Source organism: Mauremys reevesii, linkage group 25 (genome assembly GCF_016161935.1).
Source record: "Mauremys reevesii isolate NIE-2019 linkage group 25, ASM1616193v1, whole genome shotgun sequence".
NCBI lineage: Eukaryota > Metazoa > Chordata > Testudines > Geoemydidae > Mauremys > Mauremys reevesii.
The window spans coordinates 12,777,452-12,889,818 of NC_052647.1; the positions used below are offsets into that span (position 1 = coordinate 12,777,452).

General features: G+C 63.3%; 4 protein-coding genes across 11 annotated transcripts in view; 2 read left to right on the forward strand and 2 right to left on the reverse strand.

The window, feature by feature from the left end:
* LOC120390965 (intercellular adhesion molecule 3-like) overlaps window positions 1-9,192 on the reverse strand; it is a 9,992-nt gene extending 800 nt beyond the window's left edge. Inside the window, exons 1-4 of the mRNA XM_039514100.1 lie at window positions 9,066-9,192; window positions 4,074-4,331; window positions 2,826-3,113; window positions 627-887 (exon numbers count right to left, since the gene is read on the reverse strand). Of these exons, the coding sequence (XP_039370034.1) occupies window positions 627-887; window positions 2,826-3,113; window positions 4,074-4,331; window positions 9,066-9,129 (871 nt within the window). The 5' untranslated portion in view covers window positions 9,130-9,192. The remainder of the gene's footprint in view (window positions 1-626; window positions 888-2,825; window positions 3,114-4,073; window positions 4,332-9,065) is intronic.
* A 4,677-nt stretch (window positions 9,193-13,869) lies between these two features.
* On the reverse strand, window positions 13,870-20,611 carry MRPL4 (mitochondrial ribosomal protein L4). 2 transcript variants are annotated; one of them, XM_039514105.1, is made up of 9 exons: window positions 20,487-20,611; window positions 19,569-19,653; window positions 17,514-17,682; window positions 16,985-17,036; window positions 16,585-16,702; window positions 15,803-15,909; window positions 15,182-15,291; window positions 14,744-14,814; window positions 13,870-14,287 (listed from the first exon to the last, which is right to left on the reverse strand). In XM_039514105.1, the coding sequence occupies exons 1-9, from the start codon at window positions 20,532-20,534 to the stop codon at window positions 14,142-14,144; spliced, it is 906 nt and encodes a 301-aa protein (XP_039370039.1). In that variant the 5' UTR covers window positions 20,535-20,611; the 3' UTR covers window positions 13,870-14,141. The 2 variants fall into 2 exon arrangements, with proteins under 2 accessions (XP_039370039.1, XP_039370038.1); XM_039514104.1 differs by having other exon boundaries at window positions 20,472-20,594.
* Window positions 20,612-44,959: 24,348 nt separating this feature from the next.
* S1PR2 (sphingosine-1-phosphate receptor 2) lies at window positions 44,960-63,548 on the forward strand. 6 transcript variants are annotated; one of them, XM_039514094.1, is made up of 3 exons: window positions 44,962-45,050; window positions 59,565-59,743; window positions 61,762-63,548. In XM_039514094.1, exon 3 carries the CDS (start codon window positions 61,783-61,785, stop codon window positions 62,875-62,877), a length of 1,095 nt encoding a protein of 364 aa, XP_039370028.1. In that variant the 5' UTR covers window positions 44,962-45,050; window positions 59,565-59,743; window positions 61,762-61,782; the 3' UTR covers window positions 62,878-63,548. The 6 variants fall into 6 exon arrangements, with proteins under 6 accessions (XP_039370030.1, XP_039370028.1, XP_039370027.1 ...); XM_039514093.1 differs by lacking the exon at window positions 44,962-45,050 and adding an exon at window positions 53,846-54,036; XM_039514096.1 differs by lacking the exon at window positions 59,565-59,743 and having other exon boundaries at window positions 44,960-45,050.
* A 15,677-nt stretch (window positions 63,549-79,225) lies between these two features.
* Window positions 79,226-110,601, forward strand: DNMT1 (DNA methyltransferase 1). 2 transcript variants are annotated; one of them, XM_039514038.1, is made up of 34 exons: window positions 79,227-79,301; window positions 84,171-84,213; window positions 86,421-86,528; window positions 86,952-87,228; window positions 88,411-88,483; window positions 89,430-89,517; window positions 90,100-90,140; window positions 91,654-91,705; window positions 92,128-92,211; window positions 92,292-92,401; window positions 92,775-92,893; window positions 93,428-93,520; window positions 94,053-94,204; window positions 94,901-95,088; window positions 95,823-96,012; window positions 96,517-96,614; window positions 97,544-97,691; window positions 98,701-98,816; window positions 99,321-99,522; window positions 100,112-100,245; window positions 101,025-101,198; window positions 102,397-102,618; window positions 103,349-103,541; window positions 104,053-104,143; window positions 104,840-104,968; window positions 105,662-105,944; window positions 106,577-106,718; window positions 107,146-107,312; window positions 107,500-107,677; window positions 107,949-108,144; window positions 108,502-108,665; window positions 108,936-109,052; window positions 109,405-109,498; window positions 110,207-110,601. In XM_039514038.1, the coding sequence occupies exons 1-34, from the start codon at window positions 79,243-79,245 to the stop codon at window positions 110,242-110,244; spliced, it is 4,563 nt and encodes a 1,520-aa protein (XP_039369972.1). In that variant the 5' UTR covers window positions 79,227-79,242; the 3' UTR covers window positions 110,245-110,601. The 2 variants fall into 2 exon arrangements, with proteins under 2 accessions (XP_039369974.1, XP_039369972.1); XM_039514040.1 differs by lacking the exon at window positions 102,397-102,618 and having other exon boundaries at window positions 79,226-79,301.
* The last annotated feature ends 1,766 nt before the right edge of the window (window positions 110,602-112,367 follow it).

Here is a 112,367-nt window from a genome sequence, read left to right on the forward strand (position 1 = left end):
CCCGCAGGGCCTGGGTGCCTCTTCCACCCCCGCAGGGCCTGGGTGCCCTCCCCCAGAGCCTGGGTGCCCTTCCCCCGCAGGGCCTGGGTGCCCCTTCCCCCCGCAGGGCCTGGGTGCCTCTTCCACCCCCGCAGGGCCTGGGTGCCCCTTCCCCCAGAGCCTGGGTGCCCCTTCCCCCAGGGCCTGGGTGCCCTTCCCCCAGAGCCTGTGTGCCCCTTCCCCGGCAGGGCCTGGGTGCCCTTCCCCGCAAGGCCCGGATGCCCGGGAGCCCCCCTGACAGGTGCCCCTGAGCTCCCCCCACACACACAGGGCCTGGGAGCCTCCCTGCCTGCTGCCCCCCGCCGCCCTGCCCGGGGGCACTGCAGGACACGGTAGCCCTGTCGCGGTGGCCCCCAGCCAGCCCGTGCTGTCTGCCCTGACAGGAAGGGGATCAGACCAAGCCGGCAGGGCTGGGGACCCTGCCCCAGACAGAGACCACCCCTGGCCCAATGAATAGCCCCCGCCTGGACCCACAGACACGTCACGAGGGAGCCAGTGACTGAGGCAGGCATGGAGCCCATGTTCCCAGCCTTGGGCCCGGCTCCGGGGGCTGGGAAGGAAGGTGCCCAGGGGCCCGTTGCTTTTACCTTCGACGAGGACATCGACGTGCCCCGAGCTGTTCCCGTATCCGTTCTGTGGCAGGCACCGGTAGGTCCCGTTGTGGGCGCGCTGGGCCGAGCGCACGGTCACCGTCCAGCCGCGGTCAGACAGCTCCACGCTGGCGTTGGAGGGCAGCTCCCAGTGCACCTCGGGCGGGGGGTTCCCCTCGGCGCTGCACCACACCGTGAAGTTAGCGCCGACCCCGAACTGCAGCCGCTCCACAGAGACCTTCACGTTGTGGGGCGGGGCTGGAAGGGCAGGGGGAGAGCGGGGGTCAGCAAGGAGGGGCCAGCTGGGAGTGGGCCCCAGGGGGGGGCTGATCCCCACCTCCCACCCACGTGCCCCACACCATCAGGCTTGCCCCGGTTTTCTCCTGGCCACCCCGCCAAGGGGGAGATGGGTATCACTGTCCCGGCATTACTGGGAGTCTGGGCTCCAGGGTCGGAGTCCCAGCTCGGGGTGGGGTCAGAAAAGGGAACCCTGCTGGGGCTTTCCCGAGTGCTGCAAGGGAGGGGGGTCTAGTAGTTACAGACAGGTGTCGAGAGCCAGGACTCCTGGGTTCTATCCCAGCTCTGGGAGAGGCCTGGGGACAAATGGTTAGGGCTGGGAGCTAGGACTCCTGGGTTCTATCCCTGGCTGCAGGAAATAACTTTGTTTCTTATTTCCATGGTCTCAAAAAGAAACAAAAATTAATAGCAAAAAATATTTTAAGTACATCAGAAGCAGGAAGCTGCTAAACAACCAGTGGGGCCACGGGACGATCTAGATGCTGAAGGAGCATTCAAGGGCGATAAGGCCATTGCAGAGAAACTAAGCGAATTCTTTGCATCCGTCTTCACAGCTGAGGAACATGAGGGAGATTCCCAAACCTGAGCCATTCTGTTTAGGTGACAGATCTGAGGAACTGTCCCAGATTGAGGTGTCATTAGAGGAGGTTTTGGAACAAATTGATAAACTCAACAGTAATAAGTCACCAGGACCAGATGGTATCACCCAAGAGCTCTGAAGGAACTCAAATGTGAAACTGCAGAACTACTAACTGTCGTCTGTAACCTGTCATTTAAATCAGCTTCTGTACCAGATGACTGGAGGGTAGCTAATGTGATACCAATTTTTAAAATGGGCTCCAGAGGTGAACCTGGCAATTACAGGCCTGTAAGCCTGACTTCAGTCCCAGGCAAACTGGTTGAAACTATAATAAAGAACAATATTGTCAGACACAGAGATGAACATAATTTGTTGGGGAAGAGTCAACATGGTTTTGTAAAGGGAAATCATGCCTCACCAATCCACTAGAATTCTTTGAGGGGGTCAATAAGCATGTGGACAAGGGGGATCCAGTGGATATAGTGCACTTAGATTTTCAGGAAGCCTTTGACAAGGTCCCTCAAAGGCTCTTAAGCAAAGTAAACTGTCACGGGATAAGAGGGGAGGTTCTCTCATGGGTCGGTAACTGGTTACAAGACAGGAAACAAAGGGCAGGAATAACTGGTCAGTTTTCACAATGGAGAGAGGTAAATAGTGGGGTCCCCCAGGGGTCTGTACTGGGCCCAGTCCCAGTCAACATTCAGAAATGGTTTGGAAAAAGGGGTAAACAGTGAGGTGGCAACATCTGAAGATGATACAAAACTACTCAAGATAGTTAAGACCCAGGCAGACTGTGAAGAGCTGCAAAGGGATCTCACAAAACTGGGTGACTGGGCAGAAAAATGGCAGATGAAATTCAATGTTGACAAATGCAAAGTGATGCACCTTGGGAAACATCATCCCAACTGTACCTATAGAACGATCAGATTTAAATTAGCTGCTGCCACTCGAGAAAGGGATCTTGGCATCATTGTGGATAGTTCTCTGAAAACATCCACTCAATACAACAGCGTTTAGTAAAGAACTAGATCAGTTCCTGGAGGGCAGGTCCCTCAATGGCTATTAGCCGGGCTGGGCAGGGAGGGTGTCCCTGGCCTCTGTTTGCCAGCAGCTGGGAATGGGCGACAGGGGCTGGGTCACTTGCTGATCCCCTGTTCAGGTCACTCTCTCTGGGGCACCTGGCACTGTCCACTATCGGCAGACAGGACACTGGGCTGGATGGACCCTGGGTCTGCCCCCGTCTGGCCGTTCTGAAGTTCGTATGGTCAGGAAGCTGCTGCACACTAAGGACCCACTCGCAGTAACTGACAGCTCCTCACCCCAGACGTGCAGGGTGGCCCTGGCGCTGTCACTCAGCACCTGGTGGCCCACGCGGAGCCAGGCCCGGCACATGATCTCCTGCCCATGCTGCGTGGGCTGTACCATGAAGCTGTACCCCACGGCCGGGCTGCCACGGCTTTCGTTGAGGGTGCTGCCCCTGCTGCTCAGGGTGACGTTGATGTCGGAGGGGCTGGAGCCGGACACAAGGCTGGAGACGTTGCAGGTGATTCGCCCCTGCTGACCGGCCACCATCTTGGCTCCCAGGTGGATCTCGGGGAGTGAGAATCCTGGGGGGAGGGGGAAACAAAGGGGAATGAACCTTCCTGAAGCTTCTCCCTGCATATAACGGGCCAGGGGCCCTGCCTTCTTATAAAGACTGTGCTTGATGCCCGGGGAGCCAGGACTCCTGGGTTCCATTCTGGGGGGAGGGCACTGTGGGGGATGGTGGTTAGAGCAGAGGGAGATGAGAGGCAGGACTCCTGGGTTCTGTTTCCAGGTGTGGGAGGGGCCGGAGGGGGGAGCTGGGAGGCAGGACTCCTGGGTTCCATTCCCAGGGGTGGGAGGGGACGGTGGAGGGAGCTGGGAGGCAGGACTCCTGGGTTCCATTCCCAGGGGTGGGAGGGGACGGTGGGGGAGCTGGGAGGCAGGACTCCTGGGTTCCATTCCCAGGGTGGGAGGGGACGGTGGGGGGAGCTGGGAGGCAGGACTCCTGGGTTCCATTCCCAGGGGTGGGAGGGGACGGTGGAGGGAGCTGGGAGGCAGGACTCCTGGGTTCCATTCCCAGGGGTGGGAGGGGCCGGGGGGGGGAGCTGGGAGGCAGGACTCCTGGGTTCCATTCTGGGGGGAGGGCACTGTGGGGGATGGTGGTTAGAGCAGAGGGAGATGAGAGGCAGGACTCCTGGGTTCTGTTTCCAGGTGTGGGAGGGGCCGGAGGGGGGAGCTGGGAGGCAGGACTCCTGGGTTCCATTCCCAGGGGTGGGAGGGGCCGGTGGGGGGAGCTGGGAGGCAGGACTCCTGGGTTCCATTCCCAGGGGTGGGAGGGGACGGTGGGGGGAGCTGGGAGGCAGGACTCCTGGGTTCCATTCCCAGATGTGGGAGGGGGAGGGGCAGTGGCAGGAGCAGGGTGCTGGGAATCCGGACTCTGGGGTTTTATTCTTTGCACTGATTTCTAGTCCTTGGAAAAGTCTTTCCCCTCCCAGGGGCGGCACTGCGGGGGCGAGTGAGCGCGCGGTTAAACCTCAGCGTACGGTACACGTGGAGCCGGGCTTTTTCGGTGATGTGCGTGGAGCGGACGTAGCACAGGGGCTCCAGGTCCCACACCGTGAGGTTGGAGATGTTCAGAGACATCCAGCCGATTCCGTTATTCGTCACCTTCGTCACCGACGTCTCCCAGCCCAGGCTGGTGTGATTGGAGCATGTGCTGGTGCAGTTCAGAACCACGTCACCCCCAAACACCACCGCCGGGTCCTTGGGCACGATGCTCAGGCCGCATGGCTCCGGGCGCGCTGGGGAGCAGAGAGACAATCAGGCAGGCTCCCCCCAGCCCACCCCCTCTGGGGACACCACATGGGCCAGGCCAGGCTCCCCCCGGGGACCTCCCAGACCCAGCAGACATTGGCCTGCGGCTCCAGCTATGTGTGTGTGTGTGTGGGGGGGGGGGGTTACAGCTGCATGTAGCCCCGGGGAGTGGGGAAATGCCAGATCTGGGGGGGGCCTCGGCAGCCTTCACCCCCTCCCGCCTTGTGATACAGCCGTTAATTAGCTGGGCACGGGGCTGTTCGCCCCCAGGACCCCGCCTCAGTCGGTGCCCAGAAGGGACGCACAAGGGGGCAGCAGGCCTGGCAAAGTGTCTGTCACAGTTCAGGGCAGCTGCACCTGTGTTTGCCCCCCCCCCCGCCTCCCGCCCTGTGGGCCGGCAAGGGCACTGCACTGGGCTCCCGGCTCCTCGGGCATCACCTCTCTTGGGCAGAGACCCGCAGACCCCACCCTCCTGCAGGGTTCCCTGCCTACGCGGTGCCCAGCCGCATGGGGCTTTCTCTGCAACGCCATGAGCGGTGCTGTGGCACCGCCGTGTACTGAGGCCAGGGTTTGTCCCAAGTCTGCCTTGGGAGGTGCCCTTGGTCTGCTCGACACGAATACCTCCTTGGATTGTCGCTGCCATCGCCGCATGCCAAGTTTGGCTCTGTACCTGGGACTGAAACGGGCTGAGGCCGAACACACCCCCAAGCCGCCTTTCAGGCACAACAGTAAAAAGGCCAAACAACGCTGGCGGCCGACTGAGGAAATGCAACACAAGCACAAGGATCACCCCAGGAACTGTGTGCAATAGAAACCTCTCCCAGCATAGGCACCGACTTCGTGGGTGCTCCGGGCCTGGAGCACCCATGGGGAAAAATTAGTGGGTGCTCTGCACTCACCCGCAGCCAAGCTCCCCTCGCCAGCTGCCCCACCTCCTCCTTCCCCCAAGTGCGCCGCGTCCCCGCTCCTCCACCTGCCTCCCAGCGCTGCCCGCCCGCCCGCCCCCCGCCAAACAGCTGTTTGGCAGCATTAGCACGTGCCGGGAGGGTGGGGGAGCAGTGGGAACGTGGCATGCTCAGGGGAGGAGCCAAGGAAGGGGTTGTAATAGGGGCAGGGAGGGGGCGGAGTCGGGGCAGGGACGTGGGGGAAGGGGCAGGGAGGGGGCGGAGTCGGGGCAGGGACCTTGGGGAAGCGGTGGGAAGGCGGAGTTGGGGCAGGGACATTGGGGAAGGGGCAGGAGGGGGTGGAGTCGGGGCAGGGACGTTGGGGAAGGGGTGGGAGGCGGAGTCGGGCAGGGACGTGGGGAAGGGGCAGGAGGGGCGGAGTCGGGGCAGGGACGTGGGGAAGGGGCAGGAGGCGGAGTCGGGGCAGGGACGTGGGAAAGGGCGGGAAGGGGGTGGAGTCGGGGCAGGGACGTGGGGAAGCGGTGGGAAGGGGCGGAGTCAGGGCAGGGACGTGGGGGAAGGGGAGGCGGAGTCGGGGCAGGGACGTGGGGAAGGGGCAGGAGGGGCGGAGTCGGGGCAGGGACGTGGGGAAGGGGCGGGAAGGGGGCGGAGTCGGGGCAGGGAGGGGGCGGAGTCGGGGCAGGGACGTTGGGGAAGCAGTGGGAAGGGGCGGAGTCGGGGCAGGGAGGGGTGGAGTCGGGGCAGGGACATGGGGAAGCGGTGGGAGGGGCAGGGAGGGGGCGGAGTCGGGGCAGGGACGTGGGGGAAGGGGCAGGGAGGGGGCGGAGTCGGGGCAGGGACGTGGGCGGAGTCGGGGCAGGGACGTTGGGGAAGGGGCAGGGAGGGGCCGGGCCTCCTGGGAGGGGTGGAGTGGAGGCGGGGGCAGAGTGGGGGCTGAGCAGCCACGGGCCGGAGGGGACGTCAGCGCCGGGCTCAGAGCCAGCTCTACGCATCGGGAACTGTCTGACCCAGGTCATGGCAAACGATCTTTCCCGCCAGGGGGAGAAGACATAAGGGGGGAATGACATCCTGGGGGGACCTCACTCTCCCGCCAACCCCGCACCTGGGAACCCCCGAGGAACAGGGACTGAGCGGGGGAAGTGCTGGTCCAAGGCTACAGGGATTTCTAGCCTGTGTATGGAAACCTGGCAAAGCCCAGGCAGCTTGTGCCGTAAGAATCCGCCAGCCTGGTTGTCACGCAGGGCGAGAATTTGCCCATTTGTATCCTACCTGTCTGGTGCGTTAAGCTCCGTTTGCGGGTTTGTTTCTTTACTAGGTCATTTGCTTTGCCGTTTGCTTTCGCTTCCAATCGATCTTTGTATTTAATAAGCTTATTTTTGCTCTGTCTAAAAGCAGCGTGTGAGAGGAATAACTCGGGGCAGAAAGCGCCTGCGCGTTTCCTCTCCACATTGAGGGGGGGGGGCGAATTTCATGAGCTTGCGCTGTGCAGCTCTCGGGGCAGCGCAGGATGGTGTAACTCGGGGTTTACACTGGGGGGGGGGAGTTAGGAACTGGGAGGTGCCCTATGTGAGGAAGTGGGGCTGTTCTTAATGTTCCCTCTGAATACTGGGGGGGGGGGCGACCCTCTGTCACCTGGCAACTAATGGCCCGGCCCTTCCCCCTGCCAGGGGAGGCTAAAGGTGGGGGGCGAACAAAGAGGTCAGGTGACCTCCTGGCCCGGGGAAAGAGACAAAGGCCAGAGGAGATGGGGCTGGAGGGGGTTTCAGTTTGGGGCTGGCTGGGGACAAGGAGTGAGGGCAGACGTGGGGGTCTGGCTCGCTGGGCCCCAGAATGGACCCGGCCAAGGGGTCCGGCTCGCTGTACCTACAAGCTCTGTGTTAGACCCTGTTCCTGTCATCGAATAAACCTCTGTGTCACTGGCTGGCTGAGAGTCACGTCTGACTGCGACGTGGGGGGGCAGGACCCTGTGGCCCCCCCAGGGCCCCGCCTGGGCGGACTCGCTGGGGGAAGCACACGGAGGGGCCGAGGATGCTGAATGCTCCAAGGAGAGACCCAGGAGGTGAAGCCGTGGGAGCTGCTTGCCCTGCAGACAGGCTGCTCCGAGGGAGAGGAGGCTCCCCAGAGTCCTGCCTGGCTTGGTGGGGAGCAGCTCCAGAGCAGCGCCCGGGGACCCCGTGACTCCCTAGCTGGGCCTCCCCCTGCACAGCTGCTCACAGCGTCTGCATGTAACTGCAGCTGGGTGTGTCCCTACCTGGGTGTGTGCTGGTAAAGTGCCGGCTGGAGCCTGGGAGGGGCTTGGCAGGCCGGGCACAGCAGTACAGTGTAAAGGGAGGCCAGGCTGGTGGGTCGGGGGGGCTCAGTGGTACCCCAGGGGGAACCTGTCACAGGCGCCTTGGCCCCAAGTAGAAGCTACTCCCCCGGCCCTCCCTAGCGCTGTTATTCTCAGGTGAAAGCGTCACAGAGAAGACACTGAGTGATTAAAGGACCCGCACAAGCGTCCCAGAGACCAGCCCAGGCAGTGCTGCAAGCCCCACCCCGCACTCAGAACAACACGCACCCTCGTGACAGGTCAGTCTCCCCTGTCACCACTCGGGTCTTTGGTCTTCAGAGCCCAGGAACAGCTCGTCAGCCGGACAGCGGCTCTTTGCTCAGGGTGTAGCCTCTGAAGGGTGGGTCTGCAGGGGGGAATTTGCTTCCCGCCCATCTCCAGGTATTTCGTGGGAAACCCACTGAATTTTTCTTAGCCCGAAAGTTCCTTTTTGTCTGGCACATAGTTTAAAATAGTCCTTTGGTGCTCAGCCCACTTCCCAGGTTCCCACTGCTCCTGTCGCCCTGCGAGAGATGCTCCAGACATCCCACACTCACCCACAGACTTGGCATTTACACCCCACTGAACCCCCCCTCTCCCACGCTGTTTAAACTTGATTCACTCAGAGCGACGGAAATTGCCAGTCGCATCCCGGGGCAGCCTGGCCTTTCTTGGTAAAGTCAGGGGGGTGGCGGTGACGTTACAAAGGAATCAAGAATAAAATCAGCCAAGGGCTATGGCTCATTTGTAACTCACCAGGCAGATCCGGGTCTTCCCTACGGGTCTGCAAATATTAACTCGTTACCCTCCCCCTCTTGGGGTTAGGGCCGGGGGCTGGCAGCCCACGGGGCAGCGAGCCAGCTGGCAGAGTGCTGAGCGGGAGGCTCTGTTTCCTGCCTTATGCCTGACCTAGGAGAAGTCATTTCCCCTTTATGGGCTTGTTTTCCACCTTCAGCCTCTGGGAGCTGGTTTCAGTAGGACGGGTTCTCACACTGCGCCCAGCACAACAGGACCCCGACTCCAGCCGGGGCTGCTCAGTGCTACCGAAATATGCATCATAAACGTGCCCAGTGCAGAGAATCACCATCTCCAGCCATCACTCGTGCTTGGGAGGGGCCCGCTGCCAGCGCGGAGCCATTCCAGAAACGCTTTTGCCAGGCTGGGAGTCCCTGCTACTCACAAGGTTTGTGTGTGTCAAAGCCGGCCAGCCCTGACGCTCCCTCTAGCCCTTCGGAGCCCCCCTGCTCCGTGGGAGGCACTGTCGGGGCTCGCCTCACCCAGAGCCCAGGTCCCGGGGCCCCCCTCCAAATCACCCCGTCCCGGCTCCGGAGCTAAAGGCACCAGCTGGCACCTGCCAGGCAGCTTCGGCTGCTGTTGCGTGCGGCACCGCGACACTACAGGCACGTCGGGAAGAGAAGGTTGAACCCACTCTCGACTGCTCGTCTTCAAACTCCCCAGCCGCGCGGCCTGCGCTCCCCGCCAGCGGCCCCGGAGAACACGCAGCTTACCCAGGGGCAGGCAGCAGAGCAGAACCAGCGGTGTCAGGCCAAGACAGAGGCAGCGAGATGTCATTGTGCACCAGGAGAACCGTGTGTCTGGAGAGGAGCCTGTGCGCGGAGGCCACCCCCAGGCAGGTCCCACCCCTTCCTGCTCCAGGCTGGGCAGCGTATCCTGGTGCTGTGCTCTCCCCCCAATCTGGGAGCGACCAGTCCAGCTACCAGGGGCAACCCCACAGGCAGGTCCCACTTACGCTGGTCCTTGGAGCTGGGACAAGATGGGTTCAAGCCACCTGGGCACTGCCCACCCCACAGCCTCACCGCTGCTCTGACCCTCTGCTTCCCACCGGGCCCCGGGAGCGCAGAGACCGGGCACAGCACTATGCGCGCGGGCCAGGCGCCCGCTCTGCCCCCCGTGCCAGGCGCCCGCTCTGCCCCCCGTGCCAGGCGCCCGCTCTGCCCCCCATGCCACGCGCTGGCCTTTGTGCCCCCCGTGCCAGGCGCCCGCTCTGCCCCCCGTGCCAGGCGCCCGCTCTGCCCCCCGTGCCAGGCGCCCGCTCTGCCCCCCGTGCCAGGCGCTGGCCTTTGTGCCCTCTCCACGCTGGGCTGGGCAGCCCTGTATGGGGAGGCGACTCGGAGGGGCATTTCCACCCCTTTTACGCTCCCCAAGCGGCAACAGCCCCCCGTCTCCCCAAGCTGCAGTTCAATCCCCAGGGTGCTGATGGCTCCAGCCTCTCAAGGGGACGCGACCTCCCAACTCCCGTGGTGCAGCCCCAGGGGGAGCCGGCTGCTGCCCCCTCCCCCGAGGGGTGAGAAGCGGTAGGAGGGCAGACAGGGGTGGCTGATCCATGTCCTGACCCCTTAAAGGCAGTGAAGTATCTGAGACTTTCCCCTCCGGGCAGATGTCCTGGCTGTAACTCAGCCCCTCTCCCTGTGGCTTCAGCTGCATCCAGGCTTCTCCTTCACTTCCTGTCCCAAATTGTGGTGGTCTTGTTGTGCAGCTGTCATGCTCCACCCCAGAGGTGGCTGCACTTCACTGGTGAGGGAAAGGACCTGGTCAGCCCCTCCCCCGAGGTTGGGGAGCTTTGAGTTCTTCTTCTTCTAAAAAACACCAAAAAAGGGCAAAGCTGCTGCTTATCACACAAGACTGACCACGTTGACAGCAGCACACGGCCGGGTGTGTGAAAATCTTGGCTAACACCTTTACACAGACACACGGGTGTGGAGAGGAGCCTGTGCCCAGAGGCCACCCACCCTGTCAAAGGAAGAGGCCAGCTGCACCCCTGAGAGCAAGGGGAGGGGCTTGGCCAGGTCACTCCTTCCCTGCAGTCTGTTCACACAGCCGCCCAGCTGCAGCGGTGATGGGCACCAGTTGGGCTAGACAGCGGGATGTGTCCCGAGAGAGAGAGCTGGTGTGGGGATGGATGAATGGCTAGACGGGGGCCTGTCTGGGGAGGAATAGCTAGAACAGAGAGACAGGAGGTCTGCATGAGGGGCGGGGGGATTGTACGATCTCTATGGAGACAGGCAGTTCTGGGGACATCCGGCTGTTTAACGCTGACCTGCCCGTGTTCTGCGCCCCGGCCGCAGTATGGCCCCGCCTCGTGTGCACGGTGCTGGCCGGGGTTATCTGGGCCTGCTGCTCTCTGTGGCTGCCTTTCCTCTAGGGAAAAAACCAGCCTTCGAACAGGCCCCGAAAGCAGCAGAAGGGAGGGGCTGGGGACACTCCAGAGCTGCTGGGCCCAGCCAGGCTTTCGGGGCCTGGGACTGCGAGATGGAAGATCATCCTGCCCGAGGTTAAAATGTTCTGGCCTCGTGCTCAGGGAGCTGGGCTGCAACTCCAGGAACCCAGGGCCTTGTCCTGCCACAACCCCTGGAGCCGGATTGTCAGGGCTCAGTGGGGAGGTGCGGGGGCTCGGCCCACAGGAAAATCCCACCCTTTCACTCCCTGGGCCCTAGTTCCTCATCTGTAACGTGGGGAGAACGGCCCTGCCTTGTCCTGCCACGAGCACGCCGGGGCTGGGACGGTCTCTCCGGGCCCCAGCTTCTCAACACATGGCCTGCTGGGGCAGCCCACGTGACATCCCCAGGGCCATACAGGCAGGATATTGTGTGGATGCAGCCCCCAATGGTAAATCACTTGAGAAGTACTGGTCTGGGCGGCGCCCGGCCCGACGGGGCCCTGATCTCGGCCAGGGTCTGGGCAGCGCCCGGCATGACGGGGCCCTGATCTCCGCTGGGGTCTGGGCGGCGCCCGGCCCGATGGGGCTCTGATCTTGGCCGGGGTCTGGGCGGCGCCCGGCCCGATGGGGCTCTGATCTTGGCCGGGGTCTGGGCGGCGCCCGGCGCGATGGGGCCCTGATCTCCGCCGGGGTGTGGGCGGCGCGATCGTAACACACCTAATAGTAATTTAACAAGGCAGCCCTGCGTGGTGAACGACGGTTTTCCAACCTGGCACGCAGAGGCTGGACAGGGACAGGGACGATGGCGTTGAACGTTGTTTTTTAAAACTGCACAGAAGCCACCAGGAAATGACGGTTTAGAGCCAAAGAAAACAGCTCCAGGGCCTGTTCCTGCCCCCTTGCCCCAGGCAGGATCCGGAGTAACTTGCACAGATGAGGGAAGCACAAGCAGACGCTGGCACCAAAGGTCTCCCATGAGCCATGTGCTCAGACCCAGGCAGGAAGCTGCAATCAGCAGCCACATCCAGGAAGGACCCAGCACTTTCCGCCCTGCGCACTGGTCTCCCTGAAGCCCCAGGAGTGGCTGCTGGGAAGCAAGATGCGGGCGAAGCCCTGGAGCTGAGCAAGGGGAGGCGGGATGGGAGGGAGGCGCCGACCCTGCTGCCCTCCCTCCACTTGCAGTGTGGACGTTCCCATGAGCCTGCCTGGGCTCCAGCAATAGTCGGCCTGACACGGCGCAAACAGGACCAGAAATCAGCAGCCCTGGCCTCCTTCACTGCCCCAGCAGAGCGTGTGTGAGCCGTGGGGAGCAGGCCCCTAAGCACTGGCTCGCCGCTGTTCATTACTAGTATTTTACAGAACGGTTCCAGGGCACAAAGTCTTTAGAAAACTCAACTCCCACGGATGAGGAACGGGGCCCAGCCAAGAGGAACTAGCCCTTGGGAGTGACTGCGGCTGCAGCTCTGAGTGGCACGGCCCAGCCTCCGCCCTGCCGCGAGCAGGCGCTGCCCTCCTGCCCTGCGTGCAAAGCTTGCCCAGCCCGCCCTGGCTGGACGCGTGATGCCTCCCGCGCCAGGCCTGCCCTGCGGCATCACGGGGGGGGCATTAACCCCTCCCCTGCTGTCAGCTTGGGCTGTTACACCCCCGCCTGCAGGGCCTGTGGGCAGCACCACAGAGCAGGAAGCCTAGGGGTTGGGGAGCATGTGGGGCAGGGAGGCTGTGCGGGACAGACCGGCTCAGCCAGCAGTGCTGAGACTCAGCACCCACCTGTCGCACGCCCAGGGGAGCCAGCCCCTCTGCCTGGGGTTCGAGCCGGCCTGGCTTCCCCAGCCCCCCGCAGGGCCTGGTGTGACACGGTACCTCAGAGCAGCACCCTGGACCTGGCATGAGGCTCTGTGGGGCACAAAGTACGCCCGGTGAGGTGTCCTTCAAAAAGTCTTGATCTGTTGAAGGTTAACAGCCTGTTGGATTGTAGGCGAGGGTCTGACGCACTGAAATCCCTTGTGAGGCTGGGAACACCCACCGCCAGCCCAGGGAGCCGCCAGACAGCGGCTAATGGCTCGTCAGCGCCCATCCGAGAGACGCCCGACCAACCCCCCTCACTGCACGCTGGGGGGAAGTGCCGGCATCACTCGGCCTCACTGCCCCCAACTCAACACCTGGAAACCCGGCTGGAGGCAAAGAGCCAACCGGGGGAGTGAGGATCTGGGACCTGTTTGTACCATCGGTCAGGGTGAGACACAGCTTGAGTCAGCGGCTGCTTGGCCTGCAGAACTGGGACTGCACATTTCTTGTTTCTTACGTAACCGACTCTGATCTGCACACGCGGTACGTGCAATCACTGACATCCCTCTGCGGTTACTAGACCTGGGTTAGATTTTACCTAAAACAGGGTCTTTTGGTGGAAGAACGTGGGAAATCTCAGCTCAGTTTACAAAGGCCGGTGCGTGTCCTCGCCCCATGGAGGGAGGGGCGGACGGGTAATGAACTTACTCTGGCCAGGCTTCCGACCCGGGCAGGCCGGTGCAGCTCTGGGGAGGAATTGGCTGGTGTTGGTTCGAGTGACCGGGAGATGGCTCGTGTACCGCAGCTGGGCAGTGCCCGTCAGAGGCTGGCAACTTGGCCACAGCATCACAGCGTGAGAGGGAGACCCCAGGCCGGTGGGACAGGCAGCCAGGGCCGCCCAGAGGGGGGGCAAGTGGAGCAATTTGCCCCAGGCCCCGCAGAGGCCCCCATGAGAGTTTTTCGGGGCCCCTGGAGCGGGGTCCTTCACTCGCTCCAGGGGCCCCGGGAAACTCTCGTGGGGCCCCCGGAGCTTCTTCCGCTCTGGGTCTTCGGCAGCAATTCGGTGGCGGGGGGGTGGGGAGGGAGGGAGTCCTTCCGCCCCGGGACCCGCCCCCGAGGTGCCCCGAAGACCAGAGGCGGGGGGTCCTTCCGCCACGTGCCACATGCAGGGCGAGGGGTGATGCCCCCCCGGGGGCTGTGCTCCTGCTCGCTCCCTCCCCTCCCCCAGTTTAGGGTAAACCCTTCAGGCAAAAGGGAAACCCCTCCCTGGCCCGGCAGCCCCCGCCGAGAACGCTGGGCTCGGATGCCTGGCGCCCCAGCCCCACAGAAGGCAGGACAAGCCAGCACCAGGCAGTGCAGTAGCGGCAGCTCTTTAATGGCCGTGCGCCGGCAGGACAGGCCGTTTAACAGTCACGCTCCAGGCAAGCGGGAGAAGGCAACTCCCCCACCCCCCCGGGCACGGCTCAGCTTCCCTCCAGTCACTTCCAAGTCACTTTGCAGCCCCCAGGTGCATTGTGGGAGGGCAGCGGGATGCTGCCTCGGCGCCAGTCCCCTTTCCGCACACGCTCACTGGGGCCGACTCACTCAACAGGCCTCCTGCGGCGGGCGCCGTCCCTCGGGGCTAGGGGTAGTCGCCGTAGGGCAGCCGGAAGGGGTACAGAGCGGTGTAGCGGGAGTCGTGCCACAGCAGCTTCTCCTCCAGGAAGGAGACTGTGTCCAGCGTGAGCACCAGTGTCTCGTGCTTGAGTATGCTGTGCACGTTGAGACCTGAAAGAGACCCAGGGCGGGGTCACAGCGTGCCCTGCCCAGCCCAGCCCGGATCTGTGCGGTGCAGGGTAGCCCAGCACCCCCTGCCCACGTGGCAGCCCCTGCAATGGTTCCTGACACCCCACCCCAGAGGCAGGCACATCTCAGGGCTGGCCGAGGGAGCCGTCTATAAACAGCCTCCACACCCCACCCCAGAGCCAGCTGCATTCTCCCCCAACCCACGCTGGGAGGAAGGGACAAGGACTGTGGAAGGCTGGTGCTTGCTGTACTGCAGGCGGGGGACGAGGCGAGGGCCAGGGTACAAACTCCCCTTACAGGGCAGTATGCAGCAGGGAGGAAAGGCACCGCGTCCCGCAGGCCAGGGCTCTCGTGAAGACCCCCAGCTTGGGCCCCTCTGGGAGGCCAGCATGGTGACCTTGGGGGGGCCAGCACGCCCCCCGCCCCTCCAGCACTCACCTAGGGCTGGCACCAGGGTGATGGTTTTCAGGCTGGCTGCTGCCTTCATGATGTTCTCAGGCATCTTGTTGCTGGAGCAGAGGCAGAGGAGGAATCGTGAGCTCAGGCCCAGGCTGCCCTGGGGACTCCCCCCCACGCCCGAGACCCTCCTCCAGGCTGCGTGCAGGGCCTGGCGCGCCGACGCCAGCCAGGGGGCATTGGCACAGGGCAGCCAGGAGACCGGTCCCCACCTCTCTTGGGGAAGGCTGGGAGCACTACCCCCTAGGCCCAAACCCTGCAGCACCCCCAGATCTCTCACCAGCAGGGGGCGCTCTACTCCTGGGCCCCAGGCCCGGCCTCCCCACGCTCTCCTCTCCCGCCAGGCCCCCAGATCACACCCTCTGCTGGGTGTCTGGGGTTTATGGTTCTCCACGTCTCCCCCCTCCCGCTCCCACTCACACGTCGACAATCAGCACGGACTGGCCCCATTGCCTGTATCGCGCTAGGTCCGCCAGGTACTGGGGGTCACAGGTCGGCATGTCCAGGCCATCCACAATGTGCAGGTTGTCCTGGAAACACAAAATACGCTCGGTACCTTTCAGCTGCTTTACCCCCCTGCCACCAGCCGCCGGAGCCAGGGTGACCCCCCCATCCAGCCTCTAAGCCAGCTGAGGCCCTCCCCATCCCCGAGCCAGCCAGACCCTCCCCCTTCAGCTGGGCTAGGAAAGGACCTTCTAGGAAGGGGTCACAACCCCTCCCCCTCCTAGCTACCAAGTGACCAGAACGCCTGGCAACAAGGCCCTGCACCTGGCAGAATGAGACCCTGGGGACCCCAGCGCACCCCTCTTCTATCTGTGCTCGTACACACAGCAGGTCCGGGCAAGAGCAGGGGCCAGAAGCCAGGAGTCCGGGTTCCCAGTCCCCCGCCCGACTTCACCCAGTCCCCTAGCCCGAGACAGAAGCCAGGAGCCCCAGTTCCTACTCCCCCCGCTCGACCTAACCCAGGAGTCCTGGCACTCCACCCACCCACACTAAGCAGCCCAGCAGCCCCTGTGCATGGGCCCTGTCCACACGTGCTACCTGCATCAGCCTGGTCGTCAGCGCCACCTTGAGGCCCAAGACGCGCACTTTCATGGGCAGCATGTAGTAGTAGCTGGTGGGGCCCCTGGGGCCATGGATGATGCCGCCTGGAAGGGAGAGGAGCTGGGGTGACCAGATGTCCCCATTTTATAGGGACCGTCCCGGTTTTTGGGTCTATTACCCCCACCCCCGTCCCGATTTTTCACACTTGCTGTCTGGTCACCCTAGAGGCAGCAGGAGGTCAGGAGGGATCAGTGCCCGCAGGAGGGGGCTCGGAGGGCGTCTCAGATTCAGGGGCATGATTGGCTCTGCCCTGAGCAGCCCCCCTGCTCCCCCACTGCACAGCACTGTACTGACTCCCAATCCAGGGAGCCCAGCTGCCCGCCCCCCCACCCATTGAATGCACACGCGCTGCGGCAGCACCGGTCATGGGCCACGTGGCCCCGGCTGCGCCCTGGGGCACGGGAGACTGGAGCAGGGCCCAGAGTCACGCAGCTTCCGGGGCCCTGGCTCCATTTGCCCCCTGCCCCCCACCCGGCGTCAGAGGAATGGGCTCAGAACCTGGCTGATTCATTTGAATTATATTTGGTGAATCATAGAATCTCAGGGGTGGAAGGGACCTCAGGAGGTGCCTAGTCCCACCCCCTGCTCAGAGCAGGACCAATCCCAACTCAATCCCCAAATGGCCCCCTCAAGGATTGAACTCACAACCCTGAGTTTAGCAGGCCAAGGCTCAAAGCACCGAGCTCGGGCAGAACCCGTGAGGGCTGGGAGCCACTCACCGCCGCGCCAGAGGGGGGAGCGGATGCTGCCGTGCCGGGCCCGGCCGCTGCCCTTCTGCGGCCAGGGCTTCTTGCCCCCGCCGCGCACCTCCGCTCGCGTCTTCACCTTGGCGTAGCTCTGAAAGGAGAGTGCGGGTCAGAGCGCCCAGCGGGGTGAGCACCGCGGACCCGCCTGACCCAACTTGCTCCCACTCAACGGGGGAAACTGAGGCACGGGGGAGGGACTCGTCCGGCGGCACACAGAGACGGGGACAGAACCCACGAGTCCTGACTCCTAGGCCCCGACCTCTAACCACTCCCAGAGCTGGGAACAGAACCCAGGTGTCAGTGGCCTAGGGGCACTCTCCCATCCCATCCCCACTTCTCAGGGTCCCCACCCCCCGGCTCTGCACACACTCACTATCCTCTTGTAGTTCCTCTGCCAGACTGCGACCGTGTGCAGGATGTCGACCCTGCAGAGGGAAAGCACAGAGACCAGGGGTTGGCGCAGGCTGTGCCGAGTGAGACAGCAGGCGGTGTGTGTCTGAGGAGCACACAGCGGCAGGCAGAGCTGCAGTTTAACAAGCAACATCGGGGAGCGAACACCCCAGGGGTTCACGATTTCTCTCTGGGTTGGAATTAGCCCTGGGGACAGGATCCCAGTGTTTAGCCACAAGGCTGGCATTTGGGTGACCCCCTTGGGGGGGCAGAGAGCAGTTCTGTCCCCATTGTTCAGCCGATGTTTGGCCGGCTTTATCTCAGCGCAAAGGTGACTGTGGGGGCCAGGCCAGCAAACAGCTCTGAGACAACTCCTTCAGAGCGGGGCTGGATCAGAGGGAAAGGGCCCCCGTCCCGATCCCCACCCCCTGAGGCAGCCATTCCCTGTAGAGGGTGCTCATTCCCCCTTAACCGGACGCTCCCCGGGCCGACGACACGTCTCTGAACCGTACCGGGGCATTACTGCAAAGACATCGGGATGCAGGTCTGCCAGGCCCACGTGTCTGTCGTCATAGTGCCTGAGGGACTCCACCCAGGCCTGCACGGCCGTGCGGTGAGAGGGGATCGCAAGGCGGCAATCCCGCAGGACAGGGGCGCTGGGGGTCGCCAGGGGCGGCTTTTCTAGGAGGCACAAACAAAAGAGGTCTGAGCAGCCACTGCAGAGCCCGCGCGCTTCGTGCAGCCACAAGCAGATCGTAGCAGCCTCTGGCCAGGAATAACCGGCCCATTTTCAGCCCATGGTACGTGATGGTCACAGTCCGTCCGGGTTAAAACTGACTATCCCTGATTGACAACACATAACAAGTCACTCTGCTAAGGCAGGTAGCAGAGGCCAGGTGCTCATCTCCTGCAGAACCACAACCCGCTGCACAACTCAACTCTAAAGCCAGCCAGGCACCATCACACACACACAGCAAAGCAGACAACAGAGCGAGAGCGCAAAACTGGCTCTCTGGCCACCCTACGCTCACTGGCCACAAGCAAGCCAGAGCTACCAAACACACCCAAGAGCACAGTGTGACGGCAACAGTGACCAGGCAGCACCTGGATCTAGTGGCGAGGGCACAGGACAGAGACATGGGACATATGAGTATGAATATGAATATGAGTCAACAGTGTGCCCTTGTTGCCAAGAAGGCTAATGGCATTTTGGGTTGTATAAGTAGGGGCATTGCCAGCAGATCGAGGGATGTGATCATTCCCCTCTATTCAGCACTGGTGAGGCCTCATCTGGAGTACTGTGTCCAGTTTTGGGCCCCACACTACAAGAAGGATGTGGATAAATTGGAGGGAGTCCAGCGGAGGGCAACAAAAATGATTAGGGGGCTGGAGCACATGACTTACGAGGAGAGGCTGAGGGAACTGGGATTGTTTAGTCTGCAGAAGAGAAGAATGAGGGGGGATTTGATAGCTGCTTTCAACTACCTGAAAGGGGGTTCCAAAGAGGATGGATCTAGACTGTTCTCAGTGGTAGCAGATGACAGAACAAGGAGTAATGGTCTCAAGTTGCAGTGGGGGAAGTCTAGGTTGGATATTAGGAAACACTATTTCACTAGGAGGGTGGTGAAGCACTGGAATGGGTTACCTAGGGAGGAGGTGGAATCTCCTTCCTTAGAGGTTTTTAAGGCCCGGCTTGACAAAGCCCTGGCTGGGATGATTTAGTTGGGTTTGGTCCTGCTTTGAGCAGGGGGTTGGACTAGATCCCTCCTGAGGTCCCTTCCAACCCTGAGATTCTATGACACCTACTCCCACCGCTGCCCAGCTGGGTGACCTAGGGCAAGTCCCTTCTCCCTCTGCGCCTCGGTTTCCCCTCCTGCCTTTGTCTGTTTAGACCAGGGGTAGTCAATAGACAGACCGCGGGCTAAACCTGGACCGCCACATGCTTTTCAATGGACCCCAAAATCTTTTTATTTACTTATCATGACTGTTATTTTTTAACTATTTTCTCTGAAGTCTGGACCCTGATTATTCCTTGAACAAGAAATCTGGACCTTGACAAAGAAGAATTGACTCCCCCAGTAGACTGTGAGCACTTTGGGGCCAGGGAACCCCTCTCACTCTGAGTCTGTGCAGCGCCTGGCACGGCGGGGGCCCCCGACCCTCAGTCAGGGGCCTGTGCAGTGCCCAGCACCGCAGGAGCCCTGAACCGTGGCTGGGGACTCCAGGTGTTACCGTAATACAAATAAACAACAATACAGCCTCCACCCCCCACCAGAGGATGAGCTGACCTCTAACAGAGGTTTGAAAGACACTTCCCCTGGGGGGCGGTTATCCCACTACCACCTCCTGCAGGGTTCCCCCCCGAAGCAGCCGGTGCTGTCCCCTGTCACACCCAGGAGATTAATCCAGTTGGCTCCCCTGGTCTGTTCCAGCAAGCTTGGTCTTGCGCAATCCCTGCACTCCTACTTCTTATGGCACCTGTGATCTCATTTCACACCCGGCCACCACACAGGGCCCGGGCACAGGAACCGCAGAGGCAGCACTTTAGAACCATGAACGGGACTCACCCGCCTGGGATGCGGCTTCCACCACGTCTGGGGAGGGTACGGGCGCCTCGGGAAGCCCCAGCCGGCCGGCAGAGGTGGCCAGAGCCTTGGAGAGGGAGGAAAGACAAGGGGAGGGAGCGGTCAGAGCACAGAGTCGTGAGGGGAAAGGCGCAGCGGTGGAAGTCACATGTTGCACCCACTGTTGTTAAAACGCCCCAGGCTCAGGCCAGCGCCATACTCCAATACTGTGTCGCCATGGCTACCCTGGTCAAGGTATGGGGGAAATCGCACCCCTTGGCCCCACAGCTGCGGTGCCGGCCTGTTGTATATGCTGCACCTACAGGAGGGGGCTGTGCCAGCCAAGCACTGGCAGGCCCAGTCCCAGGCTGGCAGAACCTGATCAGCTGAGAGTTTAAACCCCACACTGGAGCACTTTGCGAAATCATTCACCCTCGCACCTGAGCCAGCTCGTCCCCAGGGGAGGGAGCCCCCCCCCCAGCGAGGAAAGGGGCCCGGAGAACGCGGGGCCCCGAGCCACACGTCCCTGCTGGCTCAGCTGCAGCCCATCCCCGCTCACCCCCCCCCCCACCGGAGCAGAGGGAGCTCAGGGCTGCAGCCCCCTCCTCCCCGCCCAGGGGGCATCACCCTGCCGGGCTCCGCCCTTTGACCCCAGCCCAAGGCCCCTTCACGCCCCCAGCCGCTGGCCCTGTGACCCCGACACCACCCAGCCCTGAGCTCTGCTCTGCGCCCCCAGCTCCTCCCCCGCCCCGCAGGGCCCCTTCCCCGGGCGCCCTCTGACCTCTGACCCCCACAGGGCCCCTTCCCCGGGCGCCCTCTGACCTCTGACCCCCACAGGGCCCCTTCACCCCGAGCGCCCTCTGACCTCTGACCCCCACAGGGCCCCTTCCCCGGGCGCCCTCTGACCTCTGACCCCCTCACCCGCGCGGCCGCGCCCCGGCTCCAGAGCCGGCTCCCAGCCCGGATCATGGCGCCCCGTCCCCGGCCGCGGGAAGAGCCACCGCCGGCCCCACGTGAGCGCCCAGGAGCGGCGGCGGGTCCGACAGAGCCGCGTCCGGCGCATGCCGATGACGCAAGAGGAGACAGCGCGCTCTCGCGGGGCTCCTAGGGGGCGGGGCCGGAGGCACTTCCGGTTGGCGGGGAAGGGGGAGGGGAGGTGCTGGGGGTAACGCCCATCATGGGGGAGAGCGGGGGTGGGGAGGGGATGGGGAGAGCAGGGAAGGGGGATGGGGGAGAGCAGGAAGGGGAGGGGAAGATGGATGGGGCAGAGCGGGGAGGAAGATGGATGGGGAGAGCAGGGAAGGGGAGGAAGGGGAGGGGAGAGCAGGGAAGGGGATGGGGAGGGGATGGGGCAGAGCGGGGGTGGGGAGGGAAGGGGATGGGGAGAGCGGGGTGGGAAGGGGATGGGGAGAGCAGGGAAGGGGATGGGGAGGGGATGGGGAGAGCGGGGGTGGGAAGGGGATGGAGGAGAGCAGGGAAGGGGGAGGGGGGAGAGCAGGGAAGGTGGATGGGGGAGAGCGGGGGGTGGGAAGGGGGATGGAGGAGAGCAGGGAATGGGGAGGGGAAGGTGGATGGGGCAGAGCGGGGTGGGAATGGGGAAGGTAGATGGGTAGGGGGGAAGTTGGATGGGGCAGAGAGCACAGACCGTGGGGGAGGGCGCCGGGAATGGGGGAAGAGGTGGAGAACAACCTGAGAGTCTCCGGATTAAGTTTAGAAGTGTGAGCAACAAGGGTGATGTCGCAGTGGGAGTCTGCTATAGACACCAGACCAGGGGGATGAGGTGACGAGACTTTCTTCTGGCACCTAACAGAAGTTATTAGATCGCAGGCCCTGGTTCTCATGGGGGACTTTAATCACCCCGATATCTGCTGGCAGAGCAGTACAGCGGTGCACAGACAATCCAGGAAGTTTTTGGAAAGTGTAGGGGACAATTTCCTGGTGCAAGTGCTGGAGGAACCAACTAGGGGCAAAGCTGTTCTTGACCTGCTGCTCACAAACCGGGAAGAATTAGTAGGGGAAGCAAAAGTGGATGGGAACCTGGGAGGCAGTGACCATGAGCTGGTTGAGTTCAGGATCCTGACACAAGGAAGAAAGGAGAGCAGCAGAATATGGACCCTGGACTTCAGAAAAGCAGACTGACTCCCTCAGGGAGCTGATGGGCAGGATCCCCTGGGAGCATAACATGAGGGGCAAAAGAGCCCAGGAGAGCTGGCTGTATTTTAAAGAATCCTTATTGAGGTTGCAGGAACAAACCATCCCGATGTGTAGGAAGAATAGTAAATATGGCAGGCGACCAGCTTGGCTTAACAGTGAAATCCTTGCTGATCTTAAACACAAAAAAGAAGCTTACAAGAAGTGGAAGATTGGACAAATAACCAGGGAGGAGCATAAAAGTATTGCTCAGGCTGCAGGAGTGAAATCAGGAAGGCCAAATCACACTTGGAGTTGCAGCTCGCAACAGGACCGCCCAGAGGGGGGGCAAGTGGGGCAATTTGCCCTGGGCCCCACAAGGGGCCCCCACAAGAGTTTTTCGGGGGCCCTGGAGCGGGGCCGCCAGAGCTTCTTCCGCTCCCGGTCTTCGCCAGCGGGGGGGTCCTTCCACTCCGGGGCAGAAGGACTCCCCGCCACCGAATTACCGCCAAAGCAGGACCCGCCACCGAAGTGCAATACTCCCCACTCAGTATTCAAAGAACACATCAAGAACATCCCCACTTGGTCACACCTCCACTTAGGACGGAAGAATCCCATACACTGCTATAGACTAAGGAGCGAGTGGCTAGGCAGCAATTCTGCAGAAAAGGACCTAGGGGTTACAGTGGACGAGAAGCTGGATATGAGTCAGCAGTGTGCCCTTGTTGCCAAGAAGGCTAACGGCATTTTGGGCTGTATAAGTAGGGGCATTGCCGGCAGATCGAGGGACGTGATCATTCCCCTCTATTCGATACTGGTAAGGCCACATCTGGAGTACTGTGTCCACTTTTGGGCCCCACGCTACAAGAAGGATGTGGAAAAATTGGAAAGAGTCCAGTGGAGGGCAACAAAAATTATTAGGGGCTGGAGCACATGACTTACGAGAAGAGGCTGATGGAACTGGGATTGTTTAGTCTGCAGAAGAGAAGAATGAGGGGGAATTAAAAGAGAGGCGAGATTAAAGAGGCTAGGACTTTTCAGCTGGGAAAAGAGAAAACTAAAGGGGGATATGATAGAGGTCTATAAAATCATGAGTGATGTGGAGAAAGTGAATAAGGAAAAGTTATTTACTTGTTCCTATAATACAAGAACTAGGGGGCACCAAATGAAATTAATGGGCAGCAGGTTTAAAACAAATAAAAGGAAGTTTTTCTTCACGCAGCGCACAGTCAGCCTGTGGAACTCCTTGCCTGAGGAGGTGGTGAAGGCTGGACTATAACAGGGTTTAAAAGAGAACTGGATAAATTCATGGAGGTTAAGTCCATTAATGGCTCTTAGCCAGGCTGGGTAAGAATGGTGTCCCTAGCCTCTGTTTGTCAGAGGGTGGAGATGGATGGCAGGAGAGAGATCACTTGATCATTACCTGTTAGGTTCTCTCCCTCTGGGGCACCTGGCATTGGCCACTGTCAGCAGGCAGGATACTGGGCTGGATGGACCTTTGGTCTGACCCAGTCTGGCCATTCTTATGTTCTTAATTTGATAGCTGCTTTCAACTACCTGAAAGGGGGTTCCAAAGAGGATGGATCTAGACTGTTCTCAGTGGTACCAGATGAGAGAACAAGCAGCAATGGTCTCAAGTTGCAGTGGGGGAGGGTTAGGTTGGACATTAGGAAAAACTTTTTCACTAGTAGGGTGGTGAAGCACTGGAATGGGTTCCCTAGGGAGGTGGTGGAATCTCCTTCCTTAGAGGTTTTTAAGGTCAGGCTTGACAGAGCCCTGGCTGGGATGATTTAGTTGGGGATTGGTCCTGATTTGAGCAGGGGATTGGACTAGATACCTCCTGAGGTCCCTTCCAACCCTGATGTTCTATGATTCTGTGACCCAGTGGATTTCTCTGGCCGCTGCTGCACAGGAATGGCCGCCCCAGGTCGCAGGCACAAGGAAAGTCACCGTCCCAGCCGAGTGCGTCTGAAGAAAAGCTTGTGGGAGTGGAGCGGGAGGATTGGCCGGGAGCCCTGGGTTCGAGTCCTTGGCTGAGGCACTGAGGCTCTGGGGGGACTCAGCTGCCATCAGTGAAAAGGGGGGGGTTGCTTCCTGACTAGGGTGACCAGACAGCAACTGTGAAAAAACAGGATGGGGGTGGGGGGTAATAGGCACCTATATAAGCAAAAGCCCCTCAAAACAGGACTGTCCCTCTAAAAACGGGCCCTCTGGTCACCCTATTCCTGACTGCAGGGGGGGTGAGCCCAGAGCGTGGCTGGTGGCGACGGGACCGGAACAGCACCAGAGACAGAGCCGCGGGTGAGAACTAGCGGATTAGACCAGACAGTCACTTGTTCATCACTAGGTTGTGGTTTATGTTTTTCTTAGTTTCTCACCGTATGTTTCCAGACCCTGACACTTGCTTTTACCTGACGCTTTCTCTCAAGCTCTCTCCTGTACATTCACTGTAACCCCAAGGGCCTCGTGCTAAGGGAGAGCCGTGATCTGAGCTGAAACACCAGGGAGGCAGCGGATCCGTGTTCATTGTGGGGGTCCAGACAACGGGCTGGGCCCGCCGGGTGGAACGAAGTGGGCGGTGTGAATGGCTCGCCTGCTGCGGAGAAGAGCACCTGTGTTACCGAGCGGAGCAGCTGTGGCTGGGGATGGTTTCCTCCGGTGGGCACAGACAGGGCTTGCCCCGCTGGGAGCAGGTGGTAGTGATTCCCCCTGGCCACCCCAGGGAGCAGTGCCGCAGTTCTGCTGGTCTGTTGTCCCGGGGAAAGACTCTTATTCAAGGAGGATGATAATTCCTAGCCTGCTCTGACTGCAGCCCGGCTCATCAGAGGGTCTCCGAGCGCCTGACAAAGCAGGGCAGTAGCAGTGGCAGAATGATGCCACCTTGGAAGGGGTTGGAGGGGGGCTCCTGTCCCACAATAGTTCTCCATGTGCTGGTTTAACTGTACTGGGATAAACGGTGACACGTTCCTGCAAGCCAAGGCCGGTTTCTAGTAAGCGCCCGCCAGCGCTGGGCCAGCAGGGGGCACTCTAGCCATATCGTTAATGGCCCGGTGGTCTAGCGGGAGGCTGCTGTGCGAGAGGCCTCTGCAGTCGTGAAGCAGAGCGAGCCCCTCCAAGCCTGCCTGGTGATGGGGGACTCCGTGCATGTAAGTGGGATTGTTACTCATACACAGCCAGAGCCCGGGCGGCCCCATTCTGCCCTGTGCTGTGCATGGTCCCTGCCCCAGGCACCTCATAATCGACGTCTGGGCGAGCTGTAACAGGTGGATGAGGCAAACAGGATGTGTGAAGGGAGCCCGGGGTAGCAGTGCCGCAAACCAGCTGCTGTCTGATAAGCAGGTGGTCTCACGCCTAGACGTGCGGGGGGTCCAGGGAGACGATCTACGTCTGCTGCTGCAGGGTTCTTCCAGCTTCTTTGGTGTTGGTCGCTGTCAGAGACAAGCCGGGCTAGATTGGCCTGGGGTCAGATCCAGCATGGCCATTCTGCGTGCTATCGTTCGCTGGTTAGGCTCCGACACGCAGCACACAAGTAGCTACGGAACTCCTGGCTGCAGGATACTACGGCAAATAGCTCCAGAGTCCAGCACTGAGACTAAGCTGGCCCCTCGAGGGGACCCTTTAGTGCACAGGTGAGACACGCTGGCAGGAGAGCGTCAGATGCTTACACAGTCAGGGCTACCCTTATCCTATGGACAAAGATTCCTAGATTCCAGGGCCCGTCCAGTCTGATCCCTGGCACCACGCCGGCCACAGGGTGCCCCGAGTTAATCCCTGGTTGAACTAGAGCAGAGCTTTTAGACAAACCTCCAGTCCAGACTGAAAAGCTGCCAGCGCTGGAGAGACATCAGCCCTGTGTCTGTCAAGCCGAGCTGGCCTGTGAATTGCTTCCAAACAGCTCCTCAATACAAGCAGCGTTTTAATCACCTTCTGCAGCTGATACAATGCCAAGGATTTTAATGCAGAGTCACGTGGTGCCTGGCCGGCCCTGTACCAGAAATGGGACCTAATCGGACGACAGCATCTTATTAGATAATTCCTAATGACACCAGTGCGGTTTCCTCTTCCTCTGTAAACTGCATGAACCCTTAATGTGAACTCTCGCTATCAGATCATTATAATGAGCCTGGACTGGACAAAGCCCTGGGGACAGCTCCAGTACATCCATATTGTGGTGATGATTTGTTTAACATTTAGATTGCGAAAGTGCTGAGAGACCAACTGGCTTGGGACAAACTGTGCCAGGCGCTGCCCAGACCCCGACCGAGATCAGGGCCCCTTTGTGCTGGGCGATGCACAGACACCGCCTGAGATCAGGGCCCCGTCGCGCCGGGCGCTGCACAGACACCGCCTGAGATCAGGGCCCCGTCGCACCGGGCGCTGCACAGACACCGCCTGAGATCAGGGCCCCATCGCACCGGGCGCTGCCCAGACCCCGCCTGAGATCAGGGCCCCGTCGCACCAGGTGCTGCACAGACGCCGCCTGAGATCAGGGCCCCGTCGCGCCGGGTGCTGCACAGACGCCGCCTGAGATCAGGGCCCCGTCGCACCGGGTGCTGCACAGACACCGCCTGAGATCAGGGCCCCATCGCACCGGGCGCTGCCCAGACCCCGCCTGAGATCAGGGCCCCGTCGCACCAGGTGCTGCACAGACGCCGCCTGAGATCAGGGCCCCGTCGCGCCAGGCGCTGCCCAGATCCCAGCCAAGATCAGGGCCCCATCGCGCCGGGTGCTGCACAGACGCCGCCTGAGATCAGGGCCCCGTCGCACCGGGTGCTGCACAGACGCCGCCCAGACATCTAGGAAATGACAGATCTGCCCCAAAGAGCACCACGTGTACAGGACAAGCCGTAGCCAGAGGATGCACTCAGTCAGTGGGGGGCAGGGTGAGCAAACGAGGAGGAGGTGTGTCGATCACTGTAACACCCTCAAACGTTCACTGAGTCTGAGGCCAGAGGGACTGTTCTGTTCATCCAGACTGCCCCCCTGCAGAGCACCACCAGCATCTGCCCCCGTGCCTCCTGCAGCCGCCCAGAGCCTCGGGCTGAGAGAAAGGCCAAGCCCCTCCTTTTGAAAGGCTCCATTTAAGGACTTTGAGTGATGGGGAACCCGCCCCAGCTCGGGGTGACTTACTCCAAGAGTTAATTCCCCTCACTCTTAAAATATGCTCTGTATGTCTAGCCTGAATTGTAGGCCCTGTGCGTTATCTATTAGGTGTATTACAGTAGCACCTAGGAGCCCCGTTGTGCTGTAGATAGGTGCATTACGGTAGTGCCTGGGAGCCCAGCCCAGGACCCCATGTGCTGGGTGCTGCACAGACACAGACCAGAGCCCCTGGCCCACGTTGCTCACGGCTCAGGATAAGACTCCGATCGGTGCCCCAGCCTGACCCAGCTCTGCTGACACCCGCCCAGTGAGGACAGAGCTTGTCCATGGAGGGGGCGTCTGGGGCTGTCGCTCATGCTGGCTGGGGAGATGGTGACTGTTCTTGTTGGCGTGACAGCGTAACTCCGCCGGGGCCGCCTCCGTGTGTAGACACAGGCTAAGACGAGAGACGGTGTCTGGACACAGGGAGGCAGGCAGCACAGGGGGACAACGGGCAGCCCAACCCCTCCCCGCCCAGCAGCCTGACCCTCGTCAGGGCTTTTCTTGGCCTCTGGCAGAGCATGGTTCTCGGGGGATTTGGGGAGCTGGGGGGCTGTTTCCAGGGGGAGGGGAAGCACCAAGGGGCCAGTTTGGAAGTGTTCCCAGCGGGTGCTGGAGGCTGGGATCTGGGGCCCACAGGAGACGGGAGCCGAGGTTGCAGTGGTGAGTGAGAGATGCTCGGTAGGGTGGGGATAGGGCATCCAGGGCCTTACGGCAGAACCAACAGCTCGTGTTGGATGCACTAGAGAAGGGAGCCGGCGGAGGGATGCAGAGAAGGGGGCCGGTGGAGGGATGCAGAGAGGGAGCTGGTGGAGAGATGCAGAGAAGGGGGCCGGCAGAGGGATGCAGAGAGGGAGCTGGCGGAGGGATGCAGAGAGGGAGCTGGCGGAGGGATGCAGAGAAGGGAGCCGGTGCAAGCAGGGAAGGAGCTGGTGGAGGGATGCAGGGAAGGGGGCTGGTGGAGGGATGCAGGGAAGGGGGCTGGTGGAGGGATGCAGGGAAGGAGCTGGTGGAGGGATGCAGGGAAGGAGCTGGCGGAGGGGTGCAGGGAAGGAGCTGGTGGAGGGGTGCAGGGAAGGGAGCAGGAGGAGGGATGCAGAGAAGGAGCTGGTGGAGGGATGCAGGGAAGGGGGCTGGTGGAGGGATGCAGGGAAGGGAGCCGGTGGAGGGATGCAGGGAAGGAGCTGGTGGAGGGATGCAGGGAAGGGGGCCGGTGGAGGGATGCAGGGAAGGAGCTGGTGGAGGGGTGCAGAGAAGGGAGCCGGCGGAGGGATGCAGGGAAGGAGCCGGTGGAGGGATGCAGGTAAGGGAGCCAGCGGAGGGATGCAGAGAAGGGAGCCGGCGGAGGGATGCAGGGAAGGGAGCCGGTGGAGGGATGCAGGGAAGGGGCCGATGGAGGGATGCAAGGAAGGAGCCGGTGGAGGGATGCAGGGAAGGGAGCCGGTGGAGGGATGCAGGGAAGGGGGCCGGTGGAGGGATGCAGGGAAGGAGCCAGCGGAGGGATGCAGAGAAGGGAGCCGGCGGAGGGATGCAGGGAAGGGAGCCGGTGGAGGGATGCAGGGAAGGAGCCGGCGGAGGGATGCAGGGAAGGAGCTGGTGGAGGGGTGCAGAGAAGGAGATGCGGTCAAAGCAGCGGGCTGGGCGAATGGCCTTGCAGCTGCATTCGGCACGGAGCTGAGTGGGGCAGGACTGCGTCTGGCCAGGCCACGGCGAAGGCTGCTGCTGATCAGAGCCTGGGCCAGAGGTTTGCGTGCGTGGAGCGATGGGAAAGGGATGTTCTGCAGGAAGAGTCAGCGAGTCTGGACGTGAGGCCTGTGCTGAAGATGACACCTGGGTTCTAGGCCCAAGCGCCAGGCAGGGCGTTCGCGTCGGTGGAGGTCGCCGCTGGGGGGGAGATTAGCTCTGTTTCTTCCATGCTGCGCTTGAGCGGACGGCTGGACTCTGCGAGGGGCGTCAGAGACGGGCTGGGATTTCAGTTTGGCAGGAGACGTGACTGAGCTGTGGGCAGAGGGATGGCAGCTGAATTGTGGTGCTGGGTGAGATTCCCCAGAGAGAAACGCCGCGCCCCTGGGTCTCCTCCCAGGGCTGCCCGCAGTCAGGAACCCCTTCGCCAGACGGGTCTGTACTGACCTGTTCGCCCCCCGGAGATGCTAAATAGATGGAGCCTCTCCTGTCAAGGCAGGGACTCTCGTCGCCGGTTTTGGAGCCCTCTCCGCTTTGTCGTGGCCCCTAGAAGTGGGTGCACCTGGGCGGGACGCCGGATCCCAGGCACAGTCTGCGAGGTGCCCAGTGGAAGGGCTGGTGCCTGTTGTTATTCCAGGTCCAAGAGAACCTCGGCTCCTCTCCCCAGGAGCCTGCGGTTCAGGCGCCTCGGCCAGGGATCTGCCCAGGAGTGTGGGGGTAAGAGTGGGATGCTCCCGGCCCCTTCCCAGAGTCGGGCACAGAGCGAGGTCTCCACCCCTGTGTGGCACCCGCCAGCCTGCGCACAGGGCTGGCCCCCACTCTGGTTCCTGCCTGTGAAAGCGCCGAGCGGCCGCTGGCAGCGCCGGGGGCTCATTTTAGCTGGTTTGTTTTGAAGAAAGCTGAGATTTCACCAGCAGCGGCTTCCCCCGCGGTCTCCTGTCTGGGCTTGGCCTGCCAGCCGCGGGTGAGAGCCAGGGCTTTCTGGGCTGGCCATGGAGGCTCTGCGGCCGGGGGGAGACCCACAGAGGGCACCCAGCTGTGCGAGACAGGGCCATGCCAGGGCTGTCCCAGGGCTGGAGCCATGGGGCGGAAGGGGCCGTGCTGGGGCCTGGTCACCCTGCCCTCTCCTGTGCCCTGCGAGATTTGTCCCCCGGTTCCCAGGGGGGCGGAGCTGCCCCAAAGGGCCCCCCACTGCTGGGGCAACGGGCGAGGCGGGAGTCCGAGTTCTGCTGCAGCCGTTTACCCGAGAGGGGCACCTGCCTCTGCTGCTTTCGCGGAGCCTGGGACGGCGCAAACAGCCCTGCGCCCAGCAGCCCACTTCTCTCACCCAGTGACTCCCCCTGGCCGCCGCCTCTGGGAGCCGCAGTGCCAAGGCTCCCGTTCCCCGCAGCACGGCACCCCTGGTGCCCCGTGACCATGGGGCCAGCGCGAGGGCAAGGGAATCACACCCCGTCTGAGCCCCCCACCCTGCTCCCCGGAGCACGACGCCCCCCAGTGCCACGCTGGGACACTGCGGTCACACCCCCGTCCGAGCCCCCCACCCTCCTCCATGGAGCACGACGCCCCCTAGTGCCACGCTGGGACACTGCGGTCACACCCCATCTGAGCCCCCCCCAGTGCCACGCTGGGACGCTGCGGTCACACCCCCGTCTGAGCCCCCCACCCTCCTCCCTGGAGCACAGCGCCCCCTAGTGCCACGCTGGGACGCTGCAGTCACACCCCGTCTGAGCCCCCCACCATCCTCCCCTCAGCACGGCGCCCCCTAGTGCCACTCTGGGACACTGCGGTCACACCCCATCTGAGCCCCCAGTGCCATGCTGGGACACTGCGGTCACACCCCGTCTGAGCCCCCCACCCTCCTCCCCGGAGCACGACGCCCCCCAGTGCCACGCTGGGACACTGCGGTCACACCCCGTCTGAGCCCCCCCCAGTGCCACACTGGGACACTGCGGTCACACCCCGTCTGAGCCCCCCCCCGTGCCATGCGGGGACACTGCGGTCACACCCCGTCTGAGCCCCCACCCTCCTCCCGAGCACGGCGCCCCTAGTGCCACTCTGGGACAGTGCCACACTGGGACACTGCGGTCACACCCCCGTCTGAGCCCCGCCCCTAGTGCCACGCTGGGACACTGCAGTCATACCCCTGTCTGAGCCCCCCACCCTCCTCCCCGGAGCACGGCGCCCCCTGGCACCGTGCCGGGGCCCACACTGACTACGAGATGAGGGTGCCCCCTACTGAGCCCTGCGGCAGGGTGCCCTGGGCACCGGGCTAGGACAGGGGTGAGCATTGCCTGCAAGGGGAGAGCACCCGCTGCTGAGCCCTCCCGTTCGAGTGCGGAGCTGGCCCAGCCCCCTGACTGGCCCCCAGCTCGTGGGGCTGCAGGACTCACGTCATTCCTGCCCCCACCCCTCCGGTCCCACACCATGATCAGCGACCAAACCCGCTGCCCTGTTCCCAGGGGTCTCCTGCCCCAGAGTCAGGGCCATGCTACCCTCATAGCACGGCCCCCCGCCTGCCCCTCCCCCACCTCCTGTTCCCCTCCCCAGCGTAGCCCCCCTCGGCCCCGCCCCGCCCCTCCCCACCTCCTGTTCCCCTCGGCCCCTCCCCACCTCCTGTTCCCCCTCGGCCCCGCCCCGCCCCTCCCCACCTCCTGTTCCTCCCCAGCGTAGCCCCCTCGGCCCCCGCCCGCCCTCCCCACCTCCTGTTCCCCTCCCCAGTGTAGCCCCTCGGCCCCCGCCCGCCTCCCCACCTCCTGTTCCCCTCCCCAGCGTAGCCCCCTCGGCCCCCCGCCCGCCCCTCCCCCACCTCCTGTTCCCCTCCCAGTGTAGCCCCTTCGGCCCCCACCCGCCCCTCCCCACCTCCTGTTCCTCCCCAGTGTAGCCCCCTTCGGCCCCCACCCGCCCCTCCCCACCTCCTGTTCCCCTCCCCAGCGTAGCCCCCTCGGCCCCCGCCCCCTCCCCACCTCCTGTTCCCTCCCCAGCGTAGCCCCCTCGGCCCCCGCCCGCTCCTCCCCACCTCCTGTTCCCCTCCCCAGCGTAGCCCCCTCGGCCCCCCGCCCGCTCCTCCCCCAGCTCATCAGGACCCGCTCTGGCTGGGGTGAGATCATTGCGGGGGGCGGGGCGGGGGCTGCAAACAGCTGGGACCACTTCACGTCTGGGTTTGTTGACTTCAGCGCTCGGCAAAACAGAGATAAATCCCCAGTGTTGAGGCCCTGGCTGGTGCCAGAGCCAAATGAATTCCATGTGAGCTGGGTAATGGCCGGGGGCGGGGCGGGAGCGCGGCAGATTCCGCTTCCCGCCAGCCCCGGCCACGCCGGGTGGTGCCACAAGGATCCCAAAGCGCCGGGCTGAGGATCCTGCCCCCAAACCGCTCCCCTCCCCGGCCCACGCCCGGCCCCGGCCCCGGCCCCGGCCCCGGCTCGCTCCGCTCCCTGCACAGGCCTTGCCCTTGGAAGGCAGGAGCAGGAGGCTGATGGGAAACGATGTCTGTGCGGCGGGAGGAGAGCCGGGCCCCGCCCTGTGCCTGACACGGCTGCTGTGCTGAGCCCTCTGCCTGGGACTGTCCTTTCCTGCCCCGATCCGCGCTTAGGGGGCATCCCCCCCCGCCCAGCCGGGAACCAGGCCAACAAGACAGACCCTGGAGGAGCCCTGAGCCCCGCCCTCCCCAGCGTGGCAGGACCCGATCCCCAGACAGGGCACGATGCCCCGTGCTGTCGCTGCCCTGGGCGTGCCCCGAAGCGCTCGCCTCTCTGGGCCCCGCGACCCCATCTCCGGCCCCGGCACGGCCCCGCGAGTTCCGAGGGGGCCACCCAGGGCGGTTCAGATCCCCCGGCCGAGGGGGCCAGCCGAGCTGGGGAGGGCAGGACCGGGCTGGCGAAAGGCTGGACTTTGTGCAGCAACCCCCGTCCCACGGGGCCACGCCAGCACCAAGTTCTACCCCTGGAGCTAAAGCCGCAGCTCCGCTCCTTGCTGCCAGTAGTAGGCTGTTATCCTCTCGTGGAGCACGTGCTCGGCCGGGGGTTACATTTACCCCCCCGGTGCCGCCAGCCCCCAGGGATCTTTGGGTCAGCCGGCTGTGAGCTGGTCTGACCCCATCCCTGGGGGGAAGGCCCCGTCCTTCTCCCTCTGCTGCCGTCTCCCACACGCTCAGCATCGGGGCAGGGTTCTGTGGTGCCCGCTGTAGGGCTGGGAGGGGCGGGGGGGACTGACGGGCAATCTGGAGCCAGCTGCCGGGTCGTCCGGGGCCCAGCTGCTCTCCACGGCTGGGGGACGTCGTCCAGCTCCCACTTCTCGAGCCAGCTGGAAGTGCCCGGCCTGGACGCGGCCCAGGAACGGGTGACACGACCCAGGGCTGACACGCCAGCCGTCGCGGGCCTGTCCCGCCAGGCTCAGTGTCTGCGTCTGTCGGAGCCGGGCAGCGCCCGTGTGCACACGTGTGAGCCCAGCGCCCCACAGGGCCTCCCCCAAAAACCCACTGGGACGGGCATAGGCTGTAACTCCCCCTCCCCCCGCCCCGAGGAGAGGGCGGAAAGAACCGGGGCTGGGTGGGAGGCGTCTGCTTCCAATTAGCTCCACTCCCTCCCTTCAGAGACAGGAACTGAGGAAACCTCAGTGCTCCCCTCCCTCCCCAGCACGGCCCCCCTCAGCCCCCCTCGGCCTCCCTCCCCAGCACAGGCCCCTCCTGCTCCCCTCCCTCCCCAGCACGGCCCCCTCAGCCCCCTCCCTCCCCAGCACAGGCCCCTCCTGCTCCCCTCCTCCCCAGCACAGGCCCCTCCTGCTCGCCTCCCTCCCAGCACGGCCCCCTCCTGCTCCCCTCCCCAGCACGTCCCCCTCGGCCTCCTCCCCAGCATGGCCCCCTCAGCCTCCTCCTGCTCCCCTCTCCAGCACGGCCCCCTCGGCCTCCCTCCCGCTCCCCTCCCAGCACAGGCCCCTCCTGCTCGCCTCCTCCCAGCACGGCCCCCTCAGCCCCCCTCCCGCTCCTCCCAGCACGGCCCCCTCGGCCCCTCCCGCTCCTCCCCAGCATGGCCCCCTCGGCCCCCCCGCCTCTCCCCATCTCCTGCTCCCCTCCCAGCATGGCCCCCTCGGCCCCCTCCCGCTCCCCTCCCAGCACGGCCCCTCAGCCCCCTCCTGCTCCATCCCCAGCACAGGCCCCTCCTGCTCCCCTCCCTCCCCAGCATGGCCCCTCAGCCCCCGCTCCCCTCCAGCACGGCCCCTCAGCCCCCTCCCGCTCCTCCCAGCACGGCCCCTCGGCCCCCTCCCGCTCCTCCCCAGCACGGCCCCCTCCGCTCTCCCAGCACGGCCCCCTCGGCCCCCTCCTGCTCCCCTCCCCAGCACGGCCCCCTCCCGCTCCCCTCCCAGCACGGCCCCCTCGGCCCCCTCCTGCTCCTCCCCAGCACGGCCCCCTCGGCCCCCTCCTGCTCCCCTCCCAGCACGGCCCCCTCGGCCCCTGCCTGCTCCTCCCCACCTCCTGTTCCCATCCCCAGCACGGCCCCTCATCCCCACCACTCCTCCCCCCATCTCCCCTTCCTGTTCTCATCAGCCCCCATCTGCCCCCCCTTCCTCCCACTCCTGCCCACCTGGCTCTGAGTGGGGGGGGGCTGCTCTTCCAGGCTTGTGGTGGGAAATGTGAGGTGCCGGGGGCCCTGCCTCGGGGCTGGGATGAAGCGTGTCGAACGTAGGGGCCTCTTTCCTCAGCCCCCAGCCCCATAAGGGATCCCCCAAGGCCCAGCCAGCCCCAGGCCCTCTTTGCCCCTAGCCCCCTGCCCCTGGGAGCAGAACACCCCTCCCTGCCCTGTGAGCCCGGCCTCAGCCTAGGGCCTTCACCAGCCGGGCCAGAGAGGCACCGGGGGCTCCGCCAGGACTGGGCTCCCCCAGAGATCCTGGCAGCCGTGGGCCCCCCCAGACCCAATTCCCCCCCAGGGATCCGATTCCTGGCAGCCCCAGGCCCCCCCCCAGCCTGATCCCCCAGAGAGCCTGGCAGCCCCAGGCCCCCCCAGACCCAATCCCCCAGGGAGCCTGGCAGCCCCAGGACCCCCCCCCCAGATCCCGCCGGGAGCGTGGCAGCCCCTGGACCCCCCCAGCCCGATCCCCCAGGGAGCCTGGCAGCCCCCGGCCCCCCCAGACCCAAACCCCCAGGGAGCCTGGCAGCCCCAGGCCCCCAGCCCGATCCCCCAGGGAGCCTGGCAGCCCCAGGCCCCGCCAGACCCAATCCCCCAGGGAGCCTGGCAGCCCCAGGCCCCCAGCCTGATCCCCAGGAGCCTGGCAGCCCCAGGCCCCCCCCAGACCCAATCCCGCCAGGGAGCCTGGCAGCCCCTGGCCCCCCCAGCCCGATCCCCCAGGGAGCCTGGCAGCCCCCGGACCCCAGCCCGATCCTCCAGGGGCCTGGCAGCCCCAGGCCCCCAGCCTGATCCCCAGGGAGCCTGGCAGCCCCAGCCCCCAGACCCAATCCCCAGGAGGAGCCTGGCAGCCCCAGGCCCCTGGCAGCCCCAGGCCCCAGCCTGATCCCAGGCCCCAGCCCGATCCCCAGGAGCCTGGCAGCCCCAGGCCCCCAGACCCAGGCCCCAATCCCCAGGAGCCTGGCAGCCGCAGGACCCCCCAGCCCGATCCCCCAGGGAGCCTGGCAGCCCCAGGCCCCCCCAGCCTGATCCCCCAGGGAGCCTGGCAGCCCCAGGCCCCCAGCCTGATCCCCAGGAGCCTGGCAGCCCCAGGCCCCCAGCCTGATCCCCAGGGGCCTGGCAGCCCCAGGCCCCAGCCTGATCCCCAGGAGCCTGGCAGCCCAGGCCCCCAGCCCCAGGCCCCCAGCCCGATCCCCAGCCCCAGGCCCCGGCCCCAGCCCGACCTGGCAGCCCCCAGCCCGATCCCCCAGCCCGATCCCCCCGCCCCAGGCCCCCCCAGCCCGATCCCCACGGCTCCTCCAGGCTCGGCAGCACTGGCTGTGGGTGGTTCCCCAGGTCAGGCCCCCGGCGGCGGGTTCAGCCCCGTGGTCCTGTCCCTGGCAGGATGTGGCCAGCACTGGCCCCCCGCTCCCGTTCCTGGACCCGCCCGTACCCCAGCCCAGGAGGAGGCGGCTCCTGGCCGTGCTGGGGGTGAAGGCGGGAAGGAGAAATGCCCCAGTGAGGGAGAGGGGAACGTGCCCCCCCCTCGGGTCATCCCCACACACCCAGCGGCCTCCCCCGGGACTGAGCGTTCCCCTCCCCCCCCCCCAACCCTGTCCTGGGGAATCGGGGCCACAGACACCAGCTCCGAAGCGCCCTGGGTTCACCCCTCCCCCAGCAGCTCGGCGCTGCCCCTCAATCCCGACCCGCAGCCCCAGTCCCTCTGCTCTCCAAAGCCCCCCTCAGAGCAGACTGCCAGATATGGGCCGGGTTTGTGATGGGGCCTGGAGGTGAATCCAGATGCCTGGTGGCCTGTCACCAGTTCATGAAACCCCCAGGTCCCTCGTGAACGACTGTCTGGAAACCTCCCTGGATGCGCCCTGGACGCAGCCCCCAGGGGTCCGGCGTGTGGGACTGGCCAAGCAGCAGCTGGGGGGCACAGCACTGAGCCGGGGGGCAGGGCAGGGGCACTGGTGCACAATGAATAACTTCCTGCTGCTCGCAGAGCAACATCTGGGCTGGCACAGCTGGGGCCGCGGGTTTCCAGCTGTGGTCAGCTGCAAAACCCAACCCCTTCATTATCTCCCCACACTGCCTGAGGAGGGCAACACAGCCCGGGCCACTTGCCACGGTGAGGGACGCGGTGCAGATCCCTGCAGGGCTCTGGGGCCTCGCCTGGCTGGCAGGGGGCTCTCCTGCAAGATCTGTGACTCAGTGCCCTGCAAGGTGACTCAGTGAGGTAGTGCCGACGAGCCCGGAGGCCAGGCCCAGGGAACCCGGGCCGCCGAGATCTGGGCCCCGGCGCCGCCGCGCCCCGCGCCCGCTGAGGCGGCACGCCGCCGAGATCAGGGCCCTGGCGCCGGGGCCGCTGCCGCCCAGACCCAGCCGAGATCAGGGCCCGCCGCGCGGCGGCGCCAGACCCCCCCCCCCGGGATCCGGGCGCTGATCGGCCGGGCGGGCCGCGCCCAGACCGGCCGAGATCAGGGCCGCGCCGCCAGGCGCCAGCCAGACCCCCGAGATCAGGCCGGCGCGGCCGCGCCCGCCCATCAGGCGAGATCAGGGCCCCGCGCGGGCGCCGCCCAGACCCCAACCGTCCGAGATCAGGGCGCCGCGCTGGCGCCGCCAGACCCCACCGAGATCGGGGCCCCGTCGGGCCGGGCGCTGCCCAGACCCCAGCTGAGATCAGGGCCCCGTCGGGCCGGGCGCCGCTCAGACCCCAACCGAGATCAGGGCCCCGTCGGGCCGGGCGCCGCCCAGACCCCAGCCGAGAGCTCATCCCAGCCTTGTGGAGCTCACGGGCTAACTGGACAAGGGAAGAACGGGGAGCTGCAGCCTGGGGGGATGGGGTGTCTCTGATGAGGTGCATCCGTTGCCCCGTCAGGCTGGTAACGAGGGGTGCACTGGGAGGTCCCAGGATCCCAGCTGCCTCACCGAGGCGCCCTGCCCTGTGGGAGGCTGCGGAGGGGACTCGGGTCCCAGCGGCTCCTGCTCTGGGGAATGGGGCTGCGGCTCTCAGTGGGGAGCACTCAGGGCTGTGAGGAATGGAGCCTGCGCTGGCTGCAGATCCGGCCACTGGGGGGGCCTTTGGGGATATGCATTGGGGGACCCCAAAATGCAGGCTGGGGGCACCCCGAGGCCCCTCAGCTCAGCCGTAGTCCCTGGGGCCAGATCTCGCCCTGCGTCGGGTTTGCCACCAAGGTCAATAAATCCGACCCTAAAGCAGCCCCTGCTCCTGGAGCTCCAGCCCAAAGGCCAGCGCCTGGATTCCCGCCTGCGACCCGGGGCCAGACCGCCAGGGTCCCTGGGTGCAGGCACCCGGCACCGGGAGGCCCCAGCCACTCCACCCCCACCTCTGTCAATATTTGCCTCCTGGGTCGTCCAGCTTGGTCCAGTCTCGGCAGGGCCTGCGTTCTCCGGTGGGGAGGGGCAGTTCTGGCCCCGCGGGGGAAGGGCGGGTTAAACAGCCCGCGGGGCCCATGTTATTGTAGGGTTGAGCGCAGGGACGCTGCACACAATGATTTGTTATTGTAGGGTTGCCTCTAAGTGTGGGGGCTGCCGTACGCGTGTCCCACCTCCACCCCCCATTGCCCCCCAGCTCCCTGCACCCGTCCCCCCGGCCTGAGCACCCACCGAGCCTAGCAACCCCCCAGTCCGCTGCACACACACACAGCCCCACTTCCGCTTCCTCCAACCACCCAACCCCCTGCAAACCCACATCTCCCAGCCCTCTGCACTCCCCGGCCCCAGCCCGTGCCCCCCATGTATGTCCCCTCCTGCCCCAGCTGGCTGCAGCACTGTCTGTGCATCGCACCTTCAGAGGTGATGCTGCTTCCTTCCTGCCTGCTGCTAACCGCTGTCACCGCGAGCCCCGTGTGGGGCTGCTCCCCAGGCTGGCTCCAGCGCAGCGGCTGCCTCTGCGGGAGGCTGGGGTGGGAGGGCCACAGACCTGCTCCCAGCGGGGTCCCCCTGCTCCCAGCCGCTAAAGTGCAGACAGCTCTGAAGTGAAGGGAGAGGGGTTGGGGGAGGGCTGGGAGCCAGGACCCCTGGGTTCTATCTACAGCTGTGGGAGGGGAGTGGGGGCTGGCGGGTTAGAGCTGGGGAGCCAGGACCCCTGGGTTCTATCTACAGCTGTGGGAGGGGAGTGGGGTGTAGTGGGTTAGAGCTGGGGAGCCAGGACTCCTGGGTTCTATCTACAGCTGTGGGAGGGGAGTGGGGTGTAGTGGGTTAGAGCTGGGGAGCCAGGACCCCTGGGTTCTATCTACAGCTGTGGGAGGGGAGTGGGGTGTAGTGGGTTAGAGCTGGGGAGCCAGGACTCCTGGGTTCTATCTACAGCTGTGGGAGGGGAGTGGGGTGTAGTGGGTTAGAGCAGGGGAGGGGGGGAGCCAGGACCCCTGGGTTCTGTCTACAGCTCTGGGAGGAGTGGGGCTGGCGGGTTAGAGCGGGCGGTGTGGGGGAGCCAGGACTCCTGAGTTCTATCTACAGCTCTGGGAGGGAAGTGGGGTGTAGTGGGTTAGAGCTGGGGAGCCAGGACTCCTGGGTTCTATCTACAGCTGTGGGAGGAGTGGGGCTGTGGGTCAGAGCGGGCGGGGTGGGGAGCCAGGACCCTGGGTTCTATCTACCGCTCTGGGTGGGATGTGGGGCTGTAGCGGGTTAGAGCGGGGCGGGGTGTAGTGGGGGGGAGCCAGGACTCCTGGGTTCTATCTACAGCTGTGGGAGGGAAGTGGGGTGTAGTGGGTTAGAGCAGGGGAGGGCGGGAGCCAGGACCCCTGGGTTCTATCTACAGCTCTGGGAGGGAAGTGGGGTGTAGTGGGTTAGAGCGGGGGGGGAGGGGCCAGGACCCCTGGGTTCTATCTACAGCTCTGGGAGGGGAGTGGGGTGTAGTGGGTTAGAGCTGGGGAGCCAGGACCCCTGGGTTCCAGCTCTGCCCCTGACGGGGACGACCCCCCCATAGCAAGGAGAATGCCAGTTACTGCCCAGGGCCCATGCCTGGAAAGCCCTTGGCAGTGCCCACCTTTCCATAAGGGCGGGGGGGGGTTATTACAGAGCCCACGACCTCGTCAGACTCCCCATGACAGGGTTGCTCGGCAGCTGACTCAGCCTTTCCCGCCCGCCTGGGAGATCTGGTGCCAGACAAACACCTGACGCCCACACAGCTAGAGCAAGTGCCTGGGGCAGGATCAAAGCCCCCCACCCCCGGCCGGAAACCGCCCACACAGCAGCCCCCGCTTCCTGGAAAGAGGAGAGCAGCGGCTGCGTCTGGCTGTGCCGGAGCCGATCCCCCTCCCTCCCCCCGCAGGGTTCATGCCCTCCCGGGGGAGGCTGCGTGTGTCTTCCCCTGACTCCGGGAGCTCAGGCCGCGTTCCTGGGCGCCCGCGGCGGGGGGCAGGAGCTGGGCACACCTGTGTGTGTAACGGCTGTCGACACACATACAGCTGCAGCTGCGCACCCACGTGCATACACACACGGGTGAACAAATGCACGTGTGCATGCACAAGCCACCTGCACACACGTACCCACGTGCTGCACATACACAAACCCACAGCCCCGTGTGCTCACACACACACACTCTCTCTTTGCCAAGCTACAGATCCCGGAATGGCCCCAGCACCGACGCCGCCCGGCGGCCCCTTGGCGCTGCAGCCAGCTCCTTGCACTTCGCTGAGCTGAGCGGCAGCCAGGGAGACGCGCGGGGCCCCTGGGACGGGTGCCATGCAGCGCTCGAGGGGTTAACACGCAGGTAAACAAACCGCAACATCCAGACTTCGGTGCGGAAAGTTCAGCAGCAAAAGTACCGGCAGGCACCGGAGCGAGGGGCTGGGCTGGGCTGCCCGGGGCTCCTGCCGCAGCCGGGGCCCAGCTCGGCGGCTGCCCAGACTCTGGCGCCGCATGGTGGACTTTGGTGCTGGACGCACTGGGTCCGTTGCAGATACACGTGCCTGGGAAGGCGCCTGTGCTCTGTGCACGGGCCCCGGGCCCAGGCCAGGGCGCCCAGGCCTCTGCGGGTGTCAGCCAGCGTGGCCTGGCCCCGTCGGGTTAGAGATGCAGGCGCTTGCAGCCCTGAGGGTGCCCCGGCTCCCCGGGTGACACCTGGCTGCCCATTGGCTCTGGGGGTCAACAACCTGGGGGGGGGGGGTGCGTGTGTGAGAGTGTGTGTGCGCGTGTCTATGTATGTGCGTGTGTGTGTGAGAGTGCGTGTGTGTGTGCATGTGTGCGTGCCTGTGGGTGTGGGTGTGTGCGTGTGCATGAGAGAGTGTGTGTGTGGTGTGCGTGCGCGTGCGTGACTGTGTGTGCACGTGTGTGTGTGTGTGAGTGTGCATGTGTGTGTGGTGTTTGCATGTGCGTGTGTGAGAGTGCGCGTGTGTGTGTGTGGTGTGTTTGCATGTGTGTGGTGTGTGCGCGTGTGTGTGTGTGAGTGTGTGAGCGCATGTGCGTGTGTGTGCGTGTGTGAGAGTGCATGCGTGTGTGTGTGTGTGGTATGTGCGCGTGTGTGTGTGGTGTGTTTGCATGTGTGTGGTGTGTGCACGTGTGTGTGTGGTGTGTTTGCATGTGTGTGAGTGTGTGTGTCTGTGTGTGGTGTGCGCTCAGGCTGGCAGGCCGCTTGGCCAGGGCGGGAGCCCACAGGCAGGGGCCCGTCTCGCCCTATCGCCCCGCCGGCCGTGAGCAGGGACCTGCCCACGGAGAGCGTGGGGCTCCGGCTCCCCTGGCTCTCCCTCAGGGCCGTGGCGCTGGGGGGCTGGAGCAGCTGTCCTGAGCGAAGGAAGCAGAGGCAGCTCCTGGGGGGGCTGGGAACGGAAGCCGCCTGTCTAGTGCCGTTCAGGGAAAGAGGAACTCGTGTACGTGGTGCAATTAAACGGCTCCCACCTAGAAAACAGCCTGAGACGGTCACCGATTCCCCATCCAGACGGAAAGCCCCAGACTGCAGCTCCCGCTGGGCAGAGGCTCCACACACAGAAGATCTGTGGGCAGCGGGGGAGGCAGCGCGCTCAACCTTGCTGCTGCGTTCGCAGGCCGTAAACCCCACCCGGCCGAGAGCCACTGAGCACTGGCTGTCAGGGGAGCATCTTGAGCTCCCGACCGAGACCAGGCCCCATCGCACCGGGCGCTGCCCAGACCCCGGCCGAGATCAGGGCCCCGTCGGGCCGGGCGCTACCCAGACCCCGGCCGAGATCAGGGCCCCGTCGCGCCGGGCGCTGCCCAGACCCAGCCGAGATCAGGGCCCCGTCGGGCCGGGCGCTGCCCAGACCCAGCCGAGATCAGGGCCCCATCGCACCGGGCGCTGCCCAGCCCCCGGCCGAGATCAGGGCCCCGTCGGGCCGGGCGCTACCCAGACCCCGGCCGAGATCAGGGCCCCGTCGCGCCGGGCGCTGCCCAGACCCAGCCGAGATCAGGGCCCGTCGCGCGGGCGCTGCCCAGACCCGACCAAGATCAGGGCCCCGTCGCGCGGGCGCTGCCCAGACCCGCCGAGATCAGGGCCCGTCGCGCCGGGCGCTGCCCAGACCCGGCCGAGATCAGGGCCCCGTCGCGCCGGGCGCTGCCCCGACCCCAGCCGAGATCAGGGCCCCGTCACGCCGGGCGCTGCCCGGACCCCAGCCGAGATCAGGGCCCCGTCGCGCCGGGTGCTGCCCAGACCCCGCCCGAGATCAGGGCCCCATCGCGCCGGGCGCTGCCCAGACCCTGGCTAAGATCCAGGCCCCGTCACGCCGGGCGCTGCCCAGACGAGGACTGAGGCAGCCCCGGGCTCACATTGCTGCTGGTGTGACTAGCCGAGCGTTATTACCCCATTGTACAGAGAGACACAGGGAGTTTGGGGCAGAGCTGGGAATTGAGTCCTGGTCTCCAGTGGGCCAGTCCCCCCCCCCCCCCCCCAGCCCTCTCCCTGCTCTCTGCACTCCCTCGTACCTACCCGCCCCCCCCAGCCCTCTCCCTGCTCTCTGCACTCCCTCGTACCTACCTGCCCCCCCCAGCCCTCTCCCTGCTCTCTGCACGCCCTCGTACCTACCCGCCCCACCGCAACCCAGACGCTGCTGGGACATGGGACACAGAGGCGCCTAGCGAGGGGGAACGCAGCCAGGGCATGGACCCAGATGTCTGTCGCTGGCTCCTGGCAGGAATCCTCTGCCTGGGCATTTCCCCTGCCATGCGGGCGGGGGGGGGGGGGCGCTGGGCCTGCCTCCCGCCCCTGGGGAAGTGTTAGGGCAGGTTTCTCCATCCCGCTTGGTGAGGTGCCGACCCTGATGCCAGGCTCTGTCCCCCGTCGTGGGTGGCGATGGGCTCCCGCCCCCCAGGGAAAGGGCTGGGGCTCTGTCTGGCCCATGTTAGGGGCCCTGGGGCCCATAGACGTCCCTTGCTGGCAGCAGGGGGGTCCGGCCCGGCCAGAGTGTCGGGACCCAGCCGTGCCAGGGACTTTCTGTCCCCCCCTTGGCTGATTGAAGGCACATGTGCTGACCCGGCAGCCGCGGCAGCTTCCCCCGCCCCCCGCCCCCCAGCCCTCTGCCAGATGCCTGGGAAGCCCTGGCTGCGGCGGTTCCAGCCCCCCCCTCCCCCCTCCCGGCCAGGGCTGCCAAGGCAGTGTGGGAGTGAGCGGGTGCGGGGTTAACCCTCCCCTGCCACGGCAGACGGATGGACAGACACGCCAGGAGGGAGACGGGCTCCCTATGGCTGAACAGGTCACCTCAGCCCCCCTGCCCCTGGGGGCTCTAACACCCCACGGACGCTCACTGGGGTTTCTGCGCCTCCCTCCCTGCTGTGAGCCCAGGCGGAGAAACCTGCCAGGAAGAGTCACGGGGGTTCCCGTCCCAGCCGGGCTGGGGCCAAGAGGCTGATACGCAAACAGAGCCCAGGGCAGCGGCTGATGCACAGGGAGGTGGTGTGGGGGCGGGGGGGGGGGCACAGGCCCCACAGCAAAGCAGGGGCCTGGATAACACCAGCTACGGCAGGCTCAGGGCCCGGGCCAGCAGAACAGGAACGGCTGACGCCCCCAGGAGAGTCCCGTGGGGGGGCGAGATGAGCCAGTCTAGGCTTCCCGTGTTACTAACGAACAACCCCCCCTCCCCCCACGAACCCTGGGATGGGGCCCGGCCTCCCCCGGCCTCAGGAGAGCCCGGAGCGGCGCTTTGGAAGGACGGATCCCAACTCCCAGAGGAATGGCTCCGACAGGCCCAGGGGAGACGCCTGCACCCTGGGGCCCGACTCGTACCCCTGTAGCTCCCACTGGTTCCCCGCCCACGGGAGCTGGGCATGTGCCCAGGGAGCTCACCTTGCCCGGCTCTCTCAGCCCCCGGGGCAGAGTCAGACCCCAGGCCCTGAGCTCCCCTGGGCAGAGCTGCCTTTCCCAGCTGCTGGGGACAGAGCCAGGGGGTGGGAGGCAGGTCCCTTCCCGGCAGGTTACCCTCCCCCCAGCCCCTTCGACGGGTGCAACCCCCGTGATCAGAGCCCGGGCCATGCCACGGGCTGCCAAGCCGGCTCGGTACCCGCGGCTCCAGCGGGCGCCCTGGCAGGGTTCACAGAAAATCCTGCTGCGATTTTCCAGCCCGGCAGCTGTGGGCGATGGCGTCACGGAGGACGCAGCATTTCGGTGACGTTCTGCTTCCCCCGCAACCAGGCCCCCGGAACCCACATCCCCTTTCTGGGTTCAAAGCCGGAGATGCCGAACGCCGGGGAACGGCTTCAGCAGCCCCCTATGGCCAAGCCCTTCCCCTCCTCCCTTTTCTTCCCCCCACCCCGACCCGCACGGGCACGAAACCCACCTTGCCCCCGGGTGCTGTACGGTCGGTTTCCAATCTCCCATAAAGCTCCCCCACCCCGTCCCCCACCCGCCTCCAAACTCTCTGCTCCCTGGCTCCAAAGCTTCAGTATCCTGGGCCGGGAACATTTATTTCCACCGATTTAGCCACCCCCAGGCAGCGTTATCATTATTTGTACCCGTTGCACCAAGATGTCTTAACCGAGATCAGGGCCCCGTCGCACCGGGCGCCGCCCAGACCCAGCCGAGATCAGGGCCCCGTCGGGCCGGGCGCCGCCCAGACCCCAGCCGAGATCAGGGCCCCGTCGTGCCGGGCGCTGCCCAGACCCCAGCCGAGATCAGGGCCCCGTCGGGCCGGGCGCTGCCCAGACCCAGCCGAGATCAGGGCCCGTCGGGCCGGGCGCCGCCACACCCGGCCGAGATCAGGGCCCCGTCGCACCGGGCGCCGCCCAGACCCAGCCGAGATCAGGGCCCGTCGCGCGGGCGCTGCCCAGACCCCAGCCGAGATCAGGCCCGTCGCGCGCCGGCGCCGCCCAGACCCCGGCCGAGATCAGGGCCCGTCGCACCGGGCGCCGCCCAGACCCCGGCCGAGATCAGGGCCCCGTCGGGCCGGGCGCTGCCCAGACCCCAGCAGAGATCAGGGCCCCGTCGGGCCGGGCGCTGCCCAGACCCCAGCCGAGATCAGGGCCCGTCGTGCCGGGCGCTGCCCAGACCCTGCCCCAGATCAGGGCCCCGTCGCACCAGGCGCTGCCCAGACCCCGGCCGAGATCAGGGCCCCGTCGCGCCGGGCGCCGCCCAGACCCCAGCCGAGATCAGGGCCCCGTCGGGCCGGGCGCCGCCCAGACCCAGCGAGAGGTGCCCCCGTCGGGGGAGCTCGCAGCCTGAACACGGGGGGAGGGACCCATCCCCACTCCCTTTAGCAGACAGGGCGATGGAGCCGGGAGGGACTCGGGGATTCCCCTCCCTTGCCCGGCGGGGCGGAACCCAGGTGTCCGGGCTCCCTCGGCCCCGCTCAGTCAAGCAGCGAGCCCCTGCGTGGGGCGGGGGTCCCGGCCCGGGGCGGTGCCTGCCCGGGCCCCCGCCGCCGCGGGAGCGGGGCGATGCGGCTCCGCCCCCGCTGCACGTGTCACAAGCGGCGGAGGAGCCGGAGCCGGAGCCGAGCGGAGCCCGGGATCGGGGCAGGACCCGCGGCCGGTAAGGGACCCGCTGCCCCGGGCGGCTCGGCGCTGGGTGGGCGCCCCTTGTCCGCCCCCCCCCCCGCGGCTGACCCGCCCCCCAGCCGCTCTGCCGGTTACTGTCCCCTCTGCGGGGGGCTGGGGGGCCCACGGGCGGGATGTACAGCCCCGAGCACCCTGCTCCCTGGCTGGGGCTCCCGGGAGACAACCAGGGCCGGGTCCTGGTCCCAGATCCTGGGTGTGAACTTGGCCCAAGTCCAGGCCTGGGTGTCCCGCCTCTGCCCTGGCCGCGGCACCTCCCCAGAGGTGGCTGACTTGGGGGGGGGCAGAGGAGGGGAGTCCCGTGCCGGGGGGGGCTCAGTGGGGTGATTGCAGGGTGGCTGCCTGGTGGGCGCAAAGCTGGGGGGGGGAGGGACGTGTCTGAGGGACAATGCAGGTGCCCCCCCGGGATGTGTGCGCCCGTGTTAACACGCACACGCGTGTTCTACGCTTATCCGGCCCTGCGTGTCAGGTCCCGGCCGGGCCGGCGACCCCTCACTGGCGGTAGTGGCGGGCACCTTGCCAGGGTTCGGGGGACGCAGCGGGGTTCAGGGCAGGGCTTATAAACCCTGGCAGAGATGGGGGGGGCGTGATCTCGTGTGACACGCACACACACGCACACCCCACCTCTGCCACCGGCCCCGCTAGCGTGTGGTCCCTCAGGCGGGAACTGGGCACCAGACGTGGCCTCAGTTTCCCCAGTCGGGGCGGAGGGGCTCTGCTGTCCGGGACGCGCCTGTTCGGCGGGGACCCCGAGTCACACCCACGGGGTGACCCCCTGGGAGCGGTGCTGCCCGGAGGCCTCGCCAGGTACCTGGGGCCGCGCCGTCTGTCCCCTGCATTAACCGCCCAGCAGGGGGCGCTCTCCTCTGTCCTGCCCCCCCAGGCTCTGTCCTGCACCCCCCCAGGATCCGTCCTGCCCCCCCCCCGCCCTCCCCGGGCTCTGCTGGGCCCAGAGCGTGGCTCTGAGCTCTCTCTCCTGGCCCCTCTGGCTGGGGGAGGGGGGGCTAAGGGCTGGATCAGGGGGAGCTGCAGGTGGGCCAATTCCAGCCCCCATCGGCTGCAACAGGGCAAGAAACCCCCCCGGGGTCTAAGGCAGCGAGTCGGGACCCCCTTGGCCTGGGGGGTGCGGAAGGGGTTGCCGGGGGGCTGGGCCATAGGCTGGGGGCCCCAGGAGTTGCCCTGGGGGGGCTGGGCCATAGGCCGGGGGGGCGCAGAAGGGGTTGCCGGGGGGGCTGGGCCATAGGCCGGGGGGGCGCAGAAGGGGTTGTCGGGGCTGGGCCATAGGCCGGGGCGCAGAAGGGGTTGCCGGGGCTGGGCCATAGGCCGGGCGCAGAAGGGGTTGCCGGGGCTGGGCCATAGGCCGGGGGGGCGCAGAAGGGGTTGCCGGGGGGGCTGGGCCATAGGCCGGGGCGCAGAAGGGGTTGCCGGGGCTGGGCCATAGGCCGGGGCGCAGAAGGGGTTGTCGGGGCTGGGCCATAGGCCGGGGCGCAGAAGGGTTGCCCTGGGGCTGGGCCATAGGCCGGGGGGGCGCAGAAGGGGTTGCCCTGGGGCTGGGCCATAGGCTGGGGCGCAGAAGGGGTTGCCGGGGGCTGGGCCATAGGCCGGGCGCAGAAGGGGTTGCCGGGGCTGGGCCATAGGCCGGCGCAGAAGGGGTTGCCGGGGCTGGGCCATAGGCCGGGGCGCAGAAGGGGTTGCCGGGGCTGGGCCATAGGCCGAGCGCAGAAGGGGTTGCCGGGGCTGGGCCATAGGCCGGGGCGCAGAAGGGGTTGCCGGGGGCTGGGCCATAGGCCGGGCGCAGAAGGGGTTGCTGGGGCTGGGCCATAGGCCGGCGCAGAAGGGGTTGCCGGGGCTGGGCCATAGGCCGGGGCGCAGAAGGGGTTGCCGGGGCTGGGCCATAGGCCGGGGCGCAGAAGGGGTTGCCGGGGGGGCTGGGCCACGTGTGCTGCTGGGGCTTGGCCTTTGGGGCTGAGCGAATCCCCTGCTTGCGCCGAAGCTCCGCACTGGGGCCTCGTCAGGCCACACCCAGCTTGGGGCGCTCAGCACACGGGATCGGGGCGAGGATCCTGGCCGGGGGGGGGCCTGGAGGGGGGGCTCTGCTTACTTAGGGTTCTCTGCATCGGCTCCCCCCTCCCCCCCGGTGACGGGCCCCGTGTTCTCAGCAAGGCCTGATGGATGGTCTGAGCAGACCCCCCCCAGCTCCAGGGCTCCCCCCACCCCCGCGCCCCTGAGCCTTGCCAGCAGGGTGAAGTCACCCGCCCCCGGCGGCCCAGGAAGCCCGTTCAGGCTGGGTAACAATGGCGCCCTTCAGCGCTCGCGGGGGCGGCCGAGCTCGGAGGGGGGTGAATGGGGCTCGGGGGCAGGCGGGGCTGCTTCACGTGGGGATCGATGCTGCAGCCCGGCCGGCTCGGCCCCCTTCGTTCGCATCACCCGCTTGGCCTCCCACGTGCCCTCCGGCCTGGCCTCTCGAGCTGGGCTGTGTCCAGGCCACGGCTGGGGCACCCTTGTGCTGCTGCCCGGCCGTTCGCTGGGCTCGCACGGCCACTCCCAGGGGCTGCGTGACCCGCTGCGTCCCCCGGCCCCGGCCCAAGCCAGGGCTGGGGGGAGGGCACCAGTGGGGACAGAGGAGGAGCCGAAAGGAGCACCCAGCCCGGGTTGGGAGTCGTGCGATGGGCAGCTGATGGCAGAGATGGCGCTGGGGCATCGGAGGGCAGCGCCCCGGTCGCCAGCCAGGTCACGGGCAGAGCCAGGCCGGCCCCGAGCAGCTTGGCACAAGGCTCCTTGCCCCTCACAGCTCCGTCCCCAGCGCGTTTGCCTACCAGGGGGATTTGCTGTGCTGGGCCCCAGCACCTAGCAGCCGGAGCTCTGAGCAGCGCGGGACGGGATGGGAATGGGAATGGGAGCGGCCGCTGCCCCGGGGCAGTGGGAGGCTGGGCACCGGCACCCGTCCGTCCTGGGGCAGCCGGATGCTCTCGCTGTAATTACAGGCCCAGCACACAGGCTGCCTTTGTTGCTTGGGGTTAATGGTCTAATTCTCCTGCCTGGGGGGATGCGGGGGAGGGAGGAGCATCCGCTGCCAGATCTCCCCGTTCTCCCCGTCCGAGGGGCCCTCGATCTGCCCCGCATCGGGGCCTTCGCTTTCCAGGGCAGCGCTCTGGGCATCGGCTCGTCTCCCGGCCCCTGCTGGCTGGGAGCGTCAAGGGAACTAGATGGAAATATGAAAAGAGTCGCCCAAGGAATCCGTGTGTGTGTGACGGTGTGTGGGCTGTGCACACGCATGGCTCTGCGTGCATGGGGTGTGTCAGAGTGTGAGTGCACAGCTCGGTGCGCACACCATGTCTGTATTTTATGGACGTGTCTCTGCACATGTGGGTGTGTGTATGTCTCTCTGGGTGTGCGTGTTAGTGCCTGAGTGTGCTGCCTGGCAGCGTGTGCAGGCCGGGCTCTGCAGGTGCCCACGGGGGCTGCCGTTACACGTGGGTGCGTTGGGCCATCGCTCACACTCACCCAGCTCCCCGGTCCAGGCTGCAGGGCCCGCTCTGCCAGGGCAGTTTCCTCACCCATCCTGTTCCATCCCCTCAGCACACGAGTTGTGCAAGAGAGTAACGGCCACCACGACAGTTAGAGCAACACCCGGCCGGTCAGGGCTCCCCAGGTCGCACTCCCTGGCTGTCGCACACTTGTGTGCTCCCGCACACTCCTCTCTCACGGACAGCCCTCCCTCCCCCCATGCTCACACTCACAGGCTGGCACACTCGTGTGCTCCTTGACACACTTGCATTCCCTCGCCCCCTTCCCCCTGTCCCTAGCCCTGCTCACCCCCCGCCTCGGTGACTCACCAGCCCCAAAGCCCGGGGCTGGGACGTGCCTGGATCAGACTCTGGTTCCCCCGGGCGCCCAGTTGGGAGACGATTCCCAGCCAGGTGCCCCCAGCGCGGCAGGAACCTGGCAGCTCACAATGCCTCCCGCGCCACATGAGTCACTGCAGACGCCCGGCTGTGTGTGTGCGTGACTCTGTGTGCGCACGTGTGTGCGTGCAATTGCCTGCACACATCTGGGCACCAGCTCCCCAGCCATCCAGCATCTCCATCCCCATGGCACCTTGGGTGTCGCTCCGGGGCGCAGCTACCGGGCAGCCCCCTCGCGTTCCCCTGGGCGGTTGGGCGTCTCCTGGTGGTGGGGCAGATTCCGGGTTAGGTCATGTTGATTCTAGTCCTACAGCTTGGATTTGTAACTGAAGAGCTGCCAGAGCGTGAGTGTATGGGTGGGGGAGCCCAGGGCTGGGCTGGCAGGGGCTGCGGGTCGGGAGTGAGGGGCACCGGCAGAGCTGGGGGGAGCCCAGGACTGGGCTGGCAGGGGCTGCAGGTCAGGAGTGAGGGGCACTGGCAGAGCTGGGGGGAGCCCAGGGCTGGGCTGGAAGGGGCTGCGGGTTGGGAGTGAGCGGCACCGGCAGAGCTGCGGGGAGCCCTGGGCTGGGATAGCAGGGGGCTGCAGGTCGGGAGTGAGGGGCACCTGCCTGTCACTGCGAAACCTTCGCCGTCCCAAGCCCTGTGATCCCCATGGGCGGGGAGGCTGCTGGCTGTGACTTCTCTGCTAAGTTGGTCCCAAGCCCCTTCCTGCCCCAGAGAAGCCGAGGCCCCAGGGAAGGGCCCTGGACCCGCTTGGAGCGTTCTGCGGAGCCAGCCAGTTGCCCCGAGAGACCTGGGGGAGGCTCTTGTCTGGGCCGAGATGTTTCCTTCCCTGCTATGGAAACCCCGAGCGACGGCAGGGCCCTGCCTGGCAGTGCCAGCTCCTGGCTCTGGCCTGGCCTGCAGCTGCAGAGGGGCCTCGCTGCCGGCCCCGGCGGGTCCCTGAGGCTCCGGATGACGGCCCGAGCTGGGCTGGGCCCAGCCAGGTAGGACAGGCCTTTCCCTCCTTGCCTGCCCGTCTCCGAGCCTGGCTGCTGCTGGCGATGCTGGGACCCCAGAGACCCCGGTGATGGGCTGGGATGCCCCAGGTGCCATGGGGAGGGCTCCTGCAGCTGGCGGGGAGGTAATTCCCCCCCCCCCCAGCATTGTGCTTATCTCTGGGAACAGGGGCTGGTGGATAAACAACACAGCTGGGCTCTGCACGTACCCCATGGGGGGCACTGGATCACTTGCACACTTGTGCAGACACACCCACGTGTGCACACCATGCAACCCCTCAGGCATGCACACTCACGTGCACACACATGGACAGGTATTCTTGCCACTGGGCTCAGTCACACTCACGGGCTCTCACACGTGTCACACACACTTGTGACACGAGGCTGCTCTGGCAGGGCTGGCTGGGAGCTGAGCAGCATTTCCCTGAGCTGGGGCGGGGGGGGGGATTTTTCAGGCAGACCATGATGTGCTGCCCCTGCCTGTGACCCACGTTACCGCCTTGGCCTTCCCCCCGGTTACGCCGGCAAAGCCCAGCGAGGGGCGGTTTCGTCCCCCCAGCGCCGCAGTGTCTTGGCTCCCGGCTGCTGCTGGCTTCCCAGGCACAGAGAGACCCCCCGACGCCCCGGACCCGCCGCCAGGGCTGTGGTTTCATGAAACACCAGGGCCTGGGGGTGTCTGGCCCAGAGAGCTTGGCCGGGGGGCACCCACAGAGCCAAGACATGATAGTGATTTGGATACGCAAATCCCCCCCTTTGCACAGACTGTGCCGGGAGCCTGGTCCCCCCCCCCCCGGGCCCAGCGCCGCCCCCCCCCCGTCTGCTTAAACCTTGGGCTCAGTTCGTTAACGAGCCGCTCGGCAGGCGCTGACCCAATTTGCGCTGTGGCTGAGTCGCTGCCTGGGCCGGGAACAAGGCCCCTCTGGGTGTGAGAGGCTGGGCCGGCACGACCCCTTCGCTGGGTGCCTGGCCTGGCCTCGGTCCCGAGCCCTCGGGACCAAAGAGAACCCCTAAAGCCGCGTGGGCCGGGCACGCGGGGGGCTGCACCGGGACACCAGGCCGGCTCTTCACAAGCTCCGGTGCTCCTGGCGTGGGCTGCACAGGGCGGAGTCAGGGGAGCCCCACGTCTGGGAAATACCCCCCTCCCCAGCCCCACATCCGGCAGAGAGCTGAGGGGCTGGCTCCTGGGCCAACCCGCATCCCACTGAAGCTGGGGAGGGGGGGCTACTGAGCCCTGCCCTGCCTGCACCCCCCCCCCCCGCCCGCCTGTCTCGCCTGCGCCGTTGTGTCTCATCCTAGCGAGCTCTCGGGGGCAGGAGCTGTCCTGTGTCTGCCTGGCCAAAGCCCCCCCCCTGCTGCACCGGGCGCCTGGGGGGCACGAGCCATCCCACGTATCAGGGTCGCCGTGTTAGGCTGAACCCACAAAAACAACGAGGAGTCCGGTGCCACCAAACAGACTTGTTTGGGCAGAAGCTTTCGTGGGTAAAACTCCTCCCAAGTGCTCCCTTAGGCTTTAGGAGACATCCCTGGCTGCAGAGCTTGCGAGGGGGCGCAGGGGCGCTGCCCTTCACTCCTGGCCAGAGCAGGGACAGGGTGACAGAGGCGTTAGCGCCCTTGCCTGGGACCCGAGTGAGCTCCCCCGCAGCCTCCCTGTGTGACTGGGGGCCAGGCCCAGCTCACCGGGCCGCCCAGCGGGGCTAACAGCCAGCCTGGCGCACAGGGCTCGCAGCCTCAGGAAACAGGAGCAGATGGACTGGAAAGGGCAGTTCTGGATTATTACAGCCAGGCCCCTGGCGCAAGGTGCTGCACATATATCTGTGATGAGGAGATGGTCCTGGTATGTTCACAGCACACAGAAAGGAGAGGGAAATCTGCATGTTCAGGATGGGAGGTTGCAGTGTAACACAACTTTATTGCTTTGAATTCAGAACAAGGACATGCAAGAACCCAGGCCAGTGAGAGAGAAAACAGGCTGCTCCCTAGGGAGCCCGGCCCCACGCCCCCACCTAGCTGTAGGCGGGTTCTTCCCAGGCTGACTGTATTCTGCAGCCCCATAGCCTGCAAGGAGGGCCAGCAACCCTGCCTCCCCCGCCCCCGCAAAAGGGATAGTGGACAATTGAAGCACGGTCCAGGGGGCACCCTGGGTCTCTGCCCTGGAGAACCTGCAATTGGCTGTGAAAGCAGGATACTGGCACGGGGCGTCTCGATCCTGCCAGGTGCACACAGGTACAGCTGCTAACAGCACACCGGTGCCAGGGCAGCAGGGAATCACCCCACAGCCCGAGCCTCTCCCATTGGGGGGTTCCCCTTCTCTCCTGCCCCAGGGATCCCCTAGTGTCACTGCATCCCTGACAACACCCCCTCCTCCCGCCGGGCGCCAGGCCAATCTGTCATTGCCTCCAAGGGAGAATTTGCCTCTGTATTTCCTGTGAGGCTCCTCTCCCCACCTCCCATCTGACAGCTGGGCAGTGGGGGGGGGTGCTCCCCCACTACTCCTGGCCGGGGGAGGGTTGGCCCCTGGAGGAGAGGGGGCCCTGGGAGGGGGAAGGGCAGGGTCACTGGAGAAAGGGGGATGCTGGTGTTCTGGGGGGGGGCTGGGGGGGGCTGAGGGGTCCTCCCCAGAGCCGCCAGGGTTTTGCATACTCACCCAGCTATGCAAATCATGGAGTGAGGCCGGTTGTGTAGATTTGGGTAATTGAGGCTGGTGGCATTCCCGGCCGGGGGAGGGGTGCGGGGGGCACTGGAGCATGTCGGTGGTGTGGGGAGGGGGGCAGACCAGGAATGTTGGGTGCAGGCTACTGGGGACTGGGTGCTGGGGACCCTTGTGCGGAAGGGGAACCTGAGTGGCAGGTTAGGAGGGTGCAGGTATTTCTGGGGGCCAGAGTGTGTCTGGGGGTTTGGCTGGAGCTGGAGAGTATGGGGCCCCAGGAGGGGGGAGGGGTGCTGGAAGGGGCCAGTGGGTGCAGGAGGTGTCGGGGGTCAGTGGGTGCTGGAGGGTCGGTAGGGTCAGAGGTGCTGGGGTGGCGGGGTCAGGAGGTCCTGGGGTCAGGGTGCTGGGGTCTCTGGGGGTAGGGGTGCTGGAAGGGGACAGGGGTGCTGGAGGGTCGGTGGGGTCAGAGGTGCTGGGGTAGCAGGGCTCAGGGGTCCTGGGGGTCGGGGTGCTGGGGTCTCTGGGGGTAGGGGTGCTGGAAGGGGGTGCAGGAGGGTCAGGGGTCAGGGTCTGGGGTCTCTGGGGGACAGGGGTGCTGGAAGGAGGTCAGGGGTGCAGGAGGTGTCGGGAGGGTCTGGGGGTCGGGGATGCTGGAAGGGGTGCAGGAGGGTCGGGGTCAGGGTCTGGGGTCTCTGGAGGGACAGGGGTGCTGGAAGAGGGTCAGGGGTGCAGGAGGGGTCAGGGGTCAGGGGTGCTGGAAGGGGGTCAGGGGTGCAGGAGGTGTCCGGGGTCGGGGGTGCTGGGGTCTCTGGGGGGTCGGGGGGTGCTGGAAGGGGGTGCAGGAGGGTCGGGGGGTGCTGGGGTCTCTGGGGGGTCAGGGGGTGCTGGAAGGGGGTCAGGGGGTGCAGGAGGTGTCGGGAGGGTCTGGGGTCGGGGGTGCTGGAAGGGGGTGCAGGAGGTGTCCGGGGTCGGGGGTGCTGGGGTCTGGGGGTCGGGGGTGCCGAAAGGGTGCAGGGGTGCAGGAGGGTCGGGGGTGCTGGGGTCTCTGGGGTCGGGGGTGCTGGACGGGGGTTGCTGGGGTCCTTGGGGCGCAGCCTGGCGGGATCCTGGGCCGATCCCGCCCCACTGATTTTGGCAGCCCCGCCCGCCGGCCGAGCGGCCGCGCCCCGCGCAGCCGGGGCCGGGCAGGGTTCGCCCCGCTGCGCACTCGGGGCCGGGACGGAGCTGGGCGCGGAGCCGGGTCCCGGGGGGCCGGGGCCGGGCCAGGCTCCTCCCGCCGGGGCGCAGCCACAGCCCGCGGGAACCGAGGTGACGAATCGCTCCGGCTGCGCCCTGGCCACGTCCCCGCCGCGCGGCCGGCGGGAGGGACCCGGAGCCGGGGCAGGAGCCGGGGCAGGAGCGCGGCGCCCCAGCGTGAGTAGCCGGGAGAGCGCGGCGGGGAGCGGCCGGAGCCAGGCGCGCTCCGGGGCCGGGGGGCCTGTGGGGCTGTCGGAGGGGCCCCGGGCCGGGGGGCTGGCTGGCTCCGTGGGGGGGGGAAGGGGGCTGGGACGCCCCGGGCGGGGGGGCTGGCTGGCTCCGTGGGGCGGGGAATGGGGCAGGGACGCCCCGGGCCGGGGCTGGCTGGCTCCGTGGGGCAGGGACGCCCAGGCCGGGGCTGGCTGGCTCCATGGGGCGGGGAATGGGGCAGGGACACCCTAGGCCGGGGGGCTGGCTGGCTCCGTGGGGCGGGGAATGGGGCAGGGACGCCCCAGGCCGGGGGGCTGGCTGGCTCCATGGGGCGGGGAATGGGGCAGGGACGCCCCGGGCCGGGGCTGGCTGGCTCCATGGGGCGGGAATGGGGCAGGACGCCCCGGGCCGGGGCTGGCTGGCTCCGTGGGGCGGGAATGGGGCAGGGATACTCTAGGCCGGGGCTGGCTGGCTCCGTGGGGCGGGAATGGGGCAGGGACACCCTAGGCCGGGGCTGGCTGGCTCCGTGGGGCGGGAATGGGGCAGGGACGCCCAGGCCGGGGGCTGGCTGGCTCCGTGGGGTGGGGAATGGGGCGGGGATGCCCCGGGCCGGGGGGCTGGCTGGCTCCGTGGGGCAGGGAATGGGGCGGGGATGCCCCGGGCCGGGGGGCTGGCTGGATCTGTGGGGCAGGGAATGGGGTGAGGGCCTCCCCCCACCCCCAGCAAGGCCTGGAGAATCGTAGCCCAAAACTGTACCCGTCTGGCCATTGGCTGGGTGCTGTGTGAAGCGAGTTTGCTGGGTCTCAGCCTGCGGTTCCCCTGGTTCCCCCCCCCCCCCATGGCCGTTTCTGCAGCGGGGAGGCGGGGGACTGAACTCCCGAGTGTGTCTCCGGGCCGGGGCTGGGGCTGGGGCTGGGGCTGGGACTGGGGCTGTGCCAGTTCTGGGGCCTGCAGGCAGAACCACCCCCTCACCAGTGTCAAATCCAAGTCAGGGACCTGCTGCCTCCTGCCCGTGACCATGGGCTCTGCCCATGCAGCCTGGGTCACCTGTAACCTCCTGGGGCTACCCCCCCCCCCCCCCCCCGCGCACACAGCAGGTTTTCCCAGACCCACAGGGCTCATCGGCCTTAATGCAGGTCAGGGGGCTGCCAACATCCCCCCTTCCCCGTGGGGCAGGGTTGTGGGGAGGCTGAGAACACAGGTGAGTCTCTCCTGGTCCTGCACCTAGGCTCCCCCTCCACCCAGTGCCCCCTCCTGGCCTCTGCCCAACCCACTTCCTGCCCCCTAGCAGAGCCCTGTGGGGCCTGGGGAAGGAGCTGGAACCACTGGCCAGTCCCTGGGCTCCCACTGGGCTCCTTCCCCAGCACCCCCCGGGCTGCCCTGGCAGAGCTCCCCCCAGGGCACTGGGGTCTGGCATGGGGAGCCCCTCTCCTGCGGAGGGAATGGCTGGGCTGGTGCCTGATTGCGGGGGGCACCGGCAGAGAGGATGCGAGACCTGGCCTGGCTCAGGGGAGAGGGGACCATGGTGACAGTGAGTCTATGGCAGAGACGGCAAAAGAACCCAGGAGTCCTGGCTCCCAGCCCCCAGCCTCCCTCCTTCGTGGTTTCGCTTTAGTACAGGGCATTGAAAAGTGCAGCTATTATTACCTGGTTCAGGATTTCGTTCTGAGTCATCTCTGTCCTGTGGTAGACCAGGCCATGCACCCCCCCTGCCCCCCCCGGCAGTGCCAGGAGCTGTATCCTGCAGCGTGGGGGAGAAGCGCTTCACAGCATCCGCTGCCGTTCAGACTGAGACTGATGGTAACTGTTGATAGTGGGGGGGGGGGGTTCAGGGCCTATAAATCCTGGGAAACGCGCGTTGCCTCTGGCCCCCCCATTGCGCCGGGTGCGGCTGAGCCCGAGGAGCTAAAGGGGAAGGGGGTAAAGAGACCAGACTTTCTGGGTCCCACCCGCCAGCTGAGAGCCACTGGGCTGCTGAGGAGGAGGAGAGTCTTGCGGGAGGAGAACACCCAGCTGGAGCGGCGGGACCTGAGCCCAGGTGGGATGTGGGGGTGTCCTCTCCCACCGAGGAGACAGCTTCCGTGCAGTGCTGGGGAGGAGCCGGTGGCCATGGGACACGGAGGTGTCAGTGACCTAGGGGAGGACAGGAGAGAGGTCCTGGAGGCCTTTTGGGAAAGGAGGAGCCTGAACAGGCAGGATGGGCTCCACCTAAACCAAACCGGAACCAGGTGGGTGGCCTAGAAAATCAAAAAGGTTGTGGAGGAGTTTTTAAAGGAAGCTGGGGGAAAGCCGACAGGCGCAGAGCAGCACATGGCTCAGACAGAGCCATCCCTCAGGGGAGGATCCTCTAGTTCCTAGTAATGAGGAGCAGGTAGGAGGAGAAGAGAAACAGTCAAACGAAAACCAGCCCCATTCATTACATCCGTGAAGGCAGACACCAAAATATTGACACATTTTATAGATGCTCGTGTACAAGTGCTAGGACTCTAAATAGAGGCATCACAGCCTCTCGGTGGAACACTGATAATCAGTGGGACATGGGAACTGCAGGTACAAATAGGAATGACAGAGCAGGCTCGATGTCTAGCTGGCAGCCGGTATCAAGCGGAGTGCCCCAAGGGTCGGTGCTGGGGCCGGTTTTGTTCAATATCTTCATTAACGATCTGGAGGATGGTGCGGGCTGCACCCTTAGCAAGTTTGCAGATGACACTAAACTGGGAGGAGTGGTAGATACGCTGGAGGGTAGGGATAGGATACAGAGGGACCTAGACAAATTAGAGGATTGGGCCAAAAGAAATAGGATGAGATTCAACAAGGACAAGTGCAGAGTCCTGCACTTAGGACGGCAGAATCCCATTCACTGCTACAGACTAGGGACCGAATGGCTGGGCAGCAGTTCTGCAGAAAAGGACCTAGAGGTTACGGTGGATGAAAAGCTGAATATGAGTCAACAGTGTGCCCTTGTTGCCAAGAAGGCTAATGGCATTTTGGGCTGTATAAGTAGGGGCATTGCCAGCAGATCGAGGGATGTGATCATTCCCCTCTACTCAGCACTGGTGAGGCCTCATCTGGATACTGTGTCCAGTTTTGGGCCCCACACTACAAGAAGGATGTGGAAAAATTGGAAAGAGTCCAGCAAAGGGCAACAAAAATGATTAGGGGGCTGGAGCACATGACTTATGAGGAGAGGCTGAGGGAACTGGGATTGTTTAGTCTGCAGAAGAGAAGAATGAGGGGGGATTTGATAGCTGCTTTCAACTACCTGAAAGGGGGTTCCAAAGAGGATGGAGCTCGGCTGTTCTCAGTGGTACCAGATGACAGAACAAGGAGTAATGGTCTCAAGTTGCAGTGGGGGAGGTCTAGGTTGGATATTAGGAAATGCTATTTCCCTAGCAGGGTGGTGAGGAACTGGAATGGGTTCCCTAGGGAGGTGGTGGAATCTCCTTCCTTAGAGGTGTTTAAGGCCCGGCTTGACAAAGCCCTGGCTGGGATGATTTAGTCGGGGTTGGTCCTGCTTTGAGCAGGGAGTTGGACTAGATACCTCCTGGGGTCCCTTCCAACCCTGGTATTCCATGATTCTGTGTGTGGCTCTGTGTGTGAGTGAAAGCATAGAGTGAAATATAGTAAAAATCTGAAATGACTCTAATGGGCCCAGAGAACCTCTCTGGATAGAAACTCCCTGCTTGAATAAGAAGAGTCTAGCAGTAGGGATGTGCAGCCGACCACCTGACCCGGATGGTGACGGTGATTGTGAAATGCCAGGGAGAGAAGAGAGGCTACAGAAACAGAAAACTCAATAATAATGAGGGATTTCAACTATCCCCACATGGACTGGGAACGTCACCTCAGGATGGGAGGCAGAGAGAACATTTCTAGACCCCATTAATGACGGCTTCTTGGAGCAGCGCGTCCTGGAACCCGCAGCGGGAGGGGCAATTCTTGATTTAGGCCTAAGTGGTGCACAGGATCTGGTCCAAGGGGTGAACGTAGCTGAACTGCTCGGTAATAGCAACCAGGATGTAATTAAATTTAACATCCTTGCGGGGGGGAAATACCAAAAAACCCACCGCAGTAGCATTTGTCTTCAAAAAGGGGAACTACACAAAAATGAAGAAGCCAGTTAAAGGGAAATTAAAAGGAACAGTCACAGAGTGAAATGCCTGCAAGCTGCATGGACACGTCTTAAAATCATGATAATAGAGGCGCAAACGAGAGAGAGAGAGAGAGAGACCAAATAATGAAGTAGTCGGGACCAAATAGATGCCACCACGGCTAAACAACAGCGTAGAAGAGGCAGTTAGAGGCAAAGAGGGATCCTTCAACAACTGGAAGTCAGATCCTCCCGAGGAAAATAGAAAGGAGCATGAGCTCAGGCGAGTCAGCAAGTGTCATCAGGCCAACAAAGAATTTGAAGAGCAGCGAGCAAAAGACACAGAAACCGACAGCAATTTTTAAAAGTACATTAGCAGCAGGAAGCTGCCAAACAGCCAGTGTGGCCACTGGGTGCCGGAGGTGCTAGAGGAGCTCCTGAGGAAGCCAGGCCTTTGCAGAGAAGTTACGTGAATTCTTTGATGGGTCTTCACTGCAGAGGGTGTGAGGGAGACTCGGACGTTGGAGCCGTTTGGTTTAGGTGACAGATCTGAGGAACTGTCCCCGACTGAGGTGTCAGTAGAGGAGGTTTTGAAACAACTTGATACATTACATAGTAATAAGTCAGCAGGACCAGAAGGAACATACGAACGGCCAGACGGGGTCAGACCCAGGGTCCGTCCAGCCCAGTGTCCTGTCTGCCGACAGGGGCCAGTGCCAGGTGCCCCCAGAGGGGATGAACAGAACAGGGAATCAGCAAGTGACCCAGCCCCTGCCGCCCATTCCCAGCTGCTGGCAAACAGAGGCATCAGCCCTGCCCAGCCTGGCTAATAGCCATCGATGGACCTGCCCTCCAGGAATCTATCTAGCTCCCTTTTGAACCCCGTTATAGCACTGGCCCAAAGTCTCACCCTGATGGCGTGAGCTCATTCACCTGCACATCTACCAGTGTGATCTGTGCCAGCAATGCCCCTCTGCCATGTGCATTGGCCAGACCGGGCAGTCTGTACACTAAAGAATAAACAGACACAAATCTGACATCAGGAATCATAACAGTGGGAGACACTTCAACCTCTCTGGCCACTCAGTGACAGGCCTGAAGGTGGCAATTTTGCAATAGAAAAGCTTCAGAAACAGACTCCAGCGAGAAACTGCTGAACTTGAATTGATTTGCAAATTAGATACAATTAACTCTGGTTTGACTAGAGACTGGGAATGGCTGAGTCATGACACTACTTGAATCTTTTTCCATATGATAAGGATCCTTACACCTCTTGTCAGCTGTCTGTGATTGAGCATCTTGATTATCACCACAAACGTTTTTTCCTGCTAACCCGTCATCTTGGAGCTGGTCTAGCATCTTCTCTGTGTGCATATAAATCCTCTTCTTCTGTGCTTCCTTCTAGGCATTTCTTTGGGCAGAAGCTTTCGTGGGCTGCAGCCCACTTCATCGGGTGCCTGGAGTGGAACATACAGTAGCAGGTATCGCTACACAGCACACGAACAGATGGGAGTTGCCTTGCCGAGTGGGGGGTCCGTGCTAACGAGGTGGATGTGACCCATTTCCAACAGTTGACAAAAAGGGGTGAATATCAACAGAGGGAAATGACTTTTTGCCGTGCTAGTGAGGCCAGTTCTATCATGGAATTGAATTGCACCATGACTGGGAGTGTTCAGCTTGGAACAGGGAGATCGAAGGGGGGATCTGACTGAGGTCTATAAAATCATGTCTGGGGTGGAGAAGTGAAGAAGGACGTCTTGTTTACCCCGTCTCATAACCCCAAATGACATGAACGGGCAGCAGGTTTCACACAGACAAAGGGGAGTGTTTCTTCACCCAGCGCACAGGCAGCCTGTGGAACTCGCTGCCAGGGGATGTTGTGAAGGCCAAAAGTATCACTGGGTTCAAACCAACGTATTAACGACGTTCCTGGAGGACAGGTCCGTCAGCGGCTTTTAGCCAGGCTGGGCAGGAACGCGACCCCATGCTCGGGGGTCCCCAGCCTGTTTGCCAGGAGCCGGGACCGGACGGCAGGGGCTGGGTCGCTCGATACGGCCCTGTTCTGGTCATTCCCTCTGGGGCACCTGGCACCAGCTCTGCTCAGAGACAGGACGCTGGGCTAGATGGACCCTGGCTCTGACCCAGTCTGGCCGGGGCGCGGGGCAGACTGACCCAGGAATGGGGCTGGTTACTGGGGCTGGCTGCATGGGGGAGGGGAGAGCAGGTGAGAGTTACCTGAGCCTGTAACCTGAGCCAGGAGGGGGGTGGGGCCAGGTGACACCTTTGCCGGGGAGCTGGACAAAGGGTGGGGGTGGGGGGCTGGGGGGAGGGGCAGAGGCTGGAGGGGGTTTGGTTTCAGTTTGGGGCTGGGTGGTGAAACGCCGGGAACCCCAGGCTGGGGTCTAAGCTCCCTGCCCCCCCAGAGGGACCTGGCTGGGGGGTCCCGGTTGTACCCACAAGCCCTGCTGGGGGCTGTTCCTGTCGGCTAATAACCCGTCTGTGTCACTGCCTGGCTGAGAGTCCCGGGGAACCGCAGGAAGTGGGGGCAGGGCCTTGACTCCCCCCCAATGAGTCTGACAATGGGCTCTGCCCAGACCCCCGCCGAGATCTGGGCCCCCTTGTGCCGGGTGCTGCCCAGACCCACGGGCAGAGACGACCCCTGCCCTCAAGAGCTCACAGTCGAAGTAGATGGGGGGAGGGGAAGAGGTTCAGAGAGGGGTCAGTGGCGGAACTGGGACTAGAACCCAGGTGTCCTGACTCCCAGCCCATCCCCCCTCCCCTGCCTGCTGCGCTCTGGACGAGGGTGGAAAGGCTCCTCCCGTCACTGGGTCACCAGCCCAGCTGAGAACCTGGCCCCTTACGGGAAGGGAGCAGCGGGGCGTGCGACCAGCCGAGCGTCACTGTGACACGGGGGGGTGCACAGCTCCCCCATCGCCCCCCCTCTCCACTCGTGCATGGCTGCTGCAGCTGCCTGGGGCTGGCGGGAGGCAGGGCCGAGGGTACGGAGCGCAGAGCTGGCTGCCAGATGTGCGCTGGACGGAGAGTCCCTGCTGGGGGGACGGGACCCGCGCTGGGACAGGAAGCTCCGGTAGCAAAGGCAAACAGGCGTCCCGCGGGGGCGACGGGACTGTCGTTCCGGTCCCAGCTGAGGGCCGCCTGCGAGAAGACGCACTGTGGCTGGGGGTGGGAGAACCGGGAGCCGTGGGGGTGAGACGAAGGGGGAATGCACTGGATGTGGGGGAAGGAAACTCATGCTACCCAGTGGGCTGTTAACCTGCGGGACTCACCTCCGCAGGGTGACGTTCCTTGGGCGAGGGACTCGTGAGTTTAGACAGGTGAAGTGTCCCTGTGCCCTGTGCCTTCTTTCCCCGGCTGGCGCCCAGCTGGGGCGTGGCTGCCGGCAGTGCAGGACGGACGGACGAGGGAGGTGGAAAGAGATGGACGGATACAATGGATGGGGAGGAGGAGGCATACAGGGGGGCAGGATGGATGGAGGAGGACAGCCGGGGGGGGTCAGTCTCTCCCCCGTTCTTGCTCTCGCTGCTCTGTCTATTGCCCCCCACCCGAGTCAGCTCTGACCCTTTCTCTGCCTGTGCCCTCAGGTGCACCCGCCCCCAGTGACGATGCCATGGCCTGCGCCCCGTGACGCCGAGCTCCGGGCAGCCATGGGGAGCATCTACAAGGATTACTTCAACCCGCAGAAGATCCGGGAGCACTACAACTACACCAAGGAGCTGACGGAGAAGCGGCAGAGCCCGGGGCGTGACGCCGTCTCCATCGCCATCGTCATCCTGTGCTGTCTCATCGTGCTGGAGAACCTGCTGGTGCTGGTCTCCGTCTACCGCAACAAGAAGTTCCACTCGGCCATGTTCATCTTCATCGGCAACTTGGCCTTCTCCGACCTGCTGGCCGGCCTGGCCTTCATGGCCAACGTCCTGCTCTCGGGCCAGCGCACCTTCAGCCTGACGCCGGTGCAGTGGTTCGTGCGGGAGGGCACGGCCTTTGCCACGCTGGCGGCCTCGGTCCTCAGCCTGCTGGCCATCGCCATCGAGCGGCACGTGGCCATCACCAAGGTGAAGGTGTACAGCAGCGACAAGAACTGCCGCATGGTGCTGCTGATCGGGGCCTGCTGGGTGATCTCGGTGGCCATCGGGGGGCTGCCCATCATGGGCTGGAACTGCATGGGCCGCCTGGAGGACTGCTCCACCGTCCTGCCCCTCTACTCCAAGCGCTACATCCTCTTCGTCGTCACCGTCTTCACCGCCATCCTGCTCTCCATCGTGCTGCTGTACGGCCACATCTACTGCATCGTCCGCTCCAGCCACGCCGAGATCGCCAGCGTGCAGACCCTGGCCCTGCTCAAGACGGTCACCATCGTCCTGGGGGCCTTCATCATCTGCTGGCTGCCGGCCTTCATCATCCTCCTGCTGGACACCTCGTGCGCCATCAAGGCCTGCCCCGTCCTCTACAAGGCGGACTATTTCTTCGGCTTCGCCGCCCTCAACTCGGCCATCAACCCCGTGATCTACACGCTGCGCAGCAAGGACATGCGGAAGGAGTTCCTGCGGGTGCTGTGCTGCTGGGGCGTGGCGGGGCGCGGCAAGCCGGCCGAGCGCTGCATGGTGCCCCTCCGCAGCTCCAGCTCCCTGGAGCGCTGCACCCAGAAGCAAGACCTGCCCACCTCGCCCATCCTGCGGGAATGCACCACCTCGGTGTGAGCGCCGCAGGGACAGCGGGCGCTGATTGGTACGAGGGACCCGGCCCGGAGCCGGCTGTCCCGCCGGCAGCAGGAGGCTGCCGAGGGCCTCTCTGCCGGGGCAAGGAGGGCGGGGACTCTCCAGTTACTGACAGTCTGGTTTGCGTGATCCCGTCTTCCCGAGCGCCACCCACGCCTGCCGGGATCCTGCCTGCTCCCAGCACGGCCTCACCCAACCCCCATGCCCACCTGGCGCGCGCCCGGGGGCTGGGCGGCGGCTGCCTGGCTCCATGCACGCTGGCCCAGGGGCCGTTCCGGCGGACGCCCTGCCCTGCTGGGAGCTCAGCCCCGCCCTGCTCTGCCTGCGGGGGAACTGCCAGCTGCCCTGCTGGGATGGAGGGGGCTGGCAGCGAGGCCCGGCCCAGGGGGCGCGGAGGGGAGCTGGGCAGTCAGCACCAAGCCCCCACTGCATATATTTTCCCTCGCCAGCTGGTAGCGTCCGGGCACCAGAGCCCCCGCATGGCACCCGGCCCCGGCTCAGTGCGGCGAGCAGGCGCTGTCGGGCAGGATGAGCTGGGGGCTGCGCAGGGAACGGGGCAAGAACCCTCCAGGGGCCCACGCCTGGTTAGAGCGAGTGTGTCTGTGCAGTGCAGTGTGTGTGTGTGGGGGGGGGCGCTGGCTGTACGGTGCACTCTGTGTGTGTGTGTGTGTGTGTGTGTGTGTGTGTGTGTGTGTGTGTCTGGCTGTGCGGTGCACTCTGTGTGTGTGTGGGGGGGGGCTGGCTGGCTGTACGGTGCACCGTGTGTGTGTGTGTGTGTAGGCAGAGTGTGTGAGTCTGGCTGTGCAGTGCACTGTGGGGGTGGAGGCAGAGTGTGTGTGTCTGGCTGTGCAGTGCACTGTGGGTGTGTAGGCAGAGTGTGTGTGTCTGGCTGTGCGGTGCAGTTGGGGTGTGTAGGCAGAGTGTGTGAGTCTGGCTGTGCGGTGCAGTTGGGGTGTGTAGGCAGAGTGTGTGAGTCTGGCTGTGCGGTGCAGTTGGGGTGTGTAGGCAGAGTGTGTGTGTCTGGCTGTGCGGTGCAGTTGGGGTGTGTAGGCAGAGTGTGTGAGTCTGGCTGTGCGGTGCACTGTGGGGTGTGTAGGCAGAGTGTGTGTGTCTGGCTGTGCGGTGCACTGTGGGGTGTGTAGGCAGAGTGTGTGTGTCTGGCTGTGCGGTGCACTGTGGGGTGTGTAGGCAGAGTGTGTGTGTCTGGCTGTGCAGTGCAGTTGGGGTGTGTAGGCAGAGTGTGTGTGTCTGGCTGTACGGTGCACTGTGGGGTGTGTAGGCAGTGTGTGTGTGTCTGGCTGTGCAGTGCAGTTGGGGTGTGTAGGCAGAGTGTGTGTGTCTGGCTGTGCAGTGCACTGTGGGTGTGTAGGCAGAGTGTGTGTGTCTGGCTGTGCAGTGCACTGTGGGTGTGTAGGCAGAGTGTGTGTGTCTGGCTGTGCAGTGCAGTTGGGGTGTGTAGGCAGAGTGTGTGTGTCTGGCTGTGCGGTGCAGTTGGGGTGTGTAGGCAGAGTGTGTGTGTCTGGCTGTGCAGTGCAGTTGGGGTGTGTTGCTCTCACCCACCCCCCGCTAGGCCTGGCCCAGGACAGGTCTCTGCTCTGCCTGGCCCAGGGGAACAGGCCTTTGCCGGCTCAGGGGCTTCGCTGGTGCCCTTGGCGGCGCTGGGCGGCGCTGGGCGAATGAGTCACAGCCCGATGTGCAGCAGCGTGTCCGTGCGGCCCGGGGGGCGGTTTTGTGAATGGGAGTGGAAGGTGGGCGTGGGAACGGCAGCCCTACCCAGCATGGGGGGGGCAGGGGGGTGTTAAGGTTTTGGTTTAAAATAACCCGTTGCCCCTGCCCCGTCCCAGCACAGCCTGTGCCCCAGCCCCCTCCGGGCGTGGTGCCGGGAGGGACCTGCTCAGCGTGTGGGGGGGCAGCCCCGTGTCCCGGCATGTGCCACCGGGATGCCCACCGGGTCCCCAGGCCCTGGGCTGCTGGGCCCATCTAGGGCGACCAGATGGCCCAATTTTATAGGTACAGTCCCAATATTTGGGGCTCTCTCTTATCACAGAATCTCGGGTGGGAGGGACCTCGGGAGGTGTCTAGTCCCACCCCCTGCTCAGAGCAGGACGAAGCCCCTGACAGTCCCTCAATGGCCCCCTCAAGGATTGAGCTCCCAACCCTGGGTTTAGCCGGTCAGTGCTCAGAGCACCGAGCTCCCCCCCCCCCCGCCCCATAGAGCCTTATCTAGGCTCCTGTTGCCCCCCACCCGCTGCCCTGGGTTTTCACACTCGCTGTCTGGTCAGCCTAGGCCCGGCCCCCAGGGCCGCTGGAACCGTTTGTGCAGTGGGGGGGCTGAGAGCCGGGGAGGTATCGAAACCACTGCAACCCCCCCCCCCATTCCAGCACCTCTGTCTGTTCGCTTCTCCGGCCTCGGGGTGCTGCAGCCGCGGGGGCCCAGTGTCACGTGAGCACATTGGCAGGAGCTGGGGCCGCCCGCCCGGCACAGGTCGAGACCTGGTTCTTTAGTGCACACGCAGCACAGTCGCTGTGGGGGGTGGGGAGGACACACCCCATCCCTGGGAAACACTACAGGAGCCCCCAGGTCTGGGCTGCGAGAGCCACCTCTGGACACGTGGCCCATGGCGCCGATTGGATTAAAAGGTTGTTTCTGTAGCGGCCGCTTGTCCTGTGATTCCTCCTCCCACCCCGGCCGTGTCACAGCCCCCGCTGCCCCCTTCCCCCCCGTGCCCGCTGCCCCTGCTGCCCTCCTGCTCCCAGCCCAGCCCACACGCACTGTGGGGCCCGGTGCACCTCGGGGCGCGGGGCACGTTCACGGGGATCAAGGAGAGATGTCGCACCGCAGAACCAGGACCCAAGGGGGAGGGACAGTCCTGGGGGGGCTGGGGCAGACGGTCGGAGGAGGGATTGGTTCTGGGGGCAGCAGGGTATTGGGGGGGCAGGTCCCGCGGGTGAGTGGGAGGTTGGTTGCGGGGCTGCGCAGGGGGAATGGGGAACCTGTGGTCAGGCCGTTTCCCCTCCCAATTTGATTCAGTGCTGAAAGATGCTGTTCTGGTTGCCACTGAAACCAAGCTCCCAACCCCCCAGGCTGTTGCTGCCATAAGAACCAGGTAACAGGCGCTACTGCAGCGAGCTGCGGGGGACAGGCTGGGCCCCAAATCCCCTCACATCAGGAGCCAGGGCTGGGCTGGCCGGGGCTGTGGGTCGGGAGTGAGGGGCACCTGCAGAGCTGGAGGCAGGAGCCCAGGGCAGGGCTGGCAGGGGCTGCGGGTCGGGAGTGAGGGGCACCGGCAGAGCTGGGGGTGGGGCAGGGCTGGGCTAGCAGGGGCTGCGGGTTGGGAGTGAGGGGCACTGGCAGAGCTGGGGGGGGCAGGGCTGGGCTGGCAGGGGCTGCGGGTTGGGAGTGAGGGGCACCGGCAGGGCTGGGCTGGCAGGGGCTGCGGGTTGGGAGTGAGGGGCACTGGCAGAGCTGGGGGGGGCAGGGCTGGGCTGGCAGGGGCTGCGGGTCGGGAGTGAGGGGCACCGAGGTGGGGGGCCTGTGTTAAGTTGCCCCTTTGGCCGCAGCGAGTTTCCCAGTAGGCGGCCAAGCCCCTGTCGCTCTGGGTTTCCCGTGGCTCCAGGCAGGGCAGGTTTTCCAGGCCCGGGGCTGGCAGAGCAGTTGGCCTGGTCTGGCCTGTCCCGTCTGGCGGAGCAGCTGGGAGCTCTCATGGCCGACGAGGGGGAGGGGAGGGGAGGCTGCGCTGCTGGGGCCGCGACCGGGCCGGCTGGGGCTGCTGGCTCCGAGTCCATCCTCTGCTTTCTCAGAACAGGACGTTTCAGACCGAGCGTCGCTTCCTGTTGATGCCTCGGGGACCCGCTGGGCCAGGAGCGAGGCAGGGGGAGGCGCAGCTGGGCCGAGGGACCCAGCGCCCGGGGCTCTGCTCCAGGAACGCTGCCGCAGGGGCTGCCCTCCTCACCCCCATCGCCCCCTCTGCCCGGGAAAACGCCCCCCATCCTGTAGCGCCCGCAGGAGGCTGGGGGCGCCAGGCCAGGGAGGAGGGGGCGTGGGCAGGGCCGGGGGCCTAGCTGGAGGGGGGGCTCGGGTGTTAACGAGGCCAGCGAGGCTCAGCAATTGCTGATGTTTTCTCTCTATGAACAGCCCCCTCCCGTCCCTGGGCCCCGTCGGCTCCAGCCAGGAGCTCCGTGGAGCAGCCGGGGCAGGATCCGCGGCGCTGGCTCCACCCTGCTCCCGCTGGGGCGAAGCAGGAGTCGAGCCCCTGGGGTCTCATGCCCCCCCCAGTCCATAGACACCTGATTTACCCAGGGCAGGGCTCAGGGAGGCGGTGCCTGTGGGGCTGGGGGGAGGGACCCCGGAAGCTGCTGGCCAGGAGGGCGCCGGCCTGGCCCGTGGGGATGGGAGGCGGCGCCGGCCTGGCGCGGGCGCCTGGCGGGGGCGGGAGGCGGGCGCCGGCCTGGCGGGGCGGGCGCCAGGCTGGCCTGTGGGACGAGGACGGGAGGCGGGCGCCGGCCTGGGGCGGGGGCGGGAGGAGGGCGCCGGCCTGGCCCATGGGGACGAGGGGCGGAGGCGGGCGCCGGCCTGGCCCGGGCGGGAGGCGGGCGCCGGCCTGGGCCGGGGGGGGCGGGGACGCGGGCGCCAGCCTGGCCCGGGGGGGCGGGGGGCAGGGAGGCGGGTGCCAGCCTGGGCCGGGGGGGCGGGGAGGCGGGCGCCGGCCTGGCCGGGAGCTGGCCCGTGGGGGTGGTGCAGAGCCAGGAGCAGCGCCAGGCAGGGCAGCGGGTCAGAGAAGCAGCGATGTGTGTCCTTGCTCCGCACTCCTGGCTTCCGTGGCCAGCTGAGAGCAGGGGCCGGTGGCCCATGGCAGGCTGTCCTGAGGGCCAGCCGCTGCCTGGGAGCCCTGCGAGGAGCCGCCGGCCCCGCCCGTGGCCCTGGGAATGTTTTTCTTTGGGGTTTGGGTCTCGGCTGCTCTCAGCCTCCTGACGCGGAACGTTAAACAAACACCCGCCGGGCCCTGCCTGCGCCAGCAGGGTCCCCAGGGCGGCTGCCGGCCTTCTGCGGGGGAGGCCCGGGCGGGTCTGGCTCCAGACCTGTCTGGGCCCTGCCTGCTCCAGCCTGGGGCCTGCAGCCGCCCGGCCGGGTCAGCGTTCCCCACGTGCCCAGCGCCTGGCGCTTTCTCTGCTGGGCGATTCAGCCCTGGCCCCGTCCACCCTCCTCTGTCTAGGCGGCAGCTGAACTCTGCTGGCAAAAGGCTGGTTCCTCCCCTAGTTTAGAGCCAGCCGTCAGTGCCTGAGGTCAGCAGAAGGGCGGAGGGTTATTGTCGTTGTGTGAAGGCAGCCGGAGGGTGAGATCGGGGCCACGCCGGGCCCTGGGCAGACCCGGATCGTGGCCAGGGCCCCGGGCGCTGCCCAGACACACAGTGGGAGACGCTCCCTGTCCCAGTGTCAATGGAACGCAGCCCAGAGAGGGGCAGAACCCAGGTGTCCTGACTCTGACCCAGGGCCCTCCCCACTCGCCCATGCCCGTTCTGTGCCAGCGGGTGGGGTCAGCCCCCGCCAGCGCCGCCCGGTGCTGACTGTCGGCAGTGCAGGCCCTGGCGCCGCGGGGGTGGCAGGATGCTGACACCCCTCGGGGAGGGGGGTGTCCCCTGCAGCGAGAGGGAAGTTGAGTGCCTGGGTCACACAGCCGCTGCTGCTGAGCCAGCATCCTTCCCATCTGTGCAGGGGATGCTGCGGTGACACTGAGCAGCCGGGGCGGGGGGGCGGGGGGGCCGGGAAGCGATTCCTGCCTGGGGCATTAATAACCCTCTGTGAGGAACTGGGCCTGTCCTTACTGGGGGCTGTGGGTGCTGGGGGGGGGTTGTCCTGGGAGGATGAGCTGCATTGTGGGAGGGGGGACTGGCCAGAGGGAGGAGGCCTGAGCAGGTGCCAGGTGACACCTGCCGGGGAGCTGAACAAAGGCTGGGGGAGGAGACGCTGGGGAGGGAGAGTTTCAGGAGCTGGCTGGGGAATGGAGGGGAGCCCAGATGGGGCTCTGACCCCCCAAGGGGGCTGTGGTGCCCCTGGGACCCCAAGATGGACCTAACTGGGGAGGATCCTGTTGTCTGTGCCTGCAAGACCTGTCTGGGACTGTGTTCCTGTCGTCTGAATAAACCTTCTGCTTTACTGGCTGGCTGAGAGTCCTGGGGAATCGCAGGAAGCTGGGGGTGCAGGGCCCTGTGTCCCCCCACAATCCGTGACAACTGGTGGTAGCGGTGGGATCTACTGCACCCTGTGGACGGCGCTTCCTGCAGTAAGTGACCGGGGAGCAGTAAAACGAAGGGGGATTGACAGGGACCAGGTGGGCTGAAGATTCAGAGAGAGACGGGGTCAGGGGGCGATTAACCCCTGGGAGTGTGACCAGAGAGAAGGACTTTGCAGTAACAGGGTCCCCCGGGGGATCGCAGGAGCAGTCCCAGGGGCGGAGGAGTCTGCAGCTCGACCCTGGCAGAGAGGGGGTGACCTGGAGAAGGGCTGGTGCACGAGGCGTCTCCCTGGAACCTGTGGGAAGCTGAGAGCACAGGCCGGCGAGGGGCCGGCAGGAAGATGTTTGCTAAACGCCTTAAAAGCGACCTGGTGGAGCTGTGCAGGCAGAGGGGCTGCGCATTGGGAGCTCCACCAAAGACCAGCTAATTGCCCAGCTGGAGGAGACGGATCGCTTGGGTGAACCGAGCCCTGTCCCGGAGGGAAGCCGCCCAGCGGACGCAGCGTGGGACCCGGGGCCTGACATGGCTGGGAGGGGCCAGACTGCTGCCGAGGACCCCCCGAGACCTGCCCCCCTATACCTAGGGGAGGGGTTGGGGGAAGCCCAGCGAAACCGAGGGCACCCTGGTGCCAGCAGGGGATCGTCCCGGCGGAGCTCCCCGTCCCGGTGGAGCTCCCCGTCCCTGGAACGGCTGCGGCTGGAATATGGCAGGGAGCTGAGACGGGAAGAGCTCGAGTTAAGGAGGCAAGAACAGAAGCAGGAGTGGGAGGAACGGGAAAAACAGCGTCAGCGTGAGCTGGACCTGGCCCAGCTGAGGAGCAGCGAAGCCCCGGCTGCGGTGAGTGACGGGGGGCCCAAGCCTACAAAGAGCTTTGATAAGAACTTCCTGGCCCCGCGTAAGGAGGGGGAGGACATAGACACCTTCCTGACGGCCTTTGAGAACGCCTGTGAGCTGCACCGGGTTGACCCCGCAGACAGGATCCGGCGCCTCACCCCCTTACTGGACTCCACCGCCGTGGAGGTGTACAGCCGGATGAGAGGGGAGGAGGCGCGGGACTACAACCTGTTCAAAGAGGCCCTGCTCCGCGAGTTTGGGCTGACCCCGGAGATGTACCGGAAGAGGTTCCGGGGTCAACATACCGTAAAACCCATGAGGTCACATACCTACAACTGGCCAACCGGGCGCAGGGATACGCCCGCAAGTGGACAGCTGGGGCCCAAACTAAAGAGGACCTGCTTGACCTATTCGTACTGGAGCACCTGTATGAGCAGTGCCCGTCGGACCTGAGGCTGTGGTTGATGGACCAGAAGCCGGAGAACCCGCAGCAAGCAGGCCGGCTGGCCGACGAGTTTGTGGACAGTCAGGCAGGGGATGGCAGGGAGTCGTCCCGAAGGAGCAGGGCCGTCACGACGCGGAAAGAGAGTGACCTGGGGACCTCCCAAAGGGGGAGCATGGAGAACCCTGCGCGAGGGGACCCATGGGACATGGGCTGCTCTCACTGTGGCCAACGAGGCCACATACGGGCCCAGTGCCCCAAGCTCAGGGACAGACCGAGCAGACCCAACCCGCAGAGGGTTGACTGGGTAGAGACCCAGCCGGATGAGGGGCAGCGCTCACAGGAAAGCGGGGCTGGCTGCGTACCACCTGCGAAGGAGGGAGGGGGGCCCCAGGCCAGCTCCTCTGAGGGGCTGGATGCTCCAGGCTCCGGGTTTTTGCTTTACAGGCTGGGCACGGGGCTGCCCCTGCGGAGCGAGTGCCTTGTTCCCCTGGAGGTGGATGGGAGGAAGGTCACTGGGTACTGGGATACGGGCGCAGAGGTGACGCTGGCCTGGCCCGAGGTGCTGGCCTCAGATCTTTACAGAGGGGGGCCAGGGTCAAAGGGAGGCTCTGAACCAAGAGAGCCCGAATCCCAGCCCCCCAGCCTGGAACGCGGGGAGAAGCCCCCAGCCCAGCTTGAACCCCAGGGGTACTGGAGTGGGGAAAGGGCGCGGGCCGCATCAGCCTTCCCACCTGCAGCCTACGGGTGCCATGGAGCACCCCCAACCTAAAGGGGGGCAGGAAACCGGACGGGCCTGGGGTAATTCTCCCCAAGGAACGGGAGGGATGTTGGGGCGTCCCTGGGAGTGGGGGTGGGTTTGAACTTCCCCAGGTCACTGGCTGAAATGACCCCGCTCAGTTCGGTCTCCAAGGGGGGAGAGGTGTGACGAAGTGGGACTGTTCTTGGGGGGGGGGGGGCTGGGAGTGCTGAGTGGGGGGGGGTTGGCCTGGGAGGACGAGCTGCATTGGGGGATGGGGGACTGGCCGGAGGGAGGAGACCTGAGCAGGTAATGGGAGAACCCAGGAAGGGGGGAGAGGCCAGGTGACACCTCTGCCCGGGAAGCTGAACAAAGGCTGGGGGAGGAGACGCTGGGGAGGGAGAGTTTCAGGAGCTGGCTGGGGAATGGAGGGGAGCCCAGACGGGGCTCTGACCCCCCAGTGGGGCTGTGGGGCTCCTGGGACCCCAAGATGGACCTAACTGGGGGGGGGGGGATCCTGTTGTCTGTGCCTGCAAGACCCGTCCTGGCCTGTGTCCTGTCGGCTGATAACCCGTCTGTGTGACTGGCCGGCTGAGAGTCCCGGGGAATCGCAGGAAGTGGGGGTGCAGGGCCCTGACTTCCCCACACTCCGTGACACCCTCAAAACACGCTTCCCTCGGCTCCTCACCCTGGGGGGGGGGCTGAAATCCCGGCTCTGCCCCGCGTGTCCCTGAGCTCTCAAGGCTTCAGCAAAGCACCTCGGCCCAGGGGCTGCGAAAACCTGGGGGCCATGTCACGGCAGGAGCCCCTCCCTGGGGGCTTTGCCCTGGGTCCAGGGCCCACCTGGGGTCCCCGTGCACTCGCCCTGGGGCAGCAAAGGGCTCAGCCCGAAGAGGAGGTGACAGCGCGGGCCTGCCGCTGTGGCAGGAACTCTGCAGCACGGGACGTTTCCTGTTTGCTGCAGCGCTGCCTGCTCTGGGTCCGTCGTTTCGGGGCTGTGCAGAGTCTCACGTCTCACAGCTGGGCCAGCCGGGGAGCCAGGGCCTGGCGAGCCAGACAGCGAAACTCGCCGGAGCACCTGCGCTCGCGCTATGAGTCGCCGCGGGGCCCGGGGCTGTCTGGTGCGTGGGGGTTACGGCTGACTCCAGCAGCTAACCAAGTCTCTGCTGTGAACGGGTCCTCGACCCATTTACAGCAGCCCTGGAGCCCCGCCGCGGAGCCGGCTCAGCCCTTCACTGCCCCGGCCTGGTGTCTGCCCTTCGCTGGCCTGCCTGTGCAGCCCCCCAGAGCAGGGGCTCCCGTCACGGCTGCATTCCAGCTCGGACTGGGGGCAGGGCATACGTCTAACTCCCATCACCCCATCGCTGCTGCTCGGCTCTGAGCCGGGAAAGAGACGAGGCGCTTTCAGGCCGGGGTTAGCAGAGGAACCGAGGGGTTCCTTGAATTTCGGTCTCTAGTTCTCTTGGGGCCAAATTTACACAGGATTTTTGGCACCTGACACTGCAGAGACCCCCCCATAGTCCCAGAGCCTCAGTGCAGGTGCCTAACTCACCTAGGTACGTTGTAACCCCCCCCCCCCCAGGTGCCTAGCTGCATCTTCAGTCGCCTGGTCCCCTTGGCACACCTGGCCCCCGGCTCCTTCCAGAGCCCCTCCCTGGTATATTCAGCAAGAGCCAGGCAGGCGGCGTTATTCCCCCAGTCTCATCCCCCAGCGCGTGGGGCAGGGCTCTCTCCCGGCCCTTGAAATCAGTGCTGCAGGATGCGTGGGCCCAGCAGAACAGCCTCCAGCCCCACACCCCTCGACCACATCCGAGCGAGTCAGCAGAAGGAGCACAGAGCAATTCCTCCGCCCCCCCCCCAGCTCCTGCTGGGCCCGAGAGGGAAGTGGTGGGAGCCTCTTGCTCAGACTGTCAGAGTGCAGCTGGATGGAGTCTGGACGTGCTTACTAGTGTGAGGCCTTTGCAATGCACCCCTCCCCCCCAGTGTCTTAATTTAAACAGCCCCCCTCCCCCCCCGCCCTGCTGCAGTCAGCACACAGCTCCAGGAAATTAAAAACCACTCCACATTCCAGTGCTTGCCACTCATCTCCCGAGCCTCCCTGCTCCCAGGATCCCCGGCTAGCCCAGCCCCCCCCCCCGAACCCTGAACACAGGGCGGGTTTGGGGTGCGCAGCTGGTCTCGGAAGGGGGTGGCAAAGCGCATTGGGAGCCTGGAAGAGGAGTCACCCCAAAGCCCCATGGAGTCGGAAACACAGACCCCGAATCTGCAGGACAGACTCCCTGGGAGGCCACCGGCCAGATGGGCCTGGCTGCTTCCAGTGCTTGAGCCTGGCTTTCTGCTGTCTGGACACCAGGAGCGGCAGCTAATGAGCGAGAAGCAGCTGAATGGAAGCCAAACTGTGACGGGGCGGGGGGAGGACTGGCGCCCGGACCAGCTGTTGAAAGTGCAGAGGGGACCATGGGCGGGGAAAGAGAACCAGGGCATGGAGCAGGAGGTTTGCAGACCCTGGGTTCTGGCTTCTCACTCTCTTCCTCTGGGTTCTCGGATCCGGCCAGGACAAGGCTCAGAGCTCCCAGAATAGACCGAGAAAGGCTATTCTTGGGGCTCGGCGCCCCAGGGAAGCAGGAAGTTCTGGGACTCCTGTGGGAAAGGCTGCTCTAGCGAGACTTCCTGCCCCAAATCTGAACCACGGGGTCAAATTCATCCCAGATGCAGCTCCAGAGTGTGACAGGCCTGGGGCTGAGTCACCCTGGGAGGAGGTGGCTCTGAACCACCTTTGTGCTCCCTGTGTCCTGACACCACACAGGGGCCTGGTGTCAGAGCAGCCTTGGGGCTGCTCTAATGTACGCTCTGCCCCGGGGCACAGACAACAGCCAGCCCCCCCCCACACACACACATTGTATAGCCCCTTTGTGCAGTGTAGACACACCCCGGGGAGGGAGCGACGCCGGCTGCGCCCTGACCAGCGCGGGAGACGCACGTTGGTCCTTGTGTCGACACTGGCCTGTGGGATCTTTCTGAAATCCTGCTGATCTGACACACTCCTTGACTTACTGCCTTCCAGCTGACCCCACCGCGGCCTTTTCAGCGCCTCCCCCGCCCTCCCAGTCATTCCATCCCTCACGCCCACCCGCAGGGTCTGACTGGAAATTACTCACGGTCCTTGGAGCAAGCTGCAGACACGGGTGGTGTGTGCGATGCCAGGGTCACGAGGCCGGCTGCGGAAAGTCGGGCGGGCAGGGCCCTCGGGAAGGCAGCTAGCCCAGCCCCCAGCACTCGGGCACCTAGACGAGCCCTGCCAGGCGTTTGGCTAAACTGCTCTTAAAACCCTCCAGTGCCGGGGATCCCACAAGCGCCCTGGGGAGCCCGGTCCAGAGCGTCACCACCCTGGGAGTTAGACTGTTCCCCTGATCGCTAACAACCCCCCCAGCTGCGGCTAGAGCCCCTGGCTCCTTGTCCTGCCCCAGTGGCCGTGGAGAACAACCCACCCCCAGCCCTGCGCGTGGGAGGCCGGTTCTCAGGCCCCTCAGGCGTCTCTCCGGAGCAAACAGGCCCCGGGTTTGTACCGTTCCTCGCAGCGCCGGTCGGCTGCACCTTCGCTCGGTCCGGCCGCTCCCCTCCGGGCTCTCTCCAGCGTGTCCCCAGCCTGCCTGAAGTGCAGCGCCCAGAACTGGGCCCCGGGCTCCTGCTGGGGCCTCCCCGAGCGGGACAGTCACCTCCCGCGTCTCACATCCGACGCGCCTGTTACTGCGCCCGCACGGCTACTAGCCCCTTGGCAACGGCAGCACACGGGGGGCTTGTGAGCCCCGGTGACCGTCTGCCCCTTTGCAGCCCGGCCTGCTCGGCCCCACTCGGCGCTTGTGCATTTGATTTTCCCTTCCCAAGGGCAGCCCTTTGCACTGGGCTTTGCTGAATTTCAGCTTGTTGATCTCAGACCAACTCTCCAGTTTGTCACCGTTGTTCTGAATCCTAAACCTGCCTCCCGAGCGCTCCCAGCCCCTCCCGCCTGGGTGTCACCTGCCCACTCTCCACTCCGTTACCCACCTCGTTAATGACCATGTGGGATAGTACCAGACCCAGGACTGAGCCCTGCAGGCCCCCGCTGGAGACGTCCCCGTTGGACAGCGCCCTGTTGAGAACGACTCCTTGAGACCGTCACGTGGGTCAGTGTCAAAACCTGACCCAAATCCCGACTACTGCTCCCCGCTGTCTGCTAGGCCAGGAACCCGCCATAGTTCAGCCGCACCCTGGCGGAGTCCCCAGCCCATGTGGGAAGACAGCTGAGCCTCTTTGATTAACCCTTCAGAGAGCGGAGCGTGACCCTTTGCGCTCACTGGGCTGGGACTCTGGGGGCAGCGGGAGCATTAGAATGAGGGAGAAGGGCTGCTCCAGGCCACGTCTGCGGCCAGCCTGTGCGCCCGCCGGTCAGTAATACCCTCCTGAAGTCAATGGGGCTGTTTGCGGGGCAGGGAGGGCGGCTGGCAGAAGAGCTGCCCTGCAGAGGCACAGCACCACTGAGACCTGGCCACCTCTGGGGTGGAGCGGAGCCACGGAGGAGTGCCAGTGCCGCAGGGTGGGGCGTGGTGACACTTTGCCTACAGATGTTTGGGCAAAACCTTGACTCCTGAGCAAAAAACGCCTCTACAGAGTAGGGTGACCAGATGTCCCGATTTTATAGGGACAGTCCCGATTTTTGGGTCTTTTTCTGATATAGGTTCCTATTACCCCCCACTCCGTCCCGATTTTTCACACTTGCTCTCTGGTCACCCTACTACAGAGGCCAGCAGGAGCTTGGTTTGAAGGCACCTCCCAGAGGCCCAGACCTGCTCCAGGGCGTGACTCAGCCTGTAGCTCTCCGGGGTCAGGAGGGAACCTCTCCCAGGGGGACTTTATCCCATGGCTGCCTCCTGCAGGCAGGGGCGGCTCCAGGCCCCAGAACGCCAAGCGCCTGCTTGGGGCGGCATGCCGCGGGGGCGCTCTGCCGGTCGCTGGGAGGGCGGCAGGCAGGGCTCCGGTGGACCTCCCGCAGGCGGACTACTTCCCCGAGCCGGGCACGCCTGCGGGAGGTCCACCGGAGCCGCGGGACCAGCGACCGGCAGAGCGCCCCCGCAGCGTGCCACCTTCTTGGGGCGGCAAAATGTCTAGAGCCGCCCCTGCCTGCAGGGCTTCATGCACGTCAGCATCAGCGATGGGACACTGGCTAGACGGGCCCAGACGGGCCGGGTTTGCCTGGCTCTCCACTCGAGGATAAAAACGTGAGACCGAGAGACCCCGGTAGCAGCCACTGCTGGCAATGTGGAGCCGCGGCCCTGGCACAGTCCCTGCAGGGTGCTAGATGCTGGAGCTCGAAGGACGGGGATGGGGTGCGAGGAGCCCGTAGCCTCAGAAACTCAATGGCTAGTGAATGCAGAGGTGGCAGAGCGCCACCTGCTGCCTGCCAGAGAGCACGGCACACGTGCAAACCTCACATTGGCACACTCTTGTGCCCACACCCTCATGCACCCGCAGGCCCATGCCCGCCACAGGGCAGGTGTGTCTGGGGGGGAGACGTTACGTCGCCCCCCCATCTGTTCGCCACGATGCCCCCACCCTTCGGGAATTCCAGAGGATCATGAACAACGAATGTCTCCCCCTCCACCGGGACCATCACAACGGCCCTCACCGCTGCCGGGAGCCATGGGAGCCTTTTCGGACCCAGATGTTTCACCTTCAGCAGCATCTTCAACCCCGCTGATGCTGGGAAAGCCGAGTGTCGTTCACAAGAAGTCGCAAACCAACCCCTCGTGAAAGGCCCCACGCAGAGGATCCGGTCTGACCCTCAGCTATCCCGTTCCTGGGCTTCGGGCAGGGCTGTGTCGGCTCTAGGGCCCTGCCTTAGTGTCAGTTAGAGCAGCCTTGGGGCTGCTCTAACACACGCTCTGTCCCCACAGCCCTTGGGAAGCAGAGAACGGCCCCGGAACAGTGGGCTTGGGCCATGCCCCTCAGTCAGCGCCTACACCAGGGGCTGGGAGCAGGCCCTTTCTGCCAGCTCCCGGCCGTGCAGTGTTATGCTGCTGGAGCGGCCTGAAGGGGCCTGAGTGTCGCTGCGAGCGGGGCCCGTGCTGCGTAACCCTGGGAGGGTTGCGCCCCTGTAACGTGGTTCTTGTCCCAAGGTGGAACTAGTCCCAAGGGTGACGTCCGTCCTGGGCAGGGCCCCATACCCCTCACGAGGGCACGAGACCAAGGCATCGCGTCCGGCCTGGATTAGGCCTCAGAACGAAGCGGACTGAGCCAGCCCAGGTCGTGACACTCGCCTCCCGGCTGCGCAGATGCTCTCTAGTCTAAACACAGCCGGCATCCCAGGAATGCCTCTGCCCGGCAGCCGGAGCCGGCCCCTGCGCTAGCTCCTAGGGCAGGCGGGCCTCGGCTGGGGGCTCATGTCTGCAGCTGGCTCCTGCCCTTGGCTGGCAGCTGCCGGGGAGTGGGGGTATACGCGGGATAAAATTAGCCCCTGCTGGGCTTCACCCTCCTAGGGGTGCGCCTGGGATTGGGCACCCGTGGTTTGTACGTCCTGTGATGGAGCTAGTGTTCGGGGACGCCGAAGCCGCAGCTCCAGCTCCAGCCATGGGGTTCGGGGAATCCACCTCGGCCCCAGGAACCTGCCACCGGTTCGCAGGCTTGTGGGAGTGAGGGTGTGTGACCATGAGTCTCTCTAAAGGACTTGTATGTGGGCGCGTGTTTGACAGTGCGTGTGTGCGTGTGAGTTTCACTCTGTGTCACTGTACGTGTGTGTTTTATGGTGTGTGTGTGCGTCCATGTGGTTCACGCTGTCACTGTGTGTGCACGTGTGTGTGCTTTTGACGGTGCGTGTGTGCGTCCCTGTGTTTCACTCCGTGTCACTGTGTGTGCGCATGTTTGATGGTGTGTGTGTGCATCCATGTGTGAGTTTCACTCTGTGTCAGTGTGTGTGCACATGTGTGTGCATGTTTGACTGTGTGTGTGCGCGTCCATGTGCATTTCACTCTGTGTCATGGTGTGTGCGCGTTTGATTGTGCATGTGTGCACGTTTGACTGTGTGTGTGTCCGTAAGTTTAACTCTGTGTCACGGTGTGTGCACGTGTGTGTGCGTGATTGATGGTGCGTGTGTGCATGTGTTTGACAGAGTGTGTGTGTCCGAGTGTGAGTTTCACTCTGTGTCACGGTGTACATGCATGTGTATGCGCGTTTGATGGTGCGTGTGTGTCCGTGTGTGAGTTTCACTCTGTGTCACGGCGTGCGTGCGTGTGTGCGCGTTTGATGGTGCGTGTGTGTCCGTGTGTGAGTTTCACTCTGTGTCACGGCGTGCGTGGGTGTGTGTGCGCGTTTGATGGGGTGAGTGTGTCCGTGTGTGAGGCCCCTCGAGGTGACGCAAGCCAGGATCCCGCGGGTGCCACGTCCACCTGCCCCGCCAGGCCGTTTGTCTGGGTGTCATTAACCACCTCCTCCCGTTGCCGAGCAACGGCATCGGACCCTGGGACACCAGTACCACCACCCCCGTCAGCGTGGTACGTCCCAAAGGGCTTCCTCTACTTCTCACTTGGTACATCCCACCCCAGCCTCCCTTAGGATGGTACATCCCAGCTCCCCCTTTGTCTAAATTCACATGGCACATTCCAATCCCCCCGTAAAGGATGGTACATCCCAACTGTCACCCCTCTGCCCTAAGTGCACTTGGTACCTCCCACTATCTCAAATTTGAGAGCGATCCATCCCAACTGGCCTAGGGCCACATGGTACGTTCCATGTCCCCCCCACTATGGTACATCCCGGGTCACCCCACCCCTTCCGCGCCCAGTACGTCCCATCCCCCGCCCAGGAGGGAAATGAGGCCCCCCCTGCCCTGGGTGAACATGGTACGCTCCCTCTGGTACCCGCCTTCAGACCCCGGATCCCCTCCCTCATGGTTTGTCCCGCCCCCCACACATGGTACCGCCCAGCCCCTATGGTATGTCCCCACCCCCCGTAAATGGTACCGCCCGCCCCCCTCCTGGATGGTTTGTCCCGCCCTCTCCCCCCTCCCCCCCGTGCCTGGTTTCCGCGCGAAATCGTCTCCCGGCCCCTGGCTCCCGCCTGCCGCCCCGATGCCGGCCCGGGCCGCCCCGCTGCCCCCCGCCCCGCTCCCCGCCGAGCTGCGCAGGCGGTGAGTACCGGCCCCTCCGGGCCCCTTTGGTCCGGTCCGGTCCGAGCCCCCGGTCCGGTCCGAGCCCCATGTCCGGTCCCGTCGGTCTGGCCCCGGTCCGGTCCCGTCCGGTCCGAGCCCCCATGTCCGGTCCTGTCCGGTCCGAGCCCCCATGTCCGGTCCCCGGTCTGAGCCCCCATGTCCGGTCCTGTCCGGTCTGAGCCCCCATGTCCGGTCCCGGTCCTGGTCCTCCGGTCCGGTCCGAGCCCCCATGTCCGGTCCTGTCCGGTCTGAGCCCCATGTCCGGTCTCCCCCCGGTCCCCCCGCTCCGGTCCCGTCCGGTCCAAGCCCCCCCATGTCCGGTCCCGTCCGGTCCGAGCCCCCCGCTCCGGTCTCCCCCCGCTCCAGTCCCGTCCGGTCCGAGCCCCCCCATGTCCGGTCCGAGCCCCCATGTCCGGTCTTCCCCGGTCCCCCTCTGGTCCCGTCCGGTCCGAGCCCCCCATGTCCGGTCTCCCCCCTCCGGTCTGCTCCGGTCCCGTCCGGTCCGAGCCCCCCGCTCCGGTCTCCCCCTGGTCCGAGCCCCCCCCGTCCGGTCCCGTCGTCACCCGCACGGCCACCCCGGTCAGGTTCCCCCCACTGGGGTCTGGGTCTGGCCCCGCTCGCAGGGACCCACGTTAACGTCCGATCCCCCTGGACGGGGCAGTGCCCCCACAGACCATTGCGGGGGGGCTCTGGTCTGGTGGGGGACATGGGGGGGCTGGGTTCCCACGGGGGGCTGGTCCCCACACACTCAGGCCCCCCGCGGCTGGTGCGTGGGGGGGCCCCGCTGAGCTCTGCCCCCTGTGGCCGGCAGAGCCCGGTTTGGGGGGCAGGTGTCTTTGCCCCCAAGGGCTGAGCCCTGGCCTGGGGGGGTGTTTCAGGGGGTCGCAGGAGTTATTTTATCTGGCTGGCCCTCCCCCCCCCCTTGTCCTGTGCTTTGGGCCCCCGTCCTGCTGGGAACCCCAGAGCCTATAAGGGTGGACCCAGGAAAGGGGGGTTAGACCCCATCCCGTTTCCCTCATCCCTGTATGGCACCAGGCTGCTTTGTCTTTCTCCCTCCCAGCACCGCTTCCCCCGCGCGCGCACGCAGCTGTTTAGGACAGGAAGTGAAGGAGAGCCCCGCATCCGGTCAGAACGCGGGGGACACGTGGTTGGGGGGCCGCAGGCAGCTGCCCGTGCTGTGCAGGAGACAGGCTAGGTGGTCCTCCAGCTGCCCATGAACACCCGTCCTTCCGCAAACGAAGTGCCACGGACCGGGCTCTTACGGCGCCTCTTCCTGCTGCCCTGGCCAGGCCAATCTGCAGGCCGTGCTCCCTAAGGAAATGTACCCTCCTCGTTATCACCCCCCTCACCCCCTAGGCAACTGCCTTTGTCTTGGCACGACCCTGATTCAGCAGGGGGCGGATCTGATATATGGGGCAGCCCCTTGGCGCCAGGAAATAGTTTCCTGTTAGCTGTTCAGCCTGCCAGGGTAGACGGCTGCTGGCTCTAGTATATTCAAGGCCCTATAAAGCTCTTTTGATTTTTTCCCAGGCCATTAGGGGAGAGGAAAGGGAACGGGAACCAGAGAAAGTCCAGAAAACGTTCCTGCTCCCTCTCCGCCCCCCCACAAAACAAGCAGGCATGGGGCTGAGTGGGTTGGAATTGCAGGTTGTTACTTCCTGAGATCAGAGAGTCTGTTTTCCCCTTTGGGAGTGTCCGCCTGTGTGCAGGATATTAACTACCCAGGCGGGTGTGTTCTGCTCTGGATCGGGGGTCAGACTGGAGGCTCGTTTTTTAAATAAATAACTTCTCCTGACACTGGTCAGGTCGCGTCCTCCTAGGCTGCTTCCTCTTGTCAGTCTCTGGGGCCCCAACCCTGCAGTCCAACCCACCCCTGCTCGTGTGCGGACCTGGTTGCAGAGTGGAGGGCGGGCGTGTGTCGGGGGGGACAATGTTCTAGTTAGCAAACCAGGCCAGGGATGTGCAGTTCACATCAACGGTGGCTGCAAAAGAGGGAATCTGTTTCCGTCTTACTCTTGCGTCGAGCTGCTTGCGGCCCGACCTCCTGTCTGGAAGAACGTCACTCTCCTGTTTTCCTCCGCAGTGAGCGGGAGCAGGGCCCGTGGCGGTGACTGTGTATGGCACATGGCGTGCGCGCACTTCCTGTGAGAATGTAACCCAGCTCCCGCACTGCTATTGTCCGTTCCGCTCGGCTTCTGCCTCCCCCTTAGCATGTTGTTCTTGTGGTGCCTCCTGCTTAGGAGAGGAGGAGACGGTTAAGAGGACTGCGCGTTGGCTGCTCTTGTTGCTTCGCCGGCAGACCACAGAGCGATCCAGGTGCACTCGGTGCATCGTTTGGGGGCTGCTCCAGCCCAGTTGTGAGTGGCTCTTCTGGCTAAACGTTCGCTGCCCAGAACTTCATGTAGCCTCTGAGCATCATTGGGCAACTCCGAAAACAGCCGTTCCTATCGCTAGTGGGAGCAATTTCCCGAAGGACCTGCGGGAAGGGAGTGGAAATGTTGGTGTCAAACCCTTAACTAAAAAGATGGCGGGTAGACAGCCTGAAGCTACTGTCCTCTGTTTACCTACTGCGCAAATGGTCCGTGCTTCCCCCCCCCCCCTTAAAATAGTGAGTAACGAAGCCAAGGGGCTCAGGACTAGTTGCTCAGTTCCCTACAGTTAAGAGAAGCTGCAGGAAGAATAGGATTGTTGCCTGTTGAGGCTTCGGGGCAGGAAATGAATGGCTTTGATTCCTGGTACGGCCGCTTAGCCTGGGGATTTCAAAGGCCCTGTGCTGATGAAGCCTTTTATTTGCATTCTGCTATGGGGGGCAGAGGGTGCGTTATGGGGAGCAACAGCCAGCTGGCTTCGCGGCTCAAACCGTAGAGCGGGCACTGGGAGGAACTGCCGGCACTCAGTTCCTCATGGTCTGGTAACAGTCCCTGGAGCTGAAAGAAAACCGGGCCATAGGATACGCTGTGGGTGGGGTGCTCACGCTGAAACAGTATCCGGAGGGCCCTGGATTGTGAGTCAGCCAAGCTTTGCTGGAGGTGCACATGAGGCAAAGTTAGGGAGACAGGCTGGCTGCAGTGTCGGTAAATGCAGGACTGGCTTGTGGCCGTGGGACCCAGCCACACGACGTGCCCAGAACTGGGAATAAACGCTGCGCGGCTGCGTCTCCGTAGCTGAACACTGGCGCTCTGTAGGACGCGTGCCAGCCCCAGGTAACCAGGGAGCGGCTCTTGGCAGCGGTGCTCTGGGAAGCTTCCAAGGGGCGAGATTGTTCCCAAACGGGGTTGGGGAATTATGCCCTTCCCTGGTATAGCTGCCCCTCTCCAGCCGTGTTCTTGCGTGTGTCTGTGACCGAAGCCATCCAGAGTTCGGAGAGGTTTGTACTTCTGTGAGGCCTGTTGGTGCATGCGGAGGGAAAACCGGGGCACTGCTCCTCTCCCGGAAATGGGCTTTCCTTTGGTTTTGCTAATGGCTCCTGATAAGCCTCTCCCATGTCTGGGCAGGGACCTGGTGTCTCCATTTCATTTCATTTGAACTCTGTGTGTGCCTGTAATGAGTCATTAACTTAAGTAATTAACTCTTAATTGGTGAAAGGACAGCCAATGGCATTGTCTGGCAGCAGCTAGAGATGAAACAGGAGCGGAGGGGCTGAAATACACATTGTGCTGAGCCCTCCATGTAAAGATTGGGAAGAAGTGGCTGGGCCAGGGGCGTCTCTGGTGCAAAGGAATGTCCTGGAGGGTCAGTACGGCCAAAGTCACTGCTGCGCTCCCTCCTCTAGAAAGTCACCGTTGCTCCGGGAATCTGTGCTTGTCACTGGGCTCCGTGCGTGTAGTGAGAGGGGCCACCCTCTGCTCTGCGCTGAAGCGCTACAAGGATTTCTTCTGTCCCCCAGCTTGGCTCTGGCTCAGCCTGAGAGCTTTCCCCAAGGGCCGGACGCTGCCCTGCGTCTGTTCTGAGCGATCCAGGCCCTTAGCCGAGCCTCCCTGCGACGGGGGCTCCGGAGTCTGCTCTCTTCTAGAGCACGGGCCAGGGATCCTTTGCCCCTCGCTGTTGGGTTTTGCGGAGTCCTTGGCGAGAGCTGTGATACGGCGAGGCCTTGGCAGTGAGTCCGCGTGGTCAGGGGCGCAGCGATGTTGTCAGAGCATTGGGACAGCTATGTAAATAGTGAGGGATCCAGGCAGACTCCGGTGCAGCGTTCCCAGAGCGTTAGGGACGTGACTGAGATGCATACGCCTTGTCCGTCGTGGGGCCTCACTCGCTGGATGGAAGGCTGGTGGCAGCCCTTGCTGCTTAGAACCAGGTCTGCCACATCTGCGAAAGGAGACGGTGATGAGACAGCCCTTGCACTGGAGATTAGCGAGCGTCCCGGGAGGCGTCACTTGCTTTTCCGTGGGCCGCTGAAGGGGCCTTTCCATTTGTTGCTTGGGCTGGGATTTTCACAGAAGCCGCAGGAAGTTGGGCATCGCAGTCCCAGCCCTAGAATTTACTGATGCTCTTTGTTTTGCAGGGGAAAAGTCTCAAAAGCGGCTTAGACTCCTTGAGCTGCTCCGAGCCTTGACAGCTTTCCAAGAGACGTTGGCTCCCAAGTCTCTTTTTCAAAAGGGACTTGGGCTCTGAAGTCACTTGGTGGCTTTTGAAAACGGGCCCCAAGCTGGTATCCATTGAGCTTGTACTTTCAGGGCCACCATCCACTCCGCCAGAGACCCTGCCCATCCCTTTCCTGCACCGGGAGGCCATAGACACTCCACCCCTTCCCCCGTATCTAGTTGGGGTTGCAAAGGAGCCGTCCCCAGGGTTACTTCCTTGCATCGCAAGTGGGGAAAGAAACTATAACCAGTCACAACTCTCTTGCAGGCTCCAAGACTTGGAGAAGGAGGAAGATGGGCTGAGTGAGAAGGTAAGCTTCTCTTCCCATTGTTGGTGCCGTACCCAGTTCCGCTCGGCGACCCGTTCCCAAAGAGACGCCCACGCTTTTATGGACTGTCCTGAGTTGTAACTTTCATTAAAGGGGGTTTTGGTACCGTGCACACATGGCGTTTACTCTGGTGCTGCTCCCTGGTACAGCAGCGCTCCTGCTCTGCAGCCACGCAGCGGGTATTTCATGAGGTGTTTCTGTCCTCCTGGATTTGACTAGGTCTCTATGTCAGACCTGCCAAGCAGCGTTAATTTGCAGAAGTGGCTTCAGTGGAATTTAGCTGATTTCTCAGCTGTATCCTGCATACTTGGCCCAAGAGTCACGTCCGTTCTGAAGTCTGGCTTCAGAGTGTGATTCATTGGCCTGGCATGGCAGCTCCCGGAACCTCACAAACAGACAATGCAACTGTTCCAGAAGGTCCCAGAGGCCCATCTGAGGTTGGGCCCTTCGTGCTTGGTGCTGCACAGACATAGCGAGAGAGGGTCCCTGCCCTGGCTCGGAACTAGGGCTTGGCTGGTCAGGCCTAGTGGTCAGGGCCAGTCCCCGAGACCAGGGGCCGAGGTCAGGGGTCAGAACTGGGGCTGGAGCCTAAGAGTGGTAGCTGGCGTTCGGGACCGGGGACAGGGTCCTAGTGCCGATGCCAGGGGGTGGGAAGGGAGCCAGCGTTGAAGGAGAAAAGCCAGGGTCAGAGCTCAAGCACCGAAACCTGGGGGCAAAGCCGACGTTCGAGTCCAAGTACCAAAGCCAGGGGTCGGGGTCGGGACCAGAGTCCCAGTTCACTGGCAGAAGCCGAGGGTCCAAGAATGAGCCAAGATGCAGCTCTGTCGCTACAGCTGCTGGGGGAGGGTCCCTCTCATTGCACAGATGCTTCCTGGAACTCCCCCTGGACCAATCGGTGCTGCAAGGGAAGCTGTCAGTCTGGCCTTCCGAGGCAGTACTTCCTGTAGTCTTCATCTCCACGAGGTCTGTGCGGCAGCGTCCGCGAGCGGACGGTGGCTGCCAGGTGCTGACCTGGAGGCGCTGGCCTTCCTGCATCCCGCAGACCTGGGTTCCAGTCCCATCCCTGCAGAGCCTCGCACCCTGAAGAACTCAGTCTAAATAGACACGGGCTGGGAGGGGGAGACTTGGCCAAGGCCACCCAGCAGGTCGGTGTCAGGGCCAGGAAAAGAATCCAGGTGTCCTGGGTCCCAGACCAGTGGCCTCCCCACTGGGATGTGCTGCTCACCCTGCCCTTGTTCTGAAAATGCCCCGTTGGGGGAGAGGGGGGCTGGCTCTGGAATCCGACTGAATAAGGTGCTAGGAAAACTTGGTGAGAAGGGAAACGGCAGATTGCACCGCCGGACCAGAGCGGCGAACGCTGCAGGCTTGTTTTAGTAAGAGCCTCTCGCTCATCTGCTCCCCGGCTCCTCACACATGCTCCTGCAGTGAGGTCAGAATCCTGTATTTATTCTATCAGTCCGTTTCCATAGAAACTGCTGTCATGTCACACGCTGGGCTTCGTGACTTCACTACAGAGCTGGGGACGAGGAGGCTGGAAACTCAACCTGCACCATGAATCCTGGGGCTGCACCCCAGTGGCGAGAAGCTTGTAGGGGGCGGGAGGGTTCCCGGGAGGCTCGGCTGGGTGGATTTAGCAAAGGCATGACCCAGCAGAGAACGTGCTGCCTCCAGGTCGCGGTCGTTGGTAACAGTCCCTGCATTCGTGGGATTGCCGCCCGAAACCCCTGAGCAAGAGTAAGTGTTGGGATACCCCCGGGTTCTGGAAGGGCCGTAAATGCTGCTGCTTCAGGGCGTAGGCTTGGACCTCCTAACTATTGGGGTCAGGAGGGAACCCCCCCCACACCCCCTTTACTGTCTCTCCCAGGGCTTCATGCACTGTCTTCTGACACAGCTGGTGCTGGCCTCTGTTGGAGGTGGGGGAGCTGGGCCCCTGCTTCGACCCAGCCTAGCAACTCTGGCAATCTTGCTGTGAAATATCAAAGCCGCTCTTCGCTACTGCAACGAAGGAGCATCTCCCTGCGAATGGCAGTAAGGCAGCCCAGGCCCCAGTAACAAGCAGGCTCTTTCTCCTCCACCATGAGCGTCGGGGCGCAGAAGGAAAGGCCATGGGAGCACCCGGTGCCCATGCGGCTGGGGGAACTGGTCGCAAGCTTGTTGTCTGTAACGCCTGCTCCTCCTTGTGCCCTCAGGAGTGCGTGAAGGAGAAGCTGAGTCTGGTCCATGGCTTCCTACAAGCAGATGCACAGAATCAGCTGAGCGACCTCGAGACCAAGCTGCACAGAGAGGAGCTGTCGGAGGTAGGGGTGGGTGTGGGTGTGTGTGTGTGTGTGTGAACACACGCCTGCTGCCTGCATACATGGGAACGGAGAGACCAAGATGTGGGTCCTCAGCGTTCCTGCCTGGGGCCCTGGCTTCTGCAGTCAAGTGATGGCTCAGAATCTCTGATTTCGTGTTTTAAGATAAGGTAGCTAAGCCTGGGAACATGACGCGAGTGTAACTCATGTCTGTCTGCGTCTGCAGCCAGCCTGAAGCTGCCAATAGCTACAAGGAGTGTGAACTGCCCTGTTCATCTGAACTCTGAAGCCTGCTGCCGGCCGAGCAGGGGCAGGGCTGCCTGTGGCCAGGGTAGCCATGGGGACCCAGGGCGAGGTGTGTGTTGGGTTCAGCCCTTGGAGGGCTTTGTGATGGTCCTGTGCTGTAACTGCACCTTGCTCCCGTAGGAGGGGTACCTGGCCCGGGTGAAGGCCTTGCTCAGCAAAGAGCTGTCGGTGGAGAACGGGGACGCCGCAGCGCTCAGCCAGAAATCCAACGGGTGCTCCGAGAATGGCGCCTACGGCAGCGACGAGGACTCGGAGAGAGCCGGCCCCGAGGGGGAGGAGGACAGCGCTATGGAGATGGAGGAAGCCGTGGCATCCTCCTCCTCCTCCTCCTCCTCCTCAGCAACCATGTCAAAAACCCGCAAAGCCAGGAGGAGCAAATCCAACGGCGAGAACAAAAGTAATGAGCTGGCCTTGGGCTTCCCTGGTGTGGGGGTTCTGCCCCCGCGAGCCTCGCTTCGCTGTGGCGTTCCCTTGCTGATTCAGGGCAGCCTTATTGAACCCTTTCTAGACCCTCAGCTGAGACGAGGCTGCCCCCACCCGGCTGGCTCACCACTTCCCGTGGGGAGGCTTGGCTAGCGAACTCCCCTTTGTGACTGCCGGGATGGGGTGGCCAGCTGGTTTGCATGCTGGCCGTGCCTCTTGGGAGCTCTTCCTCGGGCTCATGTAAATGCCTGCTTGGCTCTAGGCACCTCGCAGTGCAGAAGTGGGTACGAATTTCTCCTTGGCATCCAGTAGCAGCCTCACCCACTTGCTGTACCCTGATACGATGCAGAGGGTCAGACTCCTGGGGCAAGAGGCACGTTGCCCTGTGATGTTTAGGTTCATAACTTCCTGGTCTTGCTCTGTTCACTCTTAAAGCAAATGAAAAATGAGCAGAAATCTCTGTTGCGCAGGAGCTTTGGAAGCAAACGGCTCCGATTTAAATGCTGGTGGTGTATTGCCGGAGCTCTTTGGCACAACGGAGCCGATGATCCCTGCCAGTTAAAGAATGGGAGGAGGGCAGGAGCTGTGCTCAGGTTTGATGTGTCGGAAGGAATGTGGCGTAGCCTCGTTTCTCCACCTGGGTACAGGGGAATGCTCGGCACATGGCGCAGGAATGGCTGGTGGCAGACGATGGCCAGATTCTCAGCTGTGCTGAGGCTCTTCTGTGCTGCTCTGGCTTCAGAGCGGGTGGAAGCAGACCTCTGGTATCCCCCCTGCACACAGGGTCCTCCCTGGTTGGTGTGGAGCTGGTATCTGCCCAGTTCCCGGCGTGGGGGGCTGGTTGGGGGCGTGGCTGGAGTGCACAGCCCTGTGGCTAGTCTGTCCATCCCGGGCGCCATGGGAAGCAAAACGTGAGCTAGAACAGCCTCGAGGCTGCTCTAATCTACGCCGGGAGTGGAGCAGGCGGAGAGTGCAATGGTGGGTCAAGATCAACTCTGCTGCTTCCTCACAGGCTGGAATGGAGTAAAGGAAAATCAGGCCCTCGGGGTGGTGTGTGAATGCGCTTGAGTGATGCGAGCTGTGCGCTTTTCTCTAGCTATGACTGACAACGGTTCTTCTCCCTGCAAAGTACTGATGGCTCTTTTCCTTCCGACAGAGTCCCCAGCCAGTTCCAGGGTGACCCGGAGCTCTGGCAGGCAGCCGACCATCCTAGCTCTGTTTGCCAAAGGGTCAGTACGTCCTGCAGCTCCTGGTTGTGGTTCTGGTCGGGGTTGAGATGGAGATGGGGTTTTTAATCTCCTAACCGTTTATTTTTGTTAGTGGTTCATCAGCGTCCTCCCTCTTCGTCGTCGTTCTCTTTGCACGGCTGCTCGTTGAAGAGTTGGGACGGGTTCTTGTGACAGATTCCCAATGGAGCCTAATATTTGCAGGCCCATGACTGTCTAACAGCCTCTGCCTTGCACGTCCTGTAACCAGCAGGGGAATGGCCTGAAGCTCAGAAAGGGACACCTCAGCTTGAGAAGCTGTTGGGTATCTTAGCCCAGCGGGGTCCCAGGCCTCGATAGGCACGTCTCTAATACACCCAGTGCGCAGTGCCTGACACCCTGGGGTCCTGCTTCATGGCTGGGTGACGGGAATATCAGCTGGGAAATGTCTTATTTTGATTGGCTAAGGTCCGTTTGTTAGGGTGAGAAGGAAGCTGATGTTGAGGGTCTCTGTGAAGGTCAGAGGTGTGGTGTGGGCTAGTGGGTAGGTCTCTGGGCTGGGACTTGGCAGCGCTGGCTTCTGTCCTGGCTGTTCCAGTGGCCTGCCCCTCTCTGCCTCTTCCCCTCCTCCCCCTTGTCTGCATAGATTGTGAGTGTGTCTGGGCCGGGACTGTCTCGTGTGTGTGTAGAGCTTGGGCCAATGGGTGCCCAGTTTTGGATGCTATTGAAATGCAGAGAGTTCATAGAACCAAGGGGTAGTGGATCAGAACGGCTTCGCCGGTTCTGCGATCAGTTCTGTAACCGCAGCTGCTGCTATTGGCAGTGCTCAGACAGCCCCTTAAAGCTGCTTTCACAAACTTCAGGCAGACTGCGCTGTTTGGGTCTCTCTTCCCATCGCCTTCTCTCAAAAGCAATTTGCTCCTTTCAGAGAACTGATCTTTCTGGTGGTTTTCACCTTCATACCCAACAGATCCAACAAACGCAAATCGGACGAGGTGAACGGAGAAGTGAAGCAAGAACCGAATCCAGAGAAGGAGGAAGAAGAGCTAGAAGAGAAGGTACGTCTGAAAACAAATTCTTCGACGGTCCCTCGTTAGGCTATTAAGGAAGAATAGTCCGGCAGATGTTAAAATGTTGTTAAAGTTAATGTTTCAAATCAAATGTACACAAGTGAAGAAGGAAGGTGCTGTGTGTCTGGGGTCGGGTTTGGGTTATGGGGGATTGCAAGTATCAGTTACAAGGTTCACGAGATACCTACATATCACATAACCAGCATAGATCCAGATTGGGGCGTGGGAGTTTTTAAAGCGTCCGTGGCTAGATGGGCTCCGGTATGCCGCCCATGGATGTATTCAGAGTCCAAGTCAGTATTGGTGGAGACAATAAGTCCATGGGAGGGGTGCGTCCCTCGGTCCGTCAGGGAAGGGAGGAAGTGGGTTATTTCCCTGGTCGGTGGTCTCGGTTACTCGACTTGGTACTGGCGGTGCCCTGTGATGTGTTCTGTGTAGATGTCTCTGGACCACCTGATGGTGTCGGACACCATGAGCTGTCTCATGTATTTCTGCTGCGACCCCAGTTTGCTTAGTTTGTAAAGCTGTTGGGCTCTGACATGCGTTTCTTTCTTTCACCTCCACTTCAAGGAGCAGGATGAAAAAAGAATTAAAATTGAAACCAAAGAAGGGTAAGAGCAGCGACAGTTTCTTTAATCGGGTGTTTGAATGTTCTGGCTTGTGTGTGCATGGACTAGGTGACCTCTCGAGGTCCCTTCCAGCCCTACGATCTGTGTCTGTGGGTGTGTTTCTCTTCGCAGAAATTTGTCACGGGCTCTGTTGTGGCAAAAGACAAAACAAAAAATCAAAAAGATTTTCTAGCTGAGTTTTCCTGTCCGTGTCCGACTTCATCACCCTGGGGAGGCAGAGCCAACGTTAAAGAAATAGGAGCAATTTAGTGTCTGAAAGAAAAATGTTCCTCTGGTAGTTGACTAATTTATTAAGTGTCTGAAAATATAGATGAGTGATTGGGTCTGGCTCAGTGAATTCCTTGTTTGTGCTTCCAGCTGGGCTTTCCAAAAGGGCCTCCCGGGGCCCATTTTCAGCAATGCCCAGGTGTCCTGTTAAGTCAGTGGAACTTCAGGCTCGTCTGTACGCAAAAGTTGTGTTTTTCCGTGCCTCAGTTTCCCTGTCTACATCTTGAGGATAACGAGATTGAGCTGTTTGGTAAAGCGGCGGGAGAGCACTCAAGAAGAGCGAGGGATTGTGATGACGATAGAACTCTGCAGGGGTAGTTAAAGCAATACAGCGGCCCCCAGCGTGAATGCGCTATTCTGGTGCAGCGTTTCTCGTACGGGGATCGCTTACACCCGTGTAAGGGCTTGCCTGCACTTGGAAACTAACCAGAACATCTCTCCATGTGGACGGTTTTATTCCAGAATCAGAGTGCCTTTTTCTGATTGAATCTGCTTTCAAAGTGGACTAAGCTGAACCAGAAAAAAGTGATCTTATTCTGGAATAGGAGCATCCACATGGAGATTGAATTCACACCCTACCTAGTCCTGGATTAACTTCCTGGTGTAACTGCAGCCACACTAAGGTCTGTTTTTATTTAAAAAAACCCAAAAAACCCACACGTAGCCCCAGCCAAGGTAGTTGTTGTAGCAGCATGACACAAGTGTGTCGAGAAGGTCCCTGGCTCCTGAGACACTTAGGTCCTTTTGGAAGTTTGACGCTCCCAGAGCTGGGCATGTGCCTCCCTTCGCCTGCTCGGAAAAGCCCAGCAGGAAAGTTTGGTGAAATGCAGAGTTAATCACAAAGAGTGAAAGCAATTCACCCCCATCCGAACCCCCCAACAGAGGCCGGTAGCGTGTCTGACGCCCCCTTCGAACTGGTGAGAATGAGTGCGGGCTTGGGGGAGGGCGCTCTTAGTATTCTCAGCTGATCTCTTCTGCTTCTTGGGCCAAGGGCCGGATGCTGGAATCGGTGAGCAGATCGTGTGTGAGGAGTTCGGGGCCTTCCTGTAGCACAAAACCACTTCAGCTAGAACGGCGCATTTGTTTTGTGGGGCATCGGCAAGGAAACGTTTGCGTGTATTCGGGTCTCTCGAACAGCTGAGAGCACTGGGTGTGCAGGTGTGGAACAGCCTTGCTGGCTTTTTTGTCCTGTGCCTTCATTCCTTGTCTTGATGTGTTTTGTGCCCAGGTCTGAGATCAAAGAGGAAGCTACGCAGGTTAAAACGGCTCCGCCTGCTAAAGTAAGTGGTTTTTCCTGTTCTCGTCAGCGCTTGGGCCCTGTCCGAGCACTGCTGACAGCTTTTAAACCACTCGCAGTGGCAGCGAGTCAAGAAAAAGTTCTCTCCTGTGCACGTGTCACTCACGCCTCCACGTGATCTTTAAATGCAGCATTTACAGCACAAACAAAACGTAACGAGGGCGTGTGTGTGTCGTGTCGCTGCAGTGAGTCCTTCCTCCTGCCATGCCTGTCCAGGTCAGAGAAGCTGCTAAACACCTGGTCCTAGACAATGTGTGAGGGAGGCACTGGTGATTGTTTTACTGCTCCAGATTCCTGGTAGATTCAGGACTGGCCCTCAGCGTGGGAACATGTAGTGATGCTTACGGAGGGCTGAGGCTGGTAAATGGGGAAAGCGCCTGATGTCTCGTGTTGTTTCCCTTGCAGACCACGCCTCCCAAGTGTGTCGACTGCAGACAGTACCTGGACGATCCCGACCTCAAGTTCTTCCAGGGGGATCCCGACAATGCGGTAAGCGGCTCATTGCTGGGGTTTAGAAACGTGGCCATGCCGCTGGGAGTGAAGGTCCAACGTGCCCCTCTCTCTCTCAGCTGGAGGAGCCGGAGATGCTGACAGACGAGCGCTTGTCCATTTTCGATGCCAACGAAGATGGGTTTGAAAGTTACGAGGATTTGCCCCAGCACAAAGTGACCTCCTTCAGGTAAGGCTTCTTTCACTGGTGCACCAACAATAGTTTGGCAATGCTGCATTTGTAACCCCTGGGGCAAATCAGACTCCAGGGGGGTCGTTTTCTTCTGCACAACATAGAGAGGCTTGGTTCTGCCCTGAGCACTATTCTAGGTGGTGAGGCTGCTTCCCAAGCACGTAGCCTGGAGCTTGGGTCACGGGCGTGCAATCCTTCCTGCCCTGGCCAAGGGAAGTGTGCATCTCCCCGTGTCCGACGCAGGCTGTGTAAATGCAGAGCTGTTTGCAGCGAGCCCTGGATGCTGGCTTAAGCTGAGTATTAAGTGTAACATCCTTGAGGTGTTGAACAACGTGCGAATGGGAAACGTCCTTTCTCCTCTCTCACACAGCGTCTACGACAAAAAGGGTCACCTGTGTCCGTTTGACACCGGGCTCATAGAGAGGAACATAGAACTGTACTTCAGTGGTGCTGTGAAACCAATATATGACGACAACCCTTGTCTAGATGGTAAGTGTCTTTTGGCGCAGAGCTGGGGGCAGACACCGGCCTGCCTGGTATCCTGGGACTTCCTCAGTTTGTGTCCTGAGGATCAGTCCAAAGGCCTGGGAAACCCAGTCTTTGTGCCGTCAGTGGAATCTTGGCAGTGCGAGGAACGACCTCTCCTCTCAGGTGACGTCGCTAGCACTAGGTTACTGCCGCGGAGTAAACTGTTCGGTAATTGTGCAGGAGCTCGGCTATGGTGGGGCTGGGGGCCGCATGGCAGAGCTGATTCTGAACTGAAGCTCAACAGCCTGTTAATGGCAAGTGTTTTAAAAGCAGCTGTGCTCTGATCTGGGCCAGTAAATCAGCGCGCAGGCCTGGTTCTTCGGGGGTGTGCAGGGTGTGCAGTACGCTCCTGTCGTGAGCCGGTAGCGTTTCTCACCCGCTCTGATCTGGTGCCAAGGGCTGCACGGTGTGCGGCAACAGAGAATCTGAGCCCTGGGCAACAGAATCCGAACGTGTGTCTGTGTGTGTGAAACATCCTTGCTCTTTCCCGTTCAGGTGGTGTCCGAGCCAAGAAACTGGGTCCCATAAACGCTTGGTGGATCACTGGGTTTGACGGAGGAGAAAGAGCCTTGATCGGCTTCACTACGGGTAGGTCTGCAAACTGGGGCGTTTCAGGGGGCTTCTCCCTCGGGGGTCTGGCGGGATCCCTGTGTTCTGAGGGTTGAAGATTCGGGTACCCCTACGGCTACGAAGCAGCAAGCTGCTGGGGGGTGGGGAGTGGGAGCCGAGGCACTCGATAACCGCCAGAGCGGGTTGCTGCAAATCGATTGCTCATGCTGGGGCGTCGCTCCTGTTACACAAAATGCTGATTTTTCTCTGGACTCCCATACGCAGCTGTAACTCGGGGAGGGGTTCTTAAACTCCCGCCAAAGGCCATGTGCATGTGGGTGTTGTTTTGGATGATACCAGTTAGGAGCAGGGTGATGCTAAACAGAGCTAAGCCACTCTTGAATTGAAGTGTGTGTAGACGCTTGGGGCACCGACAGGACTCTGCTTCTGAGAGTCCTTTACACTTTTCCCGTCGCACGTTCCTTAGCTTATTTGGGCCTTTTGGCTGTTCGGTGACGTGTTCCCTAAAGCCCCTGCAGTCACCGTCTCTGGCGATCTCTCTCTGCTACAGCCTTTGCGGATTACATTCTCATGGATCCCAGCGAGGAATATGCTCCCACCTTCGCCTTAATGCAGGAGAAGATCTACATGAGTAAAATCGTTGTGGAATTCCTCCAGAACAATCCCGATGTCAGCTACGAGGACTTGCTGAACAAGATCGAGGTGAGCCATGGCGTGGCCGTCCTGACCCACAGGGTCTCCCCGTTGGGATCCCAGCCCCCAGGGGCATTGCAGACAGGAGCCGAGGGGTCACGGCCATGCTGCTAAATGGCGCTTGGCGAGGTGAGCGAAGGATTCCAGGACGTGTCCCGCTATGGGACCCGCTGGACTAGCTGACTCTGAACTCTTGGGCCTTTGACACTACGAGGATGTGTCCGTCTGGTCCTCCCCATTGAATGGGGGGTGGGTGAGAGCGAGGAGATGGATTTTACTCTACTTGTGGTTTGTCTCAAGCCACGTTGTGGGTTGTTCCTCTTTACTGACCCCTCTGGAGGGTGGAGCTCTGCCTCCGGCTCTTCCGCACGGCGAGGGTGAATGTCACTCGTCCGCGAGCTCCCCACAAGGCCGTGGCCACGCTGACGCCTGGTCTGAGGGCTGATGTGGCTGCAGTGTTGCTGCACGAGGGTGAATCTCAGCCTCGCTGAGGGCGTGAGAGGCCTCCCTTTTCAGTCACTCTTCATGAGTTTGGGGGGCCGCCCTGAGTGGCCTGCGCCCCTGCGTCCGAGAACCAGGGACCCCAAGACTCTGGCTGCCTGTGAAAAGGTTCGTGCCGTTGGGTATAGAGCTGCCGTGCTCTCGGGTGGTGTGAGGCGTGCTGTATGCGGGGATATCCCATGAGCCTCTGCTGCGTCTCTCCAGACAACAGTGCCTCCCGCTGGGCTGAACTTCAACCGCTTCACGGAGGACTCTCTGCTGCGGCATGCCCAGTTCGTGGTGGAGCAGGTGGAGAGCTACGACGAGGCCGGAGACAGCGACGAGCCGCCCGTCCTCATCACGCCGTGCATGAGAGACCTGATCAAACTGGCGGGCGTCACCCTGGGGAAGAGGTAGGCTGGTGCGAGCTGCCTCCGGCCCGTTCTGCAAACAGCTGTGCTCTGCTGGGGTTATACAGGCCCGGCGTCTCGGGTACAGGCCCGGCGTCTCGGGCCCTGCGTCTCGGGCCTTGCCTCTGCCCGCCGCTGTGCCACGTTGAATTCACGCCCTACCTTATTCCGGGGTAACTTCCCTGCCTCTAGACAGACCCTCAGGGATCTATATGCCAGCGTGGGGTGAATTGCCATAAGGGGCTCCTGAACTCGGCTTCCTAATCAGTCCAGTCGGGCGCCCTCCGCGTTGCTGTTTAGGGAGCCAGGGCGGTCTGGTGGTTAAAACACTGGGCCGGGATCCAGGAGACCTGGTGTCCATTCCCAGCCCGGCCGCTGGCTCCCTGTGGAACCTTGCGTGAGTCCCTGCATCTCTGGGCCTCGGTTCCCCGTGTGATCCTTCCTTCATCAGTCTGGATTGTGGGGACTCTCTCTTACGAGTGCATTTTCAGTGCCTGTTGAGGGGCTTTTCCTGCCAAGCCAGCAGCTAGACACGGTTTCTCACGAGATTCTGTAGTGGGTACTGTGCCAGCTTGCTGCGGCTGGCAGAGGCGTGCGGGGCAGGGGGGTGAGGAGAGCGGTCAGTGGCATTGCACGTAGCCGGAATTTTTCCGTCCCGGTCTCCGGTGGGAGAGGGTAATGCCGCCAGTGCAGGACCGTGCTGCAGCGGACAGTGCCTGAGCTGCTCTCTGTTCCAGGCGAGCGGCGAGGAGACAGGCCATTCGGCATCCCACCAAGATAGACAAGGACAAAGGGCCCACCAAGGCCACCACCACCAAGCTGGTGTACCTCATCTTCGACACCTTCTTCTCGGAGCAGATCGAGAAGAACGAGCGAGAGGAAGACAAGGAGAACGCCATGAAGCGCCGGCGCTGCGGCGTGTGTGAGGTAACCCCCGGCTTGGGGGCTCTGGGGAGCGGCTTCCCGCTGCCCCTGGGGCTGTGTGGCTGGCTGGACCTGGTGCCCCAGAGGGGAAAGGCTCCGTGGGGCGACGTTCTCCTTTCTGGGGACCCTGCAGCCTGAAGAAGGGTGAGAACAGTGCGGGGAGAGGAAGGAGGCTGTGCTGTGTCAGGGCAGCTCTGCAGTTTCGCTCTAGGCCTGGTTCTCCCGGAGGCCCCTTCGGCACCTCCAGAGCCAGCCAGGGCTGCTCTGTGGCGGGAGGGTGCTAAGGAGCAGCATGGGGGGGGCGCTCGCTCTTCTGGTCAGTGCGAGTCTGTCCACAGGCTTTGCTCCTGCCCGGACGCTGCTGTCGGCCGTGGTCGGGAGCAAGCCCGGACGGAGCCAAGCTCCTGCTTCCTCCTGCGAGCGCCACGTCCTCGGGGACGAGTTGCTCCTGCGGCTCCTGCACCGTTTGCAGCCACTCAGACTTCTCCTTCCCCCGCTTCCCGGCAGGTCTGTCAGCAGCCCGAGTGTGGAAAGTGCAAAGCCTGCCAGAACATGGTCAAGTTCGGCGGCAGTGGCCGCAGCAAGCAAGCCTGCCTGCAGAGGAGGTAAGTGAGCGCCCGGGAGCAGTGCAGAGCCCGGGGGGTGGATGCTGGGGGCTGAGCAGGGGGTTCCTCCTCTCCTGGGGGCAGCGGACGTTCCTGTACAGGGAGTCAGCAGTCTCCTGGCAGGACAGAGTGAAGAGCTGGTTCTACCTGGGATTGGAATGACCAGACAGGATCAGAGGAGGGGCCCCTCTAGTCTGGTCTCTGTCTCCAGCAGGGCCAGCACTGGCCGTGTCAGCCGATAGCCAAGACCCACAGCAGCAGACAGCGATGGGATAACCTGCCCCTGGGGGAGATTCCCTCCTGACCCCCAGTCACCGGAGCTCAGCTCACACCCTGAAGCACAAGGGTTTATGGCCCTTCCAAAGTGCTCGGTAGCTTGAGAGCTTTCCCGGCGTAAGTCGGGATAGGCCTGTTGGCCACTCCACTGTGCTCTCGTTACGTTGAACCTGCTGCTGTCTGTCGACGAGGCCTCAGGGCGGAGGGACGTGCTACCCACGCTGATCTCAGTGACACGTCCTTTCTGTACCAAGCCAGACCAGACCCAGGTAGTGACGTGATTATAAAACCTGAACAGAAGTGAGTGAAATTCCCTCCTCTTCCACTGCAGAGTGGGGCAGGGACGGGACCCTCTGCCCGTCTCCAAAGGGGCTGAGCACAGAGGATGCAGCAGAATGGCTTAGGCAGCAGCATGGCAGAGTTCGGGATGGGCTGCAGCTGGGAATAATGGTCGGAGGCTCGGGGAGCGGGGGTGGAATCTGGGGCTGCGGCAGCGTCTCCCATGGGAGATGGAGGAAGCCCCAGTGTTGGGATGGGCTGGACAAAGCACTCGGAAGCCTGTTGAAGGAGCCGACCTGCCCTGGAGGGTGGTGGGGGACGGAGCACGTAGCCCCGTCGGTCACCGGATGCCCTGACTGTCGCTCCCACCCTAGGTGCCCCAATCTGGCCGTGAGAGAAGCAGATGAAGACGAGGAGGTGGACGATAACATCCCCGAAATGCCGTCACCCAAAAAAATGCTCCAGGGAAGGAAGAAGAAGCAGAATAAAAGCAGGATTTCCTGGGTGGGGGAGCCAATCAAGGTAGGGCCGGAGGAGACGTCTCGCTGGCAACGCGCGTTCCCGCCCGGGTAAACGGGCATCGATGTCGTGAGCGAATCTCCCCAGCGGGTGGAATGCTACCTGCCAGCTGGGAAGCTGCAGGGTTCTCGCTGCCGCCCCATTGCCGGGCCTTCAACGCAGCCCCCCTGGTGAACAGCCCCTGCTTTCCTTGGTGGGCGTGGATCTGCCGCGCTGGGTGCAGGTGCCACCCGCGTGCTGCTTAGGGAACGTGCAGCGAGATCCGCCGCGCGGGTCTGATGGCGTCTCTGTGACACGCGCGGGAGCGTTGGCGATGTACCTGGGGGAATTGGGGCTTTTCAGCCACGCCTCCTCTGTCCACTTCAGCCTGTTTGTTTTGCCAGCAGGCTGCATGGGGAGCAGATTTGGGTGGGAGTTTGTGGGCCTGTCAGAGGTTAACCCTCAATCGGAACCTTCCCTCGTCTCTGCGGGGCTCGAGGCCTCGCTAGAACTGAGCGTTGCGCGGGAAGTGTCGAGCTCCTGTTGTCTGCAGGCTGGGGGGTGGCTTGCGTGACGGCTGGGCTGCGGCCGAGGAGTGGCTACAATGCAGGGGCCAGAACCCCTGTCTCTGGGAATAGACGCGGGTCAGCGTTCACGGCTTCTCCAGCCCCCCAGTGAGGAGCTCCGCTGCGGTCACAGCGGGGACGCTCAGTGAGGCTGCTGAGAGCGGAAGGCTAATGAAAGCCCTCACCTCCCTCGCACGGGCTGCCCTCGTGGCCAGTACGCCGGGGACTGAGCCAGGGACCCCATCGCTAAAAGCAGGAGCTGCTGCAGCTGGAGCCAGAGTGCAAAGGCTCCTTAGCCGGGGCGGTCAACGCGTGGGCTCTGCGGAGGGGCACGGAGAGCTCCCCGTGGGTTCCAGGCGCTGTCTGGCAGGGCAGGGGAGCGTCTCTAGCTCTGAGCCACGAGAGAAATGAGAAAACTCCGGGTAATGGGGTTTCTGCCGGTTCTAATAAGCAGCCTTTGTCCGCAGCGCGACGGGAAGAAGGACTATTACCAGAAGGTTTGCATTGATTCCGAGACCCTGGAGGTGGGGGACTGCGTTTCCGTCAGCCCCGACGAGCCCTCCAAGCCTCTCTACCTAGCCAGGTTTGTGGCGATCTGGGGGCGAACGCGCATTTGTCTGCGTGCCGGAGGGGTTCTGGGCCCCATGGGGCCAGTGCAGGGATTACAGGCGTGTCCTGCAGTGATCACACAGGGGCGTGTCCTGCAGAGATGTTGGGAGATCCCTGTCTGAGTGAGGCTGTCGCTCGGCTGGTCCTGGAGGCCCCAGCCTAGAACCTGCCTGTACGTACGGTAAGAGACCTGCCCCGAGGAGCTCGGTCTAAATACACATGACAGATGGGTGGGAGGGGAGACCCAGGCTCTGGGAAGGGAAGTGACTTGCCCACGGTCATCCAGCAGGGCAGTGGCAGAGTCGGGAGGAGAACCTGGGTCTCCGGAGTCCCAGTGCAGAGCTCTCCCCGGACCCTCTCTGCCTGGGGTCTCGTTCGCCCCGGCACCGCTCAGGGTGAAGCCTGGCCAGCGATGAGGAAAGCATCTTTCCCATGGCAGCCTCGGGGAGGTGGTAAAACACATGCCCTTCCCTTGCAGAGTCACTGCGCTGTGGGAAGACAGCAGCGGGCAAATGTTCCATGCCCACTGGTTCTGCCAGGGCATCGACACTGTCCTGGGAAAGACCTCGGACTCGTTGGAGCTCTTCCTGGTGGACGAGTGCGAAGACATGCAGCTGTCCTACATCCACGGCAAAGTGAACGTCGTCTACAAGGCTCCCTCGGAGAACTGGGCCTTGGAGGTGGGTGGCTGCCGTCGCCTTGGCAGGCCTCCGGTGGGAAAGCGGGAGAGCGCTGCGTGCTTCGGGACCCAGCCTAGTCTGCTTATCCTGGGACATCAGCAAGTGGCAAATGCTTGAAGGGCACAGCTGGTCGTTGAGCTAGTGGAGGCTTGGCGGAAACGGCCTCGATTGCTTAGCGGCCCCAGACGAGGTCAGGGCCCCCTTGCACGAGGGGCTGTATGCACAGCTAGTGAGAGGTGGTCCCTCTTCTGAGGAGCTGGCAGTGTGAACAGATGGAGGGTGGGAGGGGAGACAGAGGCACAGAGAGAGGCAGTGCCTTGCCGACTGTCCCGCAGCAGGTCAGTGGCAGAGCTGGGAATAGAACCCAGGCGTCCTGGCGCCTCTCGTTCTCGGAATGATGCACAGGCTCCGTTTGTGTAACTTCCTTGAGAGAAGTTTGCGAGGGGAACAGAGGTCCCCCCCCTCCCCCATGTGTGATGCTCTTTTGATAAGTATCCTGGGTACGTAACAACAGTCTGTCCGGCGGCGGGACCCAGCCGGCTGCTCACCCCCTGGCTGCGGGACCCCTACGATTTGTCTTTCCCCACAGGGGGGGCTGGACATGGAGATAAAGATGGTGGAAGACGACGGCAGAACCTATTTCTACCAAATGTGGTATGATCAAGAGTACGCCAGGTTCGAGTCTCCTCCGAAGCTCCAGCCCTCGGAAGAGAACAAGTACAAGTGAGTGCGCGAGGCCGCCTGGCTGGCGGGAGCAACGGCTCCGTCGTCCCTCCGAAGATGGGTTTGGACTCAGCTCGCCTGAGCTCTGGTTTATTTGTACTCGGGTTATTGGCCAGCTCAAGGCAGGCAGAGCCTGCGCGTGGAGAGGAGCTTCAAACCAATCAGGCTGGTTCTCGTTTTCTCAGCTCAGCCGTCTGGGGCACTGTGCTAACAGTAACCTGGGGCTTGCTGGAGGGTACTGTCGGCTCATACACACCGAACGATGACTTTATCTAGTAGCATTTTCAGCTTCTGTCCTGTATCAGAGAGGAGCCGTGTTAGTCTGGATCTGTAAAAGCAGCAGCGAGTCCTGTGGCACCTTATAGACTAACAGACGTATTGGAGCACGAGCCTTCAGGGGTGAATCCCCACATGACTTGCATCCGACGAGGTGGGGATTCACCCCCGAAAGCTCATGCTCCAATACGTCTGTTAGTCTATAAGGTGCCACAGGACTCTTTGCAACTTCTATCCTGGCTCAAATAGGAGTGTTGATTAAATCCCCTCCCAGGGTCCCCCAAAATCCCCCAACACCCCCCCCCAGCAGTTTAAGCCAGTGTGGGGTACATGTGAAAAGCAGCAGGTGTGATGTTTGTCGTGCAGGGATCAGCCCCCATTGTGTTAGGTGCTGTGCGTACAACAGAGGCGCAGTCCCTGTCCCCAGGAGCGCAGGTTGCAGCACCCATAAATATCTCATCTGCCGTTTGCATCCAGCTCTGAGCCCTCTGCTTCCCCCACAGGTTCTGTATGAGCTGCGCTCGCTTGGACGAGGTGAGGCAGAAGGAAATACTCAGAGTCATGGAGCCCCAAGAGGAGGTGGACGGGAAGATGTTTTACGGCCTGGCGACAAAGAACGGGGTGCAGTACAGGATAGGGGATGGCGTCTTCCTGCTGCCGGAGGCTTTCTCCTTCAGGTTGGTTCTTGCCAGGCGGGCGGGGGAGGTCTCTTCTCGGCAGGGTTTATTCACAGCCCCCGTGGCGGAGTCGTCTTCAGTATCTCCCAGAACGGAGAACCCAGCAGTTGTAAATGGATTCCTAGGTTTTTAAGTCTAGAAGATCCCCGTGTGACCTCCCGCAGAGCTCCTCCCCCCCAGTTGGGCTGGAGCAGGCTCTACAGAAAGACACACGGTCTTGAGTTAAAGAGCGTATGTGATGGAGTATCCGCCCTGTCCTTAGGCAAGTTGTTCCCCTGGTTAATGGCCCTCCCTGGTTAAAAAAAAAAAAAATCTGCACCTTATTTCTAGTGTGACTTCTGTATGGATTCAACTGCTGGCTGCAGGGCTTCGTTCTGCTTTTTCCTACTTGGCTAAGGAGCCCTCGGCTGCCTTAATCTCTTCCCATGTAGCCAGGGAGCAGGTCAGCTCTTAATCTTTTCTTGGGTAAACTCTGTAGATTGAGCTTCCTTGGTTGTTTTTTGGACATGTAAGCCCCCTACAGCAGCTGGGTGAGTTGGAATAAAGTTTCGGGGGGGGGGGGGGGAAATTTAGCAGGACATGAAGCTGAAACTCGGGTAACCTGGTTCTATAAAGCGGCTGGTGCGCAGCTCGTCAGTAGCAGAGGAGAAGATTCTCACGGGTGCGTAGCAGCCTCCGTCTGGGAGTGGCGGCACCGAATCCCTAGGCCATGACCCAAACGTCACACAGCTGCCTACAGGAGGGTGTTGTCTTTGGGTCGTGCCTAGGAGCCCAGCATGGAGCAGGACCCACTGCGCGAAGTCCTGCACAAACACCCAACAGTTCCTGCCCCGAAGAGCTTCCTGCCCAAGTGACTCTGTCTTGCACCCTCCTCTGAAGCAGCTGGTCAGAGCCGGGACAGGGGGCTAGAGAGCTCGCTGCGTCCGAGCCGTTGTGGCAGCTCAGGAGACGCGTATCCCGGCAGCATCGGGGCTCTGAAAACGCCTGGGCTGCACGCGCGGGAGAGGGGACCCCACAAGATCTCGTACCTCCTGCTGCAGGCAGGCTTTCTGCTTCATCAGAGGGGCTCCTTCCTCGGGGCAGGGCCCTGGTTCCGAAAGCAGAGGCGCTGCCAGGCCGGGGCGCTTCGGGGGTCTGTCCCCTGAAGGGTGGGTCAGTGGGCAGCCTCTTACCCCCTGCTCCGCTCTCCCAACCCCAGCATGAAGCTGGCCAGCCCAGCCAAGCGCCCCAAGAAGGAGGCTGTGGATGAGGAGCTGTACCCGGAGCACTACCGCAAGTCCTCCGAGTACATCAAGGGCAGCAACCAGGACGCCCCGGAGCCGTACCGCGTGGGCCGCATCAAGGAGATCTTCTGCAGCATACGCAGCAACGGCAAGCCCAACGAAGCCGACATCAAGCTGCGGCTCTACAAGCTGTACAGGTGAGCGGGGCCGGGCTCGGCCAGAGCCTCCGGAAGGTCCGTCTGGGGAGGAGCCGCACGAGCAGGGGCCTTCTCCCCAAAGCAGAGCCAGCCTGCTGCGTAGACAGAGCAGAACTCTCCCTGGGGCCACAGGGTCCGTCGACGCTCAGCCAGGAGGGTGCTTCCCAGCTCGGCCAGACAGACGTGCTAGCTGGGCGGGCGGCTGCCTGAGTCCGAACCTGCCCAGGGCACGTACTCCAGTGGCCAGCCCCAGCCGCTGCCTGTGCTGCACCCGGCTACGCTGCTCTTTTTAGGGTGCTAGTTTGAGCAAAGCTAGTGCGTGTGTGTCTGAGGTGGCAGCACACTCCCAGCTGCGGCGCAGACGTTCCCTAACCCAGTGCTCCATGCAGCCCTAGCCAGGTTCTGCACCGTTCCTAGGTTTCCTCGCAGCCCTGCTCAGCCCTGCTCTAGGGCATCCTTCAGGAGCTACTCCCACCTCCTTGGGTGTCCCGCCGGGAAAACAAACCAGCTGCTTTGTTTATCAGAACGAATCTAACGTTCTCCAGCAGGATGAGCACCAGCTAACGGGGGAGGAGAGATTTGGGTGAACGTTCCTGTCTGTCTCCTCCAAGGGGACGGACTTATCCAACGGTGGCTGTTGGAACTCAGGCAGTGTGCGGGGTGGAAGCGCAGTCCCTTTCCCAGCCCCCCCCAAGCACACTCCCTAGTGAAAGTGACCTGTCTGCTGCAGGCCTGAGAACACCCACAAGTCCATGAAAGCAAGTTACCACTCGGACATCAACCTGCTGTACTGGAGCGATGAGGAGGTGACGCTGGACTTCAAGGCGGTGCAGGGCCGCTGTAGGGTGGAGTATGGAGAGGACCTGACGGAATGTATTCAGGACTATTCTGCCAGCGGGTCCGACCGTTTCTACTTCCTCGAGGTAACCTCTGCTTGGAGATGCACCGGGGGGGCGGGAGCGAACGGAGCAGGTGACGTGACCCGTGAGGGGTTGCTAGAACTGACTTGCACATCGTAAACGTCAGTAGCCGAGTTCTGGGGCACGTCACAAGTCTCAGGGACTCTTTGTACCCGCTAGGGGAGCGTAGCGCTGCTTGACTCTGCCAAGCGTCGTTGAAAGGGACGCGGCCCCGTCTGTCCTGAACCGGCCACCAGGGGCGTGGGCTGTTCTCAGGGGAGTCCAGGGAGAAGCGTAAGAGCCCCCTCTCCGAGAGCCGCGAGGAGCGTGTCGCGGTGGAGATGAGGACCCGGTCTGCGTACAGGGGGCAGTTTGCAGGATCACACAGGGGCTTGGACAAAGGGGTGGGTGGATTCTGATGCTCCCCTACGTTAACTGAAGCAGCGTAGTGCTCACGAAGACAGCGGCCCCCAAACACCAGCTGGACTGGTGGCATGAAGGGCACACGTGAGCCTTACGTCTGTTCTCTTTGCAGGCCTACAATGCAAAAACCAAGAGCTTTGAAGACCCCCCGAACCAGGCCCGCCGAGCTGGCAGTAAAGGCAAGGGCAAGGGCAAGGGCAAAGGCAAGTCGAAATCCTGGTGCTTTGCTTCTGCTCCATGTCGCTGCCCAGCGTGCCCAGAACCGTGCAGGGAGAACAGGGAGAGCTGCATTGTGCATTAGCCAGACACGGAAATGCTGGTTTGAACCAACGTCTCCTGCAGCGTTGTACAGGGACAGCAATGTGAAACCTTAACCCACTCCCAAAAGCTTAGCTTCCTGTATCAGAGTCGTGGCCCAGGCTGCCGCCGTGCTGGGAGCTGTACGTTGTTTGTTGGGCGTATGACAGTAGCGTCTATGGCCCAGACCCCCCAGGAGCTCAGCCTGGCATCTGCCCAGTCTGTTGTGCTGGTGTCGTGTTTCTTCTCTCCCCGTTGCTGCGTGAAAGAGCCACACGAAGGTGCGGGGGGGGAAGGGCCAACGTACCTTCCTGGCTGGGGGCGGGGACGGAAGGTGGTGGGAAGGGGGAGACGTTCTGTGGCACTGGACTTAGGGGGAGGCTCTAGTGCGAGTGGGTTAAACCCGTCCAGCCGGCGGGGGCTTCGTGTTGGTTTAAGCGATGCAGAGATGGGGGAAGGATCTGCCTTCCAAACGCTAGCAAGGTGGGGGGGTAATGGTGCTCGGGGGCCAGCCCGCCCTTTGGAAAGCAGCCCCCTAACCCACCCGGAGTTCTCGCCTGCTCCTGGCCGCGGCACAAACGGTCTCTCCTTTCCCCGCCCAGGCAAAGGCAAGTCGGCGTCTGCCTCGGAGCAAAGCAGGCAGGAGGCTGCCGAGGTGAAGCTGCCCAAACTGCGCACCCTGGACGTGTTCTCGGGCTGCGGGGGCCTGTCTGAGGGATTCCACCAAGCAGGCAAGGAGGGGGGTGCAGAGCCAGGCCCTGGGCGGGGGGGGTCCCGGCACGAGCGAGTCCCAGAGGGGCCCCTGGTGCTTGGCTTTCGCAGCTTGGCAGCCCCTTATTTGAAAGCCAAATGTGTGTCACCCCCTTAGGTTTACCATAGCAGCAGCAATGAACCGCTGGCACGTACCTGCGTTGCCAGAGGCTGGCGGAGAATATTGGAGCTTGAACCGGGGCGGGTGGAGGGGGAGCAAGAGTCGCTTTGCTATAGTAGATTGCAGCATCCCCCCACTCGCCGGTCGCAAGCCACCGGTCTCGGCTGCACGCAGGCCCCGGAGCTCCACGGCCAATTTCCTGCCTCCGCGCGCTCTGCTGGGCCCTGCACAGATGCTCGTATGAATCACTCCCTGGCCAAAGAGCTCGCAGCCTAGATAGACCCAGGGGCTGAGGGGAAACTGAGGCACAAGGGAGGGAAAGGGACTTGCCCAAGGTCAGTGGCAGAGGCGGGAATAGAATTCAGGTGTCCTGAGTCCCTGTCCAATGCTCTGCTCACTAGACCGCACCACCTCTCGCAGCCGCCAACCCCCCACTCCCCCCCCATGTGCTCCCTGAAAATGGCAGCGCCGAGTTGGGTGGAACCGGTGCGAGGTGCCTGCCGTGAGCTGCTGCTGCTGGGTCTAACATCCTCGGCTCCCGCTCCGTCCCCAGGGATCTCGGAGACGCTGTGGGCCATCGAGATGTGGGAGCCGGCTGCCCAGGCCTTCCGCCTCAATAACCCCGGCACCACGGTGTTCACCGAGGACTGCAACGTGCTGCTGAAGCTGGTCATGTCTGGCGAGAAGACCAACTCGCTGGGCCAGAAGCTCCCGCAGAAGGGGGATGTGGAGATGCTGTGCGGCGGCCCACCCTGCCAGGGCTTCAGCGGCATGAACCGCTTCAACTCCCGCACCTACTCCAAGTTCAAGAACTCCCTGGTGGTCTCCTTTCTCAGGTGAGGGGCCAGGTCTTGCCGCCGGCTGCCCGTCCCGACGTGTCTGGCTGCCGCTGGCGTACCTGAGAAGCCCCCTGCGTCCATGTATCGGAGCAGGTGGGCTCTGCCCGGGCACGCCCTGCTAGGGAAATGCAAACTGGCTCTGGGCCCCTCTCCTCCTGTGGAGGCTTCTCGGGGTCTGGTGTGAGCTGTGCTTGGCGAGCTCTGACCTCAGGGTAATGGCCAGACATACATGGGAAACTGAGGCACAGCAGAGCGGGGGATGTGCCTTGCCCCAGGCACCCGAGCCCTGTGCTCTAGCGACTGAGCTGTCCCCCAGGATGCGGTGAGGGTGGAAGGGGCTGCTGAGGACTCTCCATGGGTGAGGTAGGAAGGGAGGGGATTCGGCAGGACCCAGGCAGGTCGCTCCGTCTCCCCTGGGACTCGACTCCCCTCCACCCCAAACCGCAGGAGACTTGCGCTGCCTCCCAGAGCTTCCAAGCCCCTCTCGGTGTTCTGGGGTGAGAGTCACCAGAATTGTGCAGAACCTCCGGTGCGGAGGTTAGTCTGTGGCGCTGGCTCCAGGGTCTGTCTGCTGGCCCGGCAGGAGCCTGTCTCTAATCTCGCTTGTCCCGTGTCCACCCCCCGTGCAGCTACTGTGACTACTACAGACCCAGGTTCTTCCTGCTGGAGAACGTGAGGAACTTCGTGTCCTTCAAGCGCTCCATGGTGCTGAAGCTCACCCTGCGGTGCCTCGTGCGAATGGGCTACCAGTGCACCTTCGGGGTGCTGCAGGTAGGGATCTGGGGGCCCCGCTCCGATGGAGGCTCGGCTGGGCTAAACCCGCCCCTGCCAAACTCATTCCCCTCTGGCCAGAATTGCAGCAGGGACGCCGCCCCGCTGAGCCCTCTGGCCCTGCCGCCCTTCCCGTTCTGCCGCCCTTCCCGTTCTGCCGCTCTCTGGCTCGGGACGCCACGGCAGGGATGCCGCCCCGCTGAGCCCTCTGGCCCTGCTCCCCTGCCGCCGTTCCCGTTCTGCCGCTCTGGCTCAGGACGCCACGGCAGGGACGCTGCCCCGCTGAGCCCTCTGGCCCTGCTACCCTGCCGCCGTTCCCGTTCTGCCGCCGTTCCCGTTCTGCTGCTCTGGCTCAGGACGCCACGGTCCTGTGCTGGGGGGACGAGCCCACGTTCGCGTTTGCTCAGGACACTCTCCCTCGGTCCAGGCGGGTCAGTACGGCGTGGCCCAGACACGCCGAAGGGCCATCGTCCTCGCTGCAGCCCCTGGAGAGAAGCTGCCCATGTTCCCTGAGCCCCTGCACGTGTTCGCGCCCCGGGCCTGCCAGCTGAGCGTCGTGGTGGACGACAAGAAGTTTGTCAGCAATATCACCAGGTGAGCGCGTCCTCGGCAGGGCTGTGCCCAGGCCTGGGGTGTGGACGGGGCCCCTGGAGCGACGGCTCTGGACGCCTGGGAGAGGAACAAGCTGCTCTGAGCCGTGCCGGCTCGTCCCCTGTCTGAAGTGGGCCGGGCGGGGGCGAGCTGTGACCAGCGGGGTGACCACTTCCTTTATTCCTCCTAGAACGTACTCGGGGCCCTTCCGAACCATCACGGTCCGGGACACCATGTCCGACCTGCCGGAGATCAGGAACGGCGCCTCGGCCCTCGAGATCTCTTACAACGGGGAGCCGCAGTCGTGGTTCCAGCGGCAGATCAGGGGCTCGCAGTATCAGCCCATCCTCAGGGATCACATCTGCAAGGTGAGGCCGTTCGCTGCGGAAAGCAGCACCTGAGCCTGGGGAGGCCGCTGCTGCAGGGGCACCCGGCCTGGCCCAAGGGTGGGATTATTTCCCCTTCTTACAGCTGGGGGCCCTGGGCCCAGAGAGATGCAGTGACAGAGGCGAGCGTGGAACCCAGGCCAGCCTGCCTCTCCCTGCCCCTGAGTCCCGGCAGCGGCAGTGCCCTGCGTGCTGAGACCCGGCTGGGGGGCCGCAAGGGGCGTAATGCTGGATCCCGGGCTTGGCCTTGCAGGACATGAGTGCGCTGGTAGCTGCTCGGATGAGGCACGTTCCCCTGGCCCCGGGCTCAGACTGGCGCGACCTGCCCAACATCGAGGTGCGGCTGTCGGACGGCACCACCACCCGGAAGCTGCGGTACACTCACCACGAGAAGAAGAATGGACGCAGCAGCACCGGAGCGTTGCGGGGGGTGTGCTCCTGCGCGGAAGGTACAGGGCGGGTGCCCGCACAGAGCTGGGGGGCAGGGAGCGGCTGCAGGGTCCCACCTGTGGGTGGTGCTGAGGGGAGGCAGGAGAGGGGGACTGCTGATTAGTTCCTCCCTTGACATCTGAGAGCCCTTCTCATTCTAATGAGCATAGACTGCATCCGTGGCTCGTCCTTGTTCTCAGTGGCCATCTTGTGGCAATGAGTTCCACAGGTTAATTCCTAGGGCCCATTGTGCTGGGTCCTGGGATGGGACGTACGGGAACCAGGCTGTCCGCCCAGCTTCCTTGCCACCCTCCCCTGTAGTCCGCTCCTTGGCCTGTGGCTCAGAGGAAATGCCTATGCTCTGTTCCCTCCCACAGGTAAACCGTGCGACCCAGCAGACCGACAGTTCAACACCCTCATCCCCTGGTGCCTGCCCCACACCGGCAATCGGCACAACCACTGGGCCGGGCTGTATGGCAGGCTAGAGTGGGACGGCTTCTTCAGCACCACCGTCACCAACCCGGAGCCCATGGGCAAACAGGTGCGTGGGTGGGCTGGGGCTCAGCCGTGGCTGCCGCTGCGTTTTGGGAGGGGGCGTGAATGTGGGGGTTGTGTTGCTGGGGTGCAGAGGGGGGCAGGGAGATGTCTGCACAGCCAGTCGCTGTGGGTTAAATCATGGGGGGGAAGATCCACTCTTGTGCTGGGGCTAACCTCAGCGGCTGTTTCTCGGCGGCGTGTGCAGCAGGGTCTCGCTGCCGTCCGACCACCTGGGAATTCACAGCTGCCTCCGTGTCCCGGTTCCCTTTCCCAGGGCCGAGTGCTTCATCCGGAGCAGCACCGGGTGGTGAGCGTGCGGGAGTGTGCGCGATCCCAGGGCTTCCCGGACACCTACAGGCTCTTCGGCAACGTCCTGGACAAACACAGACAGGTGGGTGGCTGCTCCCTGGGGAGCGGGGCGAGGTGCTGGGCGGGCCGGTTGCCGTGCACCTGGTGGGTGTGGTGCAGCAGGGCCAGTCCTCCATCCCCGCTCCTCCGTTCACATCGGCGTGGGGCCAGTGCGAATGACTGCGCACGGTGCAGTGCGGTGGAGGGTCGGAGCCCCGGCCTTTAATGCAACGGAGGCTACTCTGGGTTCCTGCCTGGAAGGAGAGAGGCTGGCTCAGAATGGGGTCATTGGGCAGGTGATTGCAGCGGAGGCCGTGAAAGCTCTGCTGCCCTTACCCAACGTTACGTGGCCTGGATCTGCACAGAGCTCACGGCTCCCCCACCTCTCGTCACAGGTCGGCAACGCAGTGCCTCCGCCTCTGGCGAAATCCATCGGGCTGGAGATCAAGTCGTGTGTGTTGGCGAAAATGAAAGAGGAGGAGGCCACAGGTATCTCGGGGCACATGGACTCCTAGCTGGTCTGTGCTCGCGCTGAGGGAAGCGGGAAATGGCTCCTGTTCGCTCCCCTTCTGTAGGCCCAAAGCAGCCAGCGCACGAGCCGCTCTGCCGGGCGCATCTCGGTTACGGGTGGCAGCCTCAGCTCGGTAACGTGCAGCTACTGATCTCAGCAGGGGACTTGGTAACTCCTGCCCCCTTTCGGGGCAGTGCACGCTGGGCTTTGACACCGTCCCAAGCTGGAATGGCGCTTGAATAATCTGCCCTCCCGGGAACCATTTCAGTCCCGGAATCAAGTCTTGCTCTCCAGCCGGTGCTGGCATGTTCCCCCCTCGTGTCCGTCAGAGCAGCTCTAGGTGGGGAGGCTCAGGGGACGAGCCACTGGCTGCATGTAACGAGGAGGGGCTGCTAGGGAGCCAGGGTTCGCCTGCCTTGCCGTGCTGCTAAACCCCGTAGAACGAACAGTGTTCTCCAAACTCAGGTGATTTGGGGCTGTTTGCGTTAAAACGCCTTCTTTCCAGGGGGAAAGCCCTTCTTGCTGCTCCGACCCCTTTCAGAGGTCCCAGGTGTGGCCCCCAGAATCGCTAGTCGCTCTTGAAAATCTCAGCCTTGCTTCACACGTGGAGCTGAGCTGGGGGAGGGGGGGCCAGACTCTGCTGTCGTGCAGGGCCAGCGAGCAGCCTGCCTCTTGTTCCTTCACAGATAACAGCAAACCAGAAAAGATGGACACTCTGGACTAGCGTGTAAATCTCCCACCTCCTCGTTCTGGCCCCTGGACTCCCAAACATGCACTGATTTTTGTTTGTTTTGTTCGATGACATGATGAGGTCTGTCTCCGTTCAGCTGTTCTCATGACCAGTGTTCGTCTCCTTGGCTGACCTTGGAAGCTGTATGTGATGGTCAAATTATCAGCTACTAATCATTTTAGTGCTCGGCTGTGCAGTGCCCCCACCGTGCATTCTGGATTTTAAGGAGGATGTTTTTATTATGCATTGTATTGAAAATAATCAACCACTTGTATAAAGTGGAAATTAATACTTTATGTAGTTTTTATATGTTGTAATATTTCTTCAAATAAATCTCTCCTATAAATTATACCCAGGGCGTCTCTCCCGCTTCCCCTTCTGGCACTGGAGGCTGTGCAGAGAGAGGCGACCTTGGCTCTGTGCATGTTGAGGCACAGAAGAGCCTCGGGGGTGACTGGAAGCTGCTGCTTGGCTGGAGTGTGCGTGGCCGAGGAGCCTGCATGCGACCCTGCCTCTGCCCCAGGCAGCGCTGAGGTTCCCGATGGGCGGGCGTTCCTGGGGATGAGGTCACCGCTGCACCTGAGCTGCTCCTGGGAGAAGGGGACTGACGATGTAGGGCGCCCCATAGAGTGCTAGGGAGGGAAGCCTCTCAGCAGCGAGATGTCTCTGTAGGGAGACCAGGCGCTGTAGGTGTCTAAGGCCCCACTGGACTCCAGCGGGACCGGTTGCTCGTGTGGCTGTCTACGCGGGCGAGAGAGGGAGACAGTCGGCCCTTAGCTGCGCGCTCGCTAGGCCTCCCACACGGACAGAGAAGGGCCCCGGGACAGAGACACGGAGACACGGACAGAGAAGGGGATATGTGGTTTAACAGGTGCAAAGTCCAGCACTGTTTGCGATGGGTCTGGCGGATTCTCAGGACTGATGTCTGACTAGCTGCTCTTGGGGGTCGGTAGCATTCACCTGGCTCTTGCTGCCCGGAGGCTCTGCCGTGTCCGCCAAGGGAGGAATGAAAACCTGACGGGTTTGGCTAACTGAAGCCGGCTGCTGCCGTGGCGTTGTGCATCCTTAACCCACGTCTCCCATGCACGATGCGCTGAGACACCGGGGAGCGTGTGCAGCACGACCCCCTCATGCTGGCCTGAGTCTGTTCCGTGCCTGCTGTTTGCTCGAGCGCCCCTGCTGTGTTGGCCATGAAGGCAGTTGTCAGAGCGGCAGAGTCTGAAAAGCTTCCACTTTACACCTGCTGAGAATCTGGCCCCAACCCCACCGTGTCCTGGGATGATTGAATCCTTGTATCCTAGCTACATCCCACGATCCGTAGGGTTGTGTTGCATTTCTTAATAGCTGCCGGAAGGAAACAGGACACTAAACTGCTTCAGAACGGGAGCTGGGCTCCCTGGATCGTCCTCATTTAGAAACATCCCTCGAGCGTTCAAACAAGACTCTTGTCTGTCTGTCTCTTCAATAAACCTGCCCAGTGGGACGCTAGGGTCACAGAGCCTGGTTAGCTACAGAGGGAAACGTAGCTTCCTTTTATTTCCAAGGGACGTGGCAAATCAGCACTCAGCTGTCCCAGAGTGCTTCAGAGTTCGACAGCTAGACAAATCCAGACTGGATTTTTCACAGTGAGTAATTAACCCCGGGACCAATTTCCCAAGGGTGGGGGTTGGACTCTCCATCACTGACCACTTTTAGATCATGACCGGCTGGTTTTCTAAAAGCTATACTGGGGGAAATGCCCTGCTCAGGCGGCTCCAGCTCACTCGATCACCGTGCTCCGGTCTGGCCTTGCAAGCGGTTAATCCAGAACTCCCATGGTGCCGTCCGTGCACATCCTGATCCAAAAGGGGTCAGGAGAGAGGGCAGACTCTGCTGGGTAGCTTGTGGGTGTGGTGTGGGCGATTCTACAAGCCACGCAGGCTGGGATTCTCAGAGGGGCTCTATGGGGTGTGAAGGATTCAAATCCAGTGAAAATCAGGGGGAAGTGGGTGCCTCCCTCTTCAGTTGCCTTTCAAACTCCCCGTCTGTGCGGAATGCAAGGTTCTGCCCTTCCTTTTCCAGGCCGCGTTAGCTAGTGCCCGAAAGCCGCACACGCAGTCCGGTGACTGCAGCATGAC

Coding starts and splice junctions, on each gene's coding strand:
- S1PR2 (XM_039514096.1), top strand. CDS start 61,783: ATGCCATGGCCTGCGCCCCGTGACGCCGAGCTCCGGGCAGCCATGGGG.
- DNMT1 (XM_039514038.1), top strand. CDS start 79,243: ATGCCGGCCCGGGCCGCCCCGCTGCCCCCCGCCCCGCTCCCCGCCGAG. Junction 101,199..102,396: donor CCGGAGGCTTTCTCCTTCAG/GTTGGTTCTTGC, acceptor TCCCAACCCCAG/CATGAAGCTGGCCAGCCCAG. Junction 106,719..107,145: donor GCACCTTCGGGGTGCTGCAG/GTAGGGATCTGG, acceptor CCCTCGGTCCAG/GCGGGTCAGTACGGCGTGGC.
- MRPL4 (XM_039514104.1), bottom strand. CDS start 20,534: ATGATCCGGGCTGGGAGCCGGCTCTGGAGCCGGGGCGCGGCCGCGCGG. Junction 17,037..17,513: donor GTCTTTGCAGTAATGCCCCG/GTACGGTTCAGA, acceptor TTCCCTCTGCAG/GGTCGACATCCTGCACACGG. Junction 16,703..16,984: donor AGAGGAACTACAAGAGGATA/GTGAGTGTGTGC, acceptor CTCTCCTTTCAG/AGCTACGCCAAGGTGAAGAC.